Source organism: Megalops cyprinoides, chromosome 5 (genome assembly GCF_013368585.1).
Source record: "Megalops cyprinoides isolate fMegCyp1 chromosome 5, fMegCyp1.pri, whole genome shotgun sequence".
Classification (NCBI taxonomy): domain Eukaryota; kingdom Metazoa; phylum Chordata; class Actinopteri; order Elopiformes; family Megalopidae; genus Megalops; species Megalops cyprinoides.
This window is the reverse complement of record NC_050587.1, coordinates 21,274,064-21,418,242: the sequence shown is the minus strand read 5'-3', so window position 1 is coordinate 21,418,242 and position 144,179 is coordinate 21,274,064. Positions and strand designations below refer to the sequence as shown.

General features: G+C 43.4%; 6 protein-coding genes across 8 annotated transcripts; all 6 read right to left on the bottom strand.

Annotated features, from left to right (window-relative positions):
- Positions 1–4,544: 4,544 nt before the first annotated feature.
- On the bottom strand, positions 4,545–8,170 carry il1b (interleukin 1, beta). The gene is made up of 7 exons (XM_036529436.1): positions 8,108–8,170; positions 7,941–7,992; positions 6,870–6,924; positions 6,337–6,535; positions 5,688–5,870; positions 5,349–5,485; positions 4,545–5,097 (listed from the first exon to the last, which is right to left on the bottom strand). Exons 2-7 carry the CDS (start codon positions 7,982–7,984, stop codon positions 4,879–4,881), a joined length of 837 nt encoding a protein of 278 aa, XP_036385329.1. The 5' UTR covers positions 7,985–7,992; positions 8,108–8,170; the 3' UTR covers positions 4,545–4,878.
- A 14,796-nt stretch (positions 8,171–22,966) lies between these two features.
- Positions 22,967–29,211, bottom strand: LOC118777806 (metal transporter CNNM3). Of its 2 annotated transcripts, XM_036528975.1 has the most exons (9): positions 27,815–29,211; positions 27,221–27,364; positions 26,791–26,949; positions 26,225–26,394; positions 25,812–25,908; positions 25,305–25,435; positions 24,471–24,597; positions 23,973–24,037; positions 23,319–23,348 (listed from the first exon to the last, which is right to left on the bottom strand). In XM_036528975.1, exons 1-8 carry the CDS (start codon positions 29,199–29,201, stop codon positions 23,988–23,990), a joined length of 2,265 nt encoding a protein of 754 aa, XP_036384868.1. In that variant the 5' UTR covers positions 29,202–29,211; the 3' UTR covers positions 23,319–23,348; positions 23,973–23,987. The 2 variants fall into 2 exon arrangements, with proteins under 2 accessions (XP_036384867.1, XP_036384868.1); XM_036528974.1 differs by lacking the exon at positions 23,973–24,037 and having other exon boundaries at positions 22,967–23,348.
- A 6,983-nt stretch (positions 29,212–36,194) lies between these two features.
- Positions 36,195–56,961, bottom strand: LOC118777524 (metal transporter CNNM4-like). Of its 2 annotated transcripts, XM_036528544.1 has the most exons (7): positions 55,486–56,961; positions 48,806–48,949; positions 48,417–48,551; positions 46,650–46,819; positions 40,941–41,037; positions 36,967–37,142; positions 36,195–36,475 (listed from the first exon to the last, which is right to left on the bottom strand). In XM_036528544.1, the coding sequence occupies exons 1-7, from the start codon at positions 56,924–56,926 to the stop codon at positions 36,218–36,220; spliced, it is 2,421 nt and encodes an 806-aa protein (XP_036384437.1). In that variant the 5' UTR covers positions 56,927–56,961; the 3' UTR covers positions 36,195–36,217. The 2 variants fall into 2 exon arrangements, with proteins under 2 accessions (XP_036384437.1, XP_036384438.1); XM_036528545.1 differs by lacking the exons at positions 36,195–36,475; positions 36,967–37,142 and adding an exon at positions 38,629–39,318.
- A 2,910-nt stretch (positions 56,962–59,871) lies between these two features.
- Positions 59,872–71,012, bottom strand: sec14l7 (SEC14-like lipid binding 7). Its single transcript, XM_036529904.1, has 12 exons — positions 70,791–71,012; positions 69,827–69,902; positions 66,751–66,794; positions 65,519–65,581; positions 65,185–65,373; positions 64,399–64,494; positions 64,157–64,217; positions 63,379–63,462; positions 63,148–63,254; positions 62,083–62,222; positions 61,820–61,989; positions 59,872–61,565 (listed from the first exon to the last, which is right to left on the bottom strand). The coding sequence occupies exons 1-12, from the start codon at positions 70,842–70,844 to the stop codon at positions 61,468–61,470; spliced, it is 1,182 nt and encodes a 393-aa protein (XP_036385797.1). The 5' UTR covers positions 70,845–71,012; the 3' UTR covers positions 59,872–61,467.
- Positions 71,013–71,022: 10 nt separating this feature from the next.
- On the bottom strand, positions 71,023–91,032 carry vps37bb (VPS37B subunit of ESCRT-I b). The gene is made up of 4 exons (XM_036529905.1): positions 90,728–91,032; positions 82,149–82,320; positions 76,938–77,020; positions 71,023–76,511 (listed from the first exon to the last, which is right to left on the bottom strand). Exons 1-4 carry the CDS (start codon positions 90,830–90,832, stop codon positions 76,053–76,055), a joined length of 819 nt encoding a protein of 272 aa, XP_036385798.1. The 5' UTR covers positions 90,833–91,032; the 3' UTR covers positions 71,023–76,052.
- Positions 91,033–101,994: 10,962 nt separating this feature from the next.
- Positions 101,995–131,564, bottom strand: LOC118778522 (electrogenic sodium bicarbonate cotransporter 4-like). The gene is made up of 25 exons (XM_036530077.1): positions 131,498–131,564; positions 128,759–128,986; positions 122,583–122,712; positions 121,214–121,374; positions 119,738–119,887; positions 119,007–119,102; positions 118,456–118,511; positions 115,576–115,733; positions 115,367–115,454; positions 115,003–115,157; positions 114,518–114,646; positions 113,928–114,102; positions 113,337–113,470; positions 112,337–112,631; positions 111,433–111,438; positions 110,228–110,419; positions 109,014–109,127; positions 108,637–108,798; positions 108,195–108,373; positions 107,983–108,055; positions 107,787–107,855; positions 107,347–107,520; positions 106,925–107,095; positions 105,468–105,523; positions 101,995–102,160 (listed from the first exon to the last, which is right to left on the bottom strand). Exons 1-25 carry the CDS (start codon positions 131,562–131,564, stop codon positions 101,995–101,997), a joined length of 3,384 nt encoding a protein of 1,127 aa, XP_036385970.1.
- Positions 131,565–144,179: the final 12,615 nt, after the last annotated feature.

Sequence of the window (144,179 nt, the reverse complement as noted above, 5' to 3'; positions counted from 1 at the left end):
TGTCTGCTAACTGACACTAATATAATGTAATGTAAATTACTGAATGGAGAGAGACACTAGAAATTTGTTTGGAAAAAGGGTGTGCTGCATTAGAACAACAGTTAGATCAGTTGGATATCACTGCAATGGAATGCGAATTTGTGGATATGATCCTGTGACCCCAGAGTGGACTGCTTGATTTACAAGGCTGCTGTGTTTTGGGGTAGGGAGGCATAGTGTCATGAGCTCTGCCTGTTGACTCCTTGGGGTTCTGGGCATCAAAGTAGATACAGGATACCACTCAACCCATGCTCCAAGGTGTGAATTCAGCCAATCGCTAGACACAGAAAGAACCCCCATTCAATTACTTGGCTTCATGATAAAGAGACATATGACATTATATGTTTACAAGAAACTCACTTGACTCCAGAGATGGAAACTAAGTGGAAATCAGAGTGGGAGTAACCTTTATACTTCACTTATGATCTAAGTAACAAAACAGATTTTTAATTTGATTTGAAAAGCAATTTGAACAAACACTCTATTCAAAGTGACGCCCATGGTAGATGGATTATACTACACTTAACATTATGTAATTTACACACAGGAATAACTAATAATGCAGGTTTTTGAGGATATTCATAAAAATGAATTAACCCAAAGTCAGCAGTCTTGAATCATTTTTTGTCGAACACACCCCAGAATTCCAGAAGAAATCTTTAGAGGTTGGCTTTAGAGGTTGCTCCATTGAACTGACTTTATGGAAACACAAACAGTATCTTTTGAGAGAGGAAGAGTTTAACTGAGGATATAAATGAACTGGAAAAAAACAACTGGTTGAAACAGTTAATCCATCTTCAAGTATCTGTACTTCAATACAAGAAAAACAAATTGAAATAGAGCATCTATATCATGAAAGAGTTCATGAAATTATTTATAGATTAGGGTGTCTGAAATGAAAGGTGTCTTTTTCTTGGCATTAAATCAGATAAATAAATAAATAAATAAAATGTTTATTTTACTTTATTACCGAATGGAGAGAGAATTTGGGGAAATTGGAACATTGTGAAAAAAAAGGGTGTGCTGCATTAGAACAACAGTTGGATATCACTGCAATGGAATGCGATTTTGACCCCAGAGTGGACTGCTTGATTTGCAGGAGTTGCAGTTGTTAGGGTGGGGAAGCGTAGTTCCTGACAAGTTATGTTTTTGAATGGCCTAACGCATGTATCACCAAAACAAATGAAGAAATACAATAATGTAAAAAAGTCTTCTCTTCTGAGGACAACCTTGACCCTCTGTTCAGTCCTAACTTTGAATATCTCTTTCTGAGGATTATTATTACTACATTGTCTGTGAAGGATTATTCTCAGAGGAGAACGCTGGAACCATTAAATATTATTAACTCAATTGAACCACTTAAATTTCTGCTTAAATTAAATTAAAATTAAATCACTTAAATTAACTTAAAGATTAATGGAATTCCAACTGACAAAACCCTTTTTTTTCAGAAATTAAGAAACTTTTATGAGCATCATTAAATTTTTCTTGTAATAGGCAAATTATCAGAATCCCAAAGGATGACCACTTTTAATTACCTAAAGACCTTAAAGAACAATACGCCTATAATACTATATATATACCCAGTACTTATATTTTGAGACCACATACTTTTCCATGGTTCCTTTGTAGCAATTTTTCATTAATCACATTTCAATGTGACAGAGCAGTAATTGTGGGATTTCGTGAAATGCTAGCGTGCACAGAGCCTGCATTGAACAAGGCCTGGTTTCACAACTGGTTGACAGGCTTTAGTCACTTGGGACAAAAACATCTCATCAATGACTAAATGCAAATGTAAAAAGTAGACATGAGGAAATAGAGAAATTGTTTATTATGTTTGTTGTTGCCTGTGGAGCAGATAGATTCCCTATGCAAATCCAAATGAAGTCAAGTGACTGCCTCTGATTGACGTCAGAGTTGCGGCATACATGTGCCTACATGTTCCCATATGTTAATCAGTGATTTCATTGGGAGTGGAACATAGTGAAACTTCAGAGAAGCACTTTTAATGTTTGCTGCTTTACAATTGAACTATCACAAGGCACTTTACCCTGCAGACTTTTTCCAATTAAGATGTGTTGCCTTTCGCACTGCACACCTACACAGTACACCAAAATCATAAACACATTGATTTCAGTTCCACTAGTCTCTTTTTGATTCTTGTAATTCACATCCTGATGGTATCATTTTACTGTCAAAATTTCAAGTGTAGCTCTAATCCACACTTCTGTTTGAGTCAAACAGTTTGAATTGAACAAATGAACTAGGTGTGAAAGAGCCCTACCACATGGAAAGTAAACAAAAAAAAGTTAATCAAAAATAGGAAACAAAGTGGAAATGAAGAGGATCATCAGCCTGGTGTATCTGGTTGCTGACCTTTATCTTTCACCATCAGAAACAACACTATATGCATGATTTGTGATTTTTTGTGTAAGGATCAACTGTTTAAATAATGATCTTCTTAAATATTACATATGATTATTTTACCTTCAAAGTCCATGTTGTATTTGTTACAGGAAAAGATGTCTCAGGATTTAAATGCTAATTTTAATTTCTTGAAAACATTTTTCCATTTTTAAAACACACAATAAATGATTGAGCTTACTTGGAACACACATCATCTTAAATAGTGTAGAATTTACTGTCCAGAGATCTTCTTTCTAGTAGGTATAACATTAAGTGAGAGTTTTATCATTACTTTTTATCTAACTTTCCGGAAATAAAAGCTGGCTTGTCTATATGAAATATGTTTCAAAGGAAATTTGATGGACTAAAATAATTTTTCTCTATGTTCTCTGCATGAAAAATATCTTGTGTAACAGTATGTTACAGTTATCAGTGTCAGATCCATGACAAGACAAGACTAATGGCAGATAAATAAAACAAATCCCATCCCATCCCATTTACAAGAAAGATGATCTTGTTAAACCAGTATTCACCTCAATATGTCCACACATATCAGGTGGAGGTATTAAAAATACAAGTCTTATTAGAAAAAACCTCAACCACATAAATCATATTGTTGTCTAATAACTAATAACTGTTAATAATGTAAATAGTAGTTCCATTCCATTTAGGAAGGAGAAAAAATATAAAATGAGACTCCCTCATATTTTTTCTCCTTCATCCACCCTTATCTTTAGTCCTTTTCGTTAATTTCGTCACATAGACAATTACAGAACAAAGGAAAAACTGATGTTATGCCAACATTAAACATAAATTTATAGAAAAAGAAGTACAATAGGAAAACCAACAATTACATGGAAAGGTACAGCAAAGAATGTGGAGGTAAGTGTATTGTAAGATGAGAATGATGAGCCCTCACTTTAACATGATCAGTATGTTTTGTTTTTAGTATTATCCAATTCTGTTGGCTTGTTTACCTTTGTCCTAACCCTAATCTAACTTAAAGTAACTTAATAACACTCGATTTGTTACACTGCTGGAGGGTATGAAGGAATCCGGTTAATAGTGGTATATAACAGGACTGAGGGAGAGACACCTAGAACAGGTAAGGATTGATCTGACAGGATGTCATTAGGTGTGGCTTCCTAACTGGAATTGACACAACTGACATTGACAAAAATTCCAATTCTGGTTATTCCATACACCTTTCTCTTTCTCTACAGAATAGAGCCTCGGTTATCAGAGTTACATGCATTGTAATAGATTTTCCATATTCTAATGAAGCTTCAAAGCATGGGCAAAAATCAAGTATCAAGTATTTTGCTTGTCATAAGCTACATGCGTACATATAATATATGCTAAAGGAGATTTTGCTGCTGAACACATGAAACAATTTTCTAATTCAGCTTGTTAATTAGCTTTTTATTTAAAATAACAAAATACCTAAACTTGCTGTTTGATAACAACATACACATATATATGTGTGTGCATGTACACGTGTGTGTGTGTGTATGTTGTATATATAAAGAGTAGTTTTTGTGTACAACAATGTTTTTATGGATGAGGTGCAGGTTGCGTGTTCTGGACTGAAACTTAAACAGAAACACAAACATTCACCTTATGGCCACTGTAAGGAAAGAAAAAGCACTAAAGCAAAAGGTTATGGTTTAGACAAGTATATTTAAATATTAAAATTTAATGTAGAATATCAAATGTTCTTTTATCTGATGACATGAAGCATGTATAATTTAATCTTTTAAATAATACATTAAAGCTATATCAAAAAACATAATCACTTCCTAATATAACACTGAACAATGATTTCTTTGCTAAATTGACATAAGAACTACAAACCTCAAAACTCAGTGAAACATTACATCACACAACATCTCAAAAAAATGCAAATAAATATAAATATAAATAAACAACAACGTAAAGTATAATATTAGGTAAGAAATAATGTTTGAAATTAGAATTCAATATGAATTCGCATTTACATGTTTTCATACATTATGTATTACATTACTTGTCTCTTTGTACAAAGGTCAAAGCTCAGACACAACACTTGATTATTTTTATGATTGATTTGTCTTAGGCACACAGACTTATATGTGATACAAACAAGTAAAATAAAAAACAGTAAACATTCACACTGACAAGTCAATAGATCTGTTTCTTAAGAGCCACCTCCTGTTAGATTCCCCAGAACAGGCAGCAATGAGTCTCCTGACAAAACTGATCATTAGTATTACAGGGTGCCATCTAGTGGTGCAGAATCAAAGCACCAGCAATCATTGCTGGGTATTTTGACTATCTTAAGAAAGACAATACAACTTGAAGATGGAATTCACTGTCTGTACTCAGTACATACACCGTGAGAATCTGTGGTTGACGAATCAAGGAGATACTGATTCAGGTGTGTTGCCGTCCTCACTGTTTGACCATGAATGAGGTGAGGCGGTCGGCTGCCTGCATGGTGCACATCTCGACCGGCTCGCGCTCCTCGACCCCGGTGCTGATGAACCAGCCGGAGAACTTGGCCGACTCGAAGGTTGTCATGGAGAGGCCGTTGCCCCTCTTGAAGAACAGGAAGCGTGCGGTGTCCCCCTCAGCGTTGATGGTATCCAGCTTTTCCTTGTTGTTGACCTCCTGAGAGAGAGGGCAGGATATCATAGCCATTAGCGCTGTCATTTACATTTATTCATTTCAATGTTCATATGGGCCTCAACTTGCCAAATGGTGGCTAGATGAACTTCATAAACTACTGTGTCCCGGGAGTCAGTTAAGAAGTCTTAACCTGACATAAAAATGCTCTATGTGAATAGAATGGCTGTGTAAGAATGCAAGAGTATTTTGCAATATCTCTTGTTCACCATTCAGTGAATCAAATGCGCCTTTACCTCCAGCTGTAGAACAGGCACGCCTTCCTTCATTGCACACGAGAGGTAGAGGTTCCTGCCAGCGATTGCCAGGGCAACGGGCTGCCCCCTGTTCCCAGATAAGGGGTGTGCCATGTACGAGGACAGATTCAGCCGCACTGTAGGTGACAGAGAGGTCAGAGGTCAGTCTGAGCACTCCAAATTGTCATGCACTTATTGGTCATTTGACTGACTTTAAATTAGTCTCATATAGCTAGTCTTATGTAATTAACAGAAAAGAAATGCATAACTCGTCAAAACAGTTGCTGGTCGTAGGGCCTTATTGTGTTAAGGCAGTAGTGGGGTTAGGAGCAGGCTTACCTTTGTGGTGGATTCCCGCAGCCTGCAGGGTCATGGCTGTCAGCTCCAGGGCGTCCTCGTTCAGCACCAGGCTCTTCTGGTACTGGTCGCACACACTGCACTCCACCTCTGGGTTTATGGTGCTCCGCCTGAACATGCTGGTTCTGCTGTAGGTGGGGTCCTGCACCCTCACCGTCACATGCTCTGCAGAGGCAGGGACAGGGGAAGGTCAGCCATAGGCCTCAATGCCAGTCAGTGAGAAACAAAGGCAACCAGACATGCTTTCTGCTAAATCAAGCAGTCCTCCTGTCAGCAGCTGGTAGATATTAAATACATTAAATACATATTTAAGAATCAAAATCATGCCTACAATGTGGAGCCACAAGCTGCTCTGCAGCTCTCTAATCCAAGAAATCTTTTCTGGCTAATCCAATGGATCTTTTCTGGAGCGAACTGGAGGGCCGACACCATGTCATGGGGGGAATCGTATTCCCCTTTCCAAAACCCTGGGGCGCAATTCAACAAGCACTTGAGTATTCACTCAAGAGTTCAGATTAGCGAACTGGTGAGCTCTTCGTGAGGTTGGAAAACAACACAAAAAAAAAACCAAGGATTGCATGCCACCCTCTTTTTGTCAACTGAGAATGGGTGGGGAGAGAAATGTGCTTACCCTCCATTATGCTCTCCATCATGATGTTCAGCAGCTCATGGTCGCTGAACTCCGTGCCTGTCAGCCTGTGGCCACTCTTCATCCTTTGCAGGGCAATGATGAGGTTGGCGGCATGGCGCATGCTCTGAGGCTGAGAGAAGACCTCCAGCTCGAGGCCTGCGTGGAGGTCGCAGGACTGGCCCCTGCTCAGGGATCCTTTCTGCATGGACATGAGGAGGAGGAGCGAAACAAAACTAAGTCAGACTTCCACTTCACTGAACTGAAATGAGAAGCAATGATTCCTGTATTGGGCCTACAGAGTTCACAAAAAACATAAATTATTTACCAAACAAGTTTTATTAGTTATAGAATACACATATCCATAAACTGATATATTTTTATTGTATGATTAAAGCCTAAGACATGTGCGCTTAGGAAAGTGTATATTTTCACGATTGTAATGACAGGGAATACATTTCAGACTGAAAAAAAGACCGGTTCATTTTCAGAACCCCTCTGGTAAAGAGGGCAAGCTAAAAGGTGCAGTGACTCACCTTCACCGCGTGGTGGCAGCCTGCCTCAACTTCAATGGTGTCTGGCATGTAAGTTCTGCAGAACCCAAAGAAACCAATGTTTAAATTCATGTGTCCATACATATTTTCCGAGTTAGCAATTACATTCTATATTTCAATCATTAATAGTAAAAATCACATTCATGTTACAAAACGATAAGTTAAGTTAAATGGAAATCAAACTCAAAGCAAGATTAAGATAAACCAAATTATCTAGCGCAAGCTAGGTGGTACCTCACCACAAATTACGATTTGGCGATGTGGCAATTAGATGAGCAGTTTTGGGATTCGGGGTTATGCCTGCCAAAAGGCGGATGCGCTAATCGCCCTTCGGCATACTGAGCGATGTCAATGACTTTTTCTTGCTTACTGGGTCAGCGAGAACATAAGTATTTTTTCTAATAACGTAATGCTCAAGAGCTCCATCCAAATTAAAATAGCTACTAATTCTGCAATGTTATACGTGCTTCCAGCGCTCACCGCTAATACTTTAATTGAAATGTAATCCTGAATCAGGTATCCGAAAAATATATTGTCATGAAGAAAATCGGCAATAGAGCTTTAAGTTTTGCTTTGCCCGAAGAGAAACGCATTCAGTGATAGGAGGGAAGGTGCTCTACCCTCCTGGATCCTGGATGCGATGTTCTGCATCCACAACGGTGTAAGGAAATTGGACGAATGAAAGCTTTCGTTACCCCCTTTTGATTTTTTGAATGTTCAAATGAACAACAATAATTCATTCCGGCCAGTACTGTTCCTTTTCGTCCAAGACACAGAACTTAACACGGAGCAAATTATCACAACCTGATTCAATTATAACCAAATCCCCACTTTCACTGAGTCTAAACAAGAAACAAACTTAGAAAATGTCTAACAAAATATTAGCATTATATACTCGATGCAACGTTTTTCAATGAGCACGTGGTGCAGAAGGTATTTAAGTATCTTTTACCCTTAACTAGACCCTTAATTTACGTCAGCAATCAGAATAAAGGCTGTAATTATTAATATATGTGTCATATCCAACTCTAGCGATCAAGACTAAAATCTTACCTGTCCAACGCCAGAGACAGATCGAAGCTCGCATCGCACATCATCTTTATACCTACAACAAAGGAGAACACGATTGCATTAAGCTCGCAGGAATCAACCTACAGACAAAAAAACTGTAAATAGTATAAGCTTTCCATCCATTCAAGTACGTTAAAAATGACAGGTACCTGCTGTTTTTGTATAGAATGAAAACACTGCTATTCCTGCTCGGTAGTGTCAAGATATTTCTCAACTGTATTCTGAACATCTCTGAACCTTGCGCGCATTTATATAGTGCGCGAAGGGAATTTCCCTGAGAACGCGGCCGGATGTAGGAGGGTTGTGTGTATACAATCAATTTTTTTCCTGTAATAACAGTTCATATTATATTTACGTATATTTACATACATATTTATATTTACATATTTATATTACGTCTTACACTCGTTTAAGATGTGAGTGTATCACAATGGAGTAAATAACTGGATAAAGGAAATCTTGTAAAAATGTCAAATCAGCGATCACATAAAACAATTGCCACAGTTTACATCTTCACCGTTGGTAGTAGTTTTGTCATTCGCAAAGTCACCGAAGAATAAAGAATTGATGTAACATCAATTGAAAATACAGGACAAGGTGTAACAGAGCAAATAAGTATAACTGAACTGAGCACCTGAACTCTGTCCTGGGGGTGCGTGTGTGTATAGTCTATAGTGTTTTGAAGTAACATCTGTTCCAGTCACTTTGGGCACTCAAGAAATGAGAGAAAATATATTACTTTAAAATTTCACTCCGGCGGTAAGGGGAAAACTGGACAAATAGAGGAGAGTTGCAGCACACAGTCATTTGCCGAAAGTATCCAGGTGTTAGGATTCAGGCTCAGAGAAACCAGGTTTCAGGACCTTTTTCTTTCTAAACCATTATGGCTCTCAGAATGTGCACAGTTTTAAAACACTGAATATCAATGTAAATAGGAATATTCAATAAGGAGGTCACAACAAGGCTGGGAATCCCCTTCTAGTACCTGCAGATCAGGTTTGATCTTGGTTGAAGCTGACTGTTTATCGGTGGCTGTGGCGCCGCTGCGCCAGGATGATGTAACCCCTTCAGCTTGTTACAGATATACAGAGGAATTTTGCCAGTCTGTCTAACAAAATAATTCAGGATTATGAAAGTTTATGATGGACAAAAATGCAACTGAGGAAAGAGATACAGCCAGCAGATGTTGCAACTCTGTGCACTTGAGAGAGGAAGGACTTCCTTATACATTGCATAACTTTCTTGTAAGGAAAGTTTTGACACAGAGGACCTCAGGACAATGCACACTATGTCACCAGGCACGTCCACGTCCGTCCTGAGAGAGCTGGAGAGAGTTAGAGGGCCGGAAACTCACTGAGGTCCACTGAGAGGACACTGTGAGAACAACGGCTTCTCCAGCACGTACATGTGTTTACAAAAAGTATTTACTAACTGATTCTTTTTTGTGAGCTGTCATTCTGGCCACATAGTTGACAGGTGTAGAGGAGCTGGGTGATATTGCTGCAGTCAGACATCTGTCCGACGGTACAGATTACCCTTACTCTGAGGAGATAAACAATGTTTTCACTGTGACTCATGCGTCCCTTTCATGTGGCACAGTTGGGATAGACTGCCTCACACCGCAGTTGCTGTTTAACTCACAAAGATGAGGAATATGTAACTTTTTTCACACCTGCACCCCTCTTTCTGCCCTGTCCCCCCAGCATATTTCCTGTCTCCCTGGGAACCCAACATTTTCCTTTTGACCATGGAAAATTTGTGGAGGAGTGAAAAAAAAGGTTGTGTTAAGGCAAGAATGGCCCGCACCATAAGTACAGGCACCTAGCTTAGCAGGGAAACTTTAACTAAAAGCTGAGCCAATTGAATACCAAGCTCTGGATGAAAACGGCTATCAAATAGTCAGTCTTATGTTGGTTCTGGAGAGACTAGCCTTCTAGGTCCTTTTCCTGGAGAGTGTCAGTGCATACTGGTCTTCATCCCTACTCAGCCCCTTACCACCTAACCCACTCGACTGTGACTGTGACTGTGACTGTGACTGTGCTATTTACACCTCCTTTGGCACTTTCATGTTAGATGGTGTTGAGATACAGCATGTTGGTACTTGCAGCAGTGTAATTGAATGTGATGTAATTTACCTCAGAAGGAAATGACACAATGAAGGCATTGAATCATGGCATCCAAAAGTAAAACTCGATTTGATTGTTAATATCATCTATTGATACCTGAGCTGGAGGAGAAACCCAAGCCCTTTCTAGCCCTTTCAAGAACCCCTGTAATCAGGGCTAAGAACCTGCATGGCCAGCTCTCCGTGTCTTTCAAAGAGATTAAGGGACAGACTAATCTAACATGCCCAGCAGTGAAAATCTGCTAGGCATGAGACTGGCTCATCTGCTTCTCTCACGCTCATAGTTAATGACACATGTTTAATGGCCACAGAGCTGTTCGTCTGAGTTCCTGAGTTCAGGTAGCACCCTGGAGAAAAGCCATGCTGTTTTCAACTTTCTCAAGTGAAAGAAAAAGAAAAAGTAAAACAAAAACAGAGGAAACCACGTGTGGAAATTCCAAAAAGCAGCATCCTGGCTGGCTCTCCCTGCAGGTGGAGGGTCAGAGACAACAGAACGATAGGGGGAGTTGTGTGGTTTCTCACTACCTGACCACTGGTAAAAAGCGCAACACCTTCACTGCAGATGGTAAGAAAAGGTGTGGAGAAGAAAGTGTGACTAGTTTGTGCCTAATTTCTTCAAAATGTGGGGGTGGATGGTTTTTAATTTCTGTGAAAGATGGGACAAAATGCCCCCACCTACTGCTGCCTGTAAATAGCATATATACTATGGCTCTGCACACCCTGAATAGAAATGAATCACAATACAAAATATATTTATAAATTGCATGTTATGTGCTTCTGAAAGCTCAAAATGCTTCACCACACCAGAATGAGCTGATCAGGGCCTTCCTGACCAATTCGAGCACTGGATGTTGTCAGCTTCCTGGAACTTTACTGGAGAGTTAACAGCAGGTAACAATGTGATCTGATGACTTGTCAGTTGAGAAGTCACTGCTCATTGTCAGAGGCATTGCACAACGCTGGCGTCTGCAATGAAGGCCACTCAGGCCAGCTTTGTGCTGCGCTAGTACTTTAGACACAGGTGACTCATGAAAAGCTCCAGCCTTTCAGCTGCAGCCGGGAAAAGGGTGGAGGGAGCTGATGGGACTAACAGCACTAATGTGGGTTTCGGAATAGCTTTCAGGATTTTGTAGAGAGACCTGCACCTGCAGGGTCTAAGTTGATATAGGTCATGTCCTACTTCTTGCGGATATGTGCAAAGCAAATACCACACATGGTACATGCTCTGTGGTTAAGTAACTTCAGCTTGATTCCCAGAAGGGGCTTGACAGCTGTATAAGTTACAGTATTTGTATATAGTTTCAGATAAAATAAATGAGAGATGATGCCCTTGTTATTACTCTGGTTCGGCACGGATATGCAAGACAAGTCAAGACAAGATCAGAACTGCTGAGGAAACGTGAGGTCAGATGAAACAAAAACTGTACTGTTTTTGATTCATTACGTTTGCAAGGCCTCTGAAGGAAGTTTATACCTTTTAGTGATTGTGTTTTCTTCAATTAATTTCTTTAATTCTTTCATTAGTGCAGTGGAGACAGCAGGTCTACAACTCTGTGTTCATTGGGTGCCTTAAGTTCACTTAATTTAATTTTACAGCATTTTTTTTTTTGGGCGGGGGAACAACAGGAGCCTCTGGTGGTTGCCGTATGTTTGTGTTCACAGCAGCCAATTTGAATGTTTAATTATCCAATGTGTGTTTACCAATTTACATGTTTTGTTGTTTTTCCAAGTATTGTTAAGGGGTGTGTTGATTGTTGAGGGCGGGGGAATAAAACTAAGGTGTGAGAGTTTAGACAACAGCCTTGAAGAGAGAGGGAGGGTGAAAGTGGGTCTACATTTTGCAAAAAGTATATAGTTATATCCATTATTATGTCAGTACACATATAGACTCCAGCTGAGTCCGGGTACTGTATCAATAACGCAGTGAGAATTTTTAATGCATTCATGGCAGGACTCCAACCCGACTGCGTACACATTCCAGAGAGCATTGTCTTCATGGATTGTGGGGTTGTCTGGATTTTCCACCATTGGAAGACATGCCGGAACAGGGAACCTTATGGCTGATGAGGACTGGTGAGGTTAACATTTTTTTCCACGTGTTCCAACAAATGTGCAAATGTAATTTTTATTTGTGCTCATTGTATATTGTGATTACTGTCATGCTGTCTATGTTGTGTACTGCGTGTGCTTGTTTTTCTTTTCTTTGTAATACGTTTTACGTTTGGTTAATTGCAGAGATTTTATATCTTGACTTCTGGTGCTAATTTCCTGAAGACGCATAGAGGGTGTGTTATTTAGGGTGGGGCTTGTGTATGTACTTTTGTGCATTTTTTTCCATATACATTACATTACCTTACATTATTGTCATTTAGCATACACCCTTATCCGGAGTGACTAAAAAAGTGAATCTAAAAATATGCCATGAAAAACAAATTGTTAACAAACTAGTGAAGCTGACATTTAAATGTCTTGTCTGAGGTTACCTGTTTCTGTGCACCACATCAGAGAGAGATCAAATTTTTGTTGTCTGTGTTTTTTCAATGCATGTACATTAAACTAGAATCCTCACTTACATATCTCACTTTCTGAGGTGTGACCACTGGTGATCAACCTATATAAAACAACAACCAGAAAGGCGAAAGACAGAAGAGAGATTTGCCAACCTTCTCAAGGGATCTCCTTCTACTAGGTCTACTTAGGGACCCAGCCCACCAGGTGGTGAGTGCCGTCTTTGTCTCCTGAACAAGAAACTGGCATCTCGTGAATGAGTTGGCTAGAATGTAAATGTTTTAAGCACACAATGGAAGAGTCTGAGAGAGGCCGTGCCAGCCCTGTTGCAGCAATCTAACTTAAGCAAGAAAGTAATTTAACTTGTAAGGAATTTTAGCTTTAGCTAAAGGAACTCTGAGCTATGCCAGACTCAGAGCATTGTCTGTGGGTCTAATCAAGGAAAACTACAAGCAATCACGCAGAAGCCAGGCTTCTGGTTTAAAGAGGAAGAGATAATAAGGAATCTAGACGTGTCTAGCACCAGCCCACAATGAGGAGCCAGACCAGAGGGTCTGGCCCGATGAAACTTCCGGCTTTGTCAAACTATAGAGGAACACTGACAAAAGCTGAGGATAACACATAGATATGAAAGTCTCTCAGCCTCTCTTCTACTGAATCTAAATACCAAAGTGTATTTATGCTATTATTATCTTTAACAATACCTGTTTACTACACTGCCACTTAGATTTTGTTTTGTGAATACTGTATTTGATCATAAATGTTATCTGTGTTTGTTAATTGTGCTATTTGATTACTCGGTAAATTGATTTATTTTTCCTTCAAATATGAATAATTGCTCATTTGAATAAATCTTTTAAATGTTGAGGTGAAATTTCAAGGCTGTAGCCCCAATAATTTATAATTGACCATTTAATGTCATTAAAGGAATACCATATTTAATTACATTATATGGTGTTCTGTATATGTGGATAGCCTTATTCAGTACATTAATTGCCCTGTGCCCTGTGTGAAAATAGCTATATCCACTCAAAAACTGTAACATTTTGCCCAAGTCATTTGCTCAGGGTTATCACAATTTTATTTTATACAATTAATTGACTTAAAGTGACTCATATTTAAAAAGACAGGATATCACACAGATAGATCACGTTTTGGAATTCCCAGGTTCTTGTCATGCCTATTGCTATTCACTATTTCCTGTTCTACCCACGTTCCAACCTTTTTCCAGCCCATGGAGTCGTTCACAGCCACACCCTCCCACAGCACAACAACAGTTGCAGCAGTACAATGCTGTGTCTACCACTATCCTGGCACCGTGCCTCTGTCTGCTAAAAACATGGAACGAATGGCCTTCCTCCTTTGTTCTTAATCATGCGTATATTAAACATTATTATTTGTTGCGCAACCTGACCGCTAAAAGGCGATCTGGCAGTGAGGGAGGACACTCCATCGGGGCGGGTGGGGATTCCAGGCATGTTGCCTAGAGGAAGCGTGCCACAATGCGGGAGAGACAGCGGTTAAGCAACATGCTGCTGGCAACGTCAGTGCCAAGGGCATTGCATCACTGTCACACGCTATGTCATAAACAGTAGCAGCACCAGGAAAAGTTTTTTGCTCTTTCTTCTTGCAGCGTGACTGCTGAACGTAGTCTTGCAGCATTTTTCCCCCTCCCTTGGAGGTCAGGTTTATTATGATTTTAATAATATATATATAATATATATATATATATATAATAATATATATGTTTATGCATGTGACCCCCTCAACACCCCACCCCTGCTAGAACACACATTTGTTTGCAAATGTGTGTTCTAGGAGAGCTATTGCTTGTAGTTTCCATGAGTTGAAAATAAAGGGTCTCTTTGGAATTTGGAAGTCTGGACTGTGCAATGTTAGAGTGAATTTGTTCAGGGATGAAGTGTAACCCATGACTTTATTGACTTTTCACCAAGATGTCAGAGCAGTTGACTGGGTTTTCTGGGTTTTTGAAGCAGTTGTTTTTTAGTTATTGGATGAGAAAAGATCACTTATTGACAGCTCTCTGCTTACTGTCTGTTCTATTCCCAGCCATGGGTTTTATTGTTAATGGGGGGGTAGCCAAATTTGGGGGCCTCTAGACCTCAAAGATCGTTGTTTTCCTGTTGTGTAGCCAATTTAATTCTGGGCTTTTTTATTTTTCCAATAGAATTTGTTAATCATGAAATCTAGAAAATGGAACCAGTTGGATGATGAATGGAGTGGGGTCATTGAAAATATGTAATTCATTTTGGGTATTTTGGTCATTTTGACTGCTGCTATTCTGACAATTAGAGAAATGGGTAGGTTATGGTGAGAGTGGTTGAGATTCTTTCATAGTTTTGAAGATTGGACAGCCAATGTCTGTGACATCTAAAGCACATAATTTAAGGTTAAATAACCCCTGATCTGAACGGTGTTAGCTGGTATGTTTCCTCAAAATTGTTAACAAACAAAACTGGTTGAACTGCTAAGCTTAATAAAAGTAATAATACACTTCGCTTTTTGGGAGGGGCTATAGGGAGTCATAGAAAATCAGCAAGGAAATGGACGCAAGAAAAAATCAGATTAACCCAGTATTTTATGCTTGTAGTCCGCACAATACATCTGTCACTTTATTCAATAACAAATCAGTCCACCACTCTTATTTCATCATCATAATCTGCACCTTTCCTGGAGGGACACTGCCTTTTTTATTAGTTGTACGCAAACAGATTGAGTTTACTCTGTTCTACGTCATGAGACATAGACAGTTTCGAAATGTGGAAATCTTTCACAGCATGCACCACTTCCTGGGCTCAGCTTCCTTCTGCTTGCATGTACGTGACAGTGTTATTTCAGATATGGGAAGTGATGTCAAAGTAGGAAATTGCTTCTAGGACAAAGGCCTATCTGTGTGAGAATTTTACTATGTTAACTATGCTTTGTAAGGGCAGAACTTGTTGCTACCATTTAAGGCACGTCACATGGGTTGCAGCTCTGTATTGATTGCACCATTAGAGTCTCAGGGTTGTGACCAAAGTGCAAAGGTACAAGTTTACTGGCGATTCTCTCAAAATTCAAGCAAAATCAAGGGCTGTTGGTACTTTCTGCATAGGTCTCAAATCTTACCTTTTTTAATCATGTGTCTGTGAAAACTGGAATTGGACCAAGTTCTGCTTTCAATAAGGTCATTACCTTGGTGGCTATCAGTCTACAGAGTCACCTTTTGCAGGACAATCATCCTTGTGGACACCTTGGATTTGAATAGCAATGCTGATGGAAGCAGAGTCTGTGGTGTTAGGGAATTTTGCACTGTTGGCTCTTTGTGGGGTGGTGGTCGTGTGCTCCCCACATGAATGTTTTAAGGCTTTATACAATTCCAGGCTTATTATTCTGTGTTTCATAACCAGTGTAGATACCTTGCCAGAATCTCTCCATACTGGGGGCATTCCTGTGATTTTGGTGTGGAATAACCAGCTGACATCAAGGGGCTTTCCCATGGTCCTGTTGTTAGAAGACTTTACTTTCATAAATTTCAGAGGCATACTTCAGCTTGCATGCCATGTTGGTTGAACATAACATGGGCAAGGGGAATCTGGCTCATTCCCTCAGTACCTGATTGATATACATTGTGTTATCTAGGAACCTGTTTTCACTTGTTGAAAATCCCCTCGGAAATTCTAACCACAGCTTTCACTGAGTGGCTGAACCACAGTGGGGAAAAAAAGCCAACATGAGTTCAGGCCGCAGAGCCAAGGCATACAAGCAGAGACTCGAATCCTTCAAGGAGAGAATGTGAGAGAAGCCATACTGACACGCACTCACAAAACATTTTACCCACAATGCCACAAAAGAGATAACAGATTTTATAACAGAGGGCCCTCTTGCACAGAATATCTGCTCCAAGGTGGGTGCTGGAACCAGATTGCTGTGTCACGTCCATTTCTTTGAATCATTGGTCTGATTTTCCACAGATCTGAAAGAAAATGCTGATGCAGCTCTTGCTCTAGAATTCCATCTGATGTCACACACAGTTCACAGGCTCTTCTTGGTATGTCCTGCATTGCATGAGACCCATGTCATTGTCTGTGCCTCAAACATGGCTGGTTTCACCTCCTCATCCATGTTCCCCTCTCAGTCCCAACTTCCTCTTCGAACCTCCCTGTTCAGGCTTTGACCTTCCGTGGCAGAACAACAAAAGGAACTCTGAAAATCCCACTTATGTATTATGCACACAAAAGCACATTTAATTAGGAATCTTATAAATATCCACGCACACCAGAAGAACACACCAGATACATTCTATATTCAAGGCAGGTGCAGGAAAGTAAAAGCACATAACTGTTAGCTGACTGTTCTGTAAAGACTGAAAGGATGTACAGGACTTATGCACTCATACCTGACAGATATGTCTGAAAGGGCAATGTTGAAGGAATATTATGCAAATCTCTTGCCACGCTTAAAATTTTGAATTAAAGGTTTAAATAATTTATTGCGGGTGAAAAGTAGCTTAATTTTCAATGCAGCCCTGGGTTGAAACCGGCCTTGTCATCTGCTTACAGTGATAGTGGTATAAATTGACTTTGTCTCACTGGGGATAGGTGTGGGTAAGTCCGCCGGTGTTTCCTCCTCTCACCACTTTCAGGCACTAAGATCTTAGGTGCCTTTAAATTGCTAAGATGATATTAGTGGAGTGGTGCCTGTCCCGTTGGTGCCCACTTCAATGTGGCTCACTACATGACCTGTACAGTGAAAACATGCCATTTACTGCATGTGAGTGTGTTGGAGGATTGCATTTGTTTCACTCCAGCACTCCAGCACTCTGGCAGTGCAGAGGTTGTTGCAGTGATATAAGCCTAATTATAATTTCAGTACAAGGTTATGTGAAGGGGAGAAACATAATAAAAGTTAAATGCTGTTCATCTGCTGATGAAGAGTTTTAATCTGAAAAATGTTGAGTAGCACATGCCAGTTGTATTGGCTACCATGTTTTGCTTTTTGGCCATTAAGATACAAGGCTTGTGTGTCATCTGAGAAGCACCAGAGCCAGAAAGGCGTCAAATGGCAAAATGAGCTTCTCTGATTTTTAATAGCGCAAACATAATGGAAGAAGGTCTGACGTGGGTTTCGAGAAGTAAAATCAGCCTTGTGAGCTAAAGACCCAGGTCCCTGATGCAGCGCACTTTCTCCAGCTTACCTCCTTGTTCCAGTGATGTCATGTTTTGTAACTGGTGTTCATAGCCTCGATCGTGCCTCAGTTTCCTCCATAAACTCCCACAGCAACCTCAGATGACTGACAGACATTATCAGCCCACATTATTTGCATCACATACTCCAGAGGTGACCTACTTGTAAACTGCAGTTCTCACCATTTGTACAGCTTGGTGAAATCCAGACCAAGGTCCACGCAAAGAAAACTAAAAATTCTATTACAGTGGCTTTATGCGGTGATGTCACTTTCTTTAACTGAGATGTGGGCACTAACTCTCGTTACAGCTCTCTGCTACACAAGCGTAAGTATGCACATGGTGTCACAGCTGGAGCCAAGCATCTTGTGTTGAATGCCTGGATTTTCATGGGAGTAAAATCTGTTTGCTTGTTAAGATCTTGATTTTACATGAGCAGAGTTGCACTGAGGGCAAAAAACTGAACCTCCATCAAACCAGTTAAGACACAGAATATTTTTTTACACAACGTGGTAATAACTTAAATCTCAGTCCATTCAACAATTTCATGAGAAAGGACAGCTACTTAAGAGAGGCCAAAATATGCTGGATTAACACTCACTTTCCAAGACTCAGTGATATGTAAAATATACAGGACAATTTTTTAATCTCTATCTCTCTTTTTTGCTTCTATGTGGGGTTTTTTGTGGTCTAAAAAGTTCCCAAGTGAGAATGTTTTAAGCACAATAAAATAACCGTTATAAAAGGGGAATTCCATGGGAAACGGCCATTCTATTATGCGTTTTTTTTTTTTTTTTTTTGCAAATGGAGCCTGCAATGAAGCAGTAATAGCTTTATAATTGTATATCTATATAATTATTATAAACTTTATAAAACATCAATGACAAAGAAATGACTACCTTTAAATAGCTAAAACATTTAAAATTGTACAGTGATTACATTTTACTCCTAACTGATCATTCAGATCTTTGAGATTAAAGTGCCGGCTTCAGTTCATGTGTTTGAAGTCATTTGTTTCTCTCAAGAGTTCATTGTGTGTAGGGTATAAAATCTTCAGGGATCATCTGAATAGTCAATGCTATATTCTGCAAAGTGAAGGACAACTGCACCACAAGAAAAGAAATGATTCTGAAAAAAAACATATGTTGCCAATACATTTTGGTGCATTCTTCACATCATCTAGTGAAATATTTGTGCACGTAAGCTCCATGAGTGTAAACACAAAATTAAACATAATTTACAGCTTTCCCTTTCCTGTGCTATGTACAGCTTTTTATGTGAGCTCTTACGCCACCCACTGTCACAATGCATGAACTAATTTTCAGTGGATCCCGTGAATACAAGAAGTAAAACCGATTTTGGACACTGTAAACTGAGCATTTTAAATTACTCAAACTTCACTGATGGTTAAGGGGTCTGGCTTGTAATAAAAGGTTTGCAGACTAAATTCCCAGAGAGGGGTCAGTTTTTTGTACCCTTGAGTAATAAGGTGCGTAGCCTGTATCACTTCTGTAAAAATTCAGCAGTGTGAATTGATCTATGTGTGTAATGCAAGCTTTCTTGGATAAGGACCATATTCATGAGATCATCTTCAGTGTCTGGACAGCAATTTAGATATATTTCACATGGAGCCTGGCAAATGCGTTGGCTGCCCCTTGTTTTTGTTTTGTTCTCGGATTCAAATAAACAACTAAAGGAGGAGTCAATGTACCCTAATCGTCTTTGTCGATAAGCTTCATTGCTTGTGCTTGGTCAGGCAACTGAGAGTACATATATGCACTACCTTTCCCCATACTGTGCATATGATCTCATGCACAGAATCTATACATTCCAACACTGGGAATGAAGTGGGAAAGTGAAGTGCTCATAAGGGAGACGCGGGCCTGAAAGCGTGGATGGCCCACTCCGATCCTCTGCCTGTGTGAAAGCAAACTCAAACCAAGATCTCCCCAGCATAATAAATTGAGTTCTTGTTAAATAGACATTTATTTGAAAAAAAGAAAAAAAAGATAAGAATCAGGACAGGTTTCAGCAAAAAACTGGGCTTGGAGAAAGATGACAACACACTTCAGTATTCAAAAATTTGCATTTTCAAAAGCATCAATGCCAAGAAAATGAAGTGATTGATTATGAGGAAGCACGCAAAATGATGCCACAAATAATAATAAAAAAGAAACAAAGAATGACTTTGTATGAGCTTGTTTATTCCCGATGAAATACCATTCAGTTTACTATGAAGTAATCAAATGCAATGGTGTAACACACAACAGGACTTCTAAAATTCTACAAAAATGAGAAACTCTACAACAAATGACATATACTCTAGAACAAAGGAAGAAACTGGTAAAAAATAATACCTAGACTTTATTTTCCCTGGTAACAGTATTATATCCTTGTACCTGAAAAACAAAAGCTTTATCTACCAGCTATTAGCATCTTCAATATATATTCTCTATAATACATAGAAGTGTGTGTATATTTATATATTAATATACAGTAATCTCTACCACCTCCAAACCCCAGAATTTATCCCATTTAAGTATAGTAGCACAAGTAATGATTATTCATTTACAGTATACATTCAATTCTTTTGTTACAATATAAATGCACTTTTACAGCAGGGCAAACGATACAATATATTTAAACGGCTGAAAAATATCTACTTGGAATCACAAATTTAATTATTTTCTCTTAGTACTTATTCATTATTGTAAATAAATCTAAACATTTTGAGAAGAAGGAAAAAAAAACATTACTGAGACAAGACAACAATTAGGGCCCGTTTTAAAATGGTATCCTGAACGCAACTCTTGTTTTCAACGGCAAACGAGTCCAAACACATTGTTAAGTCTCTGTGGCTCTGCAGTTAAAAAAAGAAAAAGATACATGGATACTGTATATTTAAAAAAATCAAAATAGCACAGACATGTCATTAACATGCCCTTAACCTGCACATGCAGATACACGTTTCAATATTAAAAGATTTTCCTGAAAGTGTCCTCTAAGACTCAATACTGACTGACGACAATAAGAATTGTTCACAAACCCCCCTCTCTCTCTCTCTCTCTCTGTACAAGGTCACTCAGACAGACAAACAGACACACACAGAGGTGGTTTCCACAATGGAATACAAAAACGTAAGATGGAATGTAAATTTAAAAACCCCCACTGGACTCAAAAGACAAGAAAAAAAAAAAAAACAATAACTTCCAACACATCAGACACTTAATGGCAACCTCCTATATCCTGTTGGCAAACTGAGGCTGAGTGCATGAATGACAGCTTGGTCTGAGTTGGCACACATTGCTGGGATACAGAAATACAAATATACATCTGTGGTGGGAGATGAATGCTAACAATGTCCGGTCAATAGTACACAGAGGTGGGGAGCAAAAAGGAGAGGCTGAAGATTGCATGAAGGAGAGAGTGCAAAGAACAAAACTTTTCTATGGGACTGAGAAGACTTTTGCTTTGTAGGAGAGAGGGTTGTAACATTTTGTGGTTAAGCTAGTGGTCTGGACCAAATGGCTGCTGGTTTGGACCATGTGCAAGCAAAGCTGGTCTGAGAGGCTTTCTGACCGTTCCGGGACAGCTGTGTCAGCTCTGTTACTGGACTGTGCTCTGTCCGGCAGGCAATTTCAACATTTTTCATTTGCAGCAGCTTTTACACAGTACTCCTGTTGTGATCTTCAGTGGATATAAGTATACAAAATTTACTCAATGTAGCTGTCATTTCAGCCTGAACTATTGTTAATGTTAAATAAAAGACCAAATCAACATTTCCAGCTTCCCTTTCAAGCACGGCATCACAACATGTCATGAATAAATTGATCTACTTTTGGATTTCCCAAAGCTAGTTCTTGCTTTTTCAGGGAAAAAGTGGCAGGCTGTATTCACTGAAGGTTAAATCCTACCCTCAATTATCAACAATGTCATATAGGAGCACAACAGGAGTAAAGGCAAAAATGATAAAATGGCAAAAGGAGCCCTGCTCCTTACCACTCTGCTACTACACTGCTGACTACCCACTTAGGTAGGGTGGTGTTTTGGGCTACTACCCCTTTCCTGATCCTCCAGACCACTAGCAAAAGCAGCCCTAACCACAAACCACAAAATGTCACAACCAGTTGAGCTATGGTTTTGGCAAAGTGTATCCAGTCAGTTATTTATAACATTTCAATTAGGCACCAAATACTGTCGCGCTCTGTGGTCAAAAAAAAAAATAGCGAACAATTCTCTCCTCTTTGCATGCATCTTTCTGTGCAACAGGGCTAGTCAAACAGCCAAAGAGCCTTGCGATTGTGGACGTACCGTAGAGAATAATAATAATAAGCAAACCAATTATAGTGCACAGGAAAAACACATTGTGCAAATCTGCCATTGACCTCAGTCCTCTTGTGCATCTCCTTAATGGACGGATACACAGACACAGACACACACTCTCCCCTCCACTCTGTCACAGAGAGGTTATGGCTGGGTGGCAATCCTCATTTCCTGACAACACTGCATGCAGTTCTCCCTGAATCAAACACTGACCACACACATAAATGCACGCACACATGCGTGCACACACACACACACAACCAGGGGAAACAAGGCCCTCAGGCCCCGTGATCTTAGGAATGACTTTGGCACTGTCTGGTGGACGAAATGCCGCTTGTTCTAACACCACTCGACACAGACCCAGCATAACCATGCGCACTCAGCTGAGGAGGCTGGGTACATACGCACATGCATAGACACTCACACAAACACAGACACGCACACACAGACATGCACGGGCCACCTTACAGAAAGCCGCATCTTCTAAAGTGACTTTCGACGAAGCAGAGAAGTGGTTCAGGCACTGGGTTTCTATGACTATTGATGCATTCTAATCTCTGTTGGGGAGGAGGGTTTGCTGTCGCATTTAGTGCATTCTATCTTTCTTTCAGGATCAGCTGACAGCTTAGGGGACAAACCATGAAAAAAAAAAAAAACATCAGAGATTGCAATGAGCGAGAGAAGGGGGAGTCATGCAAATGGTATGCTCCGATCATATCAGATCTAAAGCGGAAACAGTGCTAGACAACAGCATTTTTCTGCCTTCTGGATTATGAGGGAGCCAGAAAGCCATCAAACCATGACAGCCAAACGCACAGACACACACACAAAAACACAGAAACACTCTCACGCACACCTTTAAGTATAATTATTGTTTTAAAACTGCCAATTGGAGTGGGGGGGCATATAAAAATGAATTGTATCAAGAGAGAATGTGAGCAAGACTCCGGTGAGGTCTCTGCCGGCCCTCCTTGTGGCCACACCCACTGCAGGGTCATGAATGGCAAGAGTCCGTCTGTCGCTTTAGGCTCCATCCTTTCCAATTCCTCTGCCTCAAGCCCTGGCTCAGATACTAAGTTCCAGAAAAAAAATTTTGTTAAAAAAATCATTTTGTTAAAAAAAAAAAAAAAAAAAGCTGATTCTAAAAATCATCCTCTCGATCAGTTACACATAAATGAGATGGGAAAAGTGAAACTTTTTATCCTTGAGTTTCCTCTGCAGCCACGTTCTCCTTGCTCTTGCTCCCACCTGCAGGTCACAGTGAAACAACAGATTAACACTCTGAGAAAGGGGCACCATGACAACCAAACCCCCACACAATACTGTTGGTTCCAAGCTGTGTAGCACACCCAGCTAATTTTGTAGACTCAAGTAGGTGTTATTTTTTGTCGGTCAGTTTTTTTTTTAGCAGACAACATACAAGCCAAAAACAAAAAGTTCCAACAAACAAAGCTTGGTTTCTACTATTATGTGTGAGGACTGATGCAAAACTTCACACAACTCATTAAACCAAAGCTTAAGGGCAGACACAGTACAGACAGGCGAGAGTGTCGCTATCCAATAAGAGTGTAGTTCTGACTACACCAACTTTCAATTTATTCCTCGGGCCTCAGAAAAAGCGCTGCTAAAACTGACATGTAATGGAACATGACATCTACAACTTGAGCACTGGTACTGTTAACAGGGCTGCAACCAGCCAAATGAACACTCTCTGTGGTCAAACCATGCTCAGTAATGCATTAGGTTGAACATTAGCGTACCCGGCCTCCTTGACATTGGGGCTGCATGGTACAACAGAACACAAGACAAGTGGTGGTAAATGTTGTACTGTAAAGCTGCCATGCTGTTAAGTGGACAGTGGTTTCAGTTTACCTCATGCAATGAATACTAACAGTAGTTCTCAATTTTTTCAAAGAATGAAAAGGGAACAGGAAACTCTAAGGTGACCAGAGCAGGGAGGAAAATGAGGAAAAGGGGAGGGAAGGAAAAAAGAAGAGAAAGAGAGAGAAAACAGTCTTAGTTCAGTTGAAGAAAGGAGGGAAACCAAATTGAGAAAAAGATTAAAACTTAACATGTTAACTGTTCAACTCACTATGACTACTTTACAACTAGCACTCTACCTCATGAATGCAATGTGATTAATTTTGGACTTTAAGGTTTGGAAAACGAAGCAATATTTTGTACAATGTAATACAGCAGCACATGTTAATGGATGCACACTACACTTTCAGAGACCATGCGGTATATTTTGCATGAATTCGCTACAGGTGTTAGCTAACTCGCTAATCACACAAAACTGTTTAGCCTGAAAGACGAAGGACAATTACTGCCTGCCCTACCCCATCTGTGTGCTCTGCTCCCCCCTCATACCTGGGTTGGTGTTCCTTTCATTCAGGAGCTTGGTCTGGCTGTTGGGAAGGACTTTAATCTCAGGGGGGTCGGGACTCTGGGCCACACGTGAAGCCATCAGGGCGTTGAGGTACTGTAACCGTGTCACCTGGGAGAGGCGGTGGAGGGCGTGGGTAGTAAATGACAAGCACATGAATGTCGCTGGCTGTCTTTTGCCTCAGACTGAAGACCCATCTCTTAAGACTGCATGTTGGCTCCCCTCCCTAATCGTAACACCCAAATCTTTCCCTTTTTGAATTACTGCAAGGTATCATCATACCAGTCGCTGAAACATTTTATTGTTGCACGTGTTCTGCAGTCAGGATGACACTGCCTATTGCGGGGCTATAGGATGGATTGACACGAGTTCAGATGTGTTCTGCATTACTTGTTGATTTGATTATATACTTGCGTACACTTCTGTACCTACTCTGGATAAGAGCATCTGCTAATTGAGTAAATGTGAATGGCCTCTGTACTTCAGCACACATACATTATTACATTACTTTATTGTCATTTAGCAGATGCTCTTATCCAGAGAAACTTACATAGGTTACATTTACACATATCCATTTACACAGCTGGATATTTACTGAGGCAGGTGTGGATAAAGTACCTTGCCCAAGAGTACAGCAGGGAATCAAACCAGCAACCTTTTGGTGACAAGCCCTGCTCCTTTCCACTATGCTACACTGCCACCACATTGACATGGTTGCGGTTTAGAATGCTGGATATTTGCAGTGTCAGTGATTAAAGGTGGCGTGCAATAATCCCATCAGTGCCTAAGGATGCTGGCTCGGTGCTCCAGCAACTCACCCTGATGAGCTGCAGGTCAGTGAGGGCGCGGACGGTGTAGTCGGGGCAGTAGCTGGACGGGCTGGAGGCCTCCCCGAGCTCAAAGGGGTCCCGAGGGGAGCGCCGCTGAGTGGACACGGGGGACTGGTGCACTGGACACACACAAACAGGCAGACGTGCAAGAGGTCAGAGATCACGTACCGACTCTCAGACACACAGGCAGGGTTTAGCGCTTATTCTTCCAGCTCAACTTTTTAACGACACTCCTGTTAAATGCCTCTGATTGCAAATCAAACACAAACCCTAACTACACGTTTCCTGTTTTCCAGGTCTTAAAAAGATTTTTACAACTAACAGGACCGGGTACACAAGCAAAAATTTCAGTATCAGCAGAGAATTTTGTTGGCCATTTCTGTCAACAGATTACACTGAAACTCACCTTCCTTGAGAAACCAATCTAATGTTGTATGACAGACAAACAGGTGTGTTTTGTTTTGGCAGAAACTGACATGAATTTCCCTGACCCACCTGAAGAGGGTGCTGTGAGGGCTGACACGCCGTAGTACGTGAAGGCACCATTCTCAAACTTCAAGCCCTCTTTACCGATCTCCACCTCCACGCGGCCCTTTACATTGATGGACATACACAGTGAGAAGGCAGAAAGGCAGAGAGAGGCTCTCTGCTACTCTGAGTGTCCAGGTTCATTTAACCTAATTCATAAGCACTATAACATTGTATCACCTTTAAAGACAAATGTATCACAAGAGTACTTCAACTGCTAGAGTAATAGAAGTATCTAAGGGAAGGGATATTAAAAATAGAGAAATGCTCCACTTTTGACATGGCTGTATGTATAGCAGTGGAGACCAATGCCAGCCACTTTCACATGCATTTCCCATTCTGAACACAATGAGTACAAGTGCATAAACCTGACTACGTACCTGTAGTAGCAGGACAAAGTAGTCCACTGGGTGGTTGCGTGTGTACAGGTAGTGCTCAGGGCTCAGCTTGTTTGCTGGGTCGAACTTCACCTCCTGGTTGACGCTGGGGTGCCGAAGTAGGTGAAAAAGCACCTTCTCGGACATCCTCTGGGGGCTGAAGTGCTCCACCTCTGTTGACACAATCAGAGAAGGGGGAGGGTTCAGTATGGAGGGCAGAGCGTGGAGCTGTCCAGCTTGTCTGTGTGAATGTGTGTGTACATGATGCACTATTACCTGACCCAGTGACGCAGTGTTAACTGAAAGTCACTTTGTTTTTGTTGTAACAGAGCTCTCACTTACACAAATGGATCGGTTCTTATGCTAAATGAATGCAGCTGACAGAGCGCAAACTGAACAAAACCCAGAAATGTCTCTCCTGCTGCAGGACCAGGGCTGCTTTGTCCTGTTGTACAGACTGCAAAGGACGAGCGAGCCAGGAGAGAGGGGCACAATGGCAGCCCACAGGGACCCACACTCCCACAGCCACCAGATCAAGGACAAACGCAGGAAGGCAGGCCCATACAGACCTCGGGACAGGAAACGGTGCGTGGCGAGCAGCAGCTGGGGGGAGGTTCGGATCTTGGACTCCCCCTCTGGCAGCTTGAAGAGTGAGAACTCCTCGTGGACAGTGCGGGGCTCCAGGGGAATCTCCAGCGGGGCAAGGGGACGCTTAACCTTGGTCTCCACTGCAGTGGGCCATGGGGATTGAGGGACAATGGCAGAAACACGATTGTTTTTGAGGTAACGGGCCAGTGCAGACAAATGGATAATTAGACAAAAAAACATGGTGCAAAGCAAAGGCGAGACACATCTACAATCAGACCAGCAAACACATTCACACCTTCAGAGATATCAGCTCCGGCAAGGAAACCTTTCCAGTAAGGAAATAGGAACTGTTCTTTGCAGTTCACTTCCTTCTCCCAGATAAAGCCCCCCCTGCCCCGGCTGCGCACTCACTATAGCCATCAGATTCGTCCAGGATCTCCGACTTGATGATCTCCTCGATGACGTCCTCCAGCGTCACCAGACCCAGCACCTCGTAGAAGGGGTCACCCTCGCCCTCATTATTCACCTTCTGCACGATGGCCAGGTGGGAATTGCCTGTAAAAGACAGAGAATGCAAGATCATCAGATTCAATCTTCTGAACTCATTTGTATTTGTGTATCAAATTGCAAAGTGTGCTTAGTGCCTCTGGCTGCAAGAGGGCAGAGAGAACCAGCACATACCCTGTATTTCTCATTCCTGTACACTGTATACACATTCAGATATTTATATTATCTATATGAACATAACACATTCTACAAATGCTGGATATTTCGTCATTGTTTTAATTTGTAGGAGTAACACCCATCACATGGAGTGTGACCCCCACTTCAACTTTCAGTATGAACGCTGGCAATGCCGAAGATGAGTGGCTACTTTTCAACAACAGTCTCGCAACCAAAATTCCGAACGGCAATAATGCAAAACGATACACGTTACACATAGACCGTCTGCACGGTGACAAAACACGGTACGTCCATCAGCCGACAAAACTTATGTGGACTCACCTTTCTTGAATTCCTCCAGCATGGCATCCAGCTTCGTGTCGTTGAAGACGAAATGAAGAGGATGGTTGTAGAACTTGGTGATGGTGCTCATCGGCGTGCAGTCATCGGGGTCAACTAGCGCCAAGTCCTTGACGTACAAAATCTCCACGATGTTCGACCGCTCTTCCTCGTACACCGGAACGCGCGTGTAACCGCTCTGCATGATCTCCGACATGGTCCCGAAGTCCAGCACCGCGGTCGAAGGAAGCATGAAACAATCTTTCAGCGGGGTTAGGATGTCCTCCACCGTTTTTGTCCTAAGAGCACCGCGGCTGAACTCCTCCTTGACGAATTCGTTGTAGGGATCGTTGACATTGGTCCTGATCATTTCCATGGTCTTCTCGCGCACACTGCAGGTGCTGATGTCGCGGCGCAATGCCAAATCTAAAAGTAACCCCAGCGGACAGGATAGCGGGCAGGTCAGCACCATGCAGACCTGAGCTAACCATGTCAAATTTGGGGCGAGCTGGAATCCGTAACCAGAGCATATCACGTGCGGTAGCAGTTCGGCCAACAGAAAGATTAAGAGACCGCAGACGAACACCGCGGGTGCCACGGATCCCAGGGCTCGGTAGAACAGCACGCCAAGCGCGGAGTGACCCAGAGCACAGGTGAACAGCAAGGCGCATGCCAAGAAATTTCCTCGTCTTCTCACAGGCTCCAGCCGCTTTGCCGCCCGTTTCTCCTTCTCTGAACCGCAGCTGTGCAGCACGTACAGCTCCAGCGGATCAAGCCACAACAGGCTGAGATTCACACTTCTGAATACCGCACAGCAACTTATAATCAAAACTATACCCACCGCCAAGCCCCACGCTGGAATGTGATCGCTTGGTAGATCCAGATGTGTCACAACACGAAATCTGTCAGGACCCAGCGTTGCCCATTTGTCGTGTTTTAGGATGCATATGTGATGATATCCCGGATTGGTCTCGTCTCCTTCCCCGGATGCAGCAGGGATGCTAACCTCCGACGCCTGGACCGTTATCAATCCACTGTTAGGTTCGTCTTGTTCAAACTCTTTGATGGCTTGGAACGCAGAAGAGTTCCGGAGCGTCTCCTTCTCACATGGGTCTGGTGCCTCTGCAACACCATCTGCCACCCCTTTCGCTTTAGCGAAAGCTACCCACGACTTATCCGCACTAGGCAGGTGAGAACAGAACAATCGAAGCTGGAAAATGGCTCCGTACGGCGCTGAGATGACCCGCCCTCGCATAAATACCTTAGCGTTGGGCTCCTCTATTCGCAACCCCAGAACCTCCGGGGCTTGCTGGCTGCAGGCGCCGAACCCGAACCAGCAGAACAACAATATCGTCAACAAGAAACGTAAGTCTGCCAAGCTGACCACCATATTGGAATTGGGCAGCTGGGCTCTATGTGAATCATGTGACACTTGCCCAGAGTTGCTGCTACATGCCCCTGACGTAAAGCCAACCACAAAACACGCTGAGGGAAACTACTCTACTATCGTCGCCATTTTGGTTACACATTCCTGGTGTTAGTCGTGGGGTCTGTTCGTTGTCCTTGAGCCGCAATGGAAGCCATTGCCTCCCAGTTTGTTACGCCCACTTATAACAACTGGCCAATGGCTGACCACAAATGTTGGCATCCAATAGAAACACCGAAAGAGCCTCTTTGGCACGCCTTACTTTGTCAAGTTCAGCGAAATCGTCTTGTAAACAAGTCACTGCGCTTAAAGGAACAGTGCTAAAATCTACCACTATAAAACAATCTCTTTGTTTTTACACCAGACTATTTTCTGAAATATTGCAGGCTTTACGTAAATACATACGCAGTGTTCAGCGGATTAGTCAATGTAAACAGGCACATTTTACTAAATTTACCCTTGCAGCCGAAAGTAAAACATCTGTAAATGATTTATGGAATAAATCTTTTAGTCACCAAGTAACTGTAATGAAAACATACTTGTCATGACCTGCACAGTCTGCTCATATAGAACGCGGTCCACAGTAAACCATTTAGAATTCCAAAACAACCTGACTTCTTTGCGTAATATTACAGTGCTTTCGGGGAAGATACAACTAGACTACATGAATGGATGAAAATGGACATTTGAAAGATGTAATATGCAAAGTGACTTTTACTTGCATGAGCAACAACTGTAATTAAGATCATTAAAGATCATTAAAGGTAAGCCTGCATCAGGTAACCATTTCCAATATGCACAAATTCAGACAATACACTGGAAAAATGACTCTGTTACATTACTGAAACTGCCTCTGCTCCCATGTACTCTCCATTAAGGTCTAAAACTCATAAAACAATCAAAATGAGGAATCCCTGAAGCCAGCCTAGAAAACTTAACACTGTTCATGAGTTACTCAGTGCTAAAACCCAGCACCTCATCGAAGATGAGTTTGTGCAAAGGGAAGTGCACACAAAATCAAAAATGAATATGTAAGGCTTTTTATTAAGTTTTAATTCCTCTCAAGATTCACACACAGAGACCAAACCAGCACACTGGCTGGCCTCTCGACAATGCTTTCCTGAAGGTAGTGCTTGAAATGCCCCCATATACACCCTGACACAGTCAAGGTCAGCAAGCCAAGGAAGAAAAACAGAGGTGTGAACAGGATGAATGGAAACTTGTCTAATATTACTGCGTCTCTAACCAAGACTGTTGTTGTCTCAACAGCTCTCACTTATTAAAGGGGCCAGCAAGGTATGCTCCTCTAATGGACTTTGGAACAATCCACATTTCCCAACTGAGCTTTCCATCACTGATATCTAATATTACGACTGGATTGTACAAATAACACGTAGCAAAAAAAAAAAAGAAGAGAGAGAAATAAAACACAAAACAGTCTTACTTAGAGAAATATATCTCGGTTTATTAGCTTTTTTTCTTTTTAATTCACCCTCAAAACTCCTTCAAACAGTATTTATAAAACATTACGGGGACATGTTTTAAATTAATATATGTCAAGGGGAAATGGACATACAGTACAATTACACTTCAAACATCACTCCAGCCCCTTCCTGCCTTCCCAAAATACGTTTTACAAAACAGTGCTCAACGCAGTTTCTGGCATACAATAGTACCTTCAAAGCACAAGAGTAACAGCTCAGGGCTTGAATATTCCAATACCCTATGATCTGATGAATGATTAAAAAAATCACTCTTGCTACTATGGTGGAAGGATGTTCCATTTTGAAGGGGAATTCTTTTCATTTTTACTGAAATAATTCAACACCTGCTGTTCACAAGATTGTATGCATCTCTGATATATGTAACTCTGCAGTGCTCTGCAGTACTGTCGGGCTCAAACCAAGGGAGGGTTTCGACCAGGAGTTGAAGTGACAGATTAGACCGAAGTATTTCTACAGAGCAGAACTGCACCGGAAACTGCCTGCGTTACCGCAGGTTCCAGTGCCAGGGACACTGCATTCCCTTCTAAAGTGCTTCACTTTAGCAGTCCAAATCACATGAGTCCAAAACAGGACATTTGGTTCCCGGTCAATAGGACCTGCAACACAACTATGAGTGAGGGACGATGGATCACCTGACATAGTTTTTCGAGGCCAGGATGGAGAGTTTAAATCCAGGCTGCACTGGGGGGTTAAATTACCATCTTCCCACTCTCACCTTTTCATTATGCTTCCTGGCACAGTAAAGGTATGTTGCCCAAGGGTGCAATGGCACTACCAGGGACTAAAACCTGCGACCTCCTGGGTCAGGGTCAAATCCATGGTAATTAATGCTGACTGTGGCTGTGCCACCCTGCTATGGAGAACATGAACTGCCTGCTCATGGCAAGTAACATGGCAAAGAGGAATTTTAAGCACGGGGTGAAATACTGGACCCAGAAGTGAGGACAGTAAAGATGTGATCCACAGCTAAGGGGATGATCTCCAGTGAGATGCAGACAACAGACTGTGTAAAGGGCTGCAGCTCTGCACTGCAACATGTAACTTTTTTTTTTTTCGCCTCAATACAGCATGCCATCAGTCTTGTTCTGTGGAAAATGGGCCCCTTGCCTGGAAACACACTTCCAAATTTTTAACCCTCACCTTGGTGTAATCATCAACTGCAAGTTAACACGAAAAAAAAAGAAAAAAAAAAAAACTGAGGCTAAACTCCTTTCCTGCCGTTTTCCTCGGAACTGAAAGGATTTTAAGCATGGAAAGTAGATTATCACACCAATTCAAAAGCTTTGACTTGGGTACAAAAGAATTTCAATATTTGAGAGCTGAGCTGCTGGAGTATCTGCGCTACCAGCACCCACTCAGCAAGCAGCAGGTTCACTCTGCAGGTCGAGGACAGCATTAGGACTACTGCCCAGTTGCAGACTATTGGAGAGGATGGATGTGTGTGTGTGTGTGTGTGTGTATGGGGGGGCTCAATCAAAGTACAAAGCAATCTGGCATCTAGTAGTCAACAGGAGTGTTAAATTAAGTCTTCATTCTAAACACTGAAATAAACAGAAAGAACTGTACAAGTACTGAGAGGACTGCTATCTTAATAATGACAGTTAAGGCTGAACTGCTTTGCACTTTTGATTGACCCTTATGAAAGAGAAAACACTTGTGCGATCTAGCCTTTCCATTTAATCTCACGCAAATAAATGAAGCTGAGGATGTGCGACTGGTCATCCTTTTAGTATTTTTAGAGGGAATGTTCATGAAATGCTTGCTCAACCATGCAAAGATGCATATCTTACTGCATGTTCCTTTTAACACATTATATACAGTTCAGTGATTTGGCTGTTACTAAACAGTCATGGAAACAATAGTGTCCCATAATGACTGACTGTCTAATTGTGTGGATTCTCCAAAGTAACAGTACCTCCAAAGTAGTCACAGCCTTTGAAGAGTGCCTGTGCTTGCTATTGTTACTTTATAGGAACACACATTTAAGGAAAACTGACCAATACATTTTATTTTGCACATCAGGTATTTGTAAGTATTCAGCTTAAAACAGAGCTTTCATCTGTTAGATTTTGTTTTATGAATGAAGTCCTTCTCATACAAGAATATATATTTATCATACGTTTAAAGTCACTCTCCAACTCTTTTACAAAAGTAGTATTTCCATACAGTGTTTAAATCCATCTACAAGATGTCCTTGATGAACAAAATCCATCAGAAATCGAAAAAAAAGACTGAGTTATCAGCTTCATCTGCTGGTAAACTGTAGCCAGGTTAATGGTGCCCATGGGAGTTTCAAGTGGAGCCAGTGATCCAACGAGCCAGGTCAAAAGATTCTTTGGAATGACACAGCTTCACTTCCAAGACAGAGTCAGTTATCACCAGGGGAAAATGCTCTCTCTGCTCTCTCCCAGATCTTTCAAAACAGTCCCAGTCATGGAACTTCATTTACCGAATGCACCATCTTGGTTAGTATTGGCAGAGTATCATTTTCAGGGGAAAACAATAGTATTCTCAGAATAAAGGAAGAGCACCCCTTGGTGGACAAGCTGTGTTACTACAGCTACAGTAGTGTGGCTTGGACAAGAACAATGACAAAAATTAGAGAGACTAACTCACTTTTGTTCACATTTGCAGCCATGTCATAGGCACAACTTTCCCAAGTGTTCAATTTCATTTATCAGATACAACAAACCAGTCATTTTAACACATGAGAAGGTTGCAGGTTCAAAGCTGACAACATAAAGTTCAAGACCTACTGCACCCTGCCTCCCAATCCTCCACCACCCTCAAAAAAAAAAAAGAAAAAAAAACAATGAACTTTCTGTGAAATTTACAATGGCTTGATCATTTCATGAGCGCAAGCAAATACAGTCCAGTCACTTCATGATGCATGTAGTATACACAACACCCCCCAAAGGGGGGAAAGCCTGTTCAGGAAGAGAAAAGGCAACATTTCCCTTCTTTCTGATAGATTTGTCAAAAATATGACAGTTACTCCCCTGTACAGGGCACCCAAGTCTGAAATGTATGTTTGGAAGAAGAAGAAAGCAACATCATTTATGATACATACATATGATACATTGTGACGATGGTTATTCATCTATTATTCTTCCAAACAGTGTCTCTTTTGAACTGAGACTGTACTATCCATTTCATCCAATGCTGGGAATTTGATAACATCTCACAGTCTAGCCGGGAGGGGGTGGGGGGGGGGTAGGGGTTGCTACAAAATCTCACAGTGGTTATTGAAAGTGCTAGGGACCGATACTAGGGTTAAAACATTGAAACAGGGGGCCTTCCACAGCAACCAGACAGTGAGACACTGGCAAAGGGAGTGTATAATTGGCCCATCCATTCAAGTTCATCACAAAGCAGCGGGATGGGCCAACAAGTGGAACGCCCCTCGGAAGGACCCGGATTTAGCTGCCCTGTGCATGCCTCCTTGCTCCCTGACTCTGCGGACAAATAAATTAATCAATAAATAACAGCAGAAGCCATACAGAAGTTCGTACAGACAGTTCCTAAATCATAAGCTTCACAGAAAATACTTCATTAATGTTCTAAGTCAAAAAAGTAGACTTTCTATTGCACTAATAAGAATTTGTTAACACAACACTAAAATGGAGGAGCTTGAGATAAAAGCCGTGTCTTTGCGCTGGAGCGGCTGCCTCCTTCAGCTGCCCAGTTCACAGGAAGTCTGTCCAAAAAAACAAGTGACAAAATGAAACACTTGATAATACATATTATAAAATCGAATTTACAACATAAAAATCACAAAAATATACAAATTAAATCTCTTGCAAAATAAATATAACCTTCATGTATAATTTATATATTATCTATATCTGGGAGGCGGGTGTGTAGTTTTTTTCCATCCCCAGTGCTCCGCACTCCGCACTCCTAAAGCTTTTCCATTCCAGTCATTCAAGGCTTGTCATATGTGATGCCAGGAGCTAACAAACTCCCAAGGAAGACCAGTAATTTTCAGCAAAATATACCCAGACATCTCCCACTTCCACATTTCCTTTCTCCCGACACAGTGGCCACATCTCCCACTATTTTGGGAACGGTTTAGCCACTTCCAGGGAAAACGTGATAACTTGAATATTTTCACCAGGAATGTATTGCTACTGTCAGATGGGTTTAGCCTATAGAGATATTCAACACACAGATGCTTCCACACATGCTGCCATGGAGACTCTGGGGGTGTGGCAACTGGAACAAAACAACACAGGGTTACAGCTTGACTCTCACCTGAGAGGGAGAGAGGGGCAGGGGTACGGGGGTGGTTTGGTGGAGTTCAGAGTAAAGACATCACACAGGGCAATACTAACGTGCAAAATACTTGGAATGAGCGCCTGTTTCCTTCACTCACATGCGCTATATGCTTTGGAACTCTTCTCCAGTGGATGTGCCCCCTCCTCCCCCTTGCCTCCATGGCTGTAGGGAGGCTGGGCTGAGAGACTCATGGGAGCGTGGATCGTGGTGTCAGGCGTATCTTTGGTCTCTGTGAACTGTGCGGTTATGACAGCATGCCCTGTGAGCTGAATGCGCAGTCGCCTCACGGCTTGCAAATGCCCCACATGAAATACGAACGCGGCACCTAATACTTTAAACTCATTAGAGGGTCACGGGCGGCTTTGCCTGCTGCTCACGGTGAGCACGGAAGCCGTTCTGAATGCACTCCCTCTGTTCCTTTGCCTTTTTTCCCCTCCTGTGCATAAGAAGTGAGAAAATGCATCTCTTATGTTTGTCTGAAGAAGAGCTGCAAATTTCAGTCTACAAAATGTGAGGATTTCTTCATTTTAAGCTTAACCTGCCCTGCCTCGTGCTGACCCAGTGCTGCTAGCAGCTAAAATTCCTGCCCCTAACGCCTACCTCACCATGCCGAGCGCAGAGTGGTGCCGCAGTGGTGACGCTTGTCCCAGCGTAGCACACCAAGAGACCGTACCAGTTGCCCCCAAAACAGTACCTAACACACACACACACGCATGCATACACACACACTTACACTCACACACAGGGAAGGGGGTGTTTTGAGGGGTACAGGGAGTTGGAACTGATGAACACCAGAGAGATCCACTCTCTGCTACTCCTCTTCAGCATCCATGGACCACATGATGGAAAGTCCAGCATCAGGAGCTCTGACCCCCGAGGCGCAGAGACAGGGAGGTTCAGCACAGGACCAAAGGCGTGGGGAATGAGGGGTGCTGGTCCAACATGCCACCGAGTCACACTGTAATTTGTGTGTCTGCGTGTGCAGGAATGAATGTGTGTGGATGTCGATGTTTGTGCAGATGCGTGTAGCTATGTGTGTGTGTAATCTACTTGTGCAAATGTGTGTGACTACGTCCGTGTATATACATTCAGACGTTTTGTGTGACTGAAGCATGTCTTGACGTGTCTGTGTGTCATGCTGTGAACGTGTGTCTGTGGTCTCCTCTCGCTCCCCCCCCCCCCCCCCCCCCCACTCTGTCAGATGGTGCTCTCTGTGTGTGCGTGGGTGTGCAGGTGGCCGAGGATGTTGGTGTGGTTGGGCCGGCAGGGGGGCAGGCAGTTCTGGTTGGTCAGCAGCGAGGTGGTCTCGTCCGGCCCGTTCTCGGCCGGCTCGGGGGGCTGGGTGCGGGGGGGCGTGGCCGGGCTCTCCAGCTGCGTGTGCGTGCTCACGGGGGACTGAGGGGTGCTGTCCAGCTGGGACGCCATCAGGCCGTTCTGGTACTGCGCTCGGGTGATCTGGGGAGCAGAGAAAAGGCGCACTGATGAGAGATGGCAGGGCAAACAGGACACGTGATGGGTAAATAACGGAAGGTCAGACGGGAAACACAGGACATGTCAACCCACTAGAGCAGTGCACTGCCTAGAAGAGTATGTCTCTGACAGCCTGTCTCTCTTGAGTGTGTGAGTAAAAATGCTGACACTAGAAAGTGTTTTTCACTCAAGGAGTTATGGATTCATCAGAGAGCTTACCAGGTGCAAGCAGGAATCTTTTGAGTGTTCAAGACCAGGCTTGTCACAGTGCTAGATACACTCTGGGCTACAGGCAGAAAAACATCCCTCGCAGAGCTGAACGGTCTTCGAATGGCATTAAGTTTCTCATGTTTTTATATTCTTATGGGTGCACAGATGAGAGGCAGACCGGCAGGCAGGTGCAGTGTGTGTGCTTTTTAATGTGCAACCTGCATGCTTACTCGCATTGAGGGTGAGTGTGTTTTGCAGGGCCTTACCTTCACGAACTGCAGGTCTGTGAGTGCACGCACGCCGAAGTCAGGGGTGTACTGCGGCGGGGGGGCGCTGTTGAGCTGGGTGTTGCTGCCGCTGATGGACAGGGACTCGGAGCGCTCTGTGCAGCTCAGCGAGGCCGAGCGGTTCAGCCCGCTCACATGGGATGGAGAGCGGAACTCTGAAACACACACGCACCCCGTCAGACAGGGAGAGATGCCCACGCGCGCGCACACACACACACCGTCAGATAGGGAGAGATGCCCACGCACGCACACACACACATACACACACACACCGCTTCAGATAGGGAGAGATGCCGACATACACACATACATACACATGCACACACACAGCATCAGATAGGGAGAGATGCCTACACACATACACATACACACACACAAACACACACCCAAACGCACACACGCAGGCACACACGCACACCTACACACACCACTTCAGATAGGGAGCGATGCCTACACACACACACACACACACACAGATACGGACAGGAGTTCTCATTCACACACTCCCACGCAAAGAGACAAATAGAAAGAGAAAGGCTGCAAACAGACTGCAGAGACACAGAAATAATCTCTTTTCTTAAGGCAGATACTGTAGTTATGTCCAGTAATGCTGGTCAGTGGGTCAGGGAGGGGTTAATGATGTCCCCTACGTGACACATACAGAGACACACATACAGACACATGTGAAGGGGTTAAGTACACAGACACACTGTACAGATACATGTGGAGGGTTCAAGCAAAGGCTTTGGAACACCCTCATGACACACTGCCCATGTGAACATTATTGATCACATGATCCTCATCTGTCACCATGGCAACGCCATTTAAGTGCATGTCTCTGATGATCCATTTCTCCAAGGTCTGTCTCAGCTGTAACAGTCTGCAACCTAGTGGCTGTGAGAGGGCTTAGCCTGTCACACACCTCAGTAGACTCCTGTTGGGATGAACTCCTGAGTATGTGTGTGTGTGTGTTTCCATGCTATGCGTGTGTAAGTGTGTATGTGACATGGGTGTATGTATCGGTGCTTGTACGTGTGTTTGATGCATGTGTTATGTATAAAGCAGTCAGGCCCCCTGCCTTAACATGGAGCTGACGCTATTCCTGATCTTGTGTAGAAGATCAGAGTGTGGCTGACTGAGGAGGGGGGAGGGGGGTATGGAGAGTGTGTGGCCATAGAACAGGGGCAAACACACCCCCTGTGCTAGTTCAACCTCAGACCCCCTCTTTGAGCTATCGCATCTAAGCCTATACCAGCACCAGAACCCTGGTCTTTAGGGTCCTCTTCAATATTCCAAAACAGCAAAGGCAGGGAACGTCTAGCAAGATGCCTTCTAAGGTGTCATCAAACCTATGCTCCTGTACACGTTAGGCTGGCAGGGACTATCTATTTAACATTACATTTCTTGTTTCTATTCTTTTTAAAACTTGCATGACAAAAACAGCTTGTTCCATGACGTTTTCATTATTATTATGATGTTTCACTGTCAAAAACTGGTATCAAATACCAGATACCAGGAACAGGTTATAGTAAACATAATTGGTTATTTGAATTGGTGCGATGTTGTCACTGCCAGCTTGAATGTGACTCAGAGTGGAGCATACATTTTTTGGGAATGGGATGCTTTCCCATTCAGGCGTTAGCATTAGCATTCCTGCAGCACCAGAGGACCATGGGAAGGGTGGGCTTATGGAGTACCCCCTCTCCCCGGGTCAGAGAGCAGTGCAGAAAGCCAGTTAGCACTGGGAGTGTGTTACATGGTGAGAGGACCACCGAATGGGAGCCCCCAATCCAGCAGACCCTGTCCCCCCTACAGTGTCACTCCGCTGGGGGGTGGTTTGACCCAGGTCATGTTCTCTGCAGTGTCGAGGTTTTGCCAATGAATGACAGCTTCCAGGTTTGGCAGGTTGCATTGTGTGGGCCCTTGTGAAGCAGCTCCCGAAAGCACAGGGGGGAGGGCCACCCTGTAGATCTGTGTATGAACCTGGAACGTGAGCTCTGGAAAACAGCTTAAGCTTCTCTTCTGTGCATTTTGTGAAGCACAGTCTGTGACATTGACCTGCTAACCCAAGAATTGCTGACCCATACAACTGCTAACCCATGAATACAGAGCCACTGTGGGTCAAATGTGCTGGATTGGGGCTGCTCAGAAATGGGAAAGGGGCCCTTTGTTAGACCTGATTCTACCATTCGCCCTCCCAGCCCAGATTAGGCCCTCAGGCATGCAGGGGGGGTTTTTTACCTGGAAACCGAGAGAACAGAGAAAACCTCTTTAGAGAGAGGCGACGAGGACGTGACGACGACACTGAGGGAGAGAGACTGGGGGAGACAGCTGAAAGAGGGACAAGGATGGAGGACAGAGAGAGGGAGGAAGAGAAAAGAGACAGGACAGAGATTCAGAGGGAGAAGAGAGGGCAGAGAGAAGGAGAGAGGAAGAAAAAAAAGAAAGGGGAATGGAGACGGAGAGGGGGACAGAGAAAGAGAGAAGATAGAGGAAAAAGAAAGGGGCGACAGAGAGGGAAACAGTGTGGGGGAGAAAACGGTGCCAAGATTTAGAACGGTTCTCATGAAGCCACCAGTTAAGGGTCTTGACCAGTCTAAAATAACATGAATATTCAGATCAGCTGAACCCAAAGATTTGGACAAAAACTACAGAGAAGTCCTCTTTCAGACTTTCACCAGCGCCAGATCCAATGTGAAAATTCATTACTCATATGAAGCACTTGATATTAAAAAAAAAAGTGTGACTGAAAGTATAAAACAATTCTTTGAAATGGGAGGGTGGGTGATAACTGATCGCATATATAGACCTTTACTGAATGATTGGCTTTGTGTGCCCCTTTAATGTGGCTGCGACTGACTGCAAAGGTGGGAGGGAGGGGTGAGAAAGAGGCAGGTGAGACCTACAAAAACAGAAGACCTGCAAAGAAGTGAGAGAGGGAGAACGAGTACACCACATGGTATGAGAGATGAGCTTTAGGGGAAGGAGAAAGTGAGAACAGAAGGGGAGGCAAACAGATCAGAAATACAGGGAGAATACTATGCTGAAAAGTGACAGGAGATTTGGTCCTTTAATGAGTAGGACGTTAGGGGCTGCAGTGTACTAATAGACAGAGTAACTTGAAGGTTGCCAGTTTGATTCGCAGTCGGGCAACTGCTGTTCTACCCCTGGATGAGACACATCACCTTAATTGCTGAATAGATAAATTAGTAAATGCCTGGCTGTATATACTGTGAAAGTTACACTGGATAAAATAAGTGTCTGTTAAGCAAAAACAAAGTCATTGCTTTAACATATTGGAAAACTCTGCATAGCATTTACCATAGTTGCAATACTAATTTGCAGCCACTAGATGTCAGTAGCACAACAACACTGCATTTTAATCAATAGTTTCGACTACACATCAACCTAGAGTGCAACAGAGCATAGTACCTTTATGAGAGAACTCCATTAGTGATCAATTACTTTGACTATATATATCTGTATAATGGTTACATAATGCTCAGAGTGACACATATAATGGCACAAACTCTCTCCCTTCGGTCGGTTCTGCCACATACATCCAGCCCCCACCCCCAATCAGCTGCAATACACTAAGCACAGTACATCTGAAAAGAAGGCCTGTCACCACTTTGATTATACCTGAAAGTAAACCATTAAATTCTCTGGTGGCTCTTCTGGCAGCCCCTTCCCTCCCCAAAATAGGCTTTATGGTAAAAAAAAATGTAGTGTGCAAGAAAAAAGCATAGTCAGTGAAATGGTGCTCACTAAAAGGGTATGTCAACAACCTACCTGATCCTCACCAGCCCTCCTTAACGATCAGTCTGAGAAGCACTCCACCAGCCATTAAACATTAAAATCACAAAACAAGGACAAAAACAAGAGCTGGAGAGAGACAGAGGAAGAGACAGATGGAGACAGAGACAGAGGGACCAGTGGACAGTGGGACTCACCCAGGGCTGGAGAGTTCAAGGCCATGACTCCATAGAAGGAAAAGGGACCCGTCTCAAACTTCATGTTCTCGTTCCCTGCTTCCACCTCAACACGGCCCTGAGGAGCAAACAACAGTGTTATACACAAACAAAAAAACACACACACACACACACACACACACACACATACACATACACATACACATACACATACACATACACATACACATACACATACACATACACATATACACACACACACACACACACACACACACACACACACACACACATACACACAAATGTACACATCTACACAGAGGCATACAAAATGAATGCACAGACACACACACACAGATGCGCTCACACCCTGAGGTACAAGAACCTTAAGAACACAACCACACACAAACAAAAAGGAAATAATTTCTAGGCAGGCCTGTCTTGCTCTGCATTCCAGCTGAAGGACACTAAACTGAGTGATGGACTGATTGGGGACGACCTGAGTAGTGGCAGCGCGTGACAGGACGGGAACGGAGGGGCGCTGGCCTTGCCGCTGAACGGTGACAAAAGCACGGTACAGTTGATACCCCCCACGCTGGCCAGGCACTCTGGGAATTTCTGTTCCCACAGGCACACAAAGAGAGCGCGCCGACTTTATGATCCACATCAACCCCCTGCTGCTACGCCAGCCCCTGCTGCTGATTCCAATGTCAACACTGAGATCAGTGGTACCCGCCCACCAACCCTAGACCCGCCTCCCCCAACCACACCCCCTACAATCCAACTCTTCAAGTCTCGCCTCCTCTCTCCTCTCCCTGCTCATAGGTGAGAAACACATGTGTACATATGTCTATACACGTGCCTAGTGTGACCCTTTTTGAGTGACCTCTGACACTCAACAGAAAGGGCTGAAGAGTATAAACGCGTTACAACAACAAAAAAACCCGCAGACATCTTTGGTAGATCTTTGGGTTGCATTCTGATCTTCCTAAAAAAATCACCTCAAGTCTGAGGTGGGTTCTGAGGGAAGCAGTGGAAGACAGAGAGGCAACACTTCACCCTTGAGAGGATTCACCATTTAGCTTCCAACACTCTCCCTGTCATTGAGGAAACGGCTGGTTGGAGCTCTGCAAATACACAGCGAGGTTCACAGGTCACCGTGGCGAATGGTGCCTGGCAGGGGGCAGCGCAGGAGCAGATGGCCTAAGTAGCCAGGCCTAAACATAGCTCTCCAAAATCCACTCACCGGCCGCACTGGCAAACTGCATGAGCTAGGCCGAACTCAGCTCAGTAGAGGGCGCATGCATTACTCCACCATCCCGCCACACACACACACACACGCACACACACTCTTCCCCCTGGGGCAGGTTCATTCACAGGACATCAGTGTCCAGTGCCTACTCTATCTCAGAGCCACACTGTGCTGACAGAGAGAGACAGAGAGGCTCGAGATAGAGAGAGAATATAAATTTGAATCTGAAGGATGGAGACGGTGAGAGAGGGAAAAAGAGGGAGGCTGAAATGTTTTAAATTCTTTGGCAACACTTGGTAACCCCTATCATGTTAATGAAGCTACTTTAAATCTGTGAATCCCTGGGAGATAGACAGAGCAATAGAGTTGCAACAGAGAGACAGAGAACGTGTAATAGAGACAGAATGAGAGAGAGATGGTCATTTTCTTCTTTTCTGGATCGGAGGCAGGTGTAACCCCACCACGGCCAGCTGTACTGTAAGGTGAACTTTGCGAGGTAAGCGACCCGGCCGCGCAACCTGCAATCCGCACTAACGAGGCATGATCACTTCCTGAAGCCACACCTCTGGCAGGTGAGCTCTTGGGACATCCCATCAATAATACAGGGGATGTTCTGTGGCTCAGGCGAGAGGAGTGATGCTGCGCCGGGGTTCTACCGCGGCCCGCAGGCCCGCACCGCCCTGCCCCGCCGTCTCCTGGGAGGTGTCATCCATCCGGTACCTGCCCCACACCCCCCCGACCTGCGACCTGCAACCAGAACCCCCGTGCTCCGATTGCACCCTGTGTGTCACTGTCACTGTATCCAACCGCCTCGAGTGTCACCTGGAACACCCTGTAACAGACACACACACTCACACTCACACACACACACACACACCACCGACACCTTTGACAGTGTCTCTGTAAAGCCTCATCACACATTGCCTACTAAAGGGAATTAAATTTATGTGTAGTCAATCCATGCATTTTCTCAGACCTGTGCAACAAGGTAATAAATGCACATAACCATAAGGCCTCAAGAAAAGGCTGAATACTTTGGAACGTGTGTCAGTCTATCACACAATGAGTCAATCCGCCACAGTGCTGTAATACTCACTGCCATACCCAATACAAAATAAGTTATATGTTAACTATTTCAACAGCTTCATAAAGCAAAGTGCCGCAATACAGACGAAAAGGGAGGATTATGTTATGATAAGGGGGGGGGAGGGGGTTATGATAGTGGAAACAGCGGAGATAAGAAGTGTCTGCAGTGTGGAGGGGTGGGGCTACAGACTCCGGTGGGAAAGACCGTGTGGTCAAACTGCAGCATGGCCAGGCAAGGCTTCGCCCGGGTAGAAAACCTCCCCACCCCTTCCTCAGGTAGACAGTGGACGACTCGGCAGTTTCAGCTCGCTGGGGAACAGGTGTTCCCTGTCAGAACAGCTTATGCCGTCACGCACTCAGATGGGGAGCTCTGCATGTATCAGAGCAGATTCAATGCCTTTATCCAATACCTTTGTTTCTTCTCTAATCTCCGTTTGATGAAATTCAGTCACGTTACTTTTTCAGCGTCACATGTCGGCGGAAGATGCAGGAACGGGGAGTTAATCCACGGACGTCCTGTTCATATCAGGCTGACACTCCAGGACAAAGTTTAAAACACGACGGAGATTTCACTTTCTCTTTCTGTTTGCTGGCAAAAAAATTTTGACTGAATTTGGCCAAACTGAATCATTGGCCAGCACATATATCAGTCTCAGGGTGAGTTTCAGCACAAGCAAATAAAGCATAGTGAACAAAAAGCTGGGAAAATAACCACAGCAACCAAACAATTCAGCTTATTTCACATTTATATTTAATTCAATAGGGTTAGGCAAGCAGCCACACAGACAATGAATCATTACTGCCATCCGTGAAATATAGCTCTACTTCTACCCTCACTGGCAGAGGCATAATGTGATAAGAGTCACACACTTACTCTGCCTTCAAAGTATCATGTGCAATACCACTCATACAGACACCCATGGACACAAACACACACACCACACACACACACACACACACACACACACACACACACACACACACACACACAGGAAATATAAGCCCTCCTTCTGTCAAACTGGCAATGTGTAGATGCCAAATTTGCAAGCCAGATATTGCCATTAAGCAAATGGAAGTGTGTGTTCAAATTAAAGTTACACTAAGTGCAAAGAAAGCACAAAATTGTTGTGTGCAATCACTTAATCATAACGATCCCCTCTTTACCTGGAAATACAGTTTTCAATGTTACTTAACAACTCCAGCTTTCCAGACCAGATCCAGAAAGCATTCTGTGATGTAACAGGCAGAAAATCTTGCTCTGGAGAAAAAAATGAGCTTGTAAAAAAAAAAGTCGGTGTTTATCCACGATGATCCCCGCAGGACTGCGGTCCAGTTAATCCCGCCCCCTGATGCCACCCTAAGGAGCACGGCAAGGGTTAAACCGGCCCTGACCTCTGCCGGGAAAGCCACATTCTGATTTAATGATCCTGAGGCCAGTGTCGCTGTGAGTGAAGTCCGACTGAAGGAGATGTGGAATGCTGGGAGCAGTGGTGAAGCTCTCCATGGAAACCTAAATGGATTGTGATGAATTCAGGCTACGTCTTGTCACCTGACCTTTTGCTTAGCAAATGGCCTTGCGCAGACTGAAATAGTTGATTTACCTGTCATTAGTTTGTACAGCTGGAAGTTTACTGAGCCAGTTCATTTTAAGTGCCATGCCCAAGGGTGCAAAAGCAGTGCCCCAGATGTTTCATTACCCAGTGGAGGAGAATCAAAGGGGAACACAACAGCAGATCTGTACCCAAGGATGGGGTCAAATTTTAAAAAGGTGTTTTTTTTTTTTTTAAAACAGAAAGTAACAATGGGCATCTAAAAAGCTGAGGCTGGTGTGAGTACCCATCAGAAAGGAAATAAATCAAAAATAAATATAATCTTGCAAAAGGAAAATGATTCTATAAATAATGTGTTAAAATAAGAAAGTTTTTTGTAATAAAAACGTTATCTGACTCCTTCTTCTCTCTTTTTTGAAGATCTGTTACTGTAGTGGTTTTAGATGTTTCTTAAAACAAGGCACTAACACTGACACTAACAAGACTAAATATCAATTCTGACAACACTTAAGTGTTAAAGTTTATAAATTTAGTAAAAGAACGTTGTGTGTTTGTGAGCGAGTGAGTGTGTGTGTCTGTGCTTGTGTGTGTCTGTTTTGATGCATTTAAGCTTGAGCGTGAGTGTGTGTGTGTGTGTGTGTGTGAGTGAGTGCATGCTGTGTGTGTATCCTTGTCCCTAGAGTGCTGGGCGGAAGAGGCTGGGATTAGCCTTGGCGCAGGACTCATCAGCAGCATGCAGGCTCTGTCTCTTATGTAAGTGGGATCAATTAGTGAAGGACAGACCTGCAGGTCCCAGCTGGGCCACACTCAGACAGGCAGAGAGGGCACAGCTGCTGTTCCTTTGAAAACATGGCACTGCCACTCTGACACTGTGTCACACACACTGATCTTCATACGGCAAACCTGCAGTGACCTTCAAACAGCCGACCTGTAGTGACCTTCACACAGAAAACCTGCAGTGACTTTCATATAGCAAACCCCCAAATTACACACAGTGTATCCGCAGTGACATTCACACACCATTCCTGCAATGACCTTCAAACAGAAAACCTGCAAAGACCCTTCATACAGCAAACCTGCAATCACCTTCAAACAGCAAACCCGTAATGACCTTCACACAGCAAACCTGCACTGACTTTCATGTAGAAAATCCCCAAATTACACACAACAAACCCACAGTGACCTTCACACACTAATCCTGCAATGATCTTCAAATAGGAAACTTGCAAAGACCCTACATATAGCAAACCTGCAATAACCTCACAATCATCCCAATGATTTCTGAACTGACTGACCTACAGAAACCTGTAAGGACCTTCATTCAGTCACACAGACACCCTCACCTTCACACAGCAAACCCCCAGACAGCACCACACCTTCATACATTTGCAGCTACTTTAGCACTGGAGCAACACCACACAATGACAGTCCCCAAAGCATATGTCTCACAAAAAGACAGAAACAGCCCTATCACTCACGCATAATAGGGAGCAAGTGCCGATTCCTTCACATTAAAATCATGTCCGATAGGGGCATTCGTCTCAACGTGGAAAAGACACCATTCAATATTAAAACAAACTCTAACACTGCTGTATGCATGGATGCTGTTGCAGACAATGACCACACTTAATAGGAGGTGAATGGAAGAGAATGGAAGAAAAGGAAAGGGAATGGAATGGAATGGGGGTTAAGAGAACAGAATGGAATGGAGGAAAATGGAAGGCAACAGAAGCAAAGGGAAGGGAATGAAATGGAAGTGAAAGGGAGGGAAAGAAAGTGATGGAATGGGATGGGATAGGAATAGACACCCCTCAGACTGCTTGGCTTGTGAGGCAGAGGTACCTGCAGGATGAGGATGAAGTAGTCCACAGGCTTCCCCCGTTGATACAGGTAGTGCTGTGGGGCGTGCTTGTTGCTCTCATTGAACCTGATCTCCTGGATGACGTTTGGGTGCTTCAGGATGCGTAGCAGAACCTTCTCTGTGATCTGGAGCGGGCTGAACAGGCTCACCTCTGGGGCGGGGCGAGAGGAGAGGAGTAAGGGGTGACGAGAGGGTCAGTCAGCGTTGCACCAGAGGGTAAAAACAAAGACTGACCTCTCTTAGAGGCCGCATGTCAGCTATTCACACACAGGCAGCTTAACTATGGAGTCTGGCAAGGCTGGTAAAGCACAGAGACCCACAAACAGTCTGCATACGCTTAGCTCACTGAAAACTGTGTCCACCGAGTACCACAGGCCCTTCCGTTTCTAAGTGGCTGAAATGGACACCAGGCTTAAAATGGAATTATTCTGGCCGCAGTTCAAATTTGACATTGAATAAAGTGGGTAAGAGGTGAGGTTTGGGCTTTAGGGAGGGCTGCTTCTCCTGTGTGTGTGCGTATTCACGAAATTGTATTTATGTGTGTGCACAAATGTACACGTGTGTGTGTTTGTGTGTGTGAGCGCGTACCTTTCTATAACTGCTATGCAGACAGCCATAAGCATGCACAGGCATATGGAGAGATGTGCAAGGGCTGCACAGTCATGCCCACAGATACACAGGCAGACGCAGACACCCAAGCAATCCAGCTCATCCAGCTCATAGCCCACTGCAATGCTTACCTCCCTCACCATTTTCCTACGGTCACGACACGGGTCGTCCGTCTAAGAGTGTCACTGGACCGTTTAGCTGAGGTCACGCGTGTCTCCCAAACAATAACTCTGGCCTCCGTTAGGCTCTGCCTCAGCCTTCCCTCTTTCCCATCATGCACTGCCCAGCCAGGTGGGGGTCAAAAGCCCGCCCCTCGGACGCGTCCGGGTTTAGCCAGCTCTGTGACGGGATTAGCGATGTCAGCCACCGAGCGCCTGCGGGGACGCGGCTGTACCCACCGTCGTCCTGCAGCAGGATTACAGGGGCTGGCGTTTGACGTCCCCTATCAGGACAAACCTCCTCCTTTCCTTCACGTGTTTTGTTTTGCTATCTGAGCTGACAGAAAGTTTGCAAAAGGCAGCATTTTCCCCTTCTGTGCAAGTTTTTCTTTTCTTTCATCTGCTGCTGTTCTATTTTTATCACTGCGCTGCTTAAATATAGAGCCAAGAAACACAAAAAGTAAGAAAAAAAATTAATAATAAGCTAATCTACTGTGTTTAAAAATAGAGCTTTTAATAATGGCAGGATTGGAGCTATCTGTTTCACAGTAACCCAATACAGTAAAATCCAATAGAATATTGCTGTACAGTGATGCAGCATACTGCAATATTCTATGGAGTACTATGGGGTGTGTTACATTGTGTGTTTTAATATGATGTTGGTTTGTGGTGTTCAGTCATACAGTGTGTTTCTGTGTAGAGTGTTGGGCTGAAATGTGCAATAATAGTGTAGCTGTTATTGGTGTAGTGTGGTAGGCTGCAGTATGCGGTTGTGGTGTTGGACTTAAGTGTACAGTTACATGGTTTGTCCTTATGTACAGTATTGGGCTACAGTGTGTGACTGTACAGTGTGTGTACTTATATAGGGTGATGGACTGCGTAGTGGAGCTGCCATGTTGCTGCATACAGTGTTGAGCCACAGCATGTGTATATGCAGTGTGTTCATAAGTACGGCGTTAGACTGCGGTACTCCCTGCTCACCTGTTGCCAGGAAGCGGTGTGCGGCCAGCATCAGCTGAGGGGAGATCTTGACATTGGCTTCATTCTCTTGTTTGAAAGCGGAGAAATCCGGCTTGTTCTTGTTAGTAGGCACCTTCGTCCTGTTGCGATTATCAGCTGGACAGCCACACAGTCGGGCAAAAGGACAGGCACATTAGAGACAGCACACACCTGTGCTGAAAACTGCCCTTCTGCTGTTAAGTGCTGCAGGCAGGTATGAAACAGTGGCTACACCGTACAGTCAGTCTGCTGCACAGGTATCTATGAACAGTGACAGTTTGCTAACAGAGCTAACAGTTACCATGTGTGAGTATGCATGGAAACACAGCAACTGTCATTAAGACCGATGCGCTGCCAAGGTGTGCACTCACTGTAGAGGTCGGACTCGTCCAGGATCTCTGACTTGATGATCTCCTCAATGACGTCCTCCAGCGTCACCAGACCCAGCACCTCGTAGAAGGGGTCGCCCTCACCCTCATTATTCACCTTTTGCACGATGGCCAGGTGGGATTTACCTGAGAAAGACAGGAACACTGTTACACACCGGGCACACACACACGCACGCACGCACGCACGCACACACACACACACACACACACATACACACACACACACACACACAGTTATATTGAGGTCAGTCAAACACAGTTCCCTTTGTCACCATGAAACAGGAGAAGCAGCACTCCCAAAAGCCTGATCCTCAAATTTTCATGCGGTCAAAGTGAGCTTGACGTCCAATTCCGTCAATCGTACACAGAAAGGCTTGCAGTCCATTTTGTCTTTTTCAGCTGATTGAATTCTTAGTAGTTATTGCTAAGCACAATAAAAATTATGAATTTTTTGGTAAGCACAATCAAAACTCTGGTGGGCTGACTGACAAGTGGAGATACATTTCTTTTTGATTATTATCAATCAGCACTTGCATTCAGAGTGGTATACAGCAAAGCATTTAGACCAGTCACACCTTAGATAGGCAGTGATCACGTTATGCTCTCTGCTGTTTAATAATCCCTGACTATCTATTCACCAAGTCTGCTCACCTCTCTGTCTGGTTCACACTTACAGGTTAATGCACCGATTACCTTGCTTTCATTTGAAGAAATGCTGTATGCCACTGCACTGCTGAATCCTAAAACAACTGTGTATGAAATAGAAGGTTGTATTCTTTCTAATTTAAATATTCGTTACATTTTTTTCGCATATACACCAAGCAAAGAAACATTGTGTTTATGCCTGTGGAGAGGAGGATGTGATGACAGTCTAAAGAATTCCTAAATATAGGGCTGAGAGCTCAATGGAGGGAGAATGGGACCGAGGGAGCTAAAGAGATACATGGACAGAGTGAGACATAAAAAAGGAGAGACAGAGTTAATCCACTTCATTGACTCTGCCAAAGGCACTCCTCCAGCTGATCCTGGATCAGTGTAGCCTGTGCGACATAGAGGGACTCTCTGCCTCTGTATCTCCCTTCCTCCCTCTCCCCTTTACTTCCTCTTTCTCTCCTGCTCCCTCCTCCTCCCTGTCTCCTGTGAAAGCTGTGATGCCCCTGTCCTTTCCATTATTGACAGCCAGGTGTCCTTGTTCCCCTCCTTGAAAACAAAAAGGAATAGATCCATTTTTTAAAAAAACAAGCGTGCAACCATGTGTCTCACTTGGCCTCTATCCCGCTTCTCTTTCTCTTTCCATCTTTCCATCTTTGTATCTCTCCTCTGTTCCTCTCTTTTACTTTCACTCCTCTCTCTCTATCTCTCTGTTTCTCTTACTTTCTCTCTCTCTTGCCATCTGTATCTTTATGTCTCTCCTCTGTCCCTCTCTTTTACTTTCACTCCCCCTCCCTCTCCCTCTCTCGCTACGTACATCAGGGGGTGCTTCTGTGACTCTGCAGAGAGGGGCGGAGTCTGACCTCTACCTATCACCTTCACCTTTGACACGTTAAAGTGGACACTGGCATGATGGACATAGCAGGTAAAAATGATGAGCCTGCAACCTGACAGCAGCTGTGGAAAAAAACAGTCCTCCCTGAATCCTCTTGCTCACTGCAATGCAAACCGTCAGGAACAACTGAGCTGGGACAACAGGCTGACCCTCCCACGCAAGACGGAAGGGGCTGTCAACGTAGAAAACACCAAGATGCTATCGTGTTCCATGCTCATAAACTGGACACAAACACGAAGCCTGAACATCACAGTTCTTACGGGTACTTGGTACAGCTATGGCCAGAGGTTCTGCGCTGTGATTGGCTAGAAGGGGGCAGCCTATGGGTGACTCACCCTGCAAGGATGATGATAATTGGGTGCGCTGCCATTACACTGTGGTATCCCATGACAACACAAAGTTCTGGGAGGGGAGCGGGGAGGTTATATAATTAGGTCGATGAGTCTATTCTGATTTTTACCCTTGTGGGCGTTATTAGAGTAGCGGTCATGTGTAAATGGTAATAAGCACAGCCACAGAAGAACTGCTTCATTCACGATGCAACAATATTCGTTTCCATTCTGTAGTCCACACAGCTCTTTTACATCTCTCAAAGATGCTCAGTGCTTAACAACTTGACAAGTGCGCGGTACTGCTATACATGGTTACAGCTAAAACACAGTCAGACATGGAGCAATATTTCATCCATGTAAACAGTGTCGTCACCTCAACTGAAAGAATGCACAAGTACACAGCCCGTAAACTCTGCAGAACACAGACTCACTGGTGTAAACCTGAGACAGCTGACCCATGAATCTCTCCCTCCAAACTCTTCTACCGAGTAGACAACCCCCTCCACAGCCAAGGAGGATCAAGGAAGAGAGGTGAATAACCACTGGCTTGGCATTTCTGTTTTTTTTTTTTTTTGTTCCTGACATTTCCCATGGATACTTGCACAGCATACATCATCGTTTTAACCCTCCCTGCAACAGGGTCAGTTAGTGACATTCTCCCCGTGCCATTTAATGGCTGTTTGTATGATCCAGCTCCAGTTCCGACTGACCAGTTTTGACACCTTCTCCACTGGAATCATTAGAATCCAGAAAAGACATCTGGTGTAAAGCTGCATACACCATATTTATAATGTTCTTTGAATCCTTTTCAGCTCCTGTCACCTGCTGTTTGTAGACAGGTTACATATTCATCACAGACACACCATGATTTGAACTGCCTGAGCTCCCAAGCACTGACCCTGTGTCAGATGTGACCTTCTGTATAAAACAGATGGGGGCAGCGCAAGAGGTTGGGCCGACAGCAGCCTTTGCCAAAAAGGGTCAGACCTTCCTTCCTCAGCTCCCCACTAAGCCACACCCCTGTCTGGAAACCGGCCAATGAAGCTTCCCTTCCATGAACGACCTCAGTGAGATCATATCGTTTCCACAGAGTGATGTCATTTCACGTGAGCACACCGAACTTCTGAGTCATTCTGCATTCACCAGGGAATCCCTGAGGGCAAATAAACCGGCCACTTCCTTCAACTCACCACTGAGTCAGTGTGCAGACATGCGTGCATCCTGGTGCACGTAGGCATGAGTGCGTGTGCATGGTCTAAGCACATGAACAAGAGTCACCCACTTGACTCAACAGAACAGCGTAAGCCTGTTCCAACTGAAATACCCACCCTGGGCCTCCCCTGCGCCCACACCGCCCATCCTAAACCCCTTCTAAATTACTCTTTGAGAGACATTAAGAGAAATTAGCTTCTTGTCTTTTTGAACTTGCTTGAACATACTCCCTGTGGTCAGACACTTGCAGGCCCTCGTACAGCCAAGCACAGACAGTCCAAGTTTCAAGGTTAAGAGAGGTGCCTGACATTTAATGGAATGGGAGGAATGCTCTTTTTGAGGAGCTTAGAGCCAGTTTGGCACACTTGCATGGATACAAAATGTCAGTAAAAGCAAGCCCCCCAAAAACATCTCTAGAGCAGCACTCTGTCACGTCAAAAGAATGTTCTAGATCGGTGTTCTAGACCATGATTCTGTGTGAAAACAAGTCTGAAATTGGTTTGAATATTTCTACATGAGTAAAATAAGTTCTAGGGGAAGCAAGCTCCTGTTCACTCTAATGTTACAAATGGACTTAAGGTCTCCCTATCACATAGGTGGAGATAATGCCCTCTGAAAGCTTTAAGCTCAAGAATGTGTACCAAGAAAAAGAAGAAAGTGCACCTCCCTTTCCTTCTCTGCTCTTCTGTCTCACTCCTCTTTATCATTTTACAACCTCTTTCTGCAAGCAGACTTACAGGTAGACAGAAGTGACATAGAGATGAAGTCAATTATCAGATCAATTGTCAGCCAGTCTGGTTCCAGCTCTGAACTGGAGAAGCATGTAAGTGAGCTAGCCTGATTCCGACCCTATAGAGGAGAATGATATGAGTGAACCGACCTAGTTCCAGTTCTACATTGGAGAAGGACATAAGTAAGCCAGCCTGGTTCCAACTCTACAGTGGAAAATGACGTAAGTCAGACAGCTTGTTTCCAGTTCTACAGTGGAAAAGGAATATGACGGTCACACTGTGGCACCACATGGAAGGCCACCCACCGCTGCACCATCTGACAGACTGCTCCACTAACGATTGAGCAGAAGCTTCAAAGCTGCATGCCATGAGCGAGGGCCAGTGTCAGAGACATAACAAGACTACAATGGAATGCAACTATTTTTAAAAAACCCAGTGAAGACCAAAGCCTTGGTGTGGAAGGCATGTGACATTTCAGGATGCCTGTGAGCCTCCTGGGTAACGAGACGGTCTTTAGGGTTAACAGACAATCACTTATTTACTGCCCATGTGAGATTCCAAACCAGCCCTATTTCATCACATGGCTCACACAACAGACATTCACCCCAACAGCCTGTGAGAAAGAGTGGTCTATTTTGCTTAGAATTGGACTGGACCAAAATGACATCCCCAGAAAATTATGAAACACAGCAGTAAGTTATAACTGCAATCAAATGATGTTTTACCCCCTTTCCTCAAATATCACAGCTCATATGCAATGGGAAGTGCTGTCACTGTCATTTCAGTGAGTCGCCATGCCAGTCATGAGTACGTTGTGTTCACTTCCCTGCATTAAGCATTTCTGAAGTGTAAGCAGTGGGTTATATATTTATTTATTTAGCAGGAATCATTACTCAAGTCACTTGCACAGCTTGTGTAAGCTGAATATTTGCTGAAACAAGCAATCATAACTCCACACACATCTCTAACAGTGCTGTCCTACCTGGGATTTAACCCTGCAACCTCCTGACTTCAATTCCAGTGCCTCATTACAACTCCACACTGCAGCACACTAAGTGATATTCAACAGAGCCATTGGAGGTGGGCACAGCTCTGCAGCGGCCACAAGCTTGTGTGGAGAGAAAGGGAGTCGGACTGGGATTCAATCTTGTAACACCCTGGTTTCAAGCCCTGTTGCCCTACTACTCCACACCACTGGCCAGACACAGCTCTGGAGCAGGCACACATTTGTGTAGAGAGACAGGAAGTGGGTACATTGATGGGAACATCAGCCATATAGACAACCCAACCCTAATAGGAGGGACTCTCATCTGGGTGGAGGGGTTTAGCAACTGCAGCAGAAAGTAACCCCCTGGCTGAGGCAAGATTTCCCACTTTCCCTCAGTACTCCTTTATATATTTGTTTAGCAGACACCTATGTCATATTATTACATGATATATACTGTCCATTTATATACTGGATATTTACTGAAGCAATCAGTAACAATTCCTTGTGGGATGGTACAACTGCAGTGCCCTATGGGGGATTTGAACTAGTAACCTAACATAACAACAACAAAAACTAAACATGAGGCAATTTCTTATGTCCAGTAATATCTGCAACTCATTTTTTGTGTTCTTCAGAACTGCACTCAAAATTTGCTTTTCACCTTATTCACAACATCTGGCTTAATATCATTACTGAGATAAAAAAAAAACCCAGTGTTCATCTTTACTGTGAGAGTCAAATTCTGTCAAAAAACCAGGTGCAAAATTTATGTTGTGCCGCAGAAGTGTCAGGTTAGGAATGCTCTATATGCGACAGCCAAATCAATTTAAGCTGTCAAGGACTGCAGAAACAACAGTGTCTGTTTACACAGATAAAACAGCTTACACAGACAGCAGTGTTCAAACCCAGAACATTGATCTCTTCTGATCAAGAGCTCCCTGACAACAAAAGATCACCATTTAATAAACAACTCAATGAAAACTTTCACAATCAGAGGTAATCTGCACACCTCTGAGCAGTTCTCAAACTTGAGAGACTTGTGTGCTATTCTCAGCACCATTTTTCATTTATGCTCAACATCTGAGGAGCTTCAGTCTAGCCTGAACCTTGGCCTCACAAGCTGTTCTTGGCCCTGGGGCTGTTCTTGCTTACATTCGATCTGTCAGTGTGCTGTAACTGGGCCATAAACTGAACTCATAGTGGTGCATGCAAGCTGTGATGGGGTGGGGGGGTGGGGGGGGTCACCACTGACAGCAAAGTGCCCCAGGGCACAGCCAAAACAATCACAGCTCAGTTCATCAATACACAGACTGAAGAAGCACTGTGTGTGTGTGTGTGTGTGTGTGTGTGTGTTTTTGAGGGGTATGCGTGCAGAATAATTCCATGATTTTCCTGCTGGAAGTTGGTAAACCGTGAAATCAATCAAGCACAGAAATACCAGTGACATTGATTGATCTGATTCTGAAGTACAGAGAAAGCATAAAAGCTTTACTCGTTGGTAAACTTTTAAGAGTACAAATTGATAACCCACTCTTTGTTTATGCAGTAGACCCTCTAACCTCTGTTTGAACGTTACTGATTGTCTTGATTATCTTTGAGGGACATTTACCTAATCTCTGATAACTTCACTCACATTCAAAAGGCTAAATTAATATTTTGAGAAAAGAAAATGTATTCCAAAAGGAAATAATCTGCATCCTGGAGCCAAGCTGTCTGGATCGCGAGCGGGGATGCAAACCTCTACGAACAAATGAGAAAGGGCAGCTGTCGCGATGTGGAGCTCTGTAACAGACACTCAGCAGCTGCGCGACTGAATCTACAGCGCACAGGCCGTCGAGACTAAGACAATTTACCCTTCTTGAACTCCTCCAACATGGAATCCAGCTTGGTGTCGTGGAAGACGAAGTGAACCGGGTGATTGTAGAACTTGGTGATGGTTTTAAGCGTGGTGCAATCGTCCGGGTCAACGAAAGCCAAATCCTTAACGTAGAGGATGTCGACGATGTTCGAGCGCTCCTCGTCGTAAACCGGGATGCGCGTGTAACCGCTTTGCATTATCTCCGACATGGTGTTGAAGTCGAGAACAGCGTCGATGTGAATCATGAAGCAGTTGCTCAGCGGAGTCATAACATCTTCCACAGTCTTGGTTCGGAGCTCCAGTGCGCCCTGAATGATGTTCAGCTCCTCTTTTACCAAGTCGTTATACGGCTCCGTCACTTTTAGCATCTCCACAAGTTTCTCGCGGTTGTACACGGTGCCGATTTCCTGGCCAAGCACGCAGTCCAGCAGTTTGCTCACCGGGAAGGACAGCGGCAAGGTGAGTATCATGAAGAATTTGGTCACCAAGATGGTGTTAGCCCCCACTGCCAACCCGTGGCGGGAGCACAGCGCCTGAGGCACGATCTCACCAAAAATAACGATTCCAATGGTGGAGGCAACCACAGCGCCGAGGCCAGAGCCGATCAGGTCATCCAACAGGATTGTAAGCGTGGTGTTGACCAACACATTGCCCAGCAAAAGCGAACAGAGAAGGTAGTTTCCTTTGCTGCGAATGGGCTCTATTTTACGCGCATACCGCTTCTCCTTTTCGGTACCACAGCTCTGGACAATGCGGAGCTCCATTGGGTCCAGGGCCATCAGACCGAGGTTAAGACCACTGAACATGCCCGACAGCACCAGGAGGCAGGAGATAAGGATGATCTGGAGCCACATCGGCAGCAGAGACTTTTTCTCCTCCACCACGAGTATCCTGCCATCGTTATCCCCAAGTAAGTACCACCTGCCTTCCGGGCTATTTCTGACGCACAGACTATACTCCTTCTGCGACTCGCTCTTGCGGAGCGCCTTAATGTTAATGTCCAGTACTCCCGATGTGCCCTGGCTGCTGACGTTCATGTAATTGTTGATGCTGATGTCTTTGGTAAAATCGGTACAAGTCCTGTTAACATTGTCACTGCTGTTACCCTCGTCCCCGCCGTCCCCGTGCTCCGTGAACCTGATGTGTGACCAGGTGCCAGAGTTCATCTGTACCCCGTAAAACCTGAGCTGGACACTGCTCTCCTCCGTTACCTGGATGACCCCGTCATCGGTCGTTGCCGCCGATTTGTTGCTCCTCTCCAGTCTCATTCCCAAGATCTGACTGCCGCTGATTCCCTCCATCGCTGTCTCCATTCGCCCAGACACTACGCCCCAGAGAAAAAAGATTAAAGTTAGAATGTACCCCTGTCCACTCCATTCTGTCGCCATGTTTGTTTCACTCTCCGCGAGGAGGGTGCTGACGTCATCTACTCTCATTTCCCGCAACCCGCCCCCCACATTAGCATAATAACTCCTTCCGCAACGCCTACCGGAGCGGTCAGGTACAGCTCCTTTCTAGCCAGCCCATGTGGCCGGCGCAATGCGTGTGACAGAATCTGGAACAACAGTTTGAATGAAATAACTTTACAGACGGCTGCATAGATATCGATGGAGATATGCAGCAAGCAAACTGTAGTAGAATATGTTACTTGCTATTTACTTTAAATCAAATAGGCTACTGCAGTAGAGATTCTGCCACGATTCACTCAAAAAATCTCTCTAAGGCTAATGTTTATTTTCCGTTTGTGCTACTGCAAGGGCGTGGATAAAAAAAAAAAAAAAACAGTTTTTACATTCCATTTAAATAGGTGGTAAATGAAATGATAATAGTCTTATATATATGATTTAGTCGGTCAAATTTTATAAGAGCTTAAGAAATATGAATGAATGAATGAGTGGATTGATGGCTGAAGAAAATAATAAAATTTATGAATTAAGAAAGAAATAAAAAATCAGTGAAGAAAACAAATCAAACGACGCCTTTTACTTTTTTTTTTTTTTTTTTTTTTTTACAATGGGTATATTAAATGATTACCCCATGGATATCAACGAACCTCCAGTATATTAAACTGATTAATCATATAAGTTTAAATTTTTCGAAGGAGTCATTTGGCAGCACACGTGTGATGTTTCAGAGGCCTTGAATCAAGAAATTACTCAGAATAAATGATCGAGATAAATAAATGATCGTAACAAAATAAAATGCTTGAAAACGGAACCAGGCGGTGACGTTCCAGTCCTTTGCGGTGAAGTGAGTGTTTGAGTTTCTGCTTCGACCGTAACTGAGTGCGGTTGTTACGTAAAAGCGCTGGCATCCATGACGTGATGTAGCCTACTGTACTCCGCTTTCTGCAGCTCACTGGCACCGCTCCTTGCGTTGTGCTGCATTGGCGACGCTGAGCAGTCGGGCCAACGGATTCTTGGAAAAACGCCGTGGCTTAGTGTCTACGCTACCGTGTCGAGTTTCCGGTCAGAAACACCTCGGTGATGCAATCTCAGCCGCCGTGGCCCTCTGACATTGACCTCGTGCTATTTTACTTCATGGCAGGAGATTCACTAGAGCCGTTGTGACGGGATGAATTAATAATAGACTGGCACGTACCGACTGCTGTAAACGTAGAAGAAATAGTCTTGTAGGCTGAATGTCGATTGTTAATGACGCAAAAAAACAAAACATGAAATAAACAGCAATGCATGTCATAAATTAAAATCAACAGTGTTGTTTATTTCTTACAAATTCTGTGAATGGACTGGCAAATTGTGTGCATAATCCGGTTCTTGCGATCATCCATTTCATTTTATGTAATAATAAAAATATGTATACTACCTGCTATTTCTTTCCAGGGTTTAATAATGAACGATGAGATATTATGACAATTATCAGGTCTCCATGAGATATGCAGACGAATTTTGTGCCCTTGACCTCTCTCTTTGTCAGATATAGGCCTATTATTTTAAATATACGCATTTGACACATAGCTGGCTTCAGTTACATGTGTTGAATAGTGAAATAGCGTTTATTTTTCCTTAGGTCCAAATCTGAAATTTTGCTTAATATTTTTTTTTATTGAAATTATTGTTCTGTTTTATTAGATGCTCCAATTCTGAATGCCATCACAGGATTATCTGTGTCAGAGCTCCCTCTTCTGTTCAAAACATAAGTAGCACTCAGGATTACCGTGTACACCACTTTTCTGGTGTAAAAAAATCGCTTGTTTTGTGTCATATTGAAGTTAATATCTATCATGGTGATATTTTCAACCTGGAAAACACCTTCCTCCATCTGGAAAGAATATGTCAGTTTAAAATATTGCGTTTGAGTAAAATAGTAAACACAGATAAAATAATGTATACTTTCTTGCTAGTCTGTTCGTTCCTCTATTGCGCATAGCATGAAACGGTCAGTGGCTCAGTGCACTACCCGGATTTATATTGATCGTAAATCCTATGACTAGTTACGTACAGACCTTTAAGGGTTTTTTTTGGTTTAGATTTAGAAACATTTTACGTAGTTACATGGGTGATGTAATAAAAATGAGTGTTATAACAAACTTCTTTTTTTACTCTTTACCTGAAGGGGCTAAAATCTATCTTGGACAACCGTGGTATTTTAAGTAATTGCAGGTCCATTCGAAACCAGTCCAACAGTGTAATTTCGACAAACGAAGGAAAAACATTTATGGTCGTTTGTATTTTACATTTATCTGCAGATTAGATTACTGTTTTCTTTTGTTCTGGTTGGACATGGTGTGTAATTTTGTGGATTTTACGAGGAGCTGAAGTGTTTATACAGTGACTGCAGTGTAAATAAAATGTTGTTACATGCAGACTAACTGCTGAAGAACAAAGCATCACGTAACACACACAGAATGGTGGTTCTGTAATGAGTTGTGGTTCTGTAATGGTGGAGCTGTAATGAGTTGTAAACAGTTGGTACAATACATAAAAGACCTCATTACAGAAAGGAAAAAAATATTAGAATAGTCTTTTCCTTTTGATGTGTCACTGCTATATCACAAGTCCTTCCCCCACTAAACTTTGACCTTTGAAACCGATTGCATTAAAAGTAAACTCTGAAGAGCTCGATAATCAAAATAGCCTTTAACCCCTTATCTCTAAACATTGTGTGAAATAAAGTTTTTTTTTTTTTTTTTTTGGTGAAGCAGACAAGGTACAGTATTGTTGATACTACACATAAAAACATGAAAAAAAAAACAGATTTTTCAAGAATGTCTCAACTTATGCTTTTGAATCAATGCCCCTTTGACAACAGTCTGAAAAACAGAATCTTCACGATTGCACAGAAGATCTATCATGCAGACATTAGTAATACTAACATGTAACAAACTGAAATGAGTACATGAAGACAAAGATAAAAGAGTCATGTTTGGATAAAACTAATATTTATTTTTGCACAGAGACTTGTAACGCTCCAAGTTCAGACTCTGTGCTTTGTGGATGATCAATACAACTACAACCACATACCACAGGTCCTTTACCACATGGCTGTGAATATGCAAAGTATGTGCTATGGGAATGTAATCATTTCCTTCCAATAACAGAAACACAACCAGTTAACTTAAGCTTCCTTAAAATGTGTTCTTAATACTATCTTGTCTGTCTTTCCATATTGAAATGACTTCTTTTTGTTAGTGAATTTCACTAATTGTATTTACGTAATGCTCCAGTGAGTGTGTTGTCCCTGGTGGTAGCTGAAAATGACACTGATCTCTATTTTAATTTTAAAACATACTGTTTTCAAGGTTATGACCATACTATATAGTCTGTTCTTATTTCATCTACTTCTTGAGTAGCCAGAATATTAGTACCAATGTGTCTTCCAACAAATATTTTCAGGATAAAATAACCATTGTGAGGAGCTGTATGTGCAAATATGCAACAGCACAGAACAGACTATGGACTGTCCCAAAAGTCATCCAGACAGACAGACGGACGGACGGACTCAATAAACTTGCCTGTGTGAGAACATACACCAGCCACCACTTAGATACATGCAGCCAGCAGAAAAACAGTGAGGGACCAAATTCATCACAAATTCATCACAATCGCTTTGGAATGCTACACTTGCCTTGAGCAGGTCTGAATGAACAAAAACAGCCTGATGCTCTGCTTTTCAGATATACTGCTGGTTATAATTAAAACTACCTTGCTGACTCAAGCCGTGGTTATTTAGTGTTACTACATGAAATGTAATCCCTTTACTGTGTACCCAACTAAGATGGCAGAAATTGTGCAAGTGTAGTCATGGCAATCTTTCTAACCTTTCTAAAATTTCTTTACAGGCAGATGTCATTAACAAGAAAGAAAAAAAAGCCTTCACATGAAACAATTAAAGTGGTAATGACAAAGAGTTTCCTATCAATGTGCAGCACCCTTCAATGGATGAGACACTTAACTGAGACGCAGAGTAGAGTATGTTTTGTAAATGTGAAATTGCCTGCTTAAATCATCCAACTTTATACTAATTAAAAATAAATAATACCACTATTATGCAATTTTAAGAGGTAGGCATACAGCTAACTAGCTATGGTAACTATATGAATGGTACAAAACACAGAAATGCACTTTGCACTGCGGTTTAAAAAGTAATTCTCTCTTCAGATGGGTTTGGGAATTCAATTATACTATTATTACTTAAAAGAACATTGCAATAATTTCTAAATTGACAATGGAAAACACATTGTATGTTATAGTGGAGAAGAAGTGAAGAAAGCATCACGTATGCGCATAAAGAGTTCATCCTCAAGGTGTTCCTGCACATTTGAAAAGAGAATGCACGCTTCAGAAGTTCACAGTGTCTTCTTACTGCAAATGTCAGGATTAAACACAATTTAACCTTGACCAGATTAGTTTCACATAAAAATGAATATGGCCTATTATTAACCTGTTAAATAAGATTTCATGTTATTGGCCTTTGAGCCAAATTCCATCACTGTTCTGGTTCCACCCCTGTTTCTCTAAGACTGTAATTGGGTGTCGGACAGCAGAACCTCCACAGTGAAGCTGATCTTCTTGGAATGCAGGACGCTGTAGGTGTTGTCAAATCGCAACACATCTAGGAGAGGAGACAAAATGCTGTTTACCTCTAATCTAGTTGCCAAAAGCATTTACTAACCGTTCTATTCACAACAAGCATTCACAGCATTAAACACTGTCAGAAACTAAGAAGACTGCCGTGTTCAATGAAGAATTAAAATTGAAACGGAAAGCTAGCCATAGATAGCAAAGGCATGCACAATTTTCCTTCAGCACTTTACTACCCCCATTTACATGCCCCTCCCAAGCCCCCCAACCTTGCCCTGTACTCACAGACGCCAGGGTCTACACAGGTGAGGGAGCCATCTTCCGGCACAAGGTGGGAATTGTATCGCTGACTGGGCACCACCTCCAGCATATCACTCGCCTTCTGTCTCTCACCCACCTTAGTCTTCATGAACACCCCGAAGCCGATGTCCGCCCCATCACTTGCAAACTGCCACCTGGGTGGGAAGAGGATCATGGGTAAGGGGAAAAACTCGTCTCACTGGGACACCGACTCTGAGAAACGGGTGATTACACAGGAGACCACTCACCGCAGCACAGAGCCTGGGAGCAGGATCTCGTATTCTATTTGCTGGGAGGAGCCTCGGCTGATGGTGAGGCTCTGCTCATACTGCATCTTCACCGCGTCCTGCACGTAGTACGACCGCGGAACTTCGCCCCCGTAGTTTATCTAGAAACAGACCCCCCAGGAAGGATGGGGCACACTTGAAATCAGCCTTAGGGAAATAACGAGTGCCTGCGGTGCGAAGTAATCCAGCTGCCATTTATATTTGACAGCAGGATGTGATGTGACACGCTAAAGAAAACTGACACAACTGCAGTACTGGCTCACACATGCTTTATTCCTCACAACATGTTCAGGTGTGAATTCACTGCAGATAACTCTTCTTGCAGATCTCCGGCTTCACATTGAGACCAAGAGGATCTGCACCGAATTCCCCAAAGTTCTCAGCTCCAAATGACTGGGGTGATGTAGACATGTTTTGAAAATAATCCTGACAGATTCTAGTGAAAATTGTAAGTGATAGACATTTGAAAAAAAAAAAACCTAACCTCATGTAAACGGCAGCTGAAGGTTTTAAGTTGATCTGTTTTGTTTAAATATTGATGCGTATTTTCAGCTGAGATGATGATGGGAATAAATGCGGGGAAGGGAAATGTGCAGAATCATTCAATTCTTCACCGCCAACAAGACTTGTGAGAACAAAGCTCTCTAGTACAGATGGACATTTCCACCTCCCACATATGGCTGAAATGTCTCGGAAAGTTTCTGTTTCTGAGATCAGTATTAAAGTGCGACAGCTGCCATTGAATTTGTCTTATGACAGCCATATTTGTAATTTGGTTTCAACTGTGCACAGCACCCTGGGACACCTTAGTGTGAAATGTCCTTCATAAAATAAGCTGAATCAAACCGAATGGAAATGAACTATAGATGCCCCTACAAATCTGAAAAAAACGGGTGCAGTAATGACATTTCACCATTAGAAGCTGAAACCCAAGGTGTGAGGATCTGCAGTCTCTGACTGCCCTGATCATGAACTTTCATTGGCTCCTTAGTTTTCCCGTCCACCCATTTCACCACTGCCACTCACCCAGGTCTTACAGCTGGGGTCTCCGTCAGGGTCGGTGAGCTTGCCGCCATAGGCAGCGGGCAGCTGCTCGGGGTCGATGTGCTTCCGCAACACCTCCTGCCAATTGGCTATAGAGAAAGAGATACAGACAGACAGATAGACACAACAATGAGTACATGTATAAACACCTACTCTCACCAGCTCCATTAAACATGTGAAATATGGGGGTGTGGCTGGGCACACAATGCCTACCCCCCAGGATGATGATCTTGTGCCGGGTGTCCTCACACAGGAAGTGCTTTACGAGGTTGTAGGCCACGGGGAAGAGTTTGGGAGCTGAGGGTATGACAGAGGGGTGAGGTCAGACACAGCAGGAAGAACAGCAGCAGAAGCACACCAAAATGACCACTGGCCACATGGTCAGATGAGATATGTTTATTTTAACACTGCAATTAATAGCTATCTTTTGAAGACATAGTTTCAGCTTGGTAGCTAGTTGGTTATGTATCTCAGTCACTTAAATAAACTGAAGCCACCATTTTTCATTCTCCCATGTAGATAATTGACGATGTGTGGACAAAACAGTTGTAGAAGTCCCTGCATACTTCAAATGACTACAACAGTACACCTAACATCAGTGCTTCACAAACACCACACACAACATAACAATGACAACATGTATGCAGTATGCATCTAGATAAACCTGCTTTACTAACTTTCTACAGCGCCCTATCTACTGTAAGTGTGTTGCTCAGCCGATCACAAAAATGGACTTCAATACAAATTGAAATAAAGGTAGTAACATAAAGGTGCAAAAAAAAAAAACACACAAGAGAACATGAGAATATGCAACAGCAAAAAGATGATGTAGCTGTAGCTACATTGAGCAAATGGCATCCCTTGCAGTGCCATGTAGATGATGAGAGGAGTGGTTTGGAAACCCGCAGAAGACCTCAGTTACTTGTTCTTCTCTGACAGACGCAAGCTCGATAGGCTTCATTTTAGTTTGATGATGGCAGCACACACTCACCTTTAATGAGAAACAGTCGTTTCAGGCCCTCGGGATAGTTCTCCTCAAACATGGTGAGTACCTGTAGCAACAACAGCACAAAGATGTGAAACACATCATTACTGACAATTGGTACTAATTAGTACTTAAATAAGACAGTCACACCACGGACTCAGAGAGGATAGATTACACCCTTATTGCTCCTGGACTACAGGTTGCTCAGGTGAGGGCAAACATGCAGCACATTGTTGCAGAGTGCTTACTTCTCCATAGGCCTCAATAGCAGGCTTCCACAGGTGCTTGAGTCCCAGTCCCTCGCAGTCGTAGATCAGGGTGATGGACTCCACATGCCTCCCCAGCTGGGACAAAAATGAGACCATGTGTTAAGATGGGAATATATACCAAAGGCACTCCAAAAAGACTACCAAAGGACTTTGGGCAATGTCCAGAGTGGTGGCAGGTAGTGATGAAAAGGGGTGTAAAAGACATTGGTGGAATGGGCTGTAGTAGCATAACATTGGGCCATAAGGTTTGCACATGTGAAATTCAGACATGCTGCAGAAAGAAATTTCACCCTAGAAACGACAGCACACAGGAATGAAGACAGAACCTTGTGGAAGTGAAATCTGTTCTTCAAGGCAAAATGACATTAACATTCGCATTTAAGTGTAGAAAGCTCCATTCCATTCTACTCCCTCAGTCCCTGCTCCTCTCAGCAATACTGATCTTACTGATCACTGATCAGAGGTCAGTGCAGATGAGCAGTGATTGGACTGGATGGAGTTGTTTGGAATACAACCACAGTTTCAGGCCCTGCTTCCGCTCTGACAGACCCCTGCAGGAATTTCTGGAATGCTTTACAAGGCAAAATGACTATTCATTGCAGCTGGCATTGGAGTGAAGAGGTTTGTATTCCAAACTATCCTCCCTGCTCGGTAACACTGCTCTTCTCATCTTGTTGCTGATCACTGATCACATTTTGACTGAACACTCCCAACCGCGCCTTGATTTGGGCTGTAGAAGATCATCCTAGCCACTGGAGGGCATACCTTCTCTGACTGCCTCTCGCACTCCTTCTGCATCAGCTCTGTGTCACGGATCTTGGTCTTGATAAAGTCCTGCTTGGTGGCTGACAGGAGGAGGCCCTTGGGGTCCAGTGGGCCAATCACGTCGTACCAGACTGGGCTTCCCTCTCGGTCGTAGCCACACATCCCCCCAGCCAGGTACCGCGTGATCACCTGGACACATTACAACATTAGCCAACCAGAATCTACCAACAGGCCCAAAGACATTGTAGTATTTCATACAGAACTGCCCACGCCAATCAAAAGCACTGCAGCAGTGAATAGGTAAGGAACGTGAATGACTAGTGTAATGATGTACCTCTGGTGGCCGCCAGTCAGTGATTATTGTGTCGACTTTCATGCGTTTCCTGAACTCCAGGTGCTGAGGATAAAACACACAGAATACTAGTGCTATTAGTGCTGTTGGCAGGAAACAAACCAATTCACTGTATAGGGAACGGTGAGATCACTGTCCATGTTGTTGATTATGTATTACATTACATTACATTAATTTAGCAGACACCCTTATCCAAAGTGACTTACATCGGTTGCAGGTTTTCTTTTTTTTTTTTTTTTACAATGTCATCCATTTATATAACTGGATATTTACTGAGGCAATTCCGAGTTAAGTACCTTGCCCAAGGGTACAACAGCTGCTCCTTATAGTATAGTGCTGTCTTGTACAGCTAACTTGAACCAGTCTCTCTCTCGCTCATATATATATATATATATATATATATATATATATATATATATATATATATATAAAACCATGCCATGTTTCCAAGTTTCTGGAATGAACTCGGGATTCTTTTGTTTGAGTGAAGCTACTTCCAAACCACATTATTTCATTTACAAATGTAAACTCATATTCTGTTTCAGGGCAATATTAGGTTCTAAAATATGTTACACAGGCTGTTTGGCAAGGCTTGGACTTTAGCCTCACCCTGTGAAAACAGGCAAGTTCAGGAACTGCTCTTTGTGAATCTACTCTCCTGTCATACCTTGTCATACTGCAATTAACACATCACTCATGAAATGGACCATGAAACTGAACTTATTGCCCTTCTTTGACTTTTCCTATGCATTTTGAACAGGCATGCGTGTACACTCATGCACACACACACACACACACACACACACACCCTTTGGAAACAGCACTCATGCAATTTTCACTTTCTCTTCTGCCTGTTTGCATAGTCCAGTTTTCTTTGTTTTTTTTACATAAATTATTGGGCTTTTGAACCTTTGCTCTTCTGGCTCATTTTTATGAGAAGTGTTGGCCAGCTTCTCCTCAAATCTCTGAGCATAAGATTTGAGCTCCATTTAGTAAGCACACAGAGTTGTGTAAGGATATAATTAAATTAAGATAATTACCTAATGGGGCTCTACTTAAAATGGCATAAACAAGCTTATTATTCACAACAAAGGATATTGTTGTCTTCAAGGAAAAGTTTAAAAAATGTAAAGCTCAAAGTCTGACAATGCTACAACCTGTCCGCTGTCAAAGCAATTGCTGTAAGGAGTGGGAAAAAATGGTATAAATCTTACCTTACGAAGCATTGCCTCTGACTTCTGCACATTGAAACTTCTGGCTGAAATAAACAAAGAATATAAGCAACTACATATGGATCGAAGATTTTCTCAAACATGAATCCCATTGGCTGCACAGTGAGCAAAAATCCTACAATAGAGCAGGGAATAAATATAAAAATAAAGTATGAGAGATGCTCAGGAGAAACAAAACCTTCATCCCATGATGATGATGATGATCAGTGATTATGCAATTATCTTCACAATGATTATTGAATAGGACATAATAATATGACATATAACAACAGCTAAAACATAGAAATGTACAGGCCATGTGCAACAGAGATGCAAAGAACCACGGTATACCAAGTCCACTTATGCCCTTGTTTCCAACAGCTATCGGTGTGTACTACTTTCAATCTGGTTTCATTAAGGTCATATCAGCTACCAGGGAAAGCAGCGATGCTAGCATATCACTCTGTTATTGTGGGAGGTCATTGTGGATTAATGTCAGTCTGTTGGGAAGATTTCACTTTTGTTGATTAACACTTTTCTCTACCCTCACTTTCCCATCCCATTTACAAGCAGTTCCTGACCTGACATAATCGGTGAACAAACACAAGTGTCTAAATCTTTGTAAAGGAGATTACTAGACAGCTGACTGGTGGTCAGTGCTGAGGGAGCAGGATTTAGATAGAGGGGGAGTAGTTATTGGCATTGTCGTCACCATTTACAGCTCTGCTGTTTTAATAGCAACAAAACTGACATGCGGTATGATATGGCAAAACTTCTTGTTTAATTATGGAGATCTGTTAACCATCAAGGTTTGTTAATGCAGGGTCAACAGCATGAGAACTGGTTGTCTTTGTTGTAACCTGAAACAAACACCTAGGAGACACCCAATCTGCACCCGACACCCACGTTTCCTGTCCTGCAACAACAAATAGGTAGATGATTCAATAAACATGCGGATCATTAATCTGCATTGTTCTGAAGACAATAGAATGTTCAGACTGACAAGCAGCTATGGGCTTTCAATCACACTGTAGCTCTTATTGAGGAATATTATTTTTTCTGTACTGCTGTGAACACAGGTTAATATGCCACTGATTCTAAGTCTGGCTTTGCATTTATTCATTTGGCAGACGCTTTAATCCAGAGCGACTTACAAGTGCAGCAGAGTACAACACAAGCGAAAGCCATACAAGGGGTCATAATATTAGAAGAGCTGCATGACCAAGTTTCAATAGCTGGCCAGACAAGGCACAAGCTAGCTGGTAGAAACACAAGTGTTTTAAACCATTCAGATGTTTTAAAACGGAAAACAGAGTTTAGGACATAACAAATTGCTTTAGGTGGTAGCGGTTCAGGTGATCAGGTGAGTGCGGTTTTGGGGTTACGTGTCATCCAGGAGTCAAGGGTTACCGAGCGTGCGGGAGGGGTGTGTTGGCAAGTGGAAGTGGTTTTCTGCTGCCACAGCCTTTGGCAAACCTCTCAGGCCTTGAGTAGGCAGAGCTGAAGCTGTGCTGCACAGGGATGTGTGGAGGCACAAATCAAACAGTTTCGGTCAGTCAAACAGAGGCGCTTTTCATCCCTGTGTTTACTTTGAGTAATCTTGTCAACAACAACTCGGGCAACAACCTCTGGTACGTCAAATATCCCAGTGGGACAAAGTCTACAGCCTTCCTCCCATCCCCTGCATGAAAACAAAATTCAGACTGACTTTTTTTTAACAGCATGACCTTGCAGCACAAGATTTTCCAAGGAGTCTGATATCTGTTTTCACTGCCATAACAATACAAAATTAATACAGCTTATTTCTCAGAAGGAAAACAGATAACAGAAATGGTGTGCATTCCTGCATCTATAATAAAGTGGTCATATTTCCATGAAAACAAGAAGGTCTTTCTGAAGGCGTTTTGTGAGACTGTATTGGAAACCCAACATCCAGGATTCAAACTTGGCCTTGAAATGAATGGGCATCCCAGGGGACATTCCTGCGGTCATTCAGCTGAAAGACACACCCAGTTTCACTCTTTTCCCAAGATGCAAATCTCTCTCCCAGCTTTGGGCTTATTCGTTTCAGGTCAAGATCATTAATGGTTAGGGAGGGGCAACAACACGTCACGAGAACATGGATCTCAAAGGCATCCGGAAAACTAAATTTGAATAACAACCATTCATTGTTCAGCAAGTAAAATCCATGCTGGTTACAGCATAAAGTAAAACAATAACAGCAGCAGCCAACTGCCTGCTTCTTTTTAGCCATGCAAGACTCCATTGTTTTACTTTTAATCTGTTCAAACCGCAATGCGCAGAATTACAGCTCAGAATGAGTGAAATCAGCAGAGTGATTAATAAAAACTCAGGACTCAGCAACAGGTGTAAAGCATGAGGGCAAAATATGGCAGTGGACACACATCTGCTATGGCTCAGTTGTCAAAACACTGCTACTGATTACTGTGCTTTATTGTCATTGCAGGGTTAATGAGATTACGCTGGAGATAAGGCCAGTTGAGGGAGCTTCTTAAGGGCACATTTATGTGTTTATCTTTTTATTACATTACACTATATGTTTATGTTTACTTAGCAGACATGTTTAACCAGAAAAGCTTAACACTTTTTCCATATTTCCTCTTGATACAGCAATTCAGGTAAAGTACCTTCCCTGTGCCACCACTTGGGTATCAAACCTGCAACATTTAGGTCACAAGCTCAGCCGCTTATCCACTACACCATCTTATTATCAAAAGTAGATTTCCTTTGGTACCCTTAATGTAAGCAATAGCCTCTAATGCTAAATGTTAGACAACCCCAGTCACAACCATCGAAAATTGTTTTGTGATGCTTTGTAAGGTGAATATTCACTAGGTACAGGGGGGCTTTTGCCTCCAGATGACAGACACACAAACACAAACATAACCACACACACACACACACACAGGTCCCCCTACATGCTTAAACGAACGGGCTTGCACACACACACAGATAAGTGGACATAGCCTACTCTTACAAACACAGAGAAAGTGGTACACACATACGTCTGAGAAAATATTTACATCACTTCAACAAAAGTGATGATTTTTTGCCTCACCTCTGAGCCAGCGGAGCAGGAAATGGTCTTGCTGAGAGGGCAGTTGTTGAAGAATGTCCTGAATTCTCTCCCGAAACTGGCCGTCGAAAAGACATTGAAGGCAGTGAAACACGGAAACGGAACGGAGGAGAGAAAATCAGCAAGAAATCAGGGATTCCTGGATGGAGCGCGCGTATGTATAAACCACGTACAATATGACAGTGCTTGACATATTTGCATGTGCTTTGCATGTTTGTAACAGTGAAAAACGTGGAAACCTGTGATCTATCTGACCACAGTTGGAAATAATTGCTTATACAGGTGTTTTCAAATGCCCACAATTCGGGAGAATAAAATACATTTGTGTGTATGTTAAACTGAGCCCTTACAATTCCGAAATCGTTTTCTCCCTATGCTCTGAGGCAAATTGAAAATTGCAATAAATGATCGGCATAATTCATATCTTAGAGACAGATTATAGTGCATATAGTGCATTTCTTTCCACAACGTACTCATAGTCAGCCTTATTTGAAAAGTCAGTTGCCTTTGGTCAGACAGATATTTAACGATAAAATGACACAGGCATGCCGAAAATCCACAAGAAACCTCAAACATCTCTTTAACTCTACGCAGATGTTTACAGTGCCCAGAGCAGTGTCGGATGAGGACATTTCAGGACAGCTGTATAACAGTATAATAGTATATAGATTATCTGAAGTAGGTTTAAAGAAGATGGACGTAGCCAGTTTAAGGAACCGTGGGACTTGTGAGTACAGTACCGCTAGCTCACTATCAGTTATGAACCAGCGCATTACATTTTCTTACATTTCTTAAACTTTCTTGAATCGTTAAATGTAACCGATTCATTGTTTCAGTGCGGCAAATGGCAAAACTTTCAACAAGAGAAATAAAACTATCAATAAATGAAATGAAAGTGGAGAACTATCGAAAAAATGAGCGTGATCATATAATCATAGAAATTCACCTGAGCCAATGCTTCCGCCTGCTTCGGGCTGAGGTCTCCGACGCGTCCGCTCATCCTCGCTGCCGAACCAAGTTAACGCCGCACGGGTGCCACTGTTCTGCTGAAACCGAACGGCGCTGTCTACCCTCCCACTCATTTACATCGTCCTGTCCGGATTCCAGGTGGCCTAAATAATCCGCGGGGGCGCTGTCGTCATCCCAGCGAAACAATGAAACAATGCAGTGAGCGAAAGGTTTTGGCCTTTTGGAAGGCCAGCAATTAGGGCGCGTGTAGTATACGTAATTTGAGTACACGTGTTCAATAATATCAAAGACGGCTCCTGCTTAAAATATTTGTAATGCCCAGGAACACGTCTGTTACGGAGTATCTCGTGATATATTTAGGGCAATTTTGGTTACAGCAAAGTTATTAAGCAATCACATAAATTGCTACTGGGTCACCTTTTTGATGGACATGCAGGCCCTGTGTACAGGATAGACGTGATGCGATTTTTGTCCAGTAGCAGCTCCACTGTTAAATGGTTCCTCAGTATATAGAAGCACACAAAACATGCATATGACTCCTTTCCCCCGATATGCCATCTCTGTTTGTCAGTGGACAATAGGACCACATCTATAGCAACCCATTCTCCTATTTCAGCACCTGTAGCAACCCTAAACACACAATACTCTATGCATCCCCACCGATACTCTCCCTTTGAGTCAAAGAGGTATGCAATATGACTCCACTTTTACAGTGAGAGCTGACATTATTTAGTACCTCGCTGGTACTTGCACATTTTAAAAATTATATTAATCTGTCTCTCTCGCTCTCTCTCTGTATGCAAGAATGGATTGCAATCAGGTTGCTATGGATTTTTTGCTGGTTGTAAAGATGTTTGATCAAATCAAGAGAAATGCTGACATAGAGTGGTCAGACGCCTCTGTGGTAATGACTCTAGGGCTGCCTTTGCTCTGTTGAACGCTGCTTCTTTGTAAAATATTTCCAGTAACAAGTATAGGGGAAAAATATTTTCAGACATATTCATATGACACTGACTAGCTGCATGTGAGTATCCATGAATAATAACATCACCATTTTTTTTGCTTTATGCTCTTCAATACTATGACTATGAGTGAATGCAAACTGTAATTTAGCAAAAACAGCAAAGGGCCTTACTTCTGAGGACAAATTTCATATACTGTTAATGCATTTTCACCTGTGGCTCAGTCTCTTTAGTAACATGTCCTGCTGAAAAATACTACAGATCATTCATAAACAAATTTACCAGAGACAGTCATTTTCATTTTGGCTTTATCACCGAAGGCAATTTTAACCAGTGTATTCAAATCTTTGGCTATCGAAACATCATACTGGCAGACTTCATTTTAGAATGGGCTACTTTTTGATACCACAATTATTTGTTTTATTACACAAAATCTTCATTTAAGATGGAGGAGCACCGAGACTGAGAATAAGAGCAGAACAGAGCCAGGGAAAGCACAAAAGTAACAGACTTTTTCTCCCCTGATACGAAGGTATCCATTTGCTTTCATTCAATGAATTCATGGAGGGGGGAGGTGAAGATGTAGTTTCGGAAATAAATGTCTGGCATGCTAAAAGTAGAAAGTACACAACCCACCATTAGAGCAGCCCTTCTGATGCAGTTTGAAGGTGAAGGCTGATGTGAATGAACTAGTGAGAAATTAAACTCTTTTTCACCATATTTCTACTCAAAATTATGGCAGCCAATTATACCCCTGTAATATTTCAGTTATCAATACTGTACAAATGTAGCTTGAAGTAAACTGCCTCTCACCAAAGTTGCGAAAAGGAGAAAGCACTAATACCCAAACTCTTTCATCTCTGTTCATCTCACCCCTACTTAGCAGCTGCAGCACGTGTGAGTTACGCTGTTATGTGGGAAGTATGGGAAGGTCTGAGAGGAAAATTGCTGAATTCAATTGGAGCCACATTGAGTCAATGTAAATGTTCTGCAGGCAAAGACTGAAACCAATATGGCACACTGGGAACAATTGCTGAGAGGGATAATGCTGTTCTATTTACAAAGCTCCTTGTGTACAGTATTTTAGTACATCATTCATGACGTCAGCTCAAACAGACAACCACTGAGGAGACATGATGTAGTACAAAAAATATACTATACAGATATAAAAAGTTTTTATTGATTAGCCTTAAAAATAGCCAGAGGTAACTCCTGCAGTCCCACTACAATCTTCATTAGTCATACGACACAACGTTACAATGACAATCAACATAATTTACATTAGGAGTGTACAAGAAACTATTTTACATATAAAACAGCTGTTTCTGAGAGTTTGATATTTTACTCAGGTATCTGTGTTACGCACTGATTGTACTTGATGTTTACAGCAAAAGGAGAGATTCATGAATAACTTCACTAAAGAAGCAAACTCATACAAAAGGACTAGTAATTCCTGGTGTAACATTTATGGTACTGTCTAACATACTGGTTTTGTCACAAGTAGTTTGGCAATCTTTTCTTTATTTATAAAGGCAAACAGATACAACACAAACTACTGCCAGATAAACTGACAACTCATGTTGGGAGAAGGATCATGTGCTAGTGCAAGAGAACCCAGCAGTTGTAAAGACCAAAAATTTTTCACAGAGTAGTACTGGTTGCCCAAGAGATGGTAACACCAGAATCTGGCTGTAAAAAAGAAAGAGTACCAAGACTTGTGGACACAAAACCTGAAGAGCACCACTTGTCCACTTGCTCAAGTGCGCCACCTGCAGGGGGCTGGCTGTAACTGTAGCTGAGCCAAACAGTGCCGTGAGTGACGCTGAACCTCTAAACAGAGACAGGCATGAGACACAACTTTGTCCTGTTCTTTCGCTACCCTAACAATCTCTGCATCTAGGTTAGACCAGGGACTGAGACAGGGCGTGGCCACTGCCAATGAGATTTGGGGGGGAGAGAGGGGGGCAGTGGCAGAGACATTTCCAGAAAGGCTTCCCTACATTCACCAGGAATGCAGAAGTCTTCATAAAGGATCCTGCCTGCAAAAGCCTTACAGGGACAGGGGACTAGCTGCGCTGAGGAGGGATGGGGGAATGCTGAGTAGCGGGACAAGAGCAGCCACGCTGACCAGCATCTGCAGCAGGGAGTGGTGCAGGCACAAAGTGACCAGTTTGGAGACCCCGTCTCCCTTATAAACAAGCACCCACAGCAACGCACCTTCAGAGCTTTTAAACGAGATCAGAATTCACACATTTTGTCATGGGAACCTAAAATTGGAAATTCAGCACATGTTTAGTAAAAGCTTTGTTTTTTTTTTTTTTTTTTTTTTAAACAATGTTTTAAGCAATACCCCCTTCACCCCCACAAAAGGCAGGCTCACCACGTGCCAGCAGGGGGCAGTAATGCTGCAGAGCCAAACCATGCAGGCTGCCAGGGAAAAGAAGAACTGACACATCGGCGTGCTTGAAAATAAGAACTATGGCTCAGAAAGGTCTCAGTAAGAACAACAACAGAGTGGATGGATGTGAATGACAAGCTTAAATTGACAAGGTGAGACCTATGGCATTGTGTAGCACTGACCTCATGGCTGTGTGAACTCAGACAGAGGCTCAGTACAGCTGCATGTGCATGATGATGGGAGCCCAGCATGGCTAATGACAGAATTATCAACGTTCATTAGTACACACAAAACCACTATTCATATCAGCTTAGGGGCCATTCTGCTGTATAGTAAAGGCAATGTAGTCAAAAATGCCAACGCCAGCTGTGAAAGGATGCATGTTTTGCATCAGAATCTGTGGATAACTACTCTACGGCGTAACAAAGTTGACTCCCATTTGCACCGCATACATGTAGATTTTCAATATGCATAGTATAGAAGAAGGAGATTCGGGGCAGTGTGACATCACTGGCCGTAGACCCTGTCCACTCGGACAGTTTGAGCATCATGGACGTGGAACCCGAATGCTGTTTGTAGGCTCAGCTCAGCTTCTGTGAATCTCTGCCTGCGGTCACAGACGCAGTCTTACTGCCACTCCCCTGTAAAAGCCTGCCCTCTCCTAACCCATTTCCCCTACAGCAGACAATGTGGCCTAGAGCGGGCGCTTTTTAACATCAGCCTGGAGACCCACAATGCAGATCACACAGGCAATTCCACCCCCACGCACTGGGGGCAGCACAGCTCCAAACCCTACCGCACGCACCCTGTCCAGGGGCCCTCTTTGCCTTTTTCATCATTAACAACAATCCCGTCCCCTCCATGGTGCCCACTAGATCTGGTGGCAAAGATGTTCCCTGAAGTAGGCTCATTGATCAAGACAGAAAAAAAGAAATGCAGCTCCTAAAGTTTGCACTGCATGTATGTACTTCAGCATCCTTAACGTGGGAGAAAGATGCCAATTTGGCACAGTATCCACCTCCACTTATGAGCACATGGTGCGCAGTTTTACCCACGGATTCTGGGCAATTCTCCCCACCAAATAACATACATAAATACAATCCAGTTTTCAATGAATTGGAAGAATTTGACATTTCCTATTTAAATATCAAAAAAAAGAATTCAAATAAAACATCACATGAACTATGGAAGTACTAGAAAATGAAAACATCTTTGGTTGCAGGTTTGCACAGTAAACCTGGAGATCAAAAATGTTTCAATCCTCTCTAAGTAAGATGGTGATGTGTCATTTCTTTTAGTACATGTAGAAAACAGCACAGTATATTCTCAGTCAACGGATTGCATATGATGTACTGGTATGTTATACACTTCCCACTGGTCTTGGCTCTATTTCACCAGTTCTCCTGGCTATGTTGCAGCTTGGTTTGCTTTCAGTCATTAAATGGGCCATTTTACATTACAAACAGGCCTCTTTGCGTCTTTTCACGTGCACAGCATTGACAATACAACCAAAGCCAGTGAGGAAAGGGATTTTTACAGAGGAGGGAGCCATGCCTCGACAGCATATTTGAAAAAACCCTGGGATAAACATGACATTTATATATAAAAAAAAATTCTTAAAAAAAATGGACACCATGAGATCAATCCCCCTCTCCCTCTTGATTGGGTTAGAGTGAAAAGACAGACAGATTCTCCCCCTCGTAAAATAAGCTCCAGTGAACGGGTTTCTTTGATTGGTTGGTGACGCTGACGTCATCCTGACAGAGGGGAGGACGTCGTGCTCCCTGCGCGCTGATATGTTCTTTGAGACGCAGGCGAGAGGAAAGTGATTCCGATGGGGTGGGTGCAGCCCTGGGGCCCGGGGGGTGGGGGGAGGCTGTCACTGCATGATGAAGCCCGGCTGCGGGCCCAGGCGAGGGGGGGGCCTCTGCGGGAGGGCCGGGGGGTACTGCGGGATGAAAGGGGCGGGGTAGCCCGAAATGGGGCCGGGCAGCACGTTGCCCGTCCGCGGCGGGATAGGGGGGTAGGGGCAGGTCGGGTAGGGGAGGGCGGCCGGCTGGGAGGTGGTGGGCGAGGTCGCCTGGGCAGGCACGGGAGGGGGCGCTCTCCTGGGCAGGGGCACGGGGGAGCCGCTGGCGTCTGGGACGGGGCTGGGGCCGGAGCTGGGAACGGGGGCGGTCTGGACGGGGGCCTGAGGCAGCCTGTGGCCCTTCAGGACCATCTCTCGCAGCTTATCGATCTTCACCCGCCGGAGGTGTGCCAGCTTCCTCTTGCTCTGGTAGTCATCGATGAAGGAGTCCAGGGACAAGCTGCCCTCCAGGAAGGAGTCTGCCATGTTCTGCACAAACAGAGGAGAGACACAGTGAGTGAGCAATACCTGCTGCAGGAGTGGGATGTGCTGGATTCAACTGTGCTACTGTCATGGTACCTTTCGGTTAGATTCCTTTACTAAAATACATAGTATGTTCTATGTTTAAACACACCTCAGCTTATGTACATATTCTTGCACTACATTCCACTGTAGCTGTATTAACACTTTGCACTGTACGTTTGGCAACACTGATTTAATGACAGTCTGTACTGTCATTAAAGCATGACTAAACTGAAAAACTGAATAGACGGAGACAGAGAGAGAGAATGTGATACACAGAGAAGAAACCAGAGACGCCCTGAGAAAAAACAAAAGCCCAAGGTTAAGTTTCGCTGCGGAATGCCAGCGCTCTGTGTGGGGGTCAGAGGGAGGCGGGGGGAGCGCAGCGCTTACCTCTGTCTCCTCCTCGATCTTGGCTCCCTCTGCCTGCAGAAGGGCCAGGAGGGTGTCCAGAGAGCTGCTGCCTGAGTTCTGATCTGTGAACCAGAGAGGAGGAGGGAGGGAGAGAGCAATGAAGGTGGAGAGAAACAGAAATGGATAAAGAAGTAATGAGAGAAAGGGAGGGAGTGCAAGGAGGAGGAAGGGGGGGGTGGCAGACAGAGATAGAGACTGATTACTTCATGAGTGCTCACAATTACAGAGGGCCAGTGGGACAGTGGAGAGGCTGTTGCCTTCGCTGAGGCATGACCACGCACGCACGCACGCACGCACACACACACACATGCTCACACAGAGCACTTATCAGCTCAAAACAGAGGGTAAGCTGGGAGTTGTCATGCGTGGAAACGAACCACAGGGGAACAGAAAGCCCCTCACTGCTGTCTTTGCTTTGAAAGATAATGATACAGAGCAACAGCTGTAATGCACTCACTTGTCTTCTATATCTACTGGTCTCAGCGTGCGTGTGTGTGTGTGTGTGTGTGTGTGTGTGTGTGTGTGTGTGTGTGTGTGTATATACATATATGTCAGCAGCTTTTCTCCAGGATCCTTGCCTCCTTAAGGCTCTGAAGATCCAGTAAATCAACACCCAGTTAGCTGAAAGAGGAACAGAGGACCAGGAAGAAGGCGTGTCACATGACTTCTCCTTTAAAGGTATGCTCGCTGTTCAGTCCAGTAGCTCACCATACTCTCTTACATACGTGTACAGGAATGAAGTCATTTTCCATTCATCGGGCTACACATCTCTGCCTGACACCTGTCTACCAATCATCCCCATAATGGGTGGAGCTTACCATATGCTGTCAATCACAGACTTGTGCGAACCAGTCAAAGTACTATCCTCTCCATTGCAAAATACTATGATTGGTTCCGATCATGGAGTCACTGATAACACGTGATGACTCACACCATTTATGGATTCACAAGGTTTCACCCTCTCACTCCTTCTGGAGTGACAACTGCACTGTTAGCTCTAACCCAGCTGATCCTTGCCTCAAAGAAGCCCTTTCAGAGGGCAGGCACACAAGTGAGGCAATCTGATCTTACTGGCTCTTAAGCACAGCACAAGGCAGTTGAGTAATAAGTAATGCTGTGACATTAGCCAATTCCCCTGTGGACAATTCCTCCCAGGCTCCACTAGAGGGCAGTATGCTATCAAAGATCAGGACTGGACCAACACTTCCCATTATAACCCCACTGTCAGATTAAAAAAACAACTCAACTGAACAGGCTTTCCTAGGGCTTGGCGTGAGGGGATGCACAGCTGTCTGACTCAATGTGCCCAAACACAGGGAGTTACATCCCTGCAGCAGGCTTTGGTTTCACACAGGCGAAATGCATACAGCCCTCTAGCAACAACCCCGCCACAGCGCCACCAGGGGGGAAAGAGATTAAACCATGGCTGGGGGCTAAAAGAAAATGACAGCAGTAGCATTCATCGCAATGCACTCTCACACGGTTGTGCTTGTGTGCGACAATACACAAGCACAAGCTCTTTCTTTCTGTAGAAGAGACGCTATAGTACACTACACTACGCTACACAAGCCCGCTGGGTTTTGTTTCACTGTGGACATTAAGGATCCAAAGGCATTTATAGCACAGAGTCTGAGGTTTCCCACTGTCCTGGCATAACTCCTCAATCTGATCCTCTGTGTCTGGCCATCAAAAGCATCCCCTTGTTTTATGTCTCTCCCCCTGCACCTTAGCAGACCCCCACAGCACCTGCTGTTGTGCCTCAAAGTGCTTCATTCTGGAAACCAAAAACTTATGGGCAGCACTGTGGTGTGGCAAGGAGGAGCAGGATTAACCCAAAAATTATGGTTTGATTACATACTGCTGTTGTGCTGTTGGGAAAGGTACTTAACCCAGAACTGCCTCAATTTGTACAATTATTCAACTGTACAAATGCATAACTTGTACAATTTTGTAACCTATGTAAATCCCTCTGGATAAGAGTGTCTGCTAAGCAACTAAATGTGAATGCAAGGTCATCTTTTAGGTGGCAAGTTCTCTGCTTAATGTAGAGTGGGTCTGTTAAAGCCAATTTGACTGTGATCACATCAAGATAAGCGCGCACAGTACTGCTCCGGCCTGCTCACCACAGAACCCAAGGCTCATCGTGGGAGTTTGATTTTCCGGAGCCCCACAGATGAAGAGTCAGAGGATCCCGTGTCCTCCTCCCCCGGCCTCTGCATTAATGATAGGAACATAATCACACCTCCGCACCGCGGCTGCAGGCCCTCTGCCTATCGGTTACCACGACTGCGGGCGTGCGCTGGGAGATCGTGACACGGCCGTTTGTTAACCGATACACGGGCTGCGGGCCAGCTGTCGAAAGGCCGCGTCTGACCAACTGTCGTCTCCCACCCCCAACTTCTGCCTCTTCTCCCGTGGAGAAGAAAAGGGGCATTGATTGGCTGACGCACTTGGGGGGGAGGAGGAGGGCGCCGCTTGCTGACGCGCCCCCACCCACCGCAATCTGGGATTCTCAAGAAAACGCCTGTTGCTACGGCGAGGGATTTGGGATGGGGGTGGGAGAATGTGCGTGCGTGGATCTGCGCGCGTGTGTGGGGGTCAGTGCAAATGAGTCATAGAGAACACCGCTCCCCTTACGGCTGAATGTGGGCGTCTCCCTTTACTCAGCGCCGGCACAGCCAGACAGCGAGCCGTCCTGCTCACCCTAACTCCAAGCCAGGGAGAACCGGCTCACTCTCTCTGCACTGTGTGGATGTCATCTCTGGAAGAAACAAGAAAGAACCTCAAGTCCAGCAAAACGGGACAGGGATGGATCAAATATGCGGGAGCACTGGCTTTCTTTCAGAAACCGCAAATGGCAGAGACGCTCATATTCAGAGAGTCGATTAAAATCACGAGACAACGGTGCCACTGGAAAGATCTGACAATCTATGGGTCTCTGCACTGGGATATCTTATTTTGTCCTAATGTGGACATGGGCAGAACCTAACTAGGGCACCACTACCTGCCCTCAGTATGCAACGCAGATAAGCAGCTGACAAACCACTGGTTCACTCCAGAAAAACAAACAAACAAAAACTCATAGACATGGAGAGGGGCAAAAGAAAAAGTTCCCTATGCTGTAGGGTGATTATGACTGGGGTAACGTCCCCGGATCAAACTTGCAAAGTGCAAAGCCTTGAAAGAGACAATGACTTGGCGACTTTAGCGGGTTGCCTGGCGACGGGCCGACCGTGGCACCCACTCCATGGCAACTTCTGCAATTCAGTGGAGCTGTGGTAACAGCCGTGACAGACAAGTGGCTCACACGGCGAGTCTCCTCTGAGTGTAAAGGCTTACTTCCATCATTCTCACCGACCTGAGTCAGCTGCATTCCTTCACATCATCCTGACGTGCAGTCACGCTCTGGAAGGACAGCAGACGTCCAGCTCTTTTCACCCGCTTCTCTCACAGCAGTAAGCAACTAGCAACCGCTGCAACCACTAGCTAGCCAGTCAAACGACGACCTGGTCATGTGCTAGCAGCTAACCAGGTAGAAATACTCGGTCCAGCTTCATCCATTTTAATATCTTCCTGCATCGTTTGGTCTGTAACGTTAAGTAATCAGCAGTTGTCTTTTTCTGGGCTTTGCCATTTCAATTTACTTGCAGCTAGCAAGTTAGCATGCAGAAAAGACCCCGGTGTGAATAAAATGAAAATGAAAGGTCTGCCTGCTCCCACGCAGCAAACAATGTTTCTGTCAATGTTTAACATTTAATTAAAAAAAAAAAAAAAAAAAAAAATCACTTCTATTTGCACAGTTGGCACTCTGCCAGACTTCATTGGTTCCACAACCATGTCTAATTCTACACAACACTCAGCTGCCTGGTCACACCCTAGTCACACTGAGAACTAGGTAACCAACTGTCCCTGGACCGATATCAACTACTTTCAACTACTCGTGGTCTGCAGTTCTCTCTGGAAAGAGCGTTTAAATAGTGTTTTTACCATGACCACATATAAATACACCTGGCTGTGTGTGACCGAACAGGAGGAACAGGTTACAATACAGAGGTCTGGAAGGGAGTCAGCTCTGTCAAGGATCTTAGCTTTGACTGCATTTACATTTACATTTATTCAGTGGGTGGGTAGAAGCTTTTATCCAAAACAAACAGCCATTAAAGGAGTCAACAATATTGTCAGTGCCGCATGGCCAAGTTTCAATAGTTGGCCAGACAAGATACAAGCTAGCTAGTAGAGATACAAGTGCGTGAAACCATAGATTTTAATTTTTTAAAGGAAAACAAAGATTAAGAAAATAAGAAAATGCTTTAGATGGTAGTGTTTCATGGTGTTCAGATGAGTGTGTAAGAGCTGTGTCTTCAGATGTTTCTTAAAGATATTGAGGGACTCAGAGCAGATCAGATGGAGTGTGGAAGAAGAAAGTTCTGTACATTCCATGTGCATTTACCCAGCACTGATGGAGCCTAATCTCAGCTGGAGTGCCTCCTAGACTACGCCGACAACAGGAAAGATTCATGGAAAATTCTGAGGCGAGGCAGGTAACCCGGCTTGTCACAGATCCTCAGCGCATGCAAAATGGTGGCTGTCTACTACCTGTAACCCTATGCGAGAGGTGACTCAGTGTCATGGGAGAAGAGGCGGTGCAATGCCCTGCAGGGTTTGCCAGGAAACCCAGCTGCGAGAACCAGCCAGACCGGCCTGGCCGGTGTGTCATCCACTGAGAGGAACAAGAGCACCTATATAGATCACCCCACTCTCAAAAACACGCACATATACATGCAGACGCAAACACCAATACATACACTAGGACACAGACAGACGTACTTGCACGCGTCCACAGAAGCACAGACACACACTCACGTGGGCATACACAGTACTGGAAAGAAGACTACATATTGGCATGGCTGCCCCTGCCTAAGATTTCCCCTTTCCTTCATTTTACTACAGGTAGCCCCTCTGATTTACTGTGTCCCAGTAGTGTTACAGTATAATGAATCCAACAGGAAGGTATACACTTAAAAATATGTAGGTCATAAACAGGTTATGGCTGATGAAGTGCTGAAACACGTAATTTCAAATACACCAGGAATACAATCAGTATACACTACAATAAAGCCATTTCTCCAAGGTGAAAGGACACTGCAGGCAGAAGTAGTACTGGGAGCCCTGGAGCGCTCCGGGCCTTACCTAGCGTGGACTTGCGGAGCTGGTAGGCCTCGAAGAGCTCCTGCAGGCAGCGGTACCGCTTCGTGAGCTCGTTCTTCTGACAGTCCAGCCCGGGCTGGAGCAGGAGGTTCTGCTCGGCCAGGCTGCGGTTCCCGGCCAGCGTCACGTCCTTCTGCTGCTGCACATCCCGTACCTGAAACAGACCCGGGAAAGCGCGGCGGTTACGCCCTCACTGTGACGCCGCGCCATTGCAAGCCCCGCGTTCTGCGCTGTTTCTATGATGAGGAAGTGGTCGCGGATCGCACGCTGCGGTTACCATCAAAAATAGGACTGAAAAGCGAAAGAGACGACAATGCACACTTTGTAGTTCTATCAATGCAGTTTCACAGATGACACAGTGATTTCCCATGTCGTGGTGCGCTGTCACAAAGTGTGGTATTTTTAACAGCATTTTGATCTTTGCTCTTTATTCACATTGATTCTACTGCAAATGAAATGGCATAAAAATCCTAAATCTGAGCCCCACAAACTCAGAACAAACTGATAACCTCATCATTCTGTGATGAGATATGAAAGTAGTGGCTGAAGTGCCTTCATCAGAGCAGTTCAGCGTTTCAATGTCTCAGTGTTAATGACACCTCAGTCGTCCCAGCTGCACTGGCGGGAGGAGAAGGGCGCAGGGCTGAAGACATGTTTACATATGGTAGTGCTCTGCCATGCTGCTAATCAGTGAGCACTCACTTCTCTCATACCGTCACGTCTTTCCAGGAAGTAGCTACAGCCTCATAATTCACCACCAACGTTCCAGGCCCCAAACAAGTCCCTGCTTCACGGGCTCACCTTGAAAACTGCATATTCACGTACTCCTAAAAACATACACCACTGAGACCAAACAAAAAAAACACATGCGTCATACGTTATGGGCTCAAAGCCAAGAACACTACTGCACCTGTTTTCATTGTACATACTTAAGAGGTGTGTTACTGCTGCATCAAAAGCATTGACCGCTTCTTGGAAGCTACATATAATACTTAATGACTCATAGGGTCGGAGGCTACCCCCATGTTGGCAGTGCAGACAAGTGTTGACATTCCAGGATCTCTGTCCGCTGAGAATGTGGATGTGGACTACTCATACCCCAGGACGACATTACTGAAACCAGAGAGCACACTAAGAATGGAGGACATCATTGCACAGGAAGCATTGTCATTAAAACACTGTCTCCTCCAAGCAATCCTGTCCATGTAGGTGATGCCCAAGTCTAACACCACATCCAAAGGTGACATGGGTTGTGGTGTCCCAAGAAAACAACTGGGTCTTATTTACCGTACCTTGAGGTACAGTTAAAAATGGAAAGATGTGAGACATCTACTCCACTTCCACCTGCCTCTCTCACAGGAGTAAACAAAGAGCAACCTGTGAGGCCGACAAGCCTAACAAGCTTTGTATACACCTGCTAGAAGGCTGCCAAATCCGTGAATAGGGCTGCTTGGGTGAAGCTGCCTTTTTTTGGACAGATCTGACCTCTGGCATCTGCTGCTAGCACTTTATGGGGCAGCGCATGGAAAGTCTTTAAAGTGGGGGGTTTTCACTCTTAAGCATTTTGGTTTGAAACCAAAAAACGTCTCTGCTGTTGGTGACAGTGTGGGAGCTGTACCTGGCTGCAGGCTGTATCAGAAGCTGACTCCATGTGACTGGGAGTAGCTGTGAGGTACAGTGGCCGTGTCTCTGCACACAGTGCTGCAGTCCAATCAGGTTCACGTCTCACTGACACTCTTATTTTCTCTTCAAAATTTCAGACTTCTATGGTTATTTATTTATTTTTTTTTATATTAAACTAAAAGGATTTATGTGTAACAAAACATGTAGTTTATGTGTAACAGGCGTAGGTATGCTGCAGATTTCAAAATGTAGCTCACCATTCACCTGGCACAATAAGAGATTAACTGGGCTAAAGATCAAGGTTCCCACCTAAGGCAACTAGTCATCCTATAGGAGGTGATGTCACCTCCGTAATGGACACTGACGTGCCAAGACATGTCACTAAACTCTGCTATGTACAGATTCTTAAATACAAATGTGCAAATACATACAAACTACTACATACAACAATAATGTTCTAGATGCTTGTTAAGAATGGTGAAAACTATCTTCTGTGAAATGTCAACACAGGTTGATGCTTCAAACCCAAGTAGTAACAGGCTGTTAATTAACTTCAGAAGATAACTTCACAGATTACATCTTGAACTGCCTATCTTCAGACAGAAGTAACAACCATAATGTTTTTTATTACACTTAAAATGATTCTTTAAAAAAAAAAAAAAATACTGATTCTTTTCTTAATTTCATAAATTGCTTGACACAAGAACAAAGTCACTCTGTCCAAAAGACTAAAATTCATATGGAAATATCTGGAACTGAAAAACAACTATCCTAAGGACAGCAGCAAGACCTCACGAAATACCATTTCTAAACTGTCATAAAACATACTGACAATCCTCTCCATGTATGAATTTTGCCATGGAAAAACAGGGGAACTGGGGCCACAGAGAGGGCTGTTTCAGTCTGCATAGCATCTGTGCAAGGGGGCCTGTCTTAGAAAAATGTCCTTCTTTGGCCTGCATGACAATCCTGTTAACTGTGACTGCTATCCCACAACATGCTGAGAACATTTAATCTCTGAAGTATAGTAGCCTTTTAACATTTACTTACTAACAGTACAGTTATACTGAAAGATAATCATATCTGATAACAAATTTGTTGTTACAGTGTTTGTAAACTGCGTTTTCATGAAATGCCACATTTCTACAAGGACTAGTTCCTTTCCTGGACTAGTACTTCCCTGCAATGGTAGGAACATGCCTCCAAGTAAGGCCCTTCTCTGTCTGAAAACAGTTGTGTTTAAACAAGACCTCTATTGATGCCTCCCATCCCAGCACAAAAAGATACTTCTGCATTTCCGTCAACTTTCCTGCCCTCATTGTTCTTATCTTGAACCAACTACTGCATACAATCTCCTGGCAACACATCTCAAATGCTCCTCACTCCCACTGCAAAACAGGCTGCAAACATTACTGCTATGGCAGGTTTCCCATTTAGCTCCGGGACCGATTTGTCGGTCAAGAGAATGCCTCTCGTGCGTTCATTTTCACCTCTCGGCTGCTGGTGCGGTACTGCAGAAGAGGACTCCACTCAGTGGCTGCCTTCGCTCGCCGACTCATCCTGACGCTGTCACCTCTTCCAAGCCAACAGTCACACTGAGCCTCAGCCTCATGCTGCCAACGAGTACCACCAGCCAGCGCCACTGATCGTGACCCAGCACTGCGTTTGCGTACGCTGGCGCCATTTATGGGCCTGGACTACAACCCCACTGCTATCAGAATAATGCTAAAGTGGGTTCCAAAGCAAGGTTCACCTGCAGTGATTTCCCTTTGATGGCTGTGATTATGGAGCTGTGTGCACATATTAGAATCAATGTAGTGGTTTTTTATTATTTTTTTTGGTTGCGTTTGTCCGTTCGTCCACGAGCACTTGATGGAGGGAAGGGTGGAAATCAGCAAGTGATCAGCTAGCAGGGATAAAATAGAGTGTTGACAACTGAAGCAATGCGGAAGACATCCAATGACGACACTGCAGAGCAAATGCCAGTCGAGCTTAGCCACTAGTGTGAAGACTCCAGTGCTTCTGCACATAGCAATGGCAGAGCAAACAGACTGGATCAGACTTAGTTACAACTGCCTGATGGGTTGAAAAAAGATCCACATCATTTTCTCATTTAATTTTAGAGTGGTCTCCCCCCATAAAACACAGTGACAAAGGGTCTATATGTGAATAGCATTCAAGGAGAACAGACACCGAGATAAAATTTTAATTTTCTTTCCTACGTCATTTGGGAGTATTGAAAAAACTAGGTCATTCTGCCCATGACCAAAATTCTCATCAGCAAGCTCCTGAATATTAAGTGTAAGCTGTTATTTTGGTTTCCTTGTGAGGGTTGGACATTTGGAGCTGAGAGCTGAAGGGCTGCCCGGAGACATGCTGGCTCATCTCAAAGCTGGTGCCCTGGTGACTGCACAGCCCTGGTCCATCTGGGATCAGAGCTGTGCAGGGGAACGAACTGGACACCCTTTGGAGAGCCAACCGGTGGGTATTTGCCAGCTCAGAAAGCTATTAAACTCCCCGAGAACGGACTTTAACGCACAAAATTGCAAGGATTCCTTCCGTCTCCAAGACACAAAGGAGAATGCCACACTCATAATGGAATTACCATTAAGGACTCAATTTTAAGCAGCTTCACAAAGTCATTGTCAAACAAAGAAAAAGTGCCTTTGCTTCCTCCCTCCCCTATTCTCAAACAATGAGGTTCAAACAATGAGGACAACCATTTTATTCAGAGTATGGCTGAGTAAGAGAAATCGTGTAATGTACACGTGAGAGTTTTTACGGGTACTGTCTCCCATTTGATTAACCGCACCTATGTTCAGACTTGAAACTTCCACAAACAGGGAAAACTTTTCCAGTCATGGAGGCAGTATTCCGTATCTTAGATTAGGAAATCGGCTACTTAAGTCTGCGAGGTAAAACAAATATGGCTACACTTCACAGCACAGCTCCCCTCTACTGATGGCTGCAGCAGCTGTGGAATGTTAAGGGACAAGGCCATGAATCCATCTGCCTTTTAATTCGTCTAAGAGGTCCATTGAAGAGGCCGGACTCCTCCCTGCTAATCACATCTCCCACTCATACTGTTGCCTGTGCCCCACTCTGGAATATTGAGAGCCCTAATGAATTCAGCGGCCCCGGGGGAGCAGCAATGCCAAACAGAGTGGTTTACACAGAGGCCCTCCTTTCCCACAGCTCTGGACTCCTTCCCTGTGGTTTTGCATACACATGTGAGTGAAATCCACCTTTCCACTTCATTCCTCTTCAATCCTCCATTCCGCTCCTTCATCCAGGTCTGTCCACACTCAGTGCTGCTGCAGACCTGGGTCATGTTACTCCTTGTTAATGTCTCAGTGCTTCAAATCAGTATTAAGAGAGAGTGTGCACAAAGTGCTTCTCCCCAGTATGACTGAAGCGTGGCTAGTTAAAATAAGTGTGTGCAGAGCCTCTGATACGGAAATCATTATCTACAGCCAGCATTCCCACCTCACCCACAGCCAACTCCCTTGGCTAAACTCTCATTTATGACTCACTGGAGTGATGGTGGGAGAACTTTTTAATCATTACCAGGCTGTTGCTGCTAACCATGAGAACATACCGGTCACACTGAATCAGCTAAAATCGTCTGTAAAGGTATAGTTTGCATCACTTTGGTGTTAGGACTGAAAATATAACTTAACCAGAAATCATTAGAATCATCCAGGAACCTGAGGCTGCTGAGTGCCACTTGTGGCCTGCCAGTGGTCTCTCAAAGGCATGACTGGACTTCAATCAAAAAAGCATTGTTTCCTTCACTAGCTGTATCAACATTTCATTTTACATTTTGGACAATTCTGTCCCACCATTCTGAAAAGCATTATACAGAAAAGGAGATGAGCAGGGAAAAAAACACTCGTTACCATGCTCAGATTAGTGGGTAACATCAGTAAAACCTTAAAATAGGAGTGGACTTCCAAGCTGTTGGTAATCATGCTGAGAATGTCTGTTTTTTTCCTTATTCTTGCTCTCCAGGTTAACAGATTTTGATGCTCATGCAACAAAAGAGTTGCTTTTGCTCCTAGTGTCAACATACAGGTGCAAAACATCATGCTGGTGGCTTCTAAGTTGAACTGTGGATAGGGCTGTATTTTGGTCAAAAAATTGATAAAGCAGCTTCAGACCCCAGAATCCATCTTGCTTTACTTTGTGATGGTATCTTGTACTGTGTAACTGTGCAGGATCTGTAACCATTAGAGTGATCAGTATCATTACTGGTATTGATTTTATCCACATTTGTATCCATATATTTGCGAGGACAGTGGCTAAATGACCAAATGCAAACGTATTGGCTAAATGAATACATAACAACTGCATCTCCCACTGATGTGGAGCCTTCTAGATGCTAGCTCCTGTTACCTTGTCTGATCATCTGCGCCACCCGTAACCAAGAGCAACCTCCCTCCCACTAGCAATCAGCTTTGCTAAGCAAGCTCTTGCCATCTCTACTGTTCTCTACCAAACATGATGACAAAGCCCAATGGACTTGTTAATGAAAGTGCAGCAGAATCATGATCCAGGAAGATCATTTGCTTTGGCACCAGCCCAGGCCTCTTGATGCTGTGTGCCTGGGGTATCCAGACCAGACCCTTCCCTGCTCCTGCCTTTCACACAATGACTATAATCGCAGTCTACAGCGATTCTGATAACAGGCAAGATGATGGCAAACGCTGGAGGGCAAGGTGTGGCAGGTTAGAGTGCCCAAGATTGACTGTGGATTTATGGCTACTTCCAAACATGCAGACTCCCTCCTCTACACGTAGGTACCTATAAAATCTCCTTGGTGATCACCTTGTGAATGAGGCCAGCTCAGACCATTCAAATGTGACAGACACTTCCTCCCCCAGATCGTGTTTCCCATAGGCCTCTAGGCCTTTACCAGCCTTATACATGTGAACACACCCTTTGTTCCTGCCCAAGACAAACAGATAATGTTTCATCTGACGCGTTCTTATGAATGACATGGGTGCCTGAAAGACTTTGCTCAGTTGTCAGTACCTGGTTGCTGATTCAGAGAACTCTGCCCGAATACTGACTGCATCATAATCCCGGACCCTACTGGCTGAGTGATCAATGTTTCACAAACACAGGACTTGATGGCCATTTGCCTTCTGCTGGCGAGACTGTCCTGATCTGCGGCCAAGTCCACAAACGGCACAGAGGAGAGACATTATGAAGTGCCACACCTATAAAGCCTTCCCCTGCATATCTTCACAAAGGCCTCCACACATTCACCAAAGCTACAAACGTTACCGTTACTTCTTTTTCCTTAACATGTTGTCAAGACCACAGTCTTCCAAAAACAGATCTCTTTTTTCTCCATATTCATTTGCTGCTTATCAAACTCTTAGAATCAACTTTGGAACAGTGGTAATGACGCGTGGATATCTTTGCGCCAAACAACATGCAAATTCTGATGTCACTGAGTCTCTCTCTCCCTCACTGTGCTGACATGCGGATGCGAATGGGAAGTTCCACTTTTGCCTCACTCCAAGCAGGACTAGACGATGTCTGCTCCGATTCCCTAAACATCAAAGGGGTTGTAGTTCAAACGGTCTTCAATGCAGCCTTACACGGCCGTGGACTTTCCCTGCCTTCAACCAAAAGACGAAGTCATCCTTCGCCTCTCGCGGAAGGCAACGGAAATTTTTCCTCCTAGTACTCCCGCAAAGACAGGGCTGCTCTGCAGTAAACGCAATTAACCTTTGTGACATACTTCACTTCTACATGGGGGACGTGAAAATCTCTAAATTTCATAACCAGTTAGTACTACCTTTTAATCTTTACCCTGTACATGTTGGAGACTACCGTGCTTCCTTCCACCGCTTCTAGTCTTACCGAAAGCACATTTAGTATGCCTAAAAGGAAAGCGCCATCTAATCTGGCGTCTAATGATACGATAATTTAAGATTCCAGGCATTTTTCAACATTAAACTATTCGCCGAATTATTGCGAAAAATATAAACTACAACAATTATGTAATAAACAAACTATACACTGTCTGGCTAAAATTCAAGCATGCCTCTGCGTTATGGAAATACCCCAAACAAACAACTGAAACAACTTGTTACCAGAAGGATTTCCTCAACTACTGGACTGGCACAGCGGAGCTAGGCAGGCAGCTGCATTGGGTTTTTTTCTTTTACAGCGCGTAGATCGGTATTTACACACTGCCAGCTAATATTGACTGAAGAGGCGTGAAAGACTTTGACGGCTATTCTGGTTTCTTACTTACTTCGTTGCGTAACAGCAACGGTCGCAACAATAAACATGCGGCTGACTGTGAAATGTTATCCAGACAATGTTAGACAAGTTTGCACCCTACACTTAATGCACTACCTACTCCTGAAATCTGCCACCACAACAGTGTAGGTAGATAGCTAATTAACACGATTCTTTTGTTCATTGTCTGAAATTATTTAGCTAGTCAGATAGCAACCACGATAAACGGGAAAATGTCGCAAGTAGAGAGAATAACCAGAATTTTCTTGCAAAAGAGGAAACTGATAATGTTACCTACATGGGAAGTATTGGTTAGCGAGGTGTCATTACCTGTAGCAAGCCAGAATGCCAAATAGCTAACTAGATAGTTATCTGGATGGCCTCACAGATATGGTTTGTTGACAGGGACAATTAATTCAGTTCACATATTTTTATTTTAAATGCTACACGTACTTAGCTGCTTTGTTAGTCTTCCTCGCATCTTTCTACAATTAGCATTCAAAGCCAAGGCCTGTCTAACACTATCCGAATTTGGCTAATTAACTAGACTAGCTAGCTGTTAATGATGCTGTTGCGAATGTTACAGACTAGCTAACGTTAGCTAGACAGCAAAACTACACAATGTTCAACTGGCTAGCTGGCTAACGTTAGCTAGCAAGCTTTCGCAGCCAGTGTCTTACCTCGTCCATTTCTTCAACGATTTTGTTGAGCTTCTCATCATCTTCGAGCAACTCGTTCAGCTGCGTCATAGAATAAGAGCTGAGTTTGTTGGTAAATCCGGACATGTCTAGCTGTAGTACTAAGTAGCGTGTGATCGAGGTTCCTTTTGGCTCAGGCAATGGAAAAGAGGAGAGCTGGGTTTCCAACCGGAAGTACCGCAGGTTTCTTGTCCAGAGGTGTCAAATCAGGGAGAAGGAGCGGCGCTGACGTCATCCGGAATTTCAAAGACTACACCGACCACACTTACAGGCCCGCAGAAACTCGCTGCCAGGAGTACTAGGTGAATACACTCACGTTGCCAATCAGTCATGTCATGGTATTCTGGAGCATTAAATTTGCCGTTGAAAGTTCAATATTTTCTTGATATCTTTTTTTTTTTGTGAGAACAAGTCAGTTTAGCTCACGAATAGTTGCAGAATGGTTGACATGAAGAAATATAACGAAGAAACCAAAAAGATGAATGGTTATGGGTGTAGGGTATGTCTCGTGGAATAGCGAAAACTAGTGGGTGGAGGTATACGAGTATTTTTGGCTGCCATGGTTTCACACTGGACCTCAGTGGCAGCTGATCCTCTCGACTGCTGGTCGTTTCTTCAGAAAGGGGAAGTAGTAGAGAACGTTTCTCAACCTTTTTCATACAAGGAAGTGGCTTGGTATAGTCTTAACCTCTTGAGGACTGTCCAAACACACAAGTCAAAAATGAAAAGAAAAATGTGCAATCCCCTACAATTGCACCTCTTTATACATTGTTCTGTAAACTTGTACTCAGGGTCCTGTGTTTTATTGTTTTTTCCTTTCTCCCTCTGGTTCTGATGTCTCTATCTCCCTGATTCTTTTATGTCTCTTCTTGGATCTGTGCCTCTGTCTTCCTAGTTCTGTGGGCCTGTCTGTTTCTTTCTCCACCTGAGCACTATTCCAATTTTTTTGTATTCCCCACAATGCATCAGTTAGTATAATCTTGTTGCGAACAGAAGAGGCCAAATTAATTCTTCCAGTCTCCCCATTCAAATCTATAGCAATCCCACAATCCTGTTTGTAAGCAGCAATGTTTCTTTAGCAACATTGTGAATGTAGAGAAATGCTTCCAACCCTCCATAGTTATATCGCCTTCTATAGTGTGTTGCCAGTTTTCTGGTAATGCACAGTTGTCAGGCATTGCATGTAGTGCTAAACATGCAGGCCTTTGTTGGTTCCCACTCACCCTGGAGTTGTATGCATGCTCCATGACATGCTGATGGAGAGGGTTATAGTTCCCATCAGTACTTACCCCACCTAACAGATTTACTCAGCACAATCCTGCCCTACTATGCCTGGGCTTAAAAAGTCATTTTTCATATGGCCCTCACTAGATTGTGAGTCTTGTTTTTGAGAATAACTAAGCAATTAAATATGGAAAGGAAAAATATTAGAAAACAAATGGGATACTGTTCCTCCCTACTTTGTTCCTTTGTGCCGATTTGCATTTTACAGGCTAGAGAATTCACCAATAGTTTGTATACTCCCCCGTCAAGGCAAATCAGCCCCCCTGAGAAATCTAAATGGGAAGTAGTCTTTTAACCTTTCACTGCACTCAGTCATGGTGCGTAATTGGGAATATAATGCTTTTATGTTCAATGTCTAACCCTATAAACGCAGTCTGCTACCCACTGCTGCTTCTTGACCTGAACTGGTGGAACACACAGACTGCAGAAGAGATGTGGTTCTTTTGTCAAGTAAAAACTCTGTGTGTTTCATATTACTTCTGGTCTTGGGTAAGTGATAAATTGGCTAGGACTTGGAATTCACACCCCATATTGCTAAAGGACAGTCCAAGACATTACACTCAAGTTACCATCATAGAATATCAAAATATAGCTAAATTTTTATAACTTTAGTGTCTGAGACTCACACAAATATGTAGTTAACAGAGGATAAAATGAGCTATTTTTGTAGGTTTTCCCCCAGTGACACAGCCAACATTCATTCTCTTTTGACCTCTAGTCAACTAGTAAAATGGCCATTTGTAGTCCTCAGGAAGGTATATTAAGCACTTGATGTGAGAGTAAGACTTTATGAACCCCATAACAGGTGGAGCTATCAGCTATTAGTGACTTATTGTAGTTTTGGTTTACACAAACTACTGATTGACAGCATGTGGTGGGTCTACCCATTAGGGATTTAATGAAGCCTTACCCTATCATCAATAGCCTAGACCATTTGCCCCATAAGGGCCATCACTTTCAGACTGAAGCTTTTTAACTGGGTGCACCAAAAAGACAGGCTCTTGTTCCACCAGAGCTAGTATTATTATTGAGAAGTAAACCATACCAGAGACAAATTGGGCATCACTGCCATCTTGTGGATAAAAAGGGTATGAGAAAAATGTTCTTTGGTGATTGCAACCCATTGTACCTGAGAGTTACTATGAACAAGGGGATCTCATTGCCATTTCAGTTTTAGTTCAGTTCAGCCTCTAAGGGGTTGTGCCAAATATGGGGGGTAAACAGGATGGAAAAACAGGGTTTCCTCCCTGGAATTCATCAGGTGGCTGTGGGTTACTTGGATGATGCTGGTGCAGTGTCCCTCAGCTGGCACCTACTACACTGTGGTGCACTGCAGGAAGTACGGTGTGAAGAACAGCTATTGGCTGTGGGAGCGCATCAAAGGATTGTATTCGTCTCACTTCAGCATTCCTTCTGAAATGCAGCCATTGTCATGTTGGGTTGAGCCTAAGGTACAACTGGTGATTCCAGAAACAGCTGCCTATGGTTGCAAAAAAAAAAAAAAAAAAATATATATATATATATATATATATATATATATATATATATAATATAATAATATATTAATATAATAATAATATATATATATATATATATATGACTTATTTTGTATTTTCATAATTCACACACAAATACATACATACAAATACTCGGCAACTCATCCCCTGGTTTTGAAATTCCTTTTCTGTATTACAAATCCTCTTTAAATAACCTCTTTAAGTCTTGAGTAAAAGAAAAAAAAAAGAATCTGAGCTGTTACCTACACATTTAACAGTACATTTAAATAAATCCTAGTTTAAGACCTTTTTTAAACACTTTCTTCGTTTCATCATCACAGAAGTGTGAGTCATTGCTGTGAAAGAAAGGCAGCTTATTAAACACTTTTTTGAAGTTTCACCATGGTAATAATGTGTAAAGAATTGGCACACTTAAGTATGCACATAAAATTAGGTTACTTATTTTTTAATAGCAGATATATACTACATCCATCTTAAATATTAAGGCACTTGTTCTCAAAAATTCAATAAAAGTATGAATTTCAAGAAATGTTAATCAAGGACCACAATAAAATATTTAATATTTAGTCTTGAATAAAAAACAATAAATATTTAGCTTTAATCAATACACAACCATGTGTAATTAAAAAAATAGTAATTTTGGTTCATCAGGTAGAAAAACAGGTACTTCAGTAGTGATTTTTTTGTTGGTGCAGTATGTACCCATTTGTCACTTATACCTGTCATCTGGGATACATCTGATCTCCACTGAAGTCATCCTGACCCACACTTCAGAATCAGTGCCATAAAGATACCACTGCTATGAGAATAATTCTGAAACCACCTACCATGGTGTGGTAGTGAATGAGAAATGTTACACTAAGCATAGAGCACTGAAAACATCTCAGTATTTATAAGCAACCAGACCCCACAAGGGTGATCACACAGTATGTCCAACAGCACCTGGTTTCCTTTGCCTCTCACACTTGGACTAAGCCAGCATGAGCCTCTTTCAGTGGCAGAACGACATCTGAGGGTGATGGTGGACATTCAACAACTCTGACAGCCACAGAGAGCTCTCAGTATTAAATTCCATTTCAGTGTGCATCTACACACAAACATCAGATTGAAGAAAAAAAAATAAATAAATAAAGAACCTGAGGTTGCAGAGAACCTGACCGCTGCAGAAGCAATATTAATTAGCTTGAGCGTTACTCAAGTTTCCTTTTTTGATTGCCACTGCTGGTAAGTCAATGTGTGTGTGGGGGTGATCAGGACCTAAATCAGAATGATCTGGAAAAGCTTGTTTCAGACCTCTCAGAGGAAAGACATCTGCTTCTTGGCAGTCCTCTGACTCCCTCTAACAGATGAGAGTTTTATCAGTGACCTTATGAGCCTTCACTACAGACTGTCAGACTGCTGCAGACAAAACAGGTGTAGGCAACCTAAGTGACAACCCACTGCAGAGAATCCTGTGTTTTCAGTTTTTTTAAGGTGCAATGACTTTGAGGACAGCACGTAAGACAGGAAGTGAGGTCACAGCCCCTTATTTCCTCAGAGGGAGCATGGCGGAAGACTGGTGTGTGCAGAGGCTGGATGTGTGGAGGAGAGGGTGGTCTCCTGTGCGACAGACAGAGAAGAAAACTGCAAAAACATCCACGCAATGCTAGTGTGTCCATGTCTGATTCACAAAGCCAGCTGTCCCCAGCCCCACTGCCATCAATGGACGTCGGACACCGGCACAGAGTATTCCGGGTCATTCTTCTTGTCGCCCGAACTGTCCTGTCCCGTTGCGAGGACGGTCTCCACTGGGAAATTCAGGTAATGGGTCTCTTTTGGTGCCTTTGGTGGAGGTGAATCTGACACAGCAAATGAGGGGTCTGCCACCTTGAATGTGACCGATGGCGTGCTCCGCCCCCTGCGCTTGGCATCCTTCTTTCCCTGCTTGTAAGCCGCATTCATATTGGCTATAACCTGCGAAACACACAGCAGAGGCCAGCTGTTACCACAGACAGGCATTTACATTTAGGATTGGTTCATTTATTTAAGTGAGTGCAGGGATGGCACAGGAGAACATGCCTCCCGGGCACTGATGGTAGATTCTCTGAGGACACCAACCAGCTGTTTGACTGCATGTTGCTGCTCCTGCATGGCTGCCACAAAGTTGGTTACACTGTCATCTTTGACCGGGTACATTTCATGTCCTTGATGATACTTGAGAAGATCAACTTCCATCTGGGAGAAAGGAAAGCCAAACAAAATCACTACAGCACAGGCATTACAGCTGTGTTGCAAGATTCCAATCATGTGGATGGACATATATATATATATATATATATATACATACACAAAAAAGGGTAACAGGATACATTTATGATATTAGAATATATGCAGTGTCTTCAAAAAAAAAAAGCTTCCACATTATAGTGAAAATTTAGTTTTTTCTGACTGCCAACAATCCCTTGCACATTTCTAAATGGTGATGGCACAATATTATTTCAAAATAATGTTACTGAGTGGGCATCTTACCTATCATCAGAAGATGATGCAAGACAAGATAATCTCTTTACACCTACTAAGTGAAACAAGCTTCCCACCACCCCGACCGCACAGCAGGCACTGGCCGCTGATCGGGTTTGCCCCAGTCTCTTACCTCGCTGGGAAGGACGGCCTCCCTATTAAACATTAGGCAGTAGGGCGTGAACTTGGTGGTGGGGTTGACAGAGGTACGAAACACAAACAGAATGGGGTCCAGGTAGTCGTCCCAATCCGCCTGCTTTTCCGCCACCATCTGCCTGATGGCCTCCTTGAGCAGGCTACTGCTGCGGTCATACAGGGCATTCAGGTGAGGTGGATCCATGGGCGACACCTTCTGTGCAATGTTCCACCTGTCACACAGGTGCCTTGTCACCTGAAAGAACATGAGGTCACTGATGTCACACCGACAAGCACCCGTACAACACAGTGCAACAGGCCATTCTTAGGTGCAAGTAAATGGCTAAGCAGCCTTTGTCATCCATGAGGCAAATTTCTTACCTCATTACAGAAGTCCACACTTTGAGAACAGAATATAGTTTTTACAGATCCAAATCTGGAGAGCAAATGAAAGCAATAACAACATATGTAATGATGCACATAATAAATGATTCACAGTATGTGAAGTATGTCTTCATAATTAATCACTCCTCTGTGTTAACATTTTATGGACTAACCTGAAATGTTCCATAGTGACCACAATAAATTTGCTTAACCACTTATTCCATCATAAATTCTGAATTGGTTACCTGTAAATGGCTGAAGAAATACATCTTGCAAGAGACAGCGAGTCTCTCTTCTGTACAGGGAAAGCCTCCACCCACTTACTCAAATAATCTGTGATTATGACCACGCTGGTGTTGCCTCGACTGGTCTCTTGAAAAGGGCCTGGTCACAAATGAAACACATCATAAAAAAAGAATAAACACATACACACACAAATGAAAATTTCACACACAAAAGCGAACCTCACGTTACAAGGGGACCGGAGGGAAACCGTCCACCTCAAGCAGACTGAATACATGCACCCACACTGTAAACCCTAGCACCCACCCTCCCCAATCCGCAGATGATACACCAGGAAGAGGTGTCTGTTGACCATACCACGGAGACCATGCAGATTTAAATAAACCCTCTCTTTCCCTCCACAGACTGTTCCAAGGGTTACCAAACAAGTCGATGCCAAGAATCTCCCATGGAGCCTCCACCCTGATGGGCCTGACAATCCTGCTCATGTTCTTACTCCTCTCTGTGTGCTGACAGGTTTCACACAGTTTGATCTAGTCAAAAAAATAACAACAATGCATATATGAAGACATAACTGTATTATCTATACGCACACTGTCCAGCAGAGATATATGTGCATTCATTCCCACAAAAAAACACACACTTTAGAAAAGGTGATACAAGGATTTTCTACAAGATACAGTTACTTATTTGATGTGCAACTCTCAAAAGGTAAGAGATATTCTACTATTTATAATGTCAATTTGAAAAAATGAATATTTATGGAAGCAAGTCTGGTACTTTCCACTTTGCTTCAACAGCAGTGTTCCAGCTGGGAATCAAACCTGCAACCAGTGGGTAACACACCCCACTACTTAATCGCTACGCCTCACTGCCACCCTGGGAATCATCACATCTGCCTTTTTGTGATAAACTCAAAGACAGCAGCACATGGTGTGGTCTGTGACCTACCCAGTCCACCACATCCTTCACAATGCCCAGCCAGTAGTACTTGCTCTGGATCCTGTGAACGGTCTTCTTCTGTCCCAGGTGATGGCCGACGTCACTGAAGTGGCAGTCCAGGAAGACCTGGCGCTTTCTTCCAACATCTATTACCACCTCCCTCTTCTCCTCCTTCTTAGGCCCCACATAATACAGCCGCCCCTCTGTGAAAGAACAGCCACATTTCACCCATACCTAACAAGACTCGAAGCATTACAACACAACAAATACTGACTTACAAGCAGAACGGAAAAGAAAGTGTAACGTTGGAAAAAGAAAAAGGTCTATTCGTTTGGAAAAATGCACCGCAGTAGTGTACATCATTCAATAAGAAAGTCCCATTCCTGAAACTTTCAACCAGTCTGCAAAAGATAAAACTCCAACTGTGCCCATCAATGCACGAATTAATACTCATTTCCATTTTCTAGGGTGTAGCTAGTTGTGGCAGAGCAAATGCAATGTGCGTTCCTAACGCTAATCAAGATGATGCAGCTGCCTAGCAACAAACTACCCAGCCTACCCAACATGACTAACCGCCACTCCCTACCTTCTATGATGAATTTCTGAGCATATCTTTTCAAATTTTTCTTCTTTACTGGATTCATAGACTGTGGGTAGCAGCCACCGGCTAAATAAGTATAGATATCCTCTAGACGGTTGGAGGTAGATTCCACCACCTCCTCTTCGGCTACGTGCAACGCCTCCATGCGCAGCATCTGGGTCACTTCGTCAAAGCGATAGCGTTAACCAGATGGACGGCTAAACAATGAAACGTTCTTTCAATCTAAAATCCATTTACGTACTATTACTGGGCAGGAAAGCCACAGCAATGAAGCCTAACAAAAAATATTCAGAAGACTGGAGGGAAATGGTCTATTGCCTTCCCCTGCGTTGTTAGCCCACTTGCATGCCAGCTGAGCTTGCTCTGGAAAGCAGAGATTGACATATCGGAAGTAGAAGCTAAGCAGGAAGTGCTATAGTTGGAGAGCTAGCCAAATGATTGAAATGCTCCGTGAACTGCCGCTGAAACTGAGTCTAGATAGTTGGTTAACAGGCGACCACTCCAATGTACATCGTCTTGACATATAAACTATTTCGGTCATATTTAAATACTTAGCTAACTTACATACCCAACTGAATACAATGCTACTCTTACCTTCAACTGCAAAATTATTTGCAGTTCTCCGTATGCCCCGCTTTTTCTGTTCAGGGAGATGCTTCGAGTACACTCCTTTGGTGATGTATCTGTAAACGTGTTTATATCGATCCAGCGATTCCAGGGAGCTGCCATTGCAATGGAGTTGCTTCTGTCTTTTCCCTTTTTCTTCACCACTTGACATCTTCAACCCTGTGTGCGCGCAAAAAACACATTTTGGGGAAAAAAGTTTTTCCTTCGGCCATATTAGAGGTTGGACCAAAACATAGCCTGCTTCCGGGGGCGGAGCCCTGTAGCTAACCATCTCAAAAACCCTTCTTAGTTAGTTACTAGCTAACATTAGCTGAAATGTTTTGTCCGTAAAAACGTCGTCTGATTATATCGACTGGTATAGCCAAGAAATGCACAGCCATTTAGCCATATAAGTTATCTTACGTTTTTCGAGTGAATTAAAACCTGACAGCCGAATGCATGACTTTGACTGCATTAATTTAGCTAACGTTAGTCTAACTAGATTAAGTTACACACTGAAGTTGAAAGCTGACCAATAAATGGCACTACTTAGCATACGTCGATAGAGATTCATACACTCTTTTCGTTTTATACAGTAACTAATAGGTAGTATGTGCAGGATGTTAGCTTTGAGAAAATGCCGCTAGCTAGCATTTCGGCCATAGTGTGATGGTAGCGAGCTGGCTAACTTAGGTCCGTGTTTCCCAACCCTGCTCCTGGAGGCACGCTGTCCTGCATATCTTCTATGTATCCTTCCTGCTTGACTAAATCAGGTGTGCTCAGCTAATCAAAAGTGCCACTGATGAGTTCAGTCAGGTAGGTAGAGCAGGGATAGATAGAAGATATGCAGGACGATGTGCCTTCAGGAGCAGGGCTGGGAAACGCTGACTTAGGTATTGCCCCACGTCGAAGAAGTAGGCAGAGGCCTGGTGGTAGCTAGCTGGTTAGCCCTGTCCTTACCTTTTCGAAGAATTTCTCACTGAATGTGTGACATGTACTACTGAATGCAATATGCATTTCCCGGGAGTGTACGGAACATGTAAATCAAATTGTATAGCCAGGTAGCTGACTAGTTCACCCTTTTAAACGAGAAGTAATCAAATTAAAGAGGTGCCAAATTGTGTCCACCTAGAGCACGTAAATTTCAGCTGTGAGCGCATGCGTACATTGGTCTCTAGGACCATAAAATGCGAGTGACGTGGGCTGCAAATAGAGAAAAGGGAATGGGATTAAGGAAAGTTGAAGGTAATATAGATTTTCAGAATTACAATATCCTAGTAAGTAAATTGATACGTACACACTCGAACATATATGCATGACTATAGTGTGTGCTTCATGATTGTTAGAAGAAAAAGCCAACATCGTTAGCCTGTTACATTGCTAGTTATATAGCTACATTTGTTTACTTAGCAAAGGCTTTTATCCAGGGCGACATGCTAGGTACATAAACAAAACTAGCTTCATGGATTCTGAAACACTTTGTGTTTGATTAAATTGATCAGGATTAAATTCTAGGTTGCATGCTACTCTTACACTCATGACTAACGACCTAAACATAAATGGATTTGCGAAATCCCCCCACCACCACCACCATCAAAGTCTGACTGTAGTTGTTGGCGGCCCATGAACTATAATGATGAAGTGCTGAAAGCCAAACTTCAACAGTATGACCCATGCCACTTTTCACTGGATGTGTTCCCTGGCCTGGAGCCTTTAGTATTTACCTGATGTGCTCCTTGCATTCAGTACTACCAATAATGCAGTGTACATTTCTATAGGGTAGCAGCAGTATGCTGTAGTAGTTAGGAGCACACAAAGGTTGGTGGTTTCATTCCCAGGTGGGGCACTGCTGATGTACCATTTGGCAAGGTCTTTAACCCAGATTACATCAGTAATATCCAGCTGTGTAAATATATAACATAGTAATGGTCATGTAACCTCTGAAAAAGAATGTCTTCCAAGCAAGGTATGCTATGTTCCCAAGCTATTGTTTATTGAAGAAGGCAAGATGATGTCACCAGTGAAATGCTCCATCTGCAACAGCTTTCATTTGTAATGTATTGTGGGACATGCATTCAGCAGCTGGGCAATTCAGTAAAGTTCAGTGAACTCATGCTGTTGTGTGAAATCATTTTCTTTTTAAACGCAAGTTTATTTCTAAACTTAGGTTTGGTACATCTTTAACAGCCCACATAAAATATACATGGAAATCAATATTTCACACACGCACATACACACTGTCATGTGCACACATACTCTATAAATTTGACATGTCAATAATGAAAACAATGTTAGTATACAACAATGCAGACATTCTTTTAAATTTCATATACAATAAAGTGAAAATATAGGATTATAGGGATTTGTTTTTAATTTTCTCCTACTTTTTTTGGTTGTTTCTTTTTTTCTTTTATTGACCTTCTCCGATTACACTGACTTCAGTGTGGAGTGTATATCTCAACAGAGGCAGCCCGGGAAAAGAGAGGAGATGGTAGAGGAGGGAGAGCAAAAACACACTTTTGGAGAACAAACATATAAACATACACTTTACAGGGAACAGTGGTGACTTACATAGAAAAGAATTGTCTTGAAAAAACAAAACTTTTTTAACCAAAACTCCATCATTGAATTCCTGAGTGTTTCAGCCAGCTGCAATCTTGCTCCACCTCAAACTTAATTTGTGTCACGCACGAACTACCTCACCAAAGTGCAAAATAATATATTTTAATATAATAAGTACAAAGATACAGATTTATGTATATATAGTGGAAGAGGAACTCTTTCTTTCTATGGCCACTATCACTGTAGACTTTATATTGTTAATGTTTTGGTGCTGAAGCGCTGAAGAGGATGAATTCTGTGAAACTAGCAAGTATATCCCACTAGTTTTTGAACAGGGGACAAAGACAGAGCAGTGTGTGTGTGTGAGTAGATGGGTATTTCAGTGTTCTGGCTGCATGGTAAGTGTGCAGAGGAGGTCTCAGTGGGGCCATGTGCTAGTGGTGCCTAGAGTCTCAGTGTTACAGTGTGTCAATCCCCTATAGTGTAGTTTCGCTGCCCATGTCCCGCTGGCGGGGGTAAATGTCAGTGTCCTCGTTGTCAGACTCCATCTCGATCTTGACCTGGGGCACTGGGCAGGACACTCCGCGGGTCAGGGGCCCAGCCGGGGACGGAGGACAGGAGATCTTCAGGTGCAGCGTAATGCTGGGGAACATCGAGCTCTTGTTACCACACACGCGTGCAGCCATCGAGATTGGATGGAGGAGGAGAGAGGTAGGGAAGAGGAAGAGGAATACAATGTGGAGGGATAGACAGAGGAACAGCGTGCAGGAAATACAAAGTAGCAGACTTAGGAAGATGCACTGAGAAGAGAGAAAAAGGAGGGAAAGATGGAGCAGAGAAAGAAGTAGAGGCAGAGACAGTGAAAGAGAGAGAAAAGGACTGACTGACTAGTTCAGTCTGCTCTGGCATTTCATTACCGCAATGCACTCAGGGCGTGAATATAGAATATTACAGCATTTAAATACAGTCCAAACTTTTTCACTTTGACCAATCAATGTCTCAAAAGCGTTGTACGTGATACTTGAACCAAATGGAGAGAGTATATGACATGTGACTGATTTATTGTGTCTATCATTGCTTGATAAACACCACTACAACCTGTCCTCAGTATAGTAAAGACCATAGATGGATGACTCCAATTATCAACGACTGTTGAGACAATGTGAGTTTCTAAATATTTACTTAAGCAAATGAATATTTGAGGAGTTAATATGCAATAGCACTATGCTCTTTTGTGCTCTTGTGTGTGTGCCATATGTTAATGTGCATAGGATCCATAGGATCCATAGGATCTATTTCATGGTAGTGTAGCATTTTGTGTGCTAACATACCCCATATGATGATTTACAAGGGTTATGGCCATGGCATGTGCACACTAATAGGGTCTGACAGTGTGGATTTGTGGTCTGTCATGTACACAGCATCAATTTGGCAAAGAAGACTGGCAAACTGTCCTTCACCAAAAATCAGAATTCAAAAACTGAATTTAAGTCCAAAAAATCCCAAATCATCAAACAACAACAACACAGCTGGTCCTCCTGATAAATACGAGTAATGGAGATTGTTCTTATCTGTAAATGTCTATTATTTTATCAACTATTTATAACTTAATGTCGAATATGTTCTTGTTCTGTGCAAAACAACAACCTTCATGACTTTTTTGCTTAACCTTTGAAGCCATATAAAATACTGTATGTGTTATATCTGAGGCAAACAATTAGGGAGAGCTCCTAATTGTTTGGTTAACTAGTCTGGTGTATCCGGCTTTTTGTATTTTCAAGGATTTGCTATAAATTCAGTTTTTGAGAAATTTTAAATGCCTCCATTCTGTGCTCATCTTTCAGGTCTAAGCCATGCCCCCTGAGAAGCAATGCAGACAAGAGTTTTTCAGCCACTAATTACACAAAACATTCCCATAATGCAGCACAGAGTCAAAAGCACACAGACTGGAGCTTACACAGACCACTGGGGAAGAGGGGTCAATGTCTTGGTGTCTCACATTGTCATGCGGAAAAACATTTTAAACACGGGTTATAGTGCATGACTGACAAGCGACTGGAAAGGATAAGGAGGGGAGAAAAGAACTTAGGCTGCACAATCATTTATTTTGTGTGGGAGACTGGTTATTAAAAAAAGAAACAACCAGAAATCCAATAACTTAAAGTTTGCTCTTCACAAACAGCTACTGTTTTTTAGCATGTACGAAACAGCAAAGGAGGATACAGTGGGCCATCATCTCAAAGGTTCGATTCAAATTTCTGTTCTTTACCAGTAATGGTCAACACTAGGCTTAAGAGAGGACCTTCAATCTAACCATTCTGATGCCTTACCTTAAAGTAGCATAGTTAAGAAATTAGTACATCTTTCTTTTGTAAGTTGTTATGCATACTTTTTTTCAGCAGCAAACTGCTGTTGATGTGTAAGCATAGAAAAATGTGTTATTCAGAATGAAGAATGGAGAACCATCAAGGTTAGATTGAAGGCACCCCCTGTAAAGTCTGACACATTTTACCTACAAGTACCTACAAGTTTCCTCATTTTACTTTTTTAGATGATACAACTGTAACACTCGCGATAAATGAACAGAGTATAATCAAATAACATGGCTGCTCTGAGAGGACAGTCACTGATGAAGTTGGACCTGAAAAATCAGGTCACTGTACTTTTTCCCTGTCCAGTATCTGTATGTACAAGAGATGATAAAACACATTTGCTCTGTGTTTTTTCCTTTTCAAACAATGAAGAATGGGCATATGGAGAGGATCTAATGTGAATGGGGTTAATAATAGAATTAATAAGGATTCATTTATACACCCCAGTAGCCAGAATATTCAGTTGGCCAGTGACATAGCAAAACAGAGTCTTTGACCCTCTTCATGTATAATTCAACAACTCACCTATTTTCTAAATATCACAACAAACTATTACATGAATTCTAGCTAAGAAACATGAAGCTCACTTTTGTTTTTACATTTCATTAAATGGTGTCAAAACAGCCACAGATGCAACAATATTAATATACATCTACTGTAAGATTATATATGAAGATACAATTGTACGTCTTTTAAATATTCACAAAGTAATAACATGAATATATACAATATGTGGGAACTAAGATGAATTTCTGCATTGCTTTCAGGTGCATGGCCGAAAAGAAGTCAATCAATTTATAAAGAAGACACTGCATAATATCGGAATAAAAAGAGAATGATCAGCTCATTGTCTAAATTATGGTTCAGACGGTGGATGCATGTTTATGCTTTTACAAGAGCATAAATGATTTGCCATTGATCTTAAAATATTGGGGATGCGACCACTACATTACAGAAAAGAATGATCACATTTGACTGTATATATAGAAAAAACCAAATTCATTTCAATGCTATTTTAAATTCAATACAATTTCCATTGTCATTTATCTAACAGTAAATGTCAGCTAGCATAACATTTTTGTATATGTATGCAACATGAAAAACTATGACAATTAATTCCAAAAGCCTCTTAATGCGTTTCAGTTCAACAGTTTCTATATAATATTATGATAAATAAATAATAAAAAAAATGAAAGGGAGAAGTATGTGTGAAATGTAGTTTGACTGGCTCATATAGCTCATTGTCCAACACAACCCCTTTTATCATTCAAACAACAGAATAACCCCTTTACTCTGAGTAATGTGTGTGTGTGTGCGTGTGTGTGCGTCTGTGTAGTGCATGCAGATACCTGTGTATGTGTGTATGCACTTGCTGTTAGAAAAGCAGCACATGTGTGACTGTGAGCAGTGTGTGTATTAGTATGTGTGTGTGTGCAGATGTGCATATGTGCAGGTGTGTGTGACTGTGTTAGTAGTTGTAGGTGTCATCGACTTGGCAGTGAGCCCCCCAGTCAGACACAGAGTCTGGGGGCTGCATCAGGTCACTGTAGGGCACGTGCAGTTTGAGCACACAGTACCTGCGGTCCAGGTCTGACTCATCAGGGGAGCAGTTAGAGTGAGGGTGGTATTTCTCCTGTACATTCACACACACACACAGCCACAAAGTGCACACACACACACACACACACACACACAGAAGGGAGAAATAGAGGAGTATGAGAGGAAGGGGAACAAAAGAAGAAACCAAAGAAGAAAATCAGGAACAAAGATAAGAGAGAGAGGAAAAAGGAGGAGAGGAAGAGAATAAGAGGAAAATAGAAGCAGAGGTGTAGAGAAAAGAAGAGAACATTTGGATGGGCGACATGGGATGGGGAGGGAAAAGGAAGAAAGCAAGAGGAAAAGGAGAATAGCAAACAGACAGCAGAAAAAAAAGACAAAGAAAGAAAAAGTTCAGTGTTTGAAAAGGCAGTTGGTGGCAACAGAAATGTGCAAAAAGCAAGCTGTGCCCCACTTATGGATAAATAACTCTAAAATTCCCCACAGTGTATAATGATCAAATTCCACCCTATGTTTAGCAAGACTCAACCACAAAATATCCCTAAGACTCAAAATGTGGAGCAGAAAAGAGCATAAAGGCTCTTCCACACTATGGTCTCCTGTCACTGAAATTCGGACCAGCTTAAAGTCTGTGCAGTTGAGAAACTGACAGAATATACAGCAAAGGACACTGTTTGCAGAATGCATCGAGAGCATAGTTGTTTGTTCTTTACTTGACTCATGACAATTCTGCAACTCATCATGCAGTGTGCGAAAGTCCTTAAGGTGTTTTCTGATGCAGACAGGTTTTTTGTTACTGGGGTTGGGAGGGGTGTTACTCACGGTCAGAAGCTGGGGGTGCGACATCAAGGGAGTCGGGGGTAGGGGCAGGGTCTGTGGATGGACTCATAGGTTCCATGGGAATTTTCACAGGGGGAGGGATAGGGCTTTTACCCTGGGGAAGAGAGACAGTGCCACCCACCAATCAGCATGCAAAGGGAAGAGAACAAGGAACATTGATAATGAACACTCTATGTCTCATGCATAGATGCACATACAGACACGGACACACACATGCCAATACCAACCTAATGTGCATGCAGGCGCATTCAAGTTTTAAACATACATGACCAGGAAGTAAAATGTAATGCAGAAAGGTCAAATGATATGGGGTAAGAGGAATGCCATGATCAACCAATCATGTAAGGGGGCATGATAGAGTGAGCCACTCAGAACACAGGCTGAGAAAGGAGAGAGGGTGAGACAGACAGACAGATGTTACTGTTATACAGTGCCTTTTCAGCAACACTGTGGGACAAAAAGGAGAAACAGATTAATACTGAGTCACAGCACAGGGGCCATAAGTTACAGATGGAACAGCATTTGGGGCGTTTAGTCTCTTCACTTCAACACATGATGGAGTTTCAAGAGGCAGGGCATTGAAAGACTTCCTCCTCTCTTTGTGTGTGAGTGTGTGTGCATGTGTGTCCCCTCTCACCTCTTCTTCGCTGTCATCCTCCCCTCCTTTGGGCTTCTTCTTGTCTTTCTTCTTTTTTTCATCCTCCTTCTTCTTTTTGTCCTTCTCAGGCAGGATGTCGTCAAGCCAGGCCAGGTCGTGCTGGGAGAACACCAGGTCCAGCATCTTCCGCACCACCATCAGGCCCAGAATCTGGGGACAGGAATGCATTTCACTGAGTTTGACCTCATTCCTGTACTCTGTTCAATAGCGGCTGCTTTATTCTTTTAATCCAGTATGAAATGAGCTGGACAAACGAGTAACATTCCAGTTCCACACCGTCCTTAATCACAGGGAAATGAAGCAGCTCTCCTGTCACTGTAGAGGGTAAGTGTTTGGCTTTTTGGAGACCTGGCACACACAGACTCAGAGAGCTGGAGTCATAGCCACTGCTCATGCAGTACCATGACAGGGAAGATGATGGCCGCCACAGTGGACTTGAGGATCCACAGCACTGCCAGACAGACGATCTGCACCAGCGTGAAGAGATGGACTCGCCGCAGCGGCACATGGCGCAGGTAGATGAAATCAGGCTGGTGTTTGGCTGGCATCAGGTACAGCTTGATCCGGTCCCAGAACTGTTGGAAGAAACAAGAAACGAAGGAGATTCTTATCAGTATGTTCACTTGGCTTCTCCCAGCCCTTCACAATTATGAAAACTATGCAAAATCAGCTCTAATGGATCTGAAATATCCTTGACAGCACATGCACATGCTCACACACACATTCTCACACGCATGCTCTCTATATCCCACACATACACTCTCTTTTTCTCTCTCTCTCTGTATATGCATACATCTCCTGACACACATACACACACACACACATACACACACTCATATACCTGGATGCCATTGAGAGAGGCCACCCCCATGTAAAGGAATACACCGTAGAGAACTGGCATGGGGATGAACTATGAAAACAAGGGAAAAACACTCCTTAGCATCTTAGCATCAACACAATGCAGGTTAATGCCCCAATACAGTAGCATAACAGAAATACAGTACATTTTCCTAATGACAAGCCCTTGTGTTCCTCACCTGCAGTATGGGAGCAAGGAAGATGGAGACCCCAGTCAGTACAAACACCAGGATCCCTGTCAGCCTCTGCTCCCTGTGAAACGAACACACACACACACACACACACAGAGGTCAGTGAACACTGAAGCACACCGGTTCCCGTCCCTCTACCTCCTGTCCTTCATTCCCTCCTACCGGTCCATTTCCCCTCCCCCTCCTCTCCCCTCTCTTACCGTACTCCCAGGAACTGTGGCTGCTCCCCTGGTGCGCTGCTCTCGCTCTCCATCTTCAGGGAATCGATGTGGGCGATGGAGATGACAGTGGCCGCCACGTACCATGGCAGCCCCATGAAGGAACAGGCAGCCATCAGGATCCCCACCCAGAAGAGATCTAAGTGGTACCCACACCCTTTCTGTATGTGGGAGAAAGGGATTAGAGAGAGGGGGATAAAGAGAGAAACAGAAAAAGAGAGCAAAATATGAAACTGTGGTCTCTGTACGACTACAGCACTCCTGCTTGACCGATGTCATGACAATGTCACCTCCTGATTTAAATGAAAAAAGTGGTTGTCTTCATGGCCTCTACTGTACTGGCGAACGCTTGAACTTCATGTATGACATCACAATGGTCGCTGCTGACAACAGTGAAACAGCACTGCAGGCCACTGGTGAGCACCTTGAGCTTGTTCTCCTTGCGATTCACAATGACAGCGCTGATCTGCTGGTCCATGAAGATGAGGATGGTGACAAGGAGAGCGGGGACAAAGCTGGCCAGGTATATCCACCAGGGGTTCTTCCCGAACGGCATCACGATCCAGCCGCGGTCTGAGCGTGTCGGCTGTGAGGGAAAGAGGAGTGAGCGGGGGAGGAGGCAGGTGTAGCCACACAGAGAAACCCGACACAGGCATGCATGTGGTGGAGAGGAATCTCTGTGCTGGCAGACCCAGGTAGGCATGGGTGCTGTATAGGGTAAAGCCTAGTGTAGGTAGACCCAGAGAAGCAACAGGCTCACAGACATCCATAGGGGTAATCAAACGCTCATCAAACACATACCTTAAACTCTGTTGGCACAATGAGCTTGGGAGTTTTGAGCCCCATTAACATATCGAGGCCCACAAATGTCATAATTGACATGAAAATGGAGAAATCGCTGATGAGCTTCCGAAGCTAGACACAGCCAGAAAGAAAGACACAGCAAGACAGAATCAGACAGAGATACAGAGGCAGACAGACATACATACAAAAACAGACAGGTTATGACAGATAAATAAGAGGGACAGAGACAGGGATAAACACAAAGTTTAAACACAGGGTCACACAAAAAGATAGACAGAGATACCAAGAAAGACACAGAAAAAAAGGAAAAAAAGAAGAAGGGTTAAAAGAAGGTAAATGATGTGTTAAAGAAGATCTGATGATCTCAGGCTGGTTTAATATCCAGGCCAAGTGCTCTAAATGACACTAATGCAAGTGAAGGAAGAAAGGAATTCTTCACAAAAACTTCTGAAAGGGAGTAATTTAGACACCGTTTCGATGTGGCACACAAAAACAGTACATTCAAATTGCTATATAAATACCTTTCTTGCTTTGATTCCAATACGTGCTCTTACCTGCTTGCTTCACTGCGAGTCATGTTTATGTTGTAACGTCACTGTATGCTCTATACACTAATGGTTTTGCATACATGTTCTTATAAGCACTCCCAGTAGGGTATGATAAAGAGCCAGGGGAGGGGTAGTGTAGGACCTTGATCTCTGTGGGCACATGCAGTTTGGGGGTTTCCAGGGACAGCAGGTAGTCCAAAGCACAGAAGACAAGGATGGAGATGATGATGGAAAAGTCACTGACCAGGGAACGACACTGGAAGAGAGAGGGAGCATGTGAGGTGGGGAGGGGGAGAGGTGACCATTGGGAAGGCAGGGAAACGTTGGGTTCAGCATACATATCTCTGAGTTCAGTTATCATTTGCCTTTCAGTAAAACACGTCATCACACCTGCTGTGAACCATGGGATATTTTTGTATAATGTATTTTCATTCTCATTCTCATGGAATGACAGTTTCATGGAATTATAGTTCCTCTTCAGAGAATGGCTGGCAGATACACTGTTTGATTTTTACCATATGGTTTGGTGTCATTTTAAACCTCGTTGTAGACCAAGGGTGATATCCCCAGATTGTTTTCCACTCTGTCTTTTTCACTATTCAAACATTTGAATTTTCAGCCCAGCAGTGAATCTCTGCCCCCCCCCCCACTCCACCCCCTCACCTTGGTGGGGAAATAACGGCTGAACTTAAACTTCTTGAGTGAGACGGTCATGGAGTAGGTGCCAAAGAAGAGGATGAACGACATGAGTGCCAGGTCTGGGACATACTTGCAGGACTTGCCCACCAGGGAACCCCCGTACTTCAGGCATTCCTTCTTACTGAGCTGGCTCCAGTCCAGGGCTGTGACATTGTACTGGGGGAGCGAGGGGGCGGAAGTATATGGAACCAGGAGCAGTGGGGAGCCAGGGGGCCATGGTACAAGGAGGTGCATGGGAAAGGACGACGAGAGGGCAAGGGGGGGGGGGGGGGGGGGGGGGGGGGCGTGTGACATGGAGGAGTATCAGACAAAATGAGGATGTTTATGGGATAGGGAGAAGGGGGAAAAGGACAGAGTTTGAGAAGCAAGAGATAGGGGTGGGGGCATAAAATGGAGGAGGGTTATGGGACACGAGGGAAAGGAGGGTTAATGTAAGTTAGGGGGTAGTTATGGGAAGAAAGAAAGGGAATGGAGTAATAAAAATGTTTGAGTTGATGTGAGAGGGGATGTTGGCAGAGAGAGGATGAAGGCAGAAAGGCAGACAGGAGATAAAAGTAGCAGAGAAAGAGAGAAAGAGGACAGGTGCCATTCAGAGGCTCATAATAACACAGCAAAGTCTGATGTAGGGCTTAATACTAACACTGAACATCTGACACATCTTTCACATTATATAACACATTATGGAGCACTTGGAGTGCCTGTGGGTATTACATTACTATACCTGTGCTTGAGGACATCAGTTGTGTGTTTAATATAATATAATATAATATAAGTAAGTAAGTAAGTAGTAAGGTAATATAACATTCTAATATATACCTGCCGCTCAGAATGCACATACCCACAATGCTCTACTGCCATAGTCATTTAGTATTACACCCCTCATACAGTACACTTATAACACCCGCCTGCCATAAAACATGTTAAAGGCCAGTTTTATACAGTACCCCCTCAAAGACATTGCCCAACCATCACTCACCACAGAGAGATTAGTGGAATTATCCAGTGCGACTGTGGCTGAATCATTGAAGGTCATTGAAGCCACTGTATGAAAAGAGAAAAGAGGAGAGTGGAAAATGTTGAGGAATAAAACATTTGAAAGACAATCTGCAATCAAAACAAGAAGAAAGTGTAGAATTTGAGTGCATTTTTGACATGGGGGTACCGCCCACTTTGTCCTCTGTTACAAGAGACGCAGTCACGGTGCATAAACTCAAATCATAATTAAACAGGGGCTTTACACATTAAAAAGTACAGCTGTACATGATAAAGAGATACATTTTTCTCATGACTTATAACTCACGGCACTCAATAGCAAAAAACAAACCAAAAAAAAAAACCATACAAAACACTAAATTAGACAAAGCTCAAACACACACACGCAGCTTTCGATACTCACTCAGGTCAACCATCAGTCCAGATGTGTGTGCAGCAAAAACAAATAGGACACACATCAGTTCCAACAGTCAGTTTCAACACTCTTAACTGGAAGTACATTCTAGCCTCAAGTTTAAAGAGCCCCTGTCACTGACATTTGGCTCAGTCAGACACTGATGGTAGGTTTGGCAATCACTTTCATATACTGCATAACCCCACCCTATATAGAGGCCTTTAAACCACATATCCCATCTACCCCACATGGAATAGTTTTTCAAGATTCGTCCCTGAAGCAGAGAGCTTTGGAGGGTTCAAGGTCAGGTTTAATACAGTGCTAGAGAATAGGGACACGTTTACCAGTACCATTATTAAGACCACCCTAAAAATGTTGTATGTTTTTCTGATCCATACACATATTAATTTGTAAGTGAAGTCTGTTCTTTTTTAAATTTGACATTAGGGGAAGGTGACAGATTGGCTATCTTGCCAAACATCTACTGTTATTCCATTTGTTTTGGCTGCAGTAGCATTTCATATATTTCACAAGATCCAGTTCACCAATAACCTCAGTTCTATCCCTAACTCTCTGTCAGGGATAGACTCTCTGTCAGGGATAGACTCTCTGTCAGGGATAGACTCTCAACCCAACTGGCAGTTTCTCTGAGGTCTCCAGGTCTCCACCGCTAACCCATCCCAAACCCATGCAATGAAGATGGGCTCACCTGGGTCTGGAGCCAGGCATTCGCACTTGTACGCCGTGACATAGTCAGGCTTGAACTCCCTGTTAATGGGGTAGTACTTGAAGGCGCCCACCATCTTCTTGATGGCGTCGGAGATGAAGATGAAGGAGATGAGGCTGGAGAAGCCCTCCTCTGTGAAGCGTGTGATGTACTTGATGATGTAGCTGGCATCTGTGGCAACCAGAATCATGCACTGGAGGCAGGAGTGTAACCCAATCCACAGACGCAGCTCCATGTAGTCAATGCTGTTCGTCCTGGGGGGACAAAAGAGACTCTGGCACAAAAGAGGGGCCTGGGCATAATGGTCTGGCGCCCTTCAGCAGGGTCATTTAAGCTGAGGGCTCCTATCTTTCCCTTTTGATGGTAAATCAATGTTCTGACTCACTGAGACCAATGAAGTTCCCATGGCAGATATCACAAAGAGGAGAAGTTCATCTGTGGCTCAAGAAACCTCTTTCATTCCAATCATCTAATAATCTCCCTGTTTAGTTGGCTAAATAATTACCCTCTGTGTGTGCTCTGTTATAATATGTTGGCTGTGCATCACACAGGTGGGTGCTACACATTAGTGGTCAGAGTGAGTCACTTCGTTTCACTTTAAAGGGCTTTGAGAGCCTCAAAATAGGCCTCTTTGTCTGCCTGTCCGTCTGTCTGAGTATTAGTCTGAGTGTTTAACTGCCTTTCTGTTTTCTGGTCTAACTATCAAATGGTGTTTCTGTCCCTCCTCCTATTTGACAGTAAGTCCACCAATTTGTTTGCCTAGCTTTCACAGCTGACAGACAGGAAATCTATCTCCCATTTTCTACCACTCTTCACCTTTTTGACTGTGGGTATCTTTGCCTGACTGTCTTTCTGCCTTTCTGACTGTAAGCATAAGGATATACAAAAGCACGTATATCTGCCTTTCTCTACAGACTGTTAGTCTGTCTGCCTGTCTGCCTGGGTGTCTATGCACTCACTTGCTGAACTCATAGAGCAGCTTCTCGAATATGAGGATGGGTCCGGTGGAGCTGAGGATGATGAGTGGCTGGCCACCGAACAGGCAGAACACCGTCCCTGCCAGGGAAGTGCCAAGGAAGCTCTCCATCACCCCCTGCAGGACAGAGTTATTCAGCATTACCATTGCACCACCAAAATAACACAGTATTATGCACAGTTACTCATATGTTGCCAAACATTATACCTACCATTACATGTACCATTACCACTGTTATTACCCCCAACTGATCTCTGTACAGTTACCTACATACCAAATGATCCCTATAAAACTGCCCACAGGTCCTTGCTATACAGAGCCCTAGACTACCCTATTCTACACTTGGTCCAAAGCACATTTTTTCTTATGTGGCTGATCTTCATACAGGGAGAGATCAAACATAACATCAATGTGGTGGACGGCATGCAGAAAGCTGCAACGGTTGCTTCCTGATTTTATTTATATGTTTTTTTATCCTTATGCAGCTTTTTTATCCTTTTGATCCTTATTTGATCCTTATACAGCACAGTACTGCACTTGAATTATGGCTGACCTATTGACCTATTAGGTTTACCTGGTAGTTGTCGGTGGCATCTCCCAGCAGTCCTCCGAACGTGATGGCATTGGTGATGCAGCCCAGGTAGATGAAGAGCACGGCAGAGATGGACTGGATGTGGAAGCCCTCATAGAAGTCAGAGGGAATCCAGGGCAGCTTCCGCTTGATGTCCAAAAACAGACCACCGCAGAACCTGCAGCACACAGCTCACCTTAGAGCAGTGCATTGTGGGAAACATCCCTGCATTTCCTGTCTCACATCGCAGCTAGAATCCTTTTCAAAAGGGCAATTGTGTTTTATACAGTACAACAAGAATACAACAACATGCTGAGTGAGTACGTGATGTGGGCAGCACTTTTATTTGTTTGAGATTTTATTTTTGTCAATCCATCTCCAGATTTTTAATATCAACGCCACTCCAGCGAGAGCCCAAAACTTATGCCAAATATTGCAGTAGGCTACTGAGATAAAGGTGTTATAATAGAATTATTAATAACGTTATATGTTTACATGAAGAAAAAAAAAGAAAAGGACACTCTTTTTCAGTAATATCGTTATCTCGTCCTTTCTGTTCTCTCCCACTGCTTCTGCTTCCCCCAGTGGCTTACCTCCCAGTAAAAGACAGCTCCTCTCCCAGTTCATGTGGCACTGGCATTTCTTCATCCTCTGCGGCACCCCCGCCCCCTCCTGCTGTTCCATTCATCTGCCCCAGCTCATTGAGAGAGAAGACGGACTTCCTACACCAACAAAGGAGAGGATGGGGGAGAAACCTGTTGTCTAACATGGGAGAGTGGGCATTCTGGTTTTTGGAAATGAATACAAAAATAACATATATTTACATCTGAAGAGTAAAGAGTTCATCTGTCTTTTACATTAAAACTCCACTTATAAGTGTATAAGCTTTCAGCAAAAGCTGCAAAGAATGTAAAATATGCAGGAATGTATTCTTGGTGCTGTGAAGTCAGTTCCCAGGTTTGATTGGTTTGGGCTTATCAAGCCCTTTTATGAAATATGTCTTTTGAGACATTTTTTTCAGGTGATCCGTGCCTACAGTGTGCACCACGCTGTCATTATGAGCACTCTCCTCCTGTACCTCATGTCTGCTGAGGGCACTTTCTTGGGGGGCTCGATGCGGATCTTGGGGTCCCACTCTCCTGGTGGCAGTACAATCACCTCGTCCAGGAACTCATCGATGCCAGCGATGAGGTCATCACGGTCCCGGGCCTTGTATGCCACATCACTGAAGAGCTGGTGAGAGGGGAGAAACAGAAGACAGAGGAGAGAGCAGAGGGATTAGAGGGAAGAGAGAGATTCTGACAAGCCCACCGAGAGAAATCACTATTATATATTGTTTATTTGGACATCACTGTGCACATTTTACCAAAGACAGAAATGGAGACCTGATGAGGGGACCAAGCAGGACCGGTTGTCTACGTTTTATCTGTGGGTACACTTACATCATCCACCATGAGAGTGGCAATGGCGCGGCCGATCTCATTGTAGGACTTCCCTTTGCCCTGGGGCCCGAGCAGCACGAACAGGAACCTGGGGACAGGAGTGCACACATGGAGAGCTTGAAATGTGTTCTCCACCTCCCAGACCAATGGTCAGACAGACAGGGAAACAGACAGACAGGCAGAGAGACAGACAGACAAACTTTCATTACCTGGTGGGAACGGGCACCTCTGTCAGCCCCCCTAGGGTGGTGGCCTGGGCCAGGCGGACAAACACCACAAAGGGCTTTTCCAGGAAGTCTACCTCCCCCACCAGCACATTGGAGGCCTCTGCATCACGAGGAATCTTCTTCATAAACTTGTTCTTCAGCTAAGCAGAGGAACCGAGAAAATGTGTGAGTTACTTGTCAGAAAATACATGTCACACATCAGTTTTATTATTGATATTAATTTAATGGAGAGTTTTTAAGAGGTGCTAGTTAATTTAAGGACTCCACTCTACACTCTCCCACTAAATCATTCCCACTAGAAGCAGTCTTAATAGCTGAGGAGGGCCTGGCTATATTTCTAGGCAAACTATCAAACTATCTAACCATTTTGATTGTCTCTTTCCAACACACAACATTCAACAGAGGTGGTGATTGCATGCAGTTTGTTGTATTGGTTCCCCAATTGGTCAAACATTACAGCATTAGAATTAACTGTGTAATTACAGTGTATTTATAAGGACATTACATTGTAATTAAGAACCATTTCGGAAACCATTTAAGAAATATTTTTATACAGTTTATGCTGAGTTTGGGCTTGGACCCAAACAATAGCAATATCATCAAGTATTACCCAGGACACCCCTGCAGCTGTAACAATGACCACAGCATAACATTTGCCTGAAGCCCTGGGGATAAGGCTCACAGAGTGAAGTGGTTTTTCTTTATTAGAACACTGTGTATCAGTGTCAAACCCATTCTGTCTGCATGCGATGAGGGGGCACATGGCCATGGACACGTGCTTTCTGCAGGCAGCTCAATATTCACGCCCCAAGGCACTCACACACACATGCACGCACGCACGCATGCATGCACATACACACATGCACACACTCCTTCATGCATACACACACCAACACACACACACACCAACCTACACATTATAGTTTTAAAGTGGTACCACAATAATTGTAACAGCATGATTATTGTATTGGATCATATTGATCAATTATCAGTTGTGGAAGTTGTACTTTTGGCTCAAACTACAATGAAATCAGGTTTGGTTACCATGTAGTTTTGCCAATTAGTTTTGATTAGCCACCATCTCTTAAAAATAATTAATGTGTTTCCACAAAAATTTGTGAACTGCATTTTGTTCAGTTTTTATTTCCAATGCTTTCATTTTCTGCCTTTAGCAGCCATATAATTCATGCTCTCTCAGAGCATACTTACAGCAAGAAAATCCAAGTAACAATTCAAATACTTAATGGATAACCACAGCGGCAAGTTAAAGTGCTACAGTCTCTTAAAATGACTTTTGTACCCTGCTGCTACAGTTCTGACTGCGTCTCCATCACTGCCTGGCTAATCAACTTTGTGCGTCAAAGCCATCAGCATTATCATAAAGCACTCTGAAACTCCCCCTGACAGCACGTGAATGGGGAATGGTCAGTGCTTAGGTCAAAATCACCTCCTAATCTTTTAATGCTGCTTTCAAAGTCAGTTTATTTCTGCCTCAAATGCGAATAAACAAGCATTGTTTCCTCGGGTGCTGACCCTGTTCTTTTGTGCTTTTTTTCCAGGCTCTCTGAAATCCCCCTCAACCAGTAGCAGGCTGATAGACATATACACAGCTGTGTGTGTGCGGTATGTGTGTGTCTGTTTGTGGCGTGCCCAGGCATGAAGGCTCGAAAGAGATACGCCGCAAGTGTTCTCAATGTTCCTCTTTGTCTGAGATGAGACTACGTTCGAGGCGGCGTGTGTGTCTGGGGCCTGGGGTCAAGAGATACACTGACTGACTCGTTCCGCTAATGTAGACCTCTTTGAGGCTGAGTCTGTCACTGAACTGGGAGGTGAAGGGGGAGGGTCTCCAGAATGAGAGTTTCCAGCAGGGAGAAAGTGGTTAACAACATCACCCTTCATGACCCCCTTGCTTAATACCTTTGCAGGCAGCTGGTGTGCAGTTCCCTGGTGCAGTCCTGTCTGTTAGCATTGGGCAGTGGGTGGGGGCAGATGAAAGGAAGCAGTAGGTGTCTTTTTTTGTATTTGTGTGTGTGTGTGTGTGTGTGGGGGGGGGGGGGGGGGGGGGTTGTGGGGCGGAACTCATTAAACTTGACTCACAACACAACCTGGCTGCGCGGGGAGAGGGGGCAATCGGCAGAGCTTTGAAGTTCAGAAACAGAGGGGCTTTGTCGAGGGGGCACCAACACGCACGCAGTAACTCCTCTGGGGGCGTACAAAGTCAAACCCACCCGGCGACTCCCATTGAGCCCTGAACAGCCAAATCTGACTGGCTAATACCTTGGCATATCTCGAAAGAAAAAGCAAGTGACTTACCTTATTATTTCCTCTTTTTTCATTGCCCTGCTTTGTGTTTTTATTTAGGGTGGAACAATCCAAACAACATGGGGGTGGGGGGGGAATAACACAAGCTTACAGTAATAACTTTTCTTCTCATTGAAAGGGATTATAAGCCCCCTTCAAATTCTGTACAACTTCATCCCCTCGCAAAAACACATGCACGCACACACACACACAGACACATACACGCACAGACACACACACACTCATACACACATTCTTACTCTACACAGCAGCTCCCCAGAGACACCATCACACGGGTGGAGGTGGATAAAGCTCAAACCCTTTGTTCCGTGATGAAGACAGACAAGCCCCCACTGTTACCAAATACCCAGAGTCTGAAAAGCCACCTCAATCACACCGGCTGTTAATGAAGTTAATGCAGGACTTGGGTAAAATCAACACATTCTCTCACATCACTCTCATATACTCACACACACACGCGCACGCGCACACACACACACACACACGCACACCCACATATACACATACAATAAGAGGAGAAACATGATTGGTGTGTGTTACCTGGTCTGTGCTGGGTGTGTCTGAAATATCATTCATACTCCTGCTTTGGGCATGATCTGAAATGTAGCAACATGTACATTAATCTTTTCAAATATTCTGAAACATAAAATCAAGCTCTCGGTTACAGTTGCGCAAGTTTTTCACTCTTGGCTAGACAGTAGAATATTCTCTTCACTACAATACATTACATTCTTTATACATTCATTATACATATCATTTATTAGCACATTTATACATTCATATAATAAACACTAATTTCCTTATGAGGTGATTTGGCAAAAAAACTAAGAGTGGGGGGCACAACATGATATAACAATCATGAAAAAATATAAAGTTACTTGTGATCCTTTGTTCTTTATAGATTAATCATACAAATCTCTCAGAAGAAAAGGGGTAGAGTGATAAAGACAAGAAGAGATAAAGAAGAGAAGCAATGAAGAGAGAGAGAAAAAGTAAGAGAGACAGTGAGAGAGGTGGAGAGAGAGTGCACGAAAGAGAGACAGAGAAGCAGGCAGACAGAGCTGAGAGAGAAACTGAGAAACATCACTCACGCAGACGGCCATAGCTGCCCGCCTGCTTCATGCGCAGATCCTCTGTGGAGCGATGGAAGCCGGCCCCTGTAGGGGGGCAGCGCGCAGGACTGCGTCCTGAGAGAGGAAGGGAAGAGAAAGAGAGGGAGAGAGAAAGAGAGAGAGAGAGAGAGAGAGGGAGAGAGAGAGAGAGAAGGAGAGAGAGGGAGGATAAGGAAGAGAGAGCAGGAGAAATGGGAGGAAGAAGAAGGTGATGGGCAAAAATAGAGAGGCAATACACAGAAAAAGAATGAAATGTATATAGAGAGAAATAAGAAAGAAAGTAAATGCAGAAAAGGAAAACAAATGGAAGGGCAAATACAGGTACATTTAGAGAGAAAGAGAAAATATAACAGTCAGAGAGGAAAAGAAAGGGTTGAGAGAAGAGGAGAAGCAAGCGTGTGGAGAGAGTGAGAAAGGATAATTAGATGAAGACCTGTTTGATTCGGTTAAAATCACAACATCCTGGCCCAGCCGAATGATGGCTTGCCTTCAAAGGTGCGGAGGGATGGGACATTATTAATGCCCCTTAATGCCAGAGTGCCAGTCACTCCACAGTAATTCAGCTGACCCCTCCTCCAGAGAGTTTGTTCCAGTTTGAGACTGGTGGGAGTGAGAGGGAAGAAGGCAGACCGGCAGCAGAGAGTAGGAAGACAAACCACTCAGGCGCACAGTGAACAGATGGACATATGTATGGACGGACAGACACTCACCCGAGGAGGATGACTTCCCGATGTCAGCCAGGGAGCGATGGATGGGCTTCTTGGTCTGGTGCCGGTGCTTTCGCAGCAGGACGTAGCTGATCTTGTCTCTCAGATCAGGACTGATGAGACCCTCCTCCACCTGCCGCTCCACAATCTCATCTGGGGGGGGGGGTTCATGCAACAATCTATCAGAGCTCAAACCCATACTCATGTTCCCATAGTCATCCACACACACACACACACACACACACACACACACACACACACACACACACACACACGCCCCTGCAACCAGCAAACCACTTTCAGATTCTTAAACAGACCCCATGGATGATGGAGTCATGGATGATGAATCACAAGATCACACTGAAAAGAGGTGGTGGTAGTGATTGGGTGATAAACACCAGTGGCAGCTTGACTGTTGCAGATTGCGAAGGCACAAATCTTATCTTTGCACTGATCATCGCTCTTAATGTGTATTTTTGCTTGATCAAAAAGCATTTCAATTAACTCATTCATCCATTCCCATTGGCAGGTAATTGCCTCTCTCCTAATTAATTTTCCTTGTGTCAAAAAAGAGCATTTAATTGCTGAACAAGGTCAACAATTGAAGCAATTACAGGCAATTTGATCAATTAATCATTAAAAAGACACCGCATGTGAGGTTCAAGAGGTAAATTGTCCTGTAATTGCAGATCACACAAGCTTTGAGGACGAAGCTAAAAAAAAAACCTAGAGAACAAAATCCATTTTGAAAATTGGTGCATAATGATGAGCATGTAAAACCATGCGGACGCTTCGCGGTTTACTTGATCTTTAGATGCTCTGTGTGCAGTCATGGAGAATGAGTAATCCTGTCCACATGGTGAAACGATCAGGATCTGTTCAATTTTGTAGCATGGGACAACAATCCCAAGACAACAAGGCAAAGGCAAAAAAAATACAAATGGGCTGAAGGGAATTGTCCATTTAAAAGGATCAAAACATTTGCACCTCCTTTAATTTAAGTCAAACAACCATGGCATGGTTGTTGAACAACCATGAATGAACAACCATTTCTTTTTCCTAGTCACACACACACACACACAAACACACACACTCAGACTGAAAACCTGAGTGCTCTAATCCAGATTTTAATGCAGAGATAGTTCAGTCACTTTTGATGGTCGTTCAGTCCTCATGAGCACCTCTTATGTTCATAACTACATTCAAACACTGCAATCAGGAGAAGAAAGTGACCCTACATTGCAGTTCACCCACAACAGAGAAAGTATCCCTACACACATTCTGGGACAGACTGTAGCCCTCCAGTGTTACCTACTCACAATCTAGGACAAGAAGTAGCCCTACGGAGTGACTCCCCACAACCTGGGGCAGAAAGCAGCCCTCAACTCTGAATTACTTGACCTGCAGTCTGGGACCAGAAGTAAGTACTCCGATTCACCCACAATCTTGAACAGGAAGGAGCCTTCCAGTGTGACTCACCCACAATCTGGGGCAGGGAGTAGCCCTCCAGGTCCAGTATGATGGCACCGGTCTGTAAGCAGGTGCGCAGCTCAAACAGGCTGTGCAAGGACAGGGTGGAGACATGTGGCTTGCTCCACCGCTCCCCACCTTCCTCCACCTTCTCCTCAAACTTCACCCACCTGTGGAGGAAGAAGGGCGGAAACAGAGTGACAGCAGGGATCAGAGAGAGATGGATAAACACTAAACTGAGCAGAGATAAGGCATAAACAGAAGCAGTAGAGTACATAGAGTAGGGGTAAAGTATCTGGAGTAGGGGTAAATTTCCTAGGGTAGGGGTTGAGTATAGTAATTAGGGTGTAGCTTCAATGGATCAGTGCTGCAATACATGCAGTGAGGAGATGATTATATGCAGTGTGTGTAAAGCATATACAGCAGTGGTTGTGTACATGGACTAAGAGTACAGTATATGGAGTAGGGATTCAGTACATGGAGTGGGAGTATAGTATATATAGTAAGGGTAGCGTATTCAGCATATGAGCAGAGTAATGGAGTAAGATTTCACTATATGGAATAGGGGAAGAGTATATAGAGTAGGGAGTGGAGTGTGTGGCGTAGGTGGTTGATTACATGGAGCAGAAGTCACATTTATAACCATAATCTATATAGAGCAGGTGAAGTACTGGATGAGCCTAGCCACTGTGTTTCAGTCTGAGCGATTCTGGCTCTCGTCCAAAATACCAGAGCAGTAATGCCTGCCTAATAAAACACATCTTCAAAAGCACACATCTCATCCTTCTAAAATCCCCAACTAATGAAGGTCCTTCCATGGGGAGCTACTGTATTAACCCCAGCCCTGACACAGGGCATGGCTCCTCCCCCACACACAGAAAAAAATCTCATTACATGATTATTGATTTTAAAATGAGAATGTTTTGAGATAAATTCTCTGATGTTTACTCATCGAGAGACATTTTCCTCACATGATGTACCCATTAAGACAGACACGTGTATCTTAATTCAGGTCTTTTTCCCTCTAAAGCCATGTCTTGATTAAATAAATCATTGCTGTGCTATAATGAAACACAATGTATTAAAGCCTTTTAAGAAAAAGTGTGTCTCTTTGTGAGTGTGTATACACGTGTGAGTGAATGTGTGTGCACATCTGGATTTGTCTAGGTGTGTGTGTATGCATATTTTATGTCCATGTGTGTGAGTGTGCATGTGTGTATATGTGTGTATGTGTGTGTGTGTGTGTGTGTGTATGTGTGTGTGTGTGTGTGTGTGTGTGTGTGTGTGTGTGTGTGAGAGAGAGAGATAGAGAGAGAGAGAGAGAGAGAGAGAGAGAGAGAGAGAATCAGACAGAAAGAGAGAAAGAACATCCTGTTACCTGGCAGACTCCTTCCACTCCAACTCATCACCCTCATGCTGAAGTGTGTCCATCTCCGTGAAGATGGTCGGGGTTGGAACATCTTCTTCATCACCCAGGATATAACGCAAACGCTCTGCTGCTGGGGACACTGGGAAATGGAGTCCAACACAGACAGTCAGATTACATACCCAATGAAACCTGTATTGCATACATGCATGGAACAGCCATAAAGGTATCAGGTGTGTAATCTGGCATAATAGCAGATACAAAGAGTGAGTCATTTTTCTTCCTGTGCCTCACTTTATGTGACAGAATTCTTCAGGGAAGTATCCACTCAAAGTCCTTTATGGACTTGTCAAAAATGTCGCCACACAGAATGATTTCCACAACACATGGGAGGGCCAAAGGTATAAACATTTACATAATCATCTATCCCTGCAGGCCATTTGTCTGGTTAGCTCACATTCTGTTTGCCTATGACTTTAAGCAGTTGTTTTTCTATGACCTTATGCAGGTGTGCATGTGTGTGTTTATGCATTTGTGTTTATGTGTATATGTGTGAATATGTGTGAGTGTATATGCGTGCATGTGTGTGCGTTGATGTGTGTGTGTGTGTGTATGTGTGTGCGCGCGTGTGTATATGCGTGTGTGTGCGCGCGTGTGTATATGCGTGTGTGTGCACACACATGTGTGTGTTTGTGCATATGTGTGTCCTTAGCTGCAGCTGTTATCCTGTTTTCCTGATCATTTGCAGCTGATAATGGAACCAGCCCCTCCATGTTACTCTGAGCCCGGGGGTGCCGATATTGTCTCACTCCCCACTCTCACGCCCTGTAACGATCAGCAGGCCACAGCCAGCACTCCCACAGTGGCTCTGCGGGACACGCTTTTCCAGCTGACAGAGTTCAACCCTGAACTCCGCGACCCCACACAACACCTCATCCTGTGTCATCCTAGTCACCCACGATCACCTCTGATGGAAAAGTCCACACTGTCGGACATGCTTACCCACCCACAAACCCTGAGAATCAAAAACATACTGAAAAATGTGAAACATAACAACATGCCTATGCAATAGATATGCATAATTGTCATTTTAATGCAGGCGTGTGATTAACCAATGCAATAGTTATAGCAGTTATGGCAGTTTCTTTGAGTCAAAGCAGTGGGGAGGATGCCAGAGGGTGATCGGTGCTCTGTGGGACTGCTCTGTAAATATGGCAGGCATTTGGGCAGGGGTAACAAAGAACTCCTGCCAAGTAGTTGTACTTTTATTTTTCTAAAATGTGCCGCTTGTGAGAAAATTGGTAGCAATCAATAATAGGTGTCAGGTGTATTCAGGTGTTTTCCTTAGGTGCTTTCTCTCATATTGTTCATCTCACAAGCAGAGACATGTCAATTTACATAATCAACATATAATGAATAAATGCAGTTTTTCAATGGTCAATGTCAGGGGCGTTTCTAGCTATTGAAAAGATCCGAGGCTAAGTCAGGTTTGCCTGGGGCTTGTCTTTTTTCTTTTTGAAGGGAGATCAGCATCGGTAGGTTGGGGAGGTTATATATATACCTTTATAATGAATAAATATTATCACACCTTTGGACACTGCAAGTCAAGTTCCGCGCTGTTACACTGTCTGTTGTTTTGCTATAAACACCTCCTTTTTCAGGACGAAAATATTCAGGGCTATGCTTAAAATATTCGCGGCTTTAACCCCAAATGATTGGACCTAACGATGCCACTGGTCAGTGTGAAGCAGTAGTTCTGCCAATTAGTGCTTTGCTGTGTGCAACATTGTTTCCCCACGGTCATTTTTAAAGCATCATAAGTCAGTGCCACCATCCCTTTAAAATAAAACTTTACAGAATCCTGCTGGGCTCAAAGGTAAATGTTTTTTTCACGGTCAGAGCTTATTGTAACTTCTTTGGCTTAAGATGGTTTTAGGTGAAAAGATGCCAGTCAATCTCAGGGTCAAACTCCCAACCCATCTCTTCAATTCTGAGTGCCAGGGGGAGATTTCTTTCAAAACAAAATGTTCCTGATTTCACAAAGAACTGAGTTTTGGCCAAATAGTTTTGTACAATAATGAGCCTAGGAAATGAGCTGGGTGTTTATGCAACAGGGGGTTTCCGAATTATTGCCATATTCATAGAGGCAATGTTGACCTGTTGTTGAAACCAACGTCACAGGTTACTTTGGTTCAGACACTTGCATTTATTGCCACTCTCCACGATAAATATTCTTTAAAATTAGCCTTGTTTAATTAATTTGCGTGATCAGTATTGATTCCCTTGATCCACACTCTGAACTCACATTGATTTACTCTGGCCAATTTCAGTTCCTCCCATTTAACAGTCCCTTTGACATTAACATCTACTGAATTCTGCAGTAAAATAATGATAGGCATTAAAAGGTGCAAATCTGAGTGTCAAGTCAATTAAGTCAGTTATAGATCATAGTACAAGAAGGAGATAGTCATAAACAAGGTGGACACGGGCAAACAGAGCAAGTGTGGCTCTTTGTGAATGATTAAGAATGAACTGTCTTGACCTCGTTTGCTTAGTTAATACAGACTTTCCTCTATTTGGCGCACCGCTGCGCTCACCATTTAGAAAATTCAGTCGCGAGGCAGCGCCAACTCAATGGAACCGCGTTCGCTCTCTGAACTGGGTTCATTACACATATCAGTAAATGTAGTGTGCGTATGTTTATGGCGCGCGATTTTTCGGGAAGCACAGAAGCTGCCCCAAATTTATTTTGGTTTGAAAAAGACGATTTTCCACTCTCGCGTTCCCTTCAAACTGCTCTCCGAGGCATGAGATTATTAGCACGTGGATGTCTTTCCGGCCATAAAATGCTTTCTAATCCCTCTGATCCGAACGCTATTGCACAGACAAACTGCTGCCGCCTGCAGCGCACAGCAAAGACTCCCTCTCACGTTTGGGCTCACGGTATATTACCCCGTGTCGTTTTTTAAATCTCAAAACTGAAAACATTGTCATAGGGTGCGTTGTTTCAATGCTCGGGAAATGCCAAGAGGATGTCACGCAGAGAAGAGGACACGGAGCGCTGGTAGAAAAGGGCACTCTTTAGAGTGCGCTGAGGCAGCAAACCCCTCAGCCAATCCTCAGTCAAGGATGAAGGAGTTCGTTTACATTTCTCCTGACCCGAGACAGCTCCTGCAGCTCATGAGGAGAAGAGGGATGTAGTTATTTCATCCTGAAAGAACAGAAACCTGATTGGAAGCCAGCTGGAAAAAAGACTATTGCTATTATGCATTTACCTTGGTGTATTAATAGGTGTCAGTTAAAGCTACTACTAAGTCACTTCAATTGCCTATAAGGCAGACAATCCCTGTCTGTACTGGTCCATCACTGATAGAATGAACTCCCCACAGGGGTTAGGACAATGGAATCACTGGCCATCTTCTGACGCAGACTGAAGACCCACCTCTTCAGACTGCATCTCGGTTCCACCTCTATCCCCACCCCCTAACACCTGCTACTTCTTGCATTTGATGTTAATTTTATGTGTAGTATTATAATGCATAATGAATTTGTGTTCTAGGGACTGTTGTATCATAGCATACTTGGCTTTTGTCAGAGTGCACAAGTTAACTTGTGGGAAGGCTTGAATAGTGTTATGTTCACACTCACTGGTCTGGGAGTGTTGTTAGCCTGGTCTGACACTGTTGCTCATTTAAATTGAATGGATACACTTATGTTCTATTGTGATGTAAGTCGCTCTGGATAAGATCTGTTAAATGCATGTAATGTGATGTAATGTAATGTAATGTAATGCAAATGCATCGGCTTGTCTCATCACCCTGGGATCTGCTGTGCATCAGAATCTCTAGAGTCTACTGGAGATCATATGCTGACAGAGCATATGAAACAATCAGCAAATGATTTCAGTACTTAAAATCATGCAAATTCATCTGACATAACTCAACTATGCCTGTGCTGAGTATGGGGCAGCTTTTGCTCTCTAACTATTGCTTAATTTCAGCACAAAATATCAGAAACCATTAAAAGAGAACAGATTTTTAAAAAATTGTAGTAGATCCCCACCATACAGAGGGTAAATCCGGTGTGACAGGCAATAATATTCAAGATCAAAATTTAATGTCTTCTTCTGGTATATGTACAAATTAAAGAACAGGTATACTGTACTGTCTAACACTAGAACACAGATTGGCACAAACACTTGGGCAGAGATAAGACATAAGACAGAGAAAAACAATGGAAGAGGCCGACACACTTACACATAGTTATGCCAATCAGGCACAGACTCAAAACACCAGCAGCTAGGCAGAAAGGCAGAAACAGACAGAAATTCACACAGACATAGATTCAAGGAGACAGACGGGAAAGCAGTCAGACAGATAGACATGCAGGAACACAACTGGGCACAGACACAAAAGCTGGTGGATAAGTAGACAGGAAGGCAGTCAGACACAGTCTCTGTCCAACTCTCTCCGTCTGGTGTTGTACCTGTTTGGCTGCCTGACAAAGTGCTGTGGGACCCTCGCTCAAAGGAGAAAGAGTGAGTGGAGCCCTTCATCCTCCCTGCCGCTGGAGGGGTGACTCTGTTCCTCTTTAAACCCTAAACCCCCTTAAGATCCAAGCCAGGGGAAGAGGGAGGAGATGAGGACTTGCAGGGAGACAGGTGCAGTCAGAGGCCACTGTGCTCTTCTCCTCTTCCTTCTCTTTCCTTTCCTCCCTTCCTTACTGTTTTGTATCCACGTTTCCTTCGCTCCCTGTCTTCTCTCCTTCCTTTCCGTTTTCTCTGCTTTCCCTTTTCGGCTTTTCGGTCACCAGTCCTGTTGTTTCACCCCTGCTCGGCTGCTCCCTTCTCCAGTCGTTGTCTTTTTGTTTCTGAAATGTCGTGGAATGTGTTGGACTTCAGATTTCCTCAATTTCTCACTCTCAGGCGTGGGGCAGTCTTGGGGTGTCGTGTCACTCTCAGGTCCTCTTCCATTCTGTTCTGTTCTGTTCTGCACTTGTTTGCTCCGTTCTTTCAGGTGCTGCACTTTGCTGTGCCCTGCAGAGCACTGTTTCGTTCTCAGTTCTGCGCAGGAGATCACAGCCTGGGCAAAGCTGTCCACTTTTGAGTGTAACTAAGAGGACTAACAAACACTGACTTGCCACCACGCTATTTACCTCCTTCCCCTCTCCCTCCTTCTCTCCATTCTTCCACTCCTCCTTTCTTCAACACCCCTTCTTCTGCCCTCCCTCCACCATACAACATGATCCACTGAGTGATTTTGCAATTCAAACCAATAAGTAAGGATTAGTGCTGCTGCTACAACCTCTACTACTGCTGTTGCTGGTAGTAATGCTACCACTGTTACTACTATCTCCACAAATGCTACTGCAAATTTCGGATAACAATAAATTATTATCATTACAGTTTTTATGACTTTTGTGGAAAAGAAGCATTCATAAAGCCACAGAGCAAGAACTCTAAAATCACATTAACCTTGCCAAACACCATGTTTCTTGGGAAAGACAGGTGCATGTTAATGGCCACTTTATGCATGTACAAAAATGGTGCTTGAAAAAAGCAAGAGCATACTGAAGTATATACTATGTGTGAGGTGAATGGGGTGGGTGTGCAGAGCTAAGGCCTTAAATCGCGGCTGGTTTGACCTGGGTTTTTGACGTTCCTCAGACATAAGCGGCTTATAGCCTTCTGAATGCCCAGGCACTTGTGGAGCATAATTCCAGCCATGCTGGGAACCAACTTTGTTGTGAAGCCTTATTCACAAATTGCTCAATGCTGCATTTCCCGGTGGTGTGCTATAATAAAATGCATGTTGCTGATAACCTTAGGTTATCAGGTGCTTGGACAACCCTAGGGCTACAGTGGTGCTTGGATTGCTCAAAAACTTAATTTTTCTTTGAATTCATTACTCCCTTTATCTACTCCCTGCATGTGTAATTCATCATGTTATTATCTATGTGTGTATGAGTTTGGATGCCTGTGTGTGTGCGTGCGTGTGTGTGTGTGTGTGTGTGTGTGTGTGTGTGTGTGTGTGTGTGTGTGTGTGTGTGTGTGTAAGAAAGAAAGAGAAAGAAAGAGGGAGACAAACCGAGAGACAGAAACAGAGGGAGAGAAAAACAGAAACAGCAAGGGTAAGAGACAGAGAGAAAGGGAAAGAGAGAGAGCAGTCTCAGAGCTCAATGCTGCTCACTTGTGCAGTTGACATCCAGAGGAGCGTTCCTGTCCTGTGGGTCCAGTCCTCCATCGTCCGGGTCATACCTGCCCCTCTCGTCTCTGTCGTGGTGCTCGTGTCTGTGGGATTCGTGGCGCCTTTCGCGGTCCACGTCGCTGCCGTCCCGCCCAGACTCGGACCTGCGGCGGCGGCGCTTGCGTCTGTAGCTCCGCGGCACGGGCACGCCAATGTAGATAGAGTGATGCTCTGTGGGAAGAGGAAGGGTGAACGGCAGCATAGGGAGGTTGTTGCTGTTCCTATTTTTCTGTAGCCTACCGTCAAAAACAACTTTTTTTCCACGCGCTGTATTAATCACATAGTGTTCAGGGGCAGTAACAAGAGATAACGGCAACCTCCTTTCTTGCTCCATTGCTGGCACAACTTAGATGAGAGTTCACCCTTCCAAAAGGTGACATATATTAAGAATTATAATCTAAAATCTGAAGGAAATGGCCAAATGCACTCTACATATTAGATGATTGTATTATTTAGGTTTGAAAGAACATTTTTTCCTGTACATTTATAGACCTTACACATTACATTTAATCCATTTCTACAAATGGATTAATTTGTGAAATTGATGAAATGAATATTTGTGAAATTAATTTGGTTGCTCACAGTAGAACAAAAGTGTACAAAATTAAATTCTGCAGCCTCCTGACTGAAAACCCACAAATGTACATTCTGTAACATCCGCATGACATCATGTCTGTATCAAAATGGAAATAGTTGATGTATTTGGTAATATATGCAGCATATTTGACATTGTTAGAATTATATTGCTTATATTTTAACACATTGCATGATTCAAAAAATATTCATAATTTACCATAGATTTGCATTTTTTAAATTTTTCATACAGGCTGAGAGTTGGAATCTATATCACTGAGTGACGGAATTTCCACAATCCCATTCTACCACCAGAGAACAAATCAATATGGTAGACATGCCTACACATGACTCACTATAGCATACTGGGCTAAGTTTAATGACAAACAAGTGGGAGGATGTCATGATGCATGCTAGACCCGTGTTTACAGACTGCCATAAAGTCAGACTGAATCAGAATAATTTTCTTATACCTTTCTTATACCTACATTTAGCTAGTTAAATGATGTGGCAGTGTTGGTGCCGCTAATACAAAATAACACTTCATTTCATATTATGGATTCTGAAATACAGCGCTGCTGTTGAACCCTTGAGAAAGGTGCTTTACCTGAATTGCTTCAGGAAAAATACATATAATATAATATCCACAATATATAAAAATATATATGAGTAATGTATTAAATCAAATAAACTAATTAATTAATTAACTAAATGTAAGCCAAGCATGTTTCACTAGATATTAGTGTCTGCTAAGCGATTAATGAGTAACAATGATACTAATAATACTATCACTACTACTACCTTTAAGACTACCACTACTACTGCTATTTTTGTTACTACTACCATACATTGTAATAAGAATAAAGTTAATAAGATAAAACTGGAGCAAAATCTACACAGTCACATAGTCTGTCAGGAAAGCAGGTGCTACTTCCTGGGTTTGCCACCAGATGGCCACATAATTCTATTGTGTTCTGTATGTCTCATTTAGTTCATGCATTCATGCACCAGTGTTGATGACTTATTATTTGCACCTGGGTTCTGTAATTGAAGTTCTGCCCTTTGTTCCTTTCTTTGCTCGGTTTTGAGTTGCCATGCCTTGCGTGTGTGTGCACAGTTGCCCAAGCCATTTGTATTCTGCGAGTCTGCAGTAAAGAGAGCTTACTTTTTGAACCAAACCTCCTGAGCCTCGAATCCTCTATGCACTCTACTCCTTGTAACATAGTCAGTCTAATATTATGCTTTCCACATAGTCTTTTCAATTTAATTTCATGCCGCCACCGCCCCCCCCCCCCCCAGACAGCCATGGGTATGAACCTCCTGATAAGGTGACATCATGTCCCACATCCCACACTGTACTCATTGCCTGCAGCAGAATCCATCTGCTACAGCACCTCTGATACATATTTATTGGGAACAATGTGTCCCAGACCACATTGCACAGTGTCTCGGTCTAACACTGACACTCGCAAGCCCTATCTGGACCCCAATACCATTTATACATACATTCATCTGGCAGGCAATCTTATCCACAGTAAATTACACAGAGTACGTAAAGGTGCCCAAGAGCATATAATACAGCTACATGCACAACAGTACCAACAAAAAACCCTACCCCTCTGTTCTGTATTTCATCAGCCTTCAAACCTCTATGGCAGCATTTTCAGCAATACTACCTAGTACCCCATCTCTTATGCTTATCAGGACTGCTACTTTACAATCCCCCCAGTGCCTACAACACTCTATATTGTACCCATAATCAACACTGTAAGCACTTTTAGTCCAGTCAAAGACTATAATTGCAGTTAGTCTGCAGTTTGCATTGTAAGTCTGTACTGCACCCTCAGAACCATGTCAGCATCGATACTCACTGCAGCATCCCCCAACGCAGAGACACTCTCATTTAATACCCCTATACCTATATTATAAATCTACTACCCCAAATTCTCAGCATTACCACAGTATGACACCACAACACATTTCTCATCATTGTATCACAGGCCCATCACAGATCCAGCCTGGTCAACACTCCAGCCATCAGATCAGCCAGAGGTCTAAAGCTCTGTCCTGGGCCCCTAACGTCACCCTCCTGTCTGACCGACCACTCACCTTCCTCCTCCTCGTAGTGCCGACGAGTAGTCCCCATTCCCCTGCCTCCCATCCCATCATGATCCATCCTGGGAGAGTGGAAGACAGACAGACACAGATGAAAGAAGTGGCAGACGCAGGGTATAAAAAAAGATAATGAAACAACATACAACAAATAACAACAACACTAAACGAATTTGGAAAATAGACTGTTCTCTGTCCCCAGTTTTCTTTTGCCATTCTGATGATTCGCTGCACATGGGGCAGCTGTGTGGAGTAGGAGTTTAGGAGCAGGACCAGAGGGTTCAAACCCAGGTCAGGACACTATTGCTATACGCTAACCTTGAACAAAGCTCTATATATGAACTGCAGTAAATATCCTGCAGTAAATATCCAAAAAAACTTGCAGTAAATATCCGAATCCATAACGAGATATTGCGCAAAAAGTCTGCTATGATAAGGGCACTTACCACGTACCAATTATCAAGCAATGAAATCATATGTGATTCAGTAAGGTTTTGCTTATAAATCAGCCAGCAACCTGAAAATGTTGGTCAGCTGTGCAAATAGTCCCCCCTTACATCCATTCCACTCCACCAGAGTTACTAGACAAGTTACTCATCACCACCAGAGAATCAGGTATTTATAACATCTCAGCTTTGGATCAATTGCCAGCCTTTGTGCAGTTTCTCAGTGTTCATTAAAACATGGGGAGACTTCTGTGCAGCAACTTTTCAAACTGCCCCAAGGAGGTAGAAAGCAAAGGTAGAAATCGAACAAAATACAGCTTTCATTTGTTTTGTTGGGGTGTTTTCTGGGGTACGGAGCGTTCCCATATGTTCCCTATTTTCTGGCAGCTTACACAGAGTCTAACGCCTGGATTGAAAAATTGTCCTCAAGTTGGACTGACAAAGAAATGTTAAATAAACATTGCGTGAATTCATTTTGGATTCTAGTGACTGATGTATGATAGTGTACTTGGCTTCCCTTGCCTAGTCAGATTGCACAAGTTAACTTGTAGCAAGCCTTGAATAGTGACATGCTCACACTCACTTGTTCGGGAGTGTTGTTAGCCTGGTTTGACACTGTTGTTCATTCAACTTGAAAGGATAAGCTTCTGTTCTTTTGTGCTGTAAGTCGCTGTGGATAAGAGCACCTGCTAAGCGAATGTAATATAATGTAATGTAATGGGTCTGATTATAGTGTGATAACAGTAATAAAAGCGATAATAAAAATCAAAGAAAAGGAGGAACAATGGCATGGCAACAGAGCTATGGTCACAGCAAATCGGGCCAGCCCTAGCAGGGACACATGTGACACGCTGTGCTGATCGAACCGCACGTGGACCAGCTTCCGCCATGGATCAATAGTGAAATAACGGGGTGGGAAAGAAACTCAATAGAGCAATGTAATTAAAACAGGAGAGGAGCCTACCCCTGCCGAATCACCCCTCATAGGTAACCTGTCATGATCCTCATATCATTTAGCAACAGCTGAACAGCACACTGTGGGCATTACCCATAATCCCCCCCAGCAGAATAAAAAGAAGTCTTCTGTTTATACTTTCAAACTGAACTGCATTAGCTACTGCAAATGACAACTGTGCTGAGCTACAGTCTACAACTTACTCACACAATCTGTCACTGCAAGTAAGTGCGGTTACAGTGAGTACACTGGGTTTATCTGCTCTGTACAAGATTACGATCACATGTTGCACAAAATTGCACTGAACAAACTGCCATATCACATTAAAAGAAAGGACAGTTTGAGTAACGTGTGTTAGTGAACTCGGTGATCAGACAGTGTGCACTTGTACATAGCCAAGGCAAACAATGACAACTCACAAAGATGATGACAATTTAGCTGTCTCCCTCGTGATAACAGTGTATCACAAATGATAAACATCATTAATGCCAGAACAGATCTCGATGAAATCAGGACCGCTCTACAGCAGCAGTTCTCGGTCCTATTCCTCAAGACCTGTTGTGTATAGTAGATTTTGTTCCAATGTGTTCATATAATACAATTAGGTGGAGCTTTTGAACTGAATTCTGACCTTCATCTGCCACCATCATAGTTATTCTTGCGAAAAATGGATTGCTGAGGTGTGATTTTCTGATTGTGTATTCAGCATATGATTTTATAATATCTGCCCCTTGAGCAAATTTAGACCACCTTTTTTGTTAAGCTTTATTAGTTCCTAAATGAATTGTTCTTGTCTCTAGTGAATAACTAATTACTCTTAATGAGGCTGAATACCTGTCTGTATTATTAATGTACTTAAGGGGCAGAAATTAATAGAAATAATAGAAAAAATAGAAAGTAATGTCCTTCCTGTGCATTAAATACTTTTGTACATTTCTGTGAGCACAAATACACTTTCAGCATCTGGTTAATTTTACAAATGACTCAAAGTGTGCTCAATTAAGCACCATATCAAAAAGAATGAATAGAGAGCTTAAGTGCAACCACACAGGGGGGAGCTCTGGTCAGAGGCGGAGAGAGACTGCTGTGGATGCAGCTGTTCTGAGGACAGTGCTCTCTTGGGTCTTGTTAGCCCTTCTGTATCCTGATGGTGTAATTATGGCTGTCCTTCACACCCACTGGGCAACCCATCATCAACTGGTGATCAGGACTGACAGCGCCATCGATCGGCCTGGAAAGCTGCTATGACTTGGAGCAATACAGCCCAACAGCCACACACACCCATGGACACACACAGACACACACGGACACACACACACTGACACACACACACACACATACACACAGGCAGGCTAGAGCACACACACACACACTGACACACACACACAAACACACAGGCAGGCTAGCACGGACACACGCAGACACAGACACACACAAACAGAGACACAAACAGACACACCACAGACACACACAGTGATAAGTGTGCCCATGCACACATACACACACCCAAACACAAAGACACACCACAGACAAAAAGACACCACAAACTCACCACACACTGCATGCATCCACACACACACACACACACACACACACACACACACACACACACACACACACACACACACACACACACACACACATACACACACACACACACACACACTCACCCAGAAACCAGTCCACACACACAGCATCAATTTTTTCCCTTCACCCTCAAACATAAATTTTAAAAATCTCTCACAGAGCACTTTAGATTCATCTTGATCTTCAGTTCTATTTGTCTCTCATTAAAACACACTGATGATAAGTCACAGCTTAGAGAGAGGAGACGTGACAATAGCTGCTTGCCTGCACATCATCTTTTCACCACATCCTCAAGCTTCCATTTACCAACTGAAAAGTGCTACAAGCTTTAATTTCACTAATGTTAATTTCACTTTGTTAATTATAAAACCATAAATTTACTTTGAAATCACATGTTTAAACAGTGATTAAACCTATGCATGTTTTTTTCAGTCAGCGCTCAAGTTTCATTTGTTGCTGAGCTCTGTAGAGATAAAGCCATCACATTACTTCTTTTTAGCAGGTACTCTTATCCACAGAAAAGTACAAGGCCCACAATTTTACATGCTGTCCTTCTATACAGGTGAATATTAACTGAGCCAGTTAGGGGCAACCTTGTCTACCTTGTCCAATGGTAAAAAAGTGGCTCACAGGAATTAACCTTTTGGGTTATGAACCCTGCACCTTATACTACCACTCATGTAAAGTCCTTTACCACAGTCCAATAGCCTGGACAAGTCCCAAGTCGGCAGCAGGCCACAACCAGCTATTACAGGTACCTTAATTTGAACACCCAGGAGCAGCAGAGGAGATGGCCTACCTTCTGTGAGAGTTAGATCAGAGCCGAAAGGAAGCGGAGGACAGAGGCCTTCCCCTTGGATGTGAGGGCTCTCCCACACCTGCGAAGCCCCACGCCGTGTGTGGTGAGCCGGACTGGCCCCAGACCTGGGAAGGGAGGATGGAGGTTCAGTGCAAGCCCCTCTCTCAGTGCCGGGCACGGGGTTTCTGGCTGGCCTCAGGATGGCACACTGGGACACAGATAACTGAGGGGGGGGGGGGGGGGGGGGGGTGAAGGGAGGGGCAGGGGTGGGGACATGACTAACACGCTGTGCATTGCTGCGTCACACTGTGCTCCTCAAACTGTCCTGGCACAGACAATGAGTGAGAGAACGGAGTAGGGTATCTGTGCATGGACAATGCTGGTAATAATACATCCCCCTGGATCCAGTACAAACTGCCATTTCATTTTTAGGAACAGCGCTGTTCAATAAAAATCATTCCAGATTAATGTAATTCTATATTAAAATGTAATATTAAAGGAACAAGTAACAAGTAACAAGTAAACATTAAAGGAACAAGTAAAATGTTTTTCCTACTCCTTATGATTTATTCACCATTCTGTTTAGAGCCTGTTGGTTCAACTATAAAATCATGGTAAAGGAGAAACACACAACAAACATGCTTTAAAATGGCTATTGTTTATTACAGTAAAACTGCACTGCTTGGCCCTGCAATTCCTCAAATTCATCTTGAGCTATTCCACTCAACTATGTAAACCATCATGTACAATCAGTCAGTTAACCACAATTTATTTTTATAGAAAATATTTCTGTTTTTAAGCCATTGTTACAAAATGCCGAACAGAATATGTTTTCCAGGGAAATATAGAGGTTTTAATAACCAAACAGCATAATGATTACATCTTCACATTAAGTTGAAGGGCATTTTAAATTATTCAACATCATAGACAGAAGGGTTACTTCTGTCATGTCATTTGAGGAATGGAGAGAACAGGGTGACTGAGCACTAGTGGCTCATGTTTAGAACTTTAGTAGCTAACCTGTACAATGTGGACACTGTCCTATAGCTGTCCTATGATTCAATACCCTGAGAAATACAACTCTTTTGACACGTCAGCAGTGTACAGTAACTATCAGAGTTGCACATGCATAAATAAAACTGAAGTATTACAATAACACACATAATGCACTTCTGTCATCTAAGCAATGTGGACATTCCTACCATTCAGTTTAGTTCAGTTTTGTGTATTTGCACACGCAGAAAAAAAGTGTTAATGTAACACAAATGACAATGCAAACGTGCAGATGTGGTGACAGACCCAAACAGGGTTTATTGTACGAGAAATCTCACTACATAACTTTGAATCAGTAATCATAAGTCCAGTAATTACACTAGAAGTAATAGGTATGAGGCAACTTTATGTGACTAGTATGTGGGATGACAACTATAAACTCCCGCATGCTTCAACAATACGAGATGTTAATTCTTGTGTTCTCTTGACCTGAAGGCCACAACACAACATGACATGACATGTTACACACCTTGTCATTGAACTGTTTGTTACAATAATGAAACAACAATCGTCAGTTTAACTTTGACTTCTGTCACTGGTATTTCATCAGAATCGACCATATCGATCACCCCATAGATAGAACACAGTCCCAGCTAGGAACTTTTTTTTGACATTTGACCCATGCTAGGAACAGAAACACATTGATCACTTATTGACAGTTCAGTACCCCCACTCCAATAATCCTCGCTGTTCATAACTTAATTTTATAGGATAGTGCTTGTTGGGACTCGGAGGACCTCAATGCCTTTTTGCTGATTAAAGCATTTATATAAGTACAAGATAAAGATAGCATGGCACCATAGCAGAGCACTTCTCACTTTGATCCTAAGAAACACTGACTAAATTTTTCTACCCCAAGATCCTACTTTCCTGATGTGAGTTTCACTATAAAATGTTAGACTGCAACGCAGGGCCATAATTGATTTTTTTCGTACAATAGAGGGGAAATCAGCCGCTTGGTCGGAAGAGTCAATAGTAAATTAAATTTGGGGGTGGAGAGCGCAGAATTCATCTACACGCCTATGACGTCATCGCCGGGATTCCATAATAGAGATTAGCATCCTCGTTATTGAACTGGTGCGTGGATGTGTGTCTGCGCGTTTACTCAATACTATATAGATAACACAAAATGGGAAAACAAATGTTGGAAATAATGAGTGTGCTGTACAAGATAAAACAAACATTAAAATTAAGATCACATAGAAAAACACGTCACATAACGGTAAACATTGAAAACGCGAATAAGTTTACATGATCATTATGCTTCTAAAATGAACTAAAAGCATAAGGAATAGGAAATCCACAAGGAATAAACACCAAAAGACACAGCGAGGGAGGTGTGAAATATACTACAAGAAGGCTACGTTTGAATTCACGATCATTTGATCATTCAACAAGAACCCAGAGACTGCCTGCCAACATTGCAGTGTGCACGATTCGAACATGCAGGCCATACACTACTTCTCCGCAAGATGTCCCCACTAACCCATTTTAGAATGTCATAGCTAATTAGTCGAATAGGGGAAAAATACAGAAAGGTCTGTTTATTTGTTGTGGTTCCCTCCGAACTAAAAAGAAAATTGTATTAACTGAAAACGAATCAGTGCATTTCATAAACTGTATATTTAAACCAGCGTCCAAAAATATATACGTTGCTGTTGATAGATCAAACACGGGCTATGGAAAAACACTCATCAAGACATGAGTTCGCTTGCCACGATTTTAGTTGCCTTGCGACAAGTGGTTTCACTTTTATATACCAGGACATGATACAGTGTTGACAAGTGAAGTGGAAAGTACTCAGTACCAGTTTCAGCGTTTTCACTTGGTGGCTGGGGTTACGACATTGCTACTCTCGCATTGGTTGTTGGTGTCAGTAACTCCCAGCGGCATATTCCCAACTCCTCATCATCACTAGTACAGTTTATGAAGTAATGCATTTTATCTCACAGTGAAGACTCTGATATGGCGTTTTCATGTATGTTTTCATGTAAGCCTTCATCTAACGTGGAAGTGTGATTCGACGTACAGCGTCTTTGTAGATTAGATCAAAGCGGGTCACCTTAGGGACTTAGCCGAAGTAATCGAAATCTTCGGTTTACTTTCGTTCGTACTATCTTGTCTCAGTCCATTACCCCTGACAGATAACGACGACAAGCGTTATAAACGTAGTCGTTGTAGATCTATGTTCAGTAAGTACCCAGCTTTGAAAATGTATAACAAATGCCAGCTAATGCTTAGAACAGATTCCATACCTTTTTGCATACTACTGATCCTCATCGTACTGGTGTGCTCGGGTTGCATGATTCCTTGGTGTGTTATTCTTACACGCGCGCACTAACAATCATTGGTCTACTTGGACATATTATTTTTTTCTGTTTTTTTTTTTTTTTTTTTTTTTTTTTTTTTTTTTTTTTCTGCCAGAAATGAACTCTCTCGGTCATGTCTTTATCTTGTAAAAGCACAAACATTTCAGCAGGTTATGGTTCACAAGAGAAATGAGGGTGCCGAACATTAGCAGACATCTCTTCCTGGCTTTTGCCCTCTAGTATATGCAAGTCGCTGGAAGGAACAAACGGAGATTAGAGCACGGTTTATGTATGATACGGAGATGCCAGCAATTCTAGATACATAGTAGTAGAGAATAAACTCAACATATTCATACCCCATCAGAAACAGAACAGAATAACATCAAGCAGCTGGACCCTGGAACACCCTGTAACCTAACACAGAGAAGAGCATCAGTAGCTTTGCAGTCAGAGCTGCTTTTTCCTAGTCAGTCTGACATCTCAAAAAACCAAAACAAAAGGCATAGATTTCTACCAGACCGTTCTTGCAGTATGATCATTAAGTGAGAAATGATTGACTGTAAGATGGTGAGAACATGAGGAACAGACAGACAGGCAGGCAGGCATGATACATTACCGAAAGTGTGAAATGGAGAGAAATGTGTGCGAGAACTGGTAGCAGTGAAAGACGTGAAAACGTGGGACTGAGTTATACAGAAACGTGATGAAAGGAAATTGATGGAGATTACAGGCGTAGAGAGGAAGTATGATTGCCAAAAAGAGAAAAGAATCAGAGGAGGTGATGATAATTGGTGCCAATTTGCAGGTGAGGGAATCTGATCATTAGTATCTGTTTAACAGATACTGCAAGTGGCTGCTGGTCATGTGGGGGCAAAATCTGAGCTGGTTCCATTTGCAGTGAAACACCGTCTCAAATGCCGACCACCAAGCTGCTTGAACATTTGCACCAATTTCCTCCCTCTACCCTACACCTGGAATGTATCTCCATGTTCTTTCACTCTATGGCCTAAGAATATGGACATTGAATACGTTTTGTGATAATAAACGAAAGAAAACACACACACACACACACAGACACACACACACACACATACACACACACACACACACACAGGGATGCCAGGTAGGCAAAGCTCCATGGCAACCAGCACCAAGACACAGAGTGTATCAGTCAGGGATGGGTATACACAGAAGGCCATGCCTCCTGGCTCATCTGTCCAAGCCCAGGTGGCAACATCTGAGGGAAAGTAAAATGATTCCGAGCCAATCAATAGATGTCAAGGTCAGGGTTTCTCTGTCATGCTCCCACTTGGTTGCCTCTGTTCATTAGTTTCATTCTCAGATGCACTCAGTTCAGTGCGACATAACCCCTGAAAGAGAGACACAGTTCTCTTCATATGTAGGAGAGCTTATCCATGGTATAGTTTGGACCTCAGGGTCATGGTTATCTGGCTCAGTGCACTTTCCTCACTAATAGAAATCCAGCTCTATACTCTGTAGTGGGTTACAGTCTTAATATTGTGAGCCACCCAGGAAAGGAACATTTGCTTAACAAATCAATAAATTATAAAACTGAAGAAAGAGGTCCTCTCTCTTCAGGGCATTTGAATGTTAAAGGTACAAAACAGGACAGAAAGAAAGACTGCACGTGAAAAATCTGACAAGCTGTTGCAGAGAAAATAAACTTCAACCTCTCCAACAGATGAGGGGGGAAAGGTCAGAACCAAAGGCATATCAACTAATCAAAGTGGTAGTCCCTCCTTTGCTGTCTGCATGTACCATGTGCGCCTGAGTGGATTCATTTCAAGCCTTAGTCCCATGCTCATTTTCTCTGCACATATTCATCAGTCAACTCTACGTATATATCTGCCACGCCTCTCGGGCGGGAGATCTGCAATCTAACTCTTGTCCATTGATCCAATGCACTAAACACATTTCCCTTCCTGCTTGTCCATCAGTCCATCCAATCAGAAACCTGTCACCAGGTTTGTCCTTCATCCTTTCGGGGTTTGAACTTTGTTATTATTAGCACTGCTATTGATGTTATTATTGTAAGTATTATTAGTGAGATGTGCCGGTTTGTAGCACTCAGCTTGAAGTGCCATTTGCAGCGCGGTTCATTTCCTGCCATTGAACCCAAGAATAATTATTCCGCAGAGTGTCCGTCATTTACACTACTGTGGCAGGGGAGGGGTAGTTGGGGGGGGGAGGGGCAGAGACCGCAGTCTACGAGTCTATGAGAGAGAGAGAGGAAGAGACAATGAGAGAATGGGAGAGACCAGGAATGAAAGGGGGAATAAAAGCAAGAGACTGGGAGCAAGAGAATGACGAGAACGAGAGAGAATGAATGAATAGGGGAGGGAACGCTGTGTTCAGGGAATGTGGCACCACTGAGCTGCTCAGTATGAACTTTCATATGATTATGGACATCCTTTTTATGCTGGATGTACTTTTTTAACACAGGTAAGTTGCATAGCCAGGGCATATGTAACTTAGCAGCATATGACACAAGGGGAGCAGCATTGTGCAATACGAGACTGCTCTCCAGGCTGGGTCTGGACCACACAGCACAGCAGAACTCAAAATTGGAGGTAGCTGCTCAGCTCAGCGCAGTGAATGTGAAGCAATTCGACTTCAGAGCTGAAACAGACATCTCTGGCATTCCCCCAAACACCTGCTGAAGCACGATGGTAATGAGCCTCAGGCTTGAGACTGGATGGATCTCAGGGTCGAAGCTTAACAGTTTCTGTGCTTCTGTGAAACTGTTTAAAGTGCCAGCCCACATCCCTTTAGCAGACAGCTCATCTGTCAATCACAGAGCCAACACCCCAGTCTATCTCTGTAACACTGACTTCAAAGTGATCAGTACCAGTGCCGGTCCTCATATTTTTGGTGCCCTAGGGAAGATTGTCTACCCCCTTCTCCTAGGAGCACCCAACTCTCCATCCTCCAGCTATCCCCCACCCCTTTCCCTGCCCTAACAAAAAACTATGATAGCTAGCTAGCAGGAAAAATTGATCATGTCGCTACATAGCAACAACGGAAATAGGTAAAACCTTAATAAAAATGTTGATGACATTATCCTATTTTAGGGTCATTCATCTCCCCCACTCGATGTGCTCAAAGGTTTGGACCGTTTCATGATGGGTCAATGTTTTGCTGTTTTTCCACAACCCACTGTCTCTTTTATGAGCTATGTGCGAATATTGCTGCCCCTCCCTCAGTAGGCATAACATACTGTCACTCACTGCTTCAGTCCACACCAGGGTCAGTTTGGGTTCAAGTTAGTTGCCTGTAAACACAGATTTAAAGTCAGATTTCCCAATCCCAATATTAACCGTTATAAGATGACAGTCAAAACTGATCCTGGATCAGCACTTACAGATAAGTTCATCCAAGGTTTGCAATCTCCGAGACAGTCATTGTCTTTTGATTTTTGTCATTGTTTTTGTTTTCCTCACTCAGTCAACCGTTAAGAGAGAGTTTTGTTCGGGGGGTAAGGCGGTTGTCATATGCATGCATACACACACACACACACACACACACACACACACACACACACACATTCACCCAAAGGGGGGGTTCAACTGCCTTCCCAAAAAAATAAAAGCAATTAATAATATCACGCGGAGCACACTTTGATGGACAGTGCCCTGTGTGACCACCTGTATGTCCAGTCCACTGAGACCGCTGAACGTGCCAAACAAGAAAGATCTCCATCAAGCTTAGAGACCTCCAGTGCTCAGAATTCAATCTCTTCTGATTAGCTCATTATTAACAGGAGGGAAAACTGTAATGTTCCTGTAACGTATGTAGCCCTTTACGTGACTGCCCATATCACATGAGACTACAAGCCCTGGCCAGCTCTCTAAAACTAAACCCGGCTCAAACACCAATTCAGCTGCAAATCTGTTTTCTTGGAAATGAGTGCAATGCTTATTTAATCCAGAGCTTTGAGATAAAGCACAATATTGCAAAAAAGGTCATTCCTCTAAAATAAATTGCTTTTGTGCAGATTAAAGAAACTTTGTTAATTCAGTATGCATTAATAATTTTCCCACAGCCTGTGTAGGGTCATTAAGAACGTGCCTTGAATGAAATGAATACACAAAGAATGAAGGCTTACAACACAGATGAAAGGCTTCTAAATGCTGAGGATATGTTGATATAGGGATGTTGGAGGAAAAAAGCCGGTCACACACTGAGCATCTGCAAAATTTCATATTATTTGCCACAAACACATTTAATATTTATAAAATAAACATGCAAGCTGTTTTTAATATAAAATAGACTGCCTGAGGGCTGTTGCCTCAGATAAGGAGTGCCCCTCCCAGAATTCTGTGTCAAAAGAAAGGTGGAAAAATTCAGCCTTCTCTATATTCCATTCTCACCAATCAAGCATAAAGGATGGGGACTTGTTAGAAATATCAGACTAAACAGCCCCCAGCTACTGACTAAATAAAATTCACTCTTAATTTTTAGTTGCACTCACTCTGTTACCCATTGACCTATTGACATTGGTGTGGGCACTACAGTTCAGGATAGCTGACACATCCTTAGAGAAACATGAAACCAGATCATTAAAAATACGACAAAACTCCTCATTAAACTTCTTACCTGTCTCTTCTTCCTTTAACTCTTTCAGTGTGGTAAGCAGCCGATGAGACAACAAGTAGATTTTATCCAGCATGCAAGAGGTACCACTGGGATTGGACCCGGTAGGGAGAACAAAGTCAAAGTCAGAGAAGGCATCTCACTGTCAGGACAAAGCTCTTTGTATGCAAACCCAGACCAATTTAAGGCTCAGCAGTCTATAGTATGTACCTGCTGGCCCACAGCTCTAATGTTACCAAGCACCTAGTCGGACACCACAATGACACAGGGTTACCATAGTGGTTAAAACCAGGTAGTACAGCAGGTGTGGATTTGATGTGAAACTTTAATCTTGCGGACAGTCACAGAGTTCTGCAGAGAGTCCTGTCTCTCTTCCTCTCCCTCTCAATTCCAATAGCATTATTGGCAGGATAACTGAAATTTGTGTTGCCAAAGAAAAATAATCATTCATACATCAAACAAAAATAATTGTTAAACAGAAATGATGAAAGGTTTTACTTTCTATAACTCATTTATCACACCCCCTTTCTTTTCATCCTCTCTTTTTCTCTTCTTTGCATAGATGATAATACATAGAGTAGAAAGAAGAAGACGACGGAAAATGAACAGTGTTGACAAGCTGAGCTGATGTGGGATCCTCCTCTCCCGCTCATCCATCTTCCACACACTAGCACACTAGGTTATCAGATTCATGAAATCCACTTCAGCACAATCCTACTCTAAACCGCTTAAGCACAGTACCGCTCTCAACCACTTAGGCACCAGGCTTCAATACGTGACTGAACTTGGTTTTGTGCTTGATGTATGCAAGTACCTCACTGGCGTGCAACAGGTTAAGAACAGCTGATAAAACAGTCGCTTCCTCCCCCGCAATGACAATGGACAAAAAAACTCAGAAGCAATCAAACACAAACCC

Bases quoted from the DNA above. Each gene is read 5' to 3' on its own strand.
- vps37bb (XM_036529905.1), bottom strand. From the start codon at position 90,832: ATGTCCGGATTTACCAACAAACTCAGCTCTTATTCTATGACGCAGCTG. The intron at 82,321-90,727 runs GTAAGACACTGG...GGTCTGTTTCAG, and splicing joins TCGTTGAAGAAATGGACGAG to GTACGGGATGTGCAGCAGCA. The intron at 77,021-82,148 runs GTAAGGCCCGGA...TCTGGTTCACAG, and splicing joins GCTCCGCAAGTCCACGCTAG to ATCAGAACTCAGGCAGCAGC.
- LOC118777806 (XM_036528974.1), bottom strand. From the start codon at position 29,201: ATGGTGGTCAGCTTGGCAGACTTACGTTTCTTGTTGACGATATTGTTG. The intron at 25,909-26,224 runs GTACGTAGTCAG...ATCAATGTAAAG, and splicing joins ACTTTGTCCTGCTACTACAG to GGCCGCGTGGAGGTGGAGAT. The intron at 25,436-25,811 runs GTGGGTCAGGGA...GTGTGTGTCCAG, and splicing joins CCTCACAGCACCCTCTTCAG to TGCACCAGTCCCCCGTGTCC.
- il1b (XM_036529436.1), bottom strand. From the start codon at position 7,984: ATGATGTGCGATGCGAGCTTCGATCTGTCTCTGGCGTTGGACAG. The intron at 6,925-7,940 runs GTAAGATTTTAG...TGGGTTCTGCAG, and splicing joins CTGTCTCTGGCGTTGGACAG to AACTTACATGCCAGACACCA. The intron at 5,871-6,336 runs GTAAGCACATTT...CTGCCTCTGCAG, and splicing joins GATGGAGAGCATAATGGAGG to AGCATGTGACGGTGAGGGTG.
- LOC118777524 (XM_036528544.1), bottom strand. From the start codon at position 56,926: ATGAGAGTAGATGACGTCAGCACCCTCCTCGCGGAGAGTGAAACAAAC. The intron at 37,143-40,940 runs GTGAGTCCCACT...TGTGTGTTTCAG, and splicing joins CTTGAACTCTCCAGCCCTGG to AGTTCCGCTCTCCATCCCAT. The intron at 36,476-36,966 runs GTAAGGCCCTGC...TCTGCTCCCCAG, and splicing joins CAGACCTGCAGTTCGTGAAG to ATCACCCGAGCGCAGTACCA.
- sec14l7 (XM_036529904.1), bottom strand. From the start codon at position 70,844: ATGAGCGGACGCGTCGGAGACCTCAGCCCGAAGCAGGCGGAAGCATTG. The intron at 62,223-63,147 runs GTGAGTGGCAGT...GTCTGTTTCTAG, and splicing joins ACCCCAGCTGTAAGACCTGG to ATAAACTACGGGGGCGAAGT. The intron at 61,566-61,819 runs GTGAGTACAGGG...CTCCTCTCCTAG, and splicing joins CTGTGTAGACCCTGGCGTCT to ATGTGTTGCGATTTGACAAC.
- LOC118778522 (XM_036530077.1), bottom strand. From the start codon at position 131,564: ATGGATCATGATGGGATGGGAGGCAGGGGAATGGGGACTACTCGTCGG. The intron at 115,734-118,455 runs GTAACACACACC...TCCTCTGCTTAG, and splicing joins ACACACCCAGCACAGACCAG to CTGAAGAACAAGTTTATGAA. The intron at 112,632-113,336 runs GTGAGTGCATAG...TTGTCCCCCCAG, and splicing joins CTGCTCTATGAGTTCAGCAA to GACGAACAGCATTGACTACA.